Here is a 133,364-nt window from a genome sequence, read left to right as displayed (position 1 = left end):
CTTTATAAATAGCATCAGATTGATTTGATTACATCCCCTGTGAGAGAAGGGGATACAAGAGAAAATATCTCAGGGATCAATAAAGGATCCTCTGAACCATTAATATGCTAATATAATTCAATCCAAATGAATCGAATTAGAGTTTTGGATGAAGAGCTGATATCGAGTTAATCATTTCACGCCGTCTGCATGTATGAATAAAGAAGTTGTACTTTGGTTTAGTGGAGTTTTGAATAAAACTCTGCTGCTCTGTACTCTCCATTATCGAAGGCTTATTTTGAAAGTTATTTCTGCTTCCAGAATAGTCTCACGAGTACGTCGCCCTACCGAAGGCAGAGTGAAGACCCTCCACCTTACACCAATATGATGGAAAATAATACTGTGAATAGTGTGCATGTTAAGGTTTACAGCAACGTGTCATAAGGTTTTAAAAGTTCAAGTTTTGAAGAGCCACAGGTCACAGATTGTTAATTTCTTACTTTTGTAGCAGGAAGCAGTGGTTATGGTGAGATGGAGATCTGTGGGAGATGCAATCATGAATCATCGGGTTGAATCTGGATGAATTTCCATGCACCTCAGGGAAATTGTACATTAGTAAAAGGATTGCTATATGTTAAGACATACTGTGCAATCTGCTTCACCGAAAAACAACCAGAAAAGAACCTGAGTGGGTGAAGCATGGCATTGCAGGAAAAAGAAAGGTTCAGCTGAATCACCCCTCTCACCCTGTTCTCAGCAAGCTGAATTAGGAACATACGGCCAAATCACGTCTGTTGACTTGGCCATTAGCAGAGTAAAAGGTTTTTATGTCGGCTGTTTCGTGAAGTCCATTTTCCTGGTATGACTGCAACTCGTTCTCCCACAAAATGACGCCCCCACACTGCATTCAAATAGACAACGGTTACCATTTTAGATTTAAACACACAATTAACATTATAGACTGAAACAAAACACAACAACAAAAAGCTGCAGAACTACTTGAAATTACTGTGAAATTGAAACAAAACAAAGAAGTAAGAAAAGAACTTGGTACGGTTTGGACAACACAAGCACCGCTTGGTTATGTTGTGACTGATCACCTTTAAAGAACTTCATGGTTCAGCCCCGAGCTACATTGATGACTTTCTGCTCCCTTGTGAGGACGCAGCCTAAGGCGACATCTAAGGGACATCTTTTAAATAATCTTTTAAATAAATAATCAAAACGTATCTTTTTTTAAAACACCGTCTCGATGCTACGATGCCCAGCCACAAATTCTGTCCATCTCCGCCCATACAGCACTCAAACATTGTTCCAAATTAGTCTACGCCAAGTTTAAAAGTTGAGACTGAATTAGTAACAGATATATATTACATTTCCACCGACCTCTATGCTGCTTTCAGTAGAAACAGTAGTTTACTAACGCTGTTTTCCGCCATTTTTGTGAAATCCAACCTGTCTAGCCGATAAAAAAAAAAAGAAAGTCTATTGTCTACTGGCAATGGGAAAGGAGTCTATCGTTTGTGGCTTGTTTTTCCATGTTTAAAAAACCTGCATATGCGCGGTAATTTTGGTGCAAATAGCTTAAGTCACGGCTTCTCAAACTGCTAACTACATGGGCGTTCAAAAGAAGATGGACCTCAACGAGAGCCTTCGCAGACTCTCTGGGTTTTCAGGTCGATAACATACTGAGAAAAGTGAAGAGGCAGCTCAGAACCGTCTCAGCTCTACCTCCACCATCTCTAGTGGGCAGGGATTAATAATGCATACTGCAGTGAAAAAAGAAAAAAACTTCAAATGGCTCCAACATTTGATGTTGCAACGCTGCAAAAAAAAAGAAGAAGATGCAGAACCCTGCGAGTCGTCAACACATCAAGCCTGCAGAGAAAACAATGGCTCAGTCCCATTTTAAACTAAATGGAAGCAATGTTGCCAAAGTCAACCTCAGTTTGTCTTTCACAAACATACTCTCTAGTCCTCACATTTCAACACAATTTCACGCGTTTGGGTGAGTTCAGAAGAGTGTCTGAGACACAGTCAGCGTCCTGGCATAGATACGAGTCTTATCTATGCCAGGACTCTGTGAAGGAACAACGTTACCCGCTAGGTTTCTGCACCAAAAACATGTTTATGTCTGGACACTAAATACTGGGCCACTTGCTAAGGTATTCTACACACTCACTAACAGCACAATGATCTCGAAAGTAAATTTGTTTCAGTTGCATTCTCTATCTTATCGTGGTTATAGCCCTTGCGTCGCTTGACAAGCCATCGCACTCAACCGTACTTCCGTTGCCAAACTGCGTGTGCACACGTATACATTCTATACGTTCCAGTGGCGGGCCGTCAGGGCCTGCAAAGCCTTCTCTGCTGGCCTAAACAGAATCACAAAGTTATAGCTATTTTATAATTTAATATTTTTTCTTAAATACATTTAATTTTTTCTTATATGTATTATAATTTATAAAAATATTTTTCCCATTATCTTATTTTCTCATTGCACAGCTACTGTGCTCCCCAGTTGCTCTGCTTCCAGTGCAGCTTGTTTTAAGTAGAGCTTTTATCCAATCAGATTTCACCTCTGTGTCTCTAGTAAGAAGAGAGGCCCCAGCCTGCAGACTCACCCAGTGCTGCCATGTGCAGTTTAAGTTGAATGGGGACGATATTGTTGATTCAACCAATCAGATCTTTAGTTTGGGATTCATGGCCCCACCAGAGCAGTTTGCAGGCCTAGTTAGGTCAGCTCAGAGTCCAGATGCCTCTCTGCCAGCAAGGTGCAGAGTGTGCTGTGATTGGTCAGTGGGCGGGCACGTGACTATGTGCCCGCGAAACATGATTGCTAGCAGAGCTTTGTAGCAGACAGAGTTCAAGTGGAAATATTTGAAAGACATTTTACCTAGCTTTGTTTTTTTAATATGAAATGGCGGAAGGAGGAGAAACGGATTTAGTGGCGGAGTTACTGGGAACGCTTTTCTCAAGAAGGACATTTCTGAACAAACTGGACATAGTAAGAAACGACCCCACAGCTAGCAGCCCTGACCCAGCCAGGAAAAGGATTTGTATGCAGCGTCAGAAGCGTTGCACATGTTATGGCTGTGAATGTGTTTCATTTTAACTGAGCGTCGGTACTTTTGGAGAGACTCGAGTGGATCTACAACTCACAACCGCGGCCCGCCCTTCGCCGGTCCACGGCCGAAGACGACCACCGAACACGGTCGAAGGCGACCACCGAACTGCGGCGGAAAACGGACCACCGACCGGCCGCGGAAGACGGACAAGCGACCGGCCGGCAGCGGAAGACAACCGAACGACGACGACCGAACAGCGGCGGACCACGGACAACCGACCGGCGGCGGATCCGGTTGGACTTCTTACTGGAACTGATGTACTGGGATTAAACTCTTTGTCAGCATAGACAGCATTTGGTAAGTGAACTAAGCTTCGTTTGTTTACCTCTACTGTTCATTTGTCTATCGTGGCATTTTTATGAATAGTATTTGAATAGCTCGTGCTCGTGTGGTGGAATGCGTGGATCCGCTGCAGGTCTGCTGGATTGATTTGTTGCTTTGTTGTCATATGAATATATGCGACTGCTCTTGTGAGTTTGTCATTGTGTTACATTGATTTGGACTATATTGTCCGTTTTGGACGCAGCGTCCCGTCATGCTCGTATTCATGTATCTGCACATTTTATTTCATTTGTCAAATGTTGCAGTGTTATGTGAATATGCGGCTTTTACACGAAACAAATAATAACCCCCGTAGCTGTGACGTCATAATGAGGTTATTAGAAGTGGAGAACAGCACTGAAGGCCCAGGTATAAAATCCACGGCCCGCCACTGATACGTTCTATACGTATACGTCCTATACCATTCGCCGCAGAAGATGGCGAGATATACAATTGAAGGCTCCAAAAAGCCAGTAAGTGAGCCATTAAGTTTAAATTATTTTGCTACACAATAACTCAAGGGTTGAACACACATGCTGAAGTTATCTGTGGCAGGAAGTAGAAGAGCTTCTACTAAAGAAGGCTCTGAGACAGATTGGGGACTCGCAACAATGTGTTCCTGTGCGTATGTTCTCTGCTTGTAATGGCTTTGTAGGTGAAAATCCAGATGTTCAGGAAGCCCTGTGCATGATACCTCCGAGCTTGTTCTTGTAAGACAGGATGCAATTTCAATTTGAGACATCTGTTATTATGATGACCTCTGACCAACGACAGAGAACGTGGAGAGATTCTTTAAATGTAAGAAGCAATAAATCAGCAGTCTAACTGTTGTTCAGGTTACGGACCTCAGAATCTCCTCACTTGGGGTCTTCACACAGAATCACAGAATTCTCGTAAAGACTGAGAAAAAATGATGGTTTGTGTCGGCACGTCGACTGAAAGAAACAGAAAAGGCTGAACATAAAGTATTGTAAATAGTTATTGCTCATTTTTGCTGCATCATGTAAAAACAACAACATGCCTTCCATCCACTACAACAAGTTGGTCATGGTGGGAAAGAATGAGTAATATTCAGCATGAACTAAACAGTCAATCAATGCAGCTCAATGTAAAATGATAATCATCACAAACCGGTGTTTGAAGTGAAGCCACTGTAGATCTCTGACATTCAAGTGAAACAGAACTTCTGAAACTGGAAGATATTTGTTTACATATTCAATGTGGAGAAAAAAAGTTTAGTTTTTTACATGAGCATCGCCACAGACACCCAGTTCGTACTACCGCAAATATATATATGAGAATACTTTAATGAGCGGCCGTAGGCTCAGCCACAGTTGTGTTATAGATAGTGACTTAACAGACATTTATGTAGCTATGCACACAATTCTGGTGCTGATGTACAGAGACTCCAGACTGCTCAACTCAATTGTTTTTACACAAATAAAAAGTCTAAATCAACCAGGACGGAAAATCTTAACGATTGACACAAAAAAAAAGGAAGATAAATAACAGAAACAACAACAACCCAAAAGAAGCAGCTTTCCATTCATCACACAACTCTTCGGAGGGTCCCGTCTCATGTGTTGAGTTTTGTGGGTTTTAAGGGAAGTCTTTCTCTCGTTTCATATTGATCGTTTCCGTCTATTCAGCAGGGTACATCGGTCCCGGCAGGCTTCATTCAGGCGGTCGAGCCTAAACGTTTAAAAAGCCTCGGCATTCACTGGACCCTGTGGCCATCTTAAAATAACCACCTTTGTTGCAACTATTTCATCTCCGAACCAGATTACTTGTCTCGTTCAAAACAAATGATGCAACTCATAAAAAGAGCGGCCCGGTGGGGTGGTACCGAATTAACCGATGAAGTACGGAGAACTGATCTCAAGGCAGTTCTAATTCAGAGAGCAGCGCAGCCACTTCACCTTCAGTGATGATTTATTAAATATCAAACATAATGGATGTTTGTAGCATTTCCAGGCCACTAAAGATCCTCTTTAACTAGCAGATAGCGTGCATTATTTGATGGTAGTTATCAATAATGAATTCAATTTACTGCTGCATATTAAGAGCGCTGAAATTATTCATTGGAGTCCCAAGAGTGATTGATGGAGTTGGATGCACCCGTAGTCCATCACCTCAGCATGAGCCCGACACTTTCAGTGTGCAGACACAGGGACGTCTCAACCAAAAGCACTATGGGAGATCAATTAGAGTAGATTTCTGCCTCAGCAGGAGAGACAATGTTCCTTTTCTAAAGTTTACATCCTGCTCATTAACTTTGTTGTTTTAATCGTAGCTACTTTCCCATAGCCACTTCTATGTCCCGCTACAGCGTTGTTAAGACTTTGTAAGCTGCTGGTAAAAACTGTTATGTTTGATGATTTCCACATTGAGGAAAATGAAGGATTACATAATGTTCTGTGGCTTAAGAGGATCTTTTTTTTCCTGTTACACTGAAAAAACTGGACAGCTGGATTATCTCAAAAATGCACAATCAACAAGTCTAGCTTAGTTTTTTTTTTGTGTGTCTGAAAATACAGGTTTTCATATGACAGCAGCAATATTATTATTAATTTCATTTAATTTGGTAGGGACAAATACACACACATCACCTGCAGTGTATCACAGCATTAAGGGCCTTTAAAATAAGAAATATAAAACTATCCGGCATATTTAGTTGCACTGTTGTATTAAATGCTAATCACTATTATCTGATTTTTTTTACAGAAGACCTGAGAAGTAATGTGACTTTATTTCCATTGTTGGCCAAAACCTGTATTAAATTGTGTTGCACTTTACATTACGATTATTTTTTGCCACTGCAACAACCTCATTTCCGACACAGTAGAGTCGGCTAATCAATACCACTCAAATAGATCTGCCCATGTTGCATGAAATTGGCTATTTGCAACAAACAGGGCATTTTATATATACATATATATACATATATATATATATGTATATATATGGACCTGATTGTATCTGCATCGCAAAAACCCAGAGACAGTTGATGACCCTTGTCTGTAAGCACTCAAACATACAGGAGATGAAGATGCGACTAACTGGACACATCAGCTACTTCACAGAGGCAGATAGTGTAGAAAGCATCATTTTGTGTCGAGACAATTTCTCCGGATGCCCGTCCTTCTTCTATAGCTAGATGTGAATCATGCATGAAGAATAAATAATAAAAAAACATGTCCTCGATGGTCCCGTAACACGATGGCTTCACATACAGCTGCAGCCCCTTGAATGTAATATTATTAATCTTGTTCAGCACTCTGCAGCAAGGAAGTGTGATGCAGCTGGGTAAAAAAAAAATTGACTACGAAAAAATGACTACAGATGAATGTCTGAAGGCACATAATGCACCTTAATCATGCCTGGTGTTGACATTTACAGGGTGCTCTCAAAACCAAATCACCAGACTATAGAGGACAAATCATTATTGATATTTTCTTCATTGGTCTATAATCTTCTTTCACAAATAAATGTCTCGCAGCAGTTCTCTAAATGCAAAGGCTCTGGGTCTTTTGATTATAGTGAAGCTACATGTTGCTTTTTAGACACAAGCGTAATTACATATAATATGCTACACTTCACTAGCCTTTGCGTAGCTGAACAATGTATTATGCTATCAATCATGTATTAATACATTTCTAGGGCAGTTTTGTTGTCACTGAAGAAACAACTGCTGTGATAATTCAAAAGCTCTGTGTGACGTGTTGAAACGGTGCTACCATGCATGTTGTGGCGGTCGCTGGTTCTTATATTACCTGTATGTTCAACTGGATGAATTCAAGAAAAAAAGGAAGAAATGGCACGAAAGAAATTGTCACATGTCATGCAAATTTACATAAAGATGCAGTTTGTTTGTTGTGTTTTAGGGTCTGTATTTGCTTTCTTTGCATTTCCTCTTCTAGGTCAGACTCTTACTGATGATTAAGTTGGACGTGTTGGCTGGAAAAAAAAAAGCAGAAGGCTTGCTGCCGATGGACCCTGACAAGATGTTGACTCCCACAGAGGCTGTAAACCCTTCCTTTCTCAGCCATTTAAGGAAGACTGCCAACAGTTTCTATTAAGTCTGTGTGTGTGTGTGTGTGTGTGTGCCTCTACCGTCTGTGTAAAGCATCTTACAACATGGAGGCGTCCATAATGTAAGATGTCGAAATCAAGCTGAAAAAAATTAGCATTATTACATAAAAAAAAAAAAAAACACTTTGAATGCAACCTCACTTTACTAAAAATGTTTTATCTGTGACTTTAAAATCAACCATGGATAAACTACAGCTGAAATTGCGAAACATAAATAAAATCAATTGCGCTCAGATGATCAAAACAGATCACTTTCAGCATCGTGTACGCCAGATTCGGGGTTTGCTGCTTGTGATAACACCTCTTTCACAATTCATGACACTAAGTGGGTGAGACTGGAGCCTACGCACACTTCCGACATGACACGAACGCATCATGAGCCCAGCTCCAACATCAAAGCGGGCTGCGCTTCCCAGGCCCGCTGTGAAGGTGGCAATGGACTAAAAACACATTTTCACCGTCTGAGAGACACATTTGCATTTCATTACACGGAGATCGCTGCGCCGGCCCAATCAGAAATGATTTTTTTTTCTTCCAACCACAGGGTTTAAAACAGTCACCTGTTTCTAGTCTTTCAAAGTCAGGCTCAGAGACCAGGATCCACACAGGAGATCTGAAAGGGAAACAAAGAGACCTCACACAATAAACTTTGCTGTTGTTGGGTCACGTCTTCCCAGGGGGCCCACACACACAGAGGCGAGTTGTGGTCTAAAGACACAACCTCACACTCATCACAGCAGGTGTCAGTCTGTGGCCAAAAGCTATGTTCTTAAGTTTTGACTTTTGTTTCCATGAGCACCGTGGCAGGAGCCAAACAGACTCCCACACACTCATGCAGTCGTTCACGGGGATCGCTCTGAAACGCCCTCAGACCGAGCGACTCTAGATGGATGTCAGGATGTGATGGTACGAGCTGTCAACACTGTTGCTGTTGCTGTTGCTGTGCATGCACTAAACTCAAATAAATAATATGTGAACAGTGTCCTCTAAGTTATGATTTCAGGCCCGTTCAGGAAGAGGACAAGATGACAACTATTGTCTTTGGGTAACACAAGTAGCATTTCTGTGATGGACGTGTGTGTTCATAAAACATGTATGATGTATGTTGTTCACAGACAGATTGAAGAAGACTTGAAACTAGAGATTGAGACCATAAACTCATGTTTACGATGTTTACTGAGGTAAGAAATCAAGAGAGAAGTAGAGAAGTTTTCTCATAGACTTCTATACAATCAGACTTCTTTTGGAAAGTTTTAAGTCTTCTTCAATCCAGCATGATGTTAAATAGACAATAGAGTGGAGTATGCTTCAGAGCGGGCTTTCTGTGATTGACAGGTCCACATTGTAGTTTCAGCACAAAGAGACCGTCAAAAAAAGAATAAAAGTTGCATAAGGGCTTGAAAACACATCTATTATTCCATTAGTGTGCATACTTTATTTATGCTTTATTTAAACATATGTGTGTGCATTTACAGCCGCACACACAATAAAACCGTAAAACTATAATTAGCAATCACATCTGTATGTATTTGCCGACTTTTTTAGATGTAAAAAGCCGATAAAGAACATGTTAAAGAAACTACGGTTATCGAGGAAAATAACCTACCAAAAGACTAGCTTACCAATCTTCTAGGCTTTCATGGGCCAAGGTTGAAGAGGAGACATGCTTACAAAGGCGCACCTTGAGCCTCCATAAAACTTTAAACTGCTGTCTTGCGCACCATGATGAATAACGGCTTTGTTGTCCTTGGTTGCAAAACCATCTTGCCTGAGAAAACAGAGAAGCATCCAGATAGATTTATTTTAAAAGCCACCAGGACACTGGAAGCTGCACTCAGACTGCACAGCCTGACAAACAAAAAGAAAAATCCATGCTGGAATTATGCAAGCTGAGCCGTTGGAAGACACATTGCTTTGGCGAGCGCTCGCCAAAACGCTCCAGAGCAGCTACTGATTACACAGCATTTAAAGTTAAAGGTTTGGATAGAGAGGCCGCTGGCACCGAGAATCGACCTGGCTAAGAGATGTCAACATGTGTCAGTGAATGCAGCTTGTTTTGATGCCGCCTCTTTATTGGCAACCCCTCTCTGTGTTTTAGTATTACCCCAACAAACAAATTGATCCCCCCCCCCCCCAAAGCGCAACATCGCTGTGTCAAAGTAAGATCTAATTTGACTCTATTGAGGATTCCTTGCAGACTATCTATATTTGGCCCTAAAGGTTTAACAGATGACTTAATGATTAGCTAGAGGCTACAAAGCTGACCTTGTGCAGTTCATTTTTTCTCATTGTCAACAAATTCAACAAGAGTCTATTTTTTTAATGGGTTCACAGCTGCGATGCCAAATTGGACCAGGAGCATAAAGGTAGCCCCGCCCTCAAGCCTATACCCTGCTTTATGGTCTGTTTGACTCTAAATGGACCATCATTTACTAAATGAACATCATGCTGTATTGAAGAAGACTTGAAACTAGAGATTGAGACCATAAACTCATGTTTACAATGTTTACTGAGGTAATAAATCAAGAGAGAAGTAGAGTCATTTTCTCATAGACTTCTATACAATCAGACATCTTTTTGCCTGAAGTGTTTACGCATGTACTTTTTTTTTTTTGGCAACTTTCAACTTTCCCTCAACTTATTCGTCTGCTTCTATTTCTGTCAGTGATTTCTCACCTCATCTCTCCAGAGGAGGAACTTACAGGAATATATTCATATGTGGAGAGGAAAACAGACGGCACAGCTCGAGCCAGAGTTTTTACCAGTCACATGAAGAGTTGTAGCCCTCGCCAGAAATGCAACATGTCTTGTCTCAGCATTGCATTCTGGTCTATGGAGGCAGCTGTCAGTGTGAAGCTGTTATCTCTGCCTCTCTGTGATGGATTCCTCCCAGTATGATCGCTGAACGATGTGAAAATAGTTCGTCTGGAAAGAAGCCTCTCCTCTTTGATTCGGAGGGGCTGACGCTGAGACCTGACATTTACTGTTGATGTTATATATAGTTGAAGATATTTCTGCTGTCGGGCCTCATTGTAGCTGCTCTGGAAATATCTTGACATGAGATCACAGTCTCCATGACTGGCCCTGTTATCCATAGAAATAAAATAAAAACATTACATAAAACTGGGACCAGATATGTAGGCTACATCAGACGCTTTGGGTGTTTTCTTTCTTCCCTTTTTGGTTTCAGCATTTCAAGTACAACATGGATAAAAAATATCATTGAATTGAAGCCAGTGGGGCTCCTGCTGAAGCAGTTTGATGTGAATACAGGTTTTTTGGAGGTGCACCGGTGCAGAAGTGACCCGTTATTACAGGTTAGATAAGGCATAAATGGCTGGTGTGATCTCAGAGGGCCTGCAGATTGATCCACTCTGAGTCACCCCTGCACTGCAACGTTAAAACTAATTACCACTGAGGCAGAATCTATTCCAGTGCTGAAATGCCACTGGCACATGGCGTCAGAAAAAATAATATGTTAAACCAGACAAGTCCTGTTATTACCAGAGGTGCACTCAGACTGTTTGTCCGAGCATCAAACATGTAAGTTAAGTGGATCGGCCGAGATAGAGAACCACTAGAGCACGAAATGACCAGATGACATGATGCTCCACGTACTGTTTGTCGTTGCACGAGAGGGAAATACAACACAGTACTGAAGCCTGCATTTAGATTGTAAATGCACAGTGAACTTCAGTGGAAGGTGTTTATTAAGGTAATAAACACTGAAGTTCACTGTGCATTTACAATAATGGGAAACACGACAGATGAATAGGGTCAAATAAATAACTAAAAGATAGCGCCATTAAACCTCCCCAGTAGAGTACTTACATTAAGACAATTATTATGCAAACTAAGCATTATCTTATGATTTGGATGAAGTCAGGTTCAAAGTAATTGTTTCATGTTGTCGACATATTAGAGTCAAAGTTTTTTACAGAGTGGATTCATATATCTCTTTGTATCAATGTTGAAAAAACAATGTGTTAATTAATTCATGTTTTTAGTACTAATTGTAGTATAAATGAGGCTCTGGATGATGTGTGAACAAACCCCTCTGTGTTAACCTTCAGAACATAGAGAGGAATGAAAGTGTAACGTTTGGTGTGTGTAAGAGCTGCTGAAGTGGAGATTTCTGGATCAGAGTCTGAGAACAAACTCATTTAGAGAAAACGTCCTTTAAAGAGACGTTTAGTTCAATTACAGACATTTAGAGACTCTACAGGTAAAGAGGGTCAAAACATGAACTCATAGATATCACCATGAAACTTCACCACTTCATTACTCACATTAAGAGGATGATTTATTGTGTTACAAGTTTTCTGAAATGTTATGTTTAAATATGCAAATGAGGCGTTATGTCATGGTAACTTTTGGTGAATTTAGGAGAAATCTACAGACGTAAAGAGACAAAGTAGTGAAATAAATCTTTCCACTCGTCTGAAAGAAGACGTGTGATGGAAGCAAAACAGCCCAACATCTCAAAATGCATCAGTGCCTGAAAACACAATATTTCAGTATATATATGTCAGTAGTGTCTCGCCTTAAAGTTTATGCATCGGTCATACAGCACAAAGTGAAATTCATTTGCCAATTTCAGTTGTCACTGCATATGAAAATAAAATGTACCATTTCTTTACATTTGACCAGTTTGAGAAGTTTTTCTGTCGTTTAAGGTTTACTAGAATCTCTGTGAAGGTATAATTTACATCCACATTGTTGCATTGTGACCTTTTCATGTCACACGTGGAGTGTGTGTGCCTTTATATTTTCATTACAGGAATATCTAAATATATTGATAAAGATGAAAGTACCTGAACTGAGAGAATGATGAGCCATTATTATTACATTTTTCCTACACACATTTTTATGTCACATTTGTGCGTCTGATAAATTTCGACTGAGGTTGTTTCAATAAAACTGAATGTGGCCCAGACAATGACTCATCACTTTTTAAGATGTTGAATATAAGCCTTGTTTGTTCTGGATGCAAATAAGCCTGAAGACATTCTATTCTCCTATTCTTTTTATTTTACACATAAACTCCTAAAATAATGTATCGACTGTGTTGTAACAGTTTTTTATGTATGAAATCATATTTTGATGAGCTGCCATTTGTGATTTCTGCCATTAGATAAATACTGTTTCCCCGGACAAGACGACGAGTGTGAAGATCTTTCCACACTGTAAGTCTTTGCCAGCGGCTATCAGCTGTAAGCATCTGTCTGCTCGGCCCCACAAACCCACTAAATCTCTCCTAATGACCTGTGTGCCTTACCCGAGTTCAAAAGGCTTTGATCTCAGCTGCCCAAACGAAGTGAACTAAAAGAGTAAACACTCCACACTTCAAGCAAACGGATCCAAGTATGGATTTCTGCGGCCCGAGAGCTGCTGGATGAGTAGATTTGTGGTACAGTGTACACACCCGTCTCTCAGCAGGATCTCTACGTCGCTGCAGGAATTGCCAGCGAATGCGATGAGGGGGCGTTCAGACTCGGCACAGCGAGGGGCCAACATGAATGATCCATGGACTTCAAACACTCGTAGGACTCAAGCCAGGAGCTGATCAACCGTGGCAGGTGTAGTTAAAGGTACATGTGGAATGCCTATAGACACCTGCTTTAAACAGATAGGGGGCAGCATTTCACCTCTACTACTGGGTCCATACAATCTACACTTAGTCATCAGTATATAGAATATAGTATATATATATACTATATACTGTATATTAACTAACAGCAGCGGAAGAATACGCAAATTCAACCTGTAACTTAAAAAATAACACGCTTCCTTTAATCTTCTCGTGTTATTCGTGTGTTTTTTGGATTTCATGTTAAGTGGCAGAACCAAGAAAACAATCCTTCATCGTCATCTCTTCCTCGCCGTGGCCAGGAGCCAACCTCGCTGGAAGAAGAGCGGGCCGGTCGTGGCGGTCCTCGGGATCAGACCTCTGGTGCCGGGGGTTTGCGATGGCTGAATTCCAGCTGACTCACTATCGTCTCTCAGAGGAACAAGTGGTATTACAAGAAAGTAGCACGATATCTCTGCAGCACAATACATTGACGTATTTGGCATAATGTTAAAACTGTAACTTCTTCACATCATTTTGATAATGTTAGTTCATTGTTTGAATGTTTTAAACTACATTTCTGGCCAGATCGTACACATCACACCTTTAAAGGTGCTACATTTAAGATTGGGGAGCATCTCTATTGCCTCTCAACGGCTCTCAACTCGACGCCGCTCAGCCGGCTCACAGCGCCAACAGTGCAAAAAACAGTGTTTACCTGAGTGGGTGCTCCGCTTCTACTAATCTGCTGTAACCGCCGTATAAGCCCAGCGCAAAGCAGCAAACCTGAGCTAACTAGTGGGTCACACTCACATGTTAGAAATGCACACTTAGCTACTTGCTGCTTTATTACTGTTCTGAATCCCTTATATTGCACCTTTCAAATTAAAAAAAATAAAATACTCTTATGTTGTAAACCTCTCTTTTCTTGATGTCCTTGTCCCTAAATTTGCCAGCAATGTTTAAATATCTGGCGCCGAGTGGAAGTTTGAATAAACCATTGATTATAATCATTACATTCATACGCTGTATGAATGTTTGAGAGTTTTGTGCCGGTCCTCTTGTGAGGTGCCCAAAGCTGAATTGGTATGAAAGAGATTCCTCGCTGACTTACAGTCGACATCGTGCTGAACTAAACTCTGGGAGGTGAAGTAAAAATGACACAATGTCATTTTGTGTATTGCATTTTCTTTAGTACTTTACATATAACGGGAAAATACAAGGGTTTATTTTCAAGAGAATACAGGAAATTGAACAGTGCTCTGTACATTAACATATTATTGTGAGTGTTGTGGTAACTTGGCACAGCAGACTGAGCCGTGCACGTCGTGCACAGTTTTCCGTAGGGCGGGGGAGGGGGGGGGGGCATAAAGGTACAATTCAAGAAGTTCGGTTACATGTTGTAAAAAGACTAAGTTTCTATTAGCAGCTTGAAGAAAATACAAAATGAGCAATATGTGCAACCACACCGTCACCAAAAGCAGCGTTACAAAACAAACTTCAAACGCACAGAGGAAGGGGAAGTAGGATGTCAAAAGTCTGTGAAAAATAAAATGTTTTTTGAGACGTGGGCGACATATTTATATACTGTGTCAGTAAATCAACGGGGAAAAGATAAACCCTCTATCAAAACAGTGTGTGAAGCTGCTATTAGATACTTAATCTGTCATGGTGGTGTCATCAGATTGGGCTGACCACATTAACACTGAACAGCCAGGTTTTAGTTTAGAATCCTACATTCGTCCTGAGGAACCGTCAGTTAAGGTTCAAATCGAAGCTGCTGCTACTCTCAATTTCATGGCAAAGTCATGTTGATGCTGTGGCTGAAGGACGGGCTTGGACTGTCAGAAATAAAGTCTCATCTTGTCTTTAGATGTTTAACACAAATTGAATATTATTAAACACTAGAATCAGGTCATTATTCATTTCAACCACATGGAACAAAGAGAGGGCATGCAGTAAACCAAATCCTTAAAGTCCCAATCCAGGATCAAACGTGGATCTATATACATGTAGAATATTCAACGTAGGTATGGTTTACTGATGGGAAGTAATCTCATTGCAACTTCCAGAGAGGCGAAAAAGTTATAGCCTGCTTTGCTCCAGTATTTACAATGTTGCTGGAAGAAAACCATTTCCATCTTCAGCTCATATTCAACACTTGTGTTTTGCAGTCACACGTGGCCAATTGATGAATCAGGAGCTGAGGAAACAGATCTTCATCTTCACGTCTAATTCTGTGTTTTTGCGTCAGATACAAAAGATGTTTTTTTGTCTAACAGCGCTGCCTCAGGGAGAACAATTCTGGATTGGGTCTTTAATATGGCTGTGGGGGCAGAACAAGCAGAAAGGATGCTGATAAATGTTTGAGTGACAGTTTTGAGTGACATGTAGAACTTAAGCTCATTATAACCACAGAGGGGAGAAGTTAGTTTTCTCACAGGATCACCAAAATCAGTCAGTTAACATAAAAGAAAAATCCAAGCCCTTAGATGCAGTACAGTATTAAATGAAAGTGACAGAGAAACTAATTTTTTATCACATGGATGCTTCATTAATCCTGAAAATAACTCGTTTTATGTGAGATCAGAGCTTGAATAACATCGACTTTTAAAAGTCATCTCCAATCGTCTGCTGAAAAACATAACTCTTCACTTACAGGGCAACAGCTATTAAAAATTACTAGTAGCTCTGTCGTCGTCATGCTCAATCCCACTTGAGATATTCTATGCTCTTTCTAAACCCGACAGATATTTCCCTTTTCTGCTTTATTGTCGTTTAAAAGCCCAAGTCAGTAAACCCTCAACCCCTCAGAACTAACACTGCAGAAGACTGCAGGTTCGCTGCCTGGCTGTGCTGTTTTCAAACACTTTGATTTGTCAGTGAAGCCAATCAGCTTCCTGAGAAACTTTAACACGTCGTCACGCCCACGGCATCCACGCAGCTCATCTGCCAGTAGCAACACAACTGATTTCTTACTAAATAGGGACGACAGCAGAGTGTGTTTCAAAAACAACATGAACGCATGGGATGGCCATGATTTAAAAAGATACAGCAAAATCAATAATTTATTCAGTGATATTCTCTTCGGGTGAGTGACATTTCCTGGAGAGGATCTTGTGTTCAGTGAGAATGTTTTCCAACTAGTACATTTTAAGTTTTTAACTGTCCCAGAGGCTAGAGAGGGCAACACAACTTGAAGAGGAAAAATAGATCATCAAAAGATAACAAGTTACAATTCTGATGCACAGCAAAAGTCCTCATGTTCAACAGTCAAACGTGATGCCACTTTGTTAAAAAGGGGAACCATCTACTCACCATGAGACTACAACACTTTCGAGACTTCCGCCGGTTTCCCGCTCCTGTAGCTCCGAGCAGCTCGCTGAACGTTCGTCCCTCGATACGGTATATACACATACTAGAGAGGAATGTCTGCATGTATGTAGGCCTGACAATGGCATGCGTGAAATGCATGATAACATATTTACTTTAGTCGTGTGTATGAATGATTATATAATTATGATACAAACATTTACAAATTTGGAAAAAAAGTTGATTGTGCCTCAAGATCCCCTTCCATGCAAAGAACATTAGAGATCCTCACAATGCACAAGCTCTTTTCTAATTGGACCTCATGCTGGAGATCAGCTGTCGTACTTTACATCTTCCTACACCGTCTGGAGCCTTAGTGAGAAAACAGGGTGTCCGCGCTGATATAAGAAGTGACCTGTGACCATTTTATATAAGGCATTAGATTTGTTCAGGACCAAGAGGACTAGTAGTAGGGCACTGCTTTTTGACTACCTATGAATTGTAGAAAAATGTAAGGAATGAACATGAGTACAAATCATGAGTGTGCTGCACCAAGAACAACAATGAAGACAGTTTCGCCATTAAAAGAACGCTTTTTCTACTTTGGCAAAAAATAAAATGATTTCTTTTAACGTAGCTTTCATGAGAGTCTTTGACAGTTTTTTTGTTCATCAAAGGCATCTTTGTTTGGAGTAGGTACAGTACTTCAGAGTCCCACTGAGTCAGCCAATACCAAAGCTCTTCTACGTTCCTGTCCATATCAGGCTTTCTCCAAAAAATCAAATCCTGACAATAAGACCACCTCTGGCTGTGGCTCGGATTCCCAGTGAAACATGTTACCTTTAGCCAAGATTTGCAGACTTCTCTAGTGATGGAGATCCTCTGGTCAAGTCTTTGGCTTCCTTGCGTTCTCCTCTGTGTGAGCGTGTATGAGATTACAGCACTGTGCAAACTAAATGGAACACACCCTAAACCAAAACAACAATTGGCCTTTTAGTCTGTGAAAAAGTATCTTTCACTTAGGTGAAAAAGAGAAAAATAGTAATAACGTTTCTTTAGAATGCTGAGAGCTGTGCTTCACGCTGCATCTCTTGTCTCAGGCTATTTCTTTTATTCTGCGCATGTAATCGTGCAGTTCCTCGGGGTCTTGAAAGCCCATATCCTGGCAAACCCACTGAATGTCCTCTTCATCTGCAATGGGGATGGAGTTATAGGGCAGCTCCTCTGTGGGAAGGGTGGTAAAGGTGGTAAACTTGACTCTCTTGCGCTTGGAGGTGGGTGAACTGGCCTCCTCGCCGTTCTCCTTCGTAGAGCCCCCAGAGCTGCCGTCGCCCCGCCCGTGCACCTGACTTTGAACGCTAGTCTGGGAGCTGCCACTGCTGTGGTGGTCCCCATGGCAGCAAGTCTGTACGCCCTCCTGAGGGTTACTGGGACTTTCTACCTGCTGTGGTGACAGATCACACTGGGCCCTCAGTGGCTGGCCATTTCCCAGGAACACCCAGTGGTGGGAATGGTCCATGTTGGCCTGACCCTCGGGCGGGATCCGCTTGTGGCGGTACTTGAGCACGAAGACGATGCAGTTGATGAGAAAGACTAAGATGGCCAGACAGAAGACTCCTAGAAGAGCGTACATGCCGATCTCAAGGTCAGTCATATTTCGAGGCGAATGCACAAAGTCTTCTTCCTCCTCCTCATCGCTCTCAGTCGGTCGCTCCTGGTTGCTACTGGTGGGGAAATTGGTGTAATCGATGGGAACGCTGGCAGGCTGCTCATTAGACGTCTCGTAAATTCTTCCACTGATGTTCGGATCAATGATCGGACGCCTGGTAATGGGTGTCAGCTCTATCTCGCCCTCGGTGGTGGCCTCTTCCTCAGAATCTTCCTCTGGGCCAAAGCGGACCTTGACATAAACTGCAGCAGATGCGATGACGCTCTTGCGTTTGGTCTTCTGGCAGGCCTCACAGATGGTCATCTCTAAACGCACCATCTCACCAGAGCCCTCGCCTTCTGCCACCAGCACGGGCCAGCGTTGCTGAGGCTCCTGGGACACCGACACAACTCTGTCATCCAGTGTGGACGCATTAAGGTTGTAGTCTTTAGGATCAAAGTAAGTCAGAGTGGCAGCTGTGTTGTCACTGAAAAGCATCCAGATGGACAAACTGGCCTCCTATCAGACAGAAAAGAAAAAAAATACAGTTTAGATTGGACGGTACATAGAGGGGAAGAAATCACTCATTTGTGATTATTAGGCTCAGAACAGGTCATTGCAGGGGGTCATTGGTACTGTTGGCTTTGTAATTTTCACAACAGAAAAGCTGTATTTACTTTAAAGTCTCAACATATTGAAATGTAGCTATGACTATCCTCAAAAAGGGTAAGCAATGAAAAATTGTCTTTGACCTTTATGAACAACTTTTGCAATTAGAGTGGGTTGATTACTTAATTAATACAGTTAAAATGAGGGTCGTTAAGGATTGTGCAGAGCATAAATTGCTTTCTGAGCTTTGAAAGTAAGAGAAAATCCAATTAGTGTGTGTGCCCAAAAAAACTGATGGAGAAAATGATGCTCACTAAGGAGAAACAAGTTCAACATGTCTTCAATTTAACTGTACTGAGTTTCTACCAGTAATGGTGCAGCACAGGTTTTAACCTTACACTTCAAGGGATTATTGAATGCCCCGCACCCCCATGACACATAAAACATACACAAAGAGACACAAAGCAACTGCGAAGAGATACAAAATAACTACGAAAATAAAATGGGTCAAGAGGACCACAAAGAGGGAAGAAATGACCACAAAGAGACATTAAAAAATACAAAGAGATACAAAGCATTACAAAAAACTAAAAGGGGCAAAACAACCACAAAACATACACAAAATGACCCCAAAGAGACATATTACAAAGACCACACAGAGAAATAAAAAAAAACACAAAGAGAAATAAAAAGACCACAGAGACAGAGAATTACCAAAAAGAGACACAAAATGACTACAAAGAGACACACAATGACTACAAAAAGAGGCAACACAACGACAAAGAGACACTAACAACACAAGACAAGGTAACAAAGACAGACAAAACAATGTGCGAAGGGAAGATGGTGGGAGCCTTTTGCGTGACTGTGCTCAGGGGCCCATCGTCTAATCAGATGAGGTTGAGTGACAAACTTCGGGCAGGAAACTTTTGAATAGCGTGAAGGACAAAGGGGATAATAATGCAATCCCTCCCTCAAACAGAAACGTTACATATATTTCCTGATTATTTCTGAAAGTAAATAACATTCTGTGCAAAAAAAAAAAAAAAAGAGTACAAATTCCGTGACTTTGCCTTGTGTTTATGTCTATCAACAGAATATTTCAATGTCTCGGATGGCAGTTCTTCGTGGCATTGACCGTGATTTGAATATCTGTTCCCAGCTGAGCCTTTGAAGATGTGGACTTTCTCCAATACCTAAATCTCCAGAGCATTCGTGAACATCCGCAGTACCCCGTGCTCGGTACAAGCTTTCTGATGTGCACACGAGCAAGCCACTTTCAAACACGGAGGCAGGAATGACTGAGTTGTCCTGAAGGCTACAGCGCAGCTCGGCTCTGCGGCACAGACAGATAACGCAGCTGCCTGCGCTTCGATTGACGAGCTCGTGTCCAGTCTCTTTGTGTTTGTTGTGTGTGATCTCCTCATTTCCTATTTTCTATCACTCTTCACCGCCTATCGTCCTCTATGAAACCGGATAAGATGAATTCCTGCACGGCGGTTTCTTGATGACATTCATCTGCCGCAGAGTAAACCTGCAACACTGGCGTCTGTGTAATCAAGGCTGCGTTTGACGGTCTCGTTTGTTCACAGCCTGCTTAAAGATAGGCAACCGACCGTTAGGAGAGATGAGGGAACATTTTCCTTCCAAAACACAGTCAGACAATTTCCGGCTCCTACTTTCTTTGCAAAGGGCAGATGCACACACAGACTTTTCAGGACAAAAAGCCCCTTCGGTCCAGTTTGGGAGAAGCCAACTCTGTTGTGACGATATCCCACTGAGAGCCGAACCTCTATCATCTCAGCATGAAAGTGTGAAGACAGCCTTTGATATGGATGATTTAAATAATACATTCAATATGACTCTGCTACGAAAGAGCCGATATAGGGAGAAACTAGAATTACTCTCCACCAACCAGCCATGTGGCAGTTTACATCCATGTCCGCCCAAAATATCATCACTTTAATGTCATCATTTTATCCTTTTAGACATTCGTGTGAAATCGTCAAAATTAGCATATACTTTCTTGAGTGATGAACATTTTGTATTGTGAGGTCACAGGGATCTTTGACCATCAAATTCTTATCAGTTCATCCTCGAGTCCAAGTGGACGTCTATGCTGAAGTTGAAGAACTTCCCTCCAGGCGTTCCTGAGAGATCCCATTCACCAACATGCTATAAAAAGAGGCATAAAAAGGCAGAGTGGGTGTTTTGACGCCGCCAAAACAATTGGCACATTGTTTTGATGCCGATCCAATGCAGGAAAGTTAAGCATTGCTAAGAGAAACTTTTTCAATGAAAATGCAACCGGGGCATCAAAGACCCGACGGGATCCAGAGGGATCGGTCGATATCAGTTCATGCATCTAGTTTACCAAACCTTCGGCACACGGTTTCCACAGCAATCTGTGCATTTTCATGAAGTAATGTGCATTAGGAGGAAGTTTCCTGCATTTGGTTTCTCTCTGATTTGTGCTTCATGGCATCAGGGAACGTACATGTGGATGTAAATTGAACATTAAACAGCTTGCATTATAAAATATGCATATGCAGAAAAACACTCCCCTGGAAATATTATTCTGAGAAATTTGCATCAACTTCAGATGTAATAATATGATCCAGATTCATAAATACCTTATTAAGTCGCTAATTTAAGCAGAGACAATGAGTGAGTCACTGCAACGGAAAAAAGGTCTGTGTTGAACCGTCAAGTACTGAAACCTTCAGTTCTGAAAGACTTGAACTCACCGAATAATGCAGAGAGACCTTGATGGTCTAACTCCCCCCGTCCATAGTTTATGTGTTTCATTCATTTCTAGAGTAATAGAGGACATTTGGAAAGTTTTCCTGCGAAACAGAATCAAATGGTTTGAAGTAGCTCCAGCACTCCTCTGAGAGCTTTGCCGGCAGAGGAATTGGCTGCCTTTTATGGCCCGGCCTTGGAGAGCACTTAGGACAATACATTACAATAATTAAATTTCAAGGTGGCCAAGAAGCGGAAAGCAAGAAAAATTGGAATTTAATGCTCGCTTCTCTCTCACTGATGCTTGATGTGGTTGTCGTTGCATTTTTAGCAACTTGCGGGCCAATGAAAGGGCAATGCAGGGAAAAAGGACTCAGATGCACGCACATCTCTCCCTCGCTGGGGCTGCGCTGCCAATTAAATCCTCGCAGAAAACTGCAGAGATCCACACTCCTGTGTGAGGAAACATGAGCAAAGAAAAAAGCACAGATTCTGCCTTTCTGTTCTCCACCCTGACGTCTTCCTTGCTTCGCAATAAAACAATTTCTGGTGAAATGCAATTGGACGTATCAGAAGCATTTACGCCAGGCCTGGCTAATATGAAGGTTGTAATAAAATAGCACCAAGGATACTTATTAGTTCACTGCAGCTGCCTTTATCTGGCGTCCTTGCTAACAATAATGGCTGCCTGGAGCTTAAAAGATTTAGCTCAGAAACCATTTTATTACTTAGAAGTGAAACTAGTGCCTGTTTGTTGATATAGAGACACTGAGGGGATTTGCAAATAAACTTCATCTCATCACTCTGGAGACAGAAACACACTGAGTATGAGTATAAGTCAGGCATACGCAGCCGCAGTACTGCATGTACACGCTACTGCGCTTGGTGATCGGTGGTTAAATGTATACAACGTCAATGGTTTTACGTTTACACCTGAGGTGGTCAAACTGCGGCTTGCTGTTTGTTTGAATGTTAAATAATAGAATTAACTAGAACATGGCTTGAGCATCTTTCTAATAATCTGCATTGTATGTACATTACAGATCCTAGTTTAAATACTAGAGGTCGACTACATTAAGTGAAATGGTCTCTGTCTTAACCTTAAATTTATTTTCTATGGCACGTGGAGTTTTCTGATCTACAAACACTTGAAAACTATGTATTCATCATTGTTTGGCCTCTGCTATTTTGTCGACAATCCCAAAAGTTTGTCCACCAAACTAAAGGAGGATTTTGAAACATTTGATACAACATTGGTTCATTCTGCTGCTGAGATTTAAAAAGGCTTTGACGTGTTGTTTCATGTCCTGAATCAGAACAGGTCTCGAACATTATGTATACTTCCAGAACAACAACAGTAAACACAGGCGGTGACTCACGAGGTAACTTTTTAGCTAAAGTCCCCAATTAGGATGAATTTTTCAGTGAAATGCAGCCAACTCGGCTCCAGCGTCATTATCATCCATCCGAGTTTGTGCTTTGAAAGTAGCCCGAGCGCTTGTTATTTACCTGAGGTGGTCTGCTGCTAACTTCACCACCAGCGCACACACACACACAGCCTTCATAAATATGTAGCAAGGGTTGTCGCGCCACCTGCATATTTTTGCGATGCTGTGTTGTGTGTTTTGCCGACTACCAAAGCTGCCTGGAGTATTCACAGCGCATTTTAGAGTCTGACATTTATTTATTTATTTATTGTGGGAATTTGAAAAGAATGACACACATGAAAGCTATTTTTTTTAGGAGGACATTGCATTGATCTACATCCCTGGAGACCATAGTCTCTATATACCCAATCCCAATAATCCCAACTCTAAATACACCCACAGAGGTGCAGGACGAAGAGTTCAGTTGATGATGCGTTATACCTGCTTGGGAGCCGTGAGCGTCTGGACGCCGGTCGCCTTGGCCACCATGGTGTGGCTGTTCCCGGGGCTGGGCTGCAGTGACAGGGTCAGGCCGGAGATGCCGTGAACGCGCATCTCCGTGATGGAAACCTTGTCGTCCGTGACCGCGAACGCAGACTCTCCCAACACCGCATCCACTGCCAGCGGAGACTCCACCTGCAGAGAGAAGATGCTCTTTTATTGTCCCTCCACATGACAGAGGGACATCGTTTTTGAGTCCAGGAGAGACAACAGCTTTATTGTTTTTCTGAAGCTCATAAAGCCGATGACAAGCCCATTTTGGATTAAAGTGCTCTGTGCTGTTGTTTGTTCCAGCGCGTTCTGGATCCATATGTCAATGCCTCTCTGTCTGTCATGGTGAAAAAACAAACACTCGAGATGGAATCCATCAGCAACCAGACAACGAGGTCCAGTCTGAAGCAGCCACGCAAGCTTTCAGAGTGACGGTTCAACAGAAACACTTGTGCCCAAGTGTCACCACATGAAATACCAAAACGATTTGAAGCTGCTCTCACCTGTCCGGGTAATCCCAGTCCTTTGCCGGGCCTCTGCACTTTGAGCCCTTTTAAAGATCATCATTTCACTTTGCCATCGCAGCCAGAGGTCACGAGGGACTTGAACAAAGAGGAGAGCCATTCAGCGAGGCAGTGGCCTCGTCCTCAGAGTCAGATGGAGGAAATATTTTCCAACTTCATCTCAAGCAGTTTCCAACTCCAGTTTCAACAAAGCATGCTAAGCTGGAGCAGTCAAGGGTTGAACAAGCTTCAGTTTGCTCCCAAACTCCAAAAATGATTATAAACCTTAAATATGATGTTACGTTCACGTTTCAAAATCTTAATTTAAAGTAAAATAACTATTAACTAAAGTTTATTCCATTTATTAATGATGGTTATTATAAAGTTTTAGCTTCTATCTTAACACTGTTTATAAAAACACAGTTGCTAGGACTGCTTCTTCCACTATGTTTTTCGGATCAAAGTGCCACATACGTAATTTGTCATTTAAGGCTTGAGCCAAACAGATGCATCTGCAGCTTTTATTAATTTAAAGTTGAAACATTTTTATTTCCGTTGTGCTCAAAATAAACCCCCTAATAAACACCCACCCACACACACACACACACACACACACACACACACACACACACACACACACACACACACACACACACAGCCTGCCAATCTCTTTTTATTACAGCTCCTGGAGCTTCTCTTGAGTGAGGGACGGAGGAACTACATGTGGTGACGGAAGAAATCAAATACAATTGACCTGCGACATTGTGTCTGTGTGATTTGTAATCAACTTTTTCTTTTCAAGCTCTAACTGTTAAATAAATAATCAGCTTTGTGTTTGGTTCTCAACAGCATCTCGAGGTCCTCATCAGCGTTGGACATTGCTCCTCCAAACTACTCTACGTGCCTTTAATTCTTGACACATTGTCTCTGTAATTCTCAACTCAAGGCTCACTTACTAGCCTTTTGTGGAGCTCCCCTCAGACACCTTCACTTAAAGTGCACCGTCGTACATTATAAACTGCTTTATGGTGGAAGAACAGCTTTATTGAAGGATCTGTATTGCAGGAAATGGCACTTTCAGGGGTTAATTAGCCCAAATGAAACATTTCCTGCCATAGCTCCACTTGTCTGTGACTAATCTAGCACCCTCATTTTGAAATATAACTAGGCGCCCATGACTGTAGGGTTAACATCCAGTTGTCTAGGTTTCTGAATTAAAAGCCATGGCTGAAGAGTGTTTAAAGCAGAGCTGAAATCAATAAAGAGCAGCCGAGCATAAGCTCTACTGTCCTCAAGATGGCCGAAAAACCAAGATGCATAATGGCAGTATTCTGGTGTTTTCTACAACATGATAGCTCACACTAATTAGATAGCTCGACGGCTATTGTCAACCTTTGTGTTTTCACAGCTACAAGAATGGTATAATGCTCCTCGCTAATGTCCTCTGTCTGCAGAGGTTAATGGTTGCATAGAAACACTTAAACAGTGGTGTTGGCTGAGTGAAAACCTCTCTCTCGAGCCGTGTGGGAATGTGGCTCCTCCACAACACTCACAGGGGCTAATTCACGAAATGTTTTGGCAGCTTTTGCGGCCGCTAAACCTTTACAAACAAGACAAAAACAAGCTAATTCTCAAACTATCCTCAAAGGGTGAAATGCACTCTTAACTGAGCTGCCAAGCAAATAGTGTCTTTGTGCTCCCGTGCTATTTGTACGTATTTAAATTGAGTAACATGCAGATATTTGGCGCAAAATTGGAACTGTACTATGCAAATGAGCCTCATTGCAAAATGAAATGATAGTGGATGGGTCCAACAAACAGCCAGGAGACCACTCTTCGTTCCCCGTGTGAAACGAGAAGTCAACGCTGATGTTTTTGTCACGTAACTTACGTACTTCAGTAACGACACCTCTGTAATGGCACTTCAGTAACGGCACTTCTGTAACCGCACTTCAGTAACGGCACTTCTGTAACCGCACTTCTGTAACGGCACTTCAGTAACGGCACTTCAGTAACGGCACTTCTGTAACGGCACTTCAGTAACAGCACTTCTGTAACCGCACTTCTGTAACCGCACTTCAGTAACGGCACTTCAGTAACGGCACTTCAGTAACGGCACTTCAGTAACCGCACTTCAGTAACGGCACTTCAGTAACGGCACTTCAGTAACCGCACTTCAGTAACCGCACTTCTGTAACGGCACTTCAGAAACGGCACTTCTGTAACGGCACTTCTGTAACCGCACTTCAGTAACGGCACTTCTGTAGTTATTTGAACCCAAGCGCTGTTCTTTTCTAGTAGTTTTGTTGCCTAAAGTTTATTTTAAAAAGACCCTACACATGTAACGAGTAGAAATTGTGTTGCAGCCTTTCGTAGGAAAACACACGAGAAATGAGGAGTAACATTTAGTAGCGTTCTAATTGCACGTTAAATGACTTACAACCTGCCGTGTCGTTCACACACCATTCGGTGAGGCCGGTCTGAGACCTTGAGACGGGCAGGTAGAGGCTGTGATGTAAAGTACACAACGCTATCAGCGGCTGCTGTCCATTCCTAGTGAGTGTATCGCTGTCTACGCGCTGCGTTAACATCAGAGCAAAGTGGTTTAAAAGTTACAGTGGCTCAAAGTCTTGTTGGAAATGTTACAAAGCAGAATAAAGTAACCCTCCACACTGGTAAACCCTCCGGGGCCAAAAATAGGAGAACAAACTTTCTCGCAGCAACAAAATTCTGCAGTCAGGTTCCACTTTTATATGCATATTGTTTGGATGTGATGGATTAATGTGCCAGAAAGGAGAGTTATGGTTCACTGGGCACCACACTTACACAGACACATACACACACATACAAGTGTGCATGCTGAGCCCTAAGGCCTGATAGTAAAAGGATGCATAAATAAACTTTGAAAGTTTCATGAGGACAACTCCGTTGCCTGATGGATCACTCTTACAGGACGACGGGAGCTTTTTCTGCTAAGACTTTGCTTGATTGTGCAACTTCTTTTTTGCTGGGGGGGGTAGTCGAAGTGAAGTGACCAGAGTTGAGACAGAAAGATGTGTCCTCAGCTTAAATAAATCAGTTTCTCTATAAAAACATGTCTAAACATAAATCCTAAGAGGTCGGACCAGGTGCGACTCCGCCGGTGAGAGCTGTTTGCTTACGATTGATTTTCTGCTATTTCACATTCCATTCCACTGCGGCTGATATTTTCACAGGCCAATTAAACTAAATCGGCTAAAAATAAAATCTAACACTATTAAAATCAATACTGACGGCGATGTACTAAATGTCAAAGCACAATTCCAAAACAAACCCCATTGTACCTTGATTGTCTAAATAAAAAGATGTAATCAAAGAAACTAATCCTGTTCTGGGTTATGATCCCTGATGGAAACACATTATATTGTGCCGGCGTTTATTCCTGAGCTGCCGTGGATCCAATTTCAGGGATGTTTAAGAAAAAACACTTTGTCTCGAAACCGATCGAGGTGCAAGTTTGGCACCAAAGCTTGAAGCTCCGTCAGACGTTACATGAAGCTGTTTCATTTTGTATTTCATCAAATGCAATAGGCAATTTTATAGAAACATAGAATTATGATAATAAAAAAAGCCCAAGCACAGTTTTTGGGAAATATGAAATAGAAAAAATAGAATGATTGAATGCAGAGGGCAACAGAATGATTCTTTCCTTCATATCGACGTGCACGTTTAAAGGATGCACATCTCCTCATAGATGCTGATGGAACTGCACCAGCCAATAGCCAATAGCCTATGTAACAAGGTCAATATCAGTCGTATTGCCTGAGATATGGTGCAGTTATTGCTAATAAAGCACAGTGATGTTGAAAATGGACAAGAACAGCTCGCCCGGACTCTTCTCACCACCCGACGACTTTGAAGAAAATAGTTCATTTGTAGGATACGACTGATAATACTTTATGGGCGTCAAACTTAGTTGAAACTGAGCTGAAGTGTTTTATCCCGAGGTGAGTGTAATTTGCAAAGGCAGCCGGGTTTTAACATTATGCTCCAACAGTGAGACGAGGCTGCAAGTTTGCTGCTGCTTTCTGGTTAAAACGCTGCGCTACACTTTTCACCCAGCCGCCCCGTCCGGGTTGATTTAGATTTTAAAGACAATTTTAGACAACAATAGAATTGTGCTCAGAGTTTAGCAGAAATATCTTTTGGATGATACAAGAGATTCAAGGTTTCAGAATTGGTGAGCATAGTTTCATTTTGTGTGTATATAATGGAAAAAAAAGAGAAATATTGAAATACTTAATACTCAACGAGCAAAGGGCTTGATCACCATTGTGTTACCTCCTTCGGCGATAAGTGACTTAAAAGACGTTTATTGAAATGAAAATCTTCCCACCTTAAAGTTATTAATATTTGGCACAAATAAGAGTCGCAGATGCTTCAGTCTGAAAAGGAAGGTCCATCTGTATCACAAGTACTATGTCTCAAAAGAACTATCTAAGTACTACTGGCACTGATGCAGTTTTCTGGTTTTAAAGCAGTACTTTGGGGAGAAAACTGCTGGAACTTGCAGAAAGAAATAAAGCTTCTAAATCATCGTTTGTCACATTAAAAATGAAAACCCAGGAGGAAAGATTCCACACGGTTCACGTTGTGATGTATTCCAGGGCGTATTTGCTGATGAAGTGCTGCAATCTAGTTTTTCATTTTTCTCTCAGATTGCCTCATTTTCTTTTACCACAGTTACTGATTTCCATGTTGCCTTGCTGCGGGCATGGCTACATGTACTCTATGTGCAATCCCACAGCGGTGATTCAACATGCAACAACCGGCTGTGGATATTTATTTTACACCATTCTATAACTCTTGATCTTTATTGAAGTTTCCGGTACATCTCAATTTAAAGAATAAGGTTTTTAACGGGAGACTTCCCCAGTTGATCATTTGTCAACTTCCCCAGTTGACATCGCATTATCTGAACAAATATGTGCTATTTTGCATACATTTCCAGAACAGACATCTGAACATCGGATGAAATCAGTTTCAACATTATTGTTTGATTTGAATGACACATTAGAGTCAAATATTTTTACAGAGGGAATTTATATATCTCTTTGTATCACTCCAGAAATCTGAAAATACTGTCACAACAATCCATTATCTCCATGTTTCTATTAATAACATGTATAAATGAGTCTGTGAGTGATGTGTGAACAAACCCCTCTGAACATAGAGAGGAATGAAAGTGTAACGTTTGGTGTATGTAAAAGCTGCTGAAGTGGAGATAACAACATCAGTACAAGTCTTAAAGAAGACATTATGGAAGCTAAATTGCCCAAAATCTTAAAATTGACCAGTGCATGAACAACAGTCTCCCCTCAATTTCATTCACTGTTTTGATAATTCCTTTTCTTTAGTTATATTTCTAAATGACCACCTTTACAGCATTGCCGTAGTTTGACTATCTATTGTACTGGTTTGGTTTTTATGTTCTTCTTTTGTTTTCTACTGATGTCTCTTGTTGAACTGTCCACTTTGCTGCTGTAATCCTGCAAATGTCCCCGCTGTGGCACTAATGAAGGATTATCTTATGTTAGCAACCAAGAACACTGTGTTGTGTTGTGCAGCCCTTCATTTCTTAAAACCTCTCCGATACTTAGTTTTTGTTTTTGACATTTTACACACACAACCCTTGTCAATGTGACTTTCAAGAAAGAAAAATAAGCTGCTTCATTCATCAAGCCAATCTCAACTATTGCATCTTGTACCAGGGTTTATCTAATAACCTAATTGGGACAGCAACACAGCCGGTGAAAGGAGAAATCATTCCTCAGCTAAATCTACTCCCTTTGCTTCACAAACACTCTCCCCCCCTCTGATGGTGGGAGACGATTAACATATGAAAAGCCAGCACCTCCCGGCTGGAAGTAAACAGAGCTATTCTGACCATAAATGTAACAATGTGGGATGAATATTGATTCACCGCTACACCAAAGTAATGAATGATGAATGTGTTCCATGTCTGCGTTTCTGTCTGCCAGCGAGGGGAGGTCAGCTGTAGTCGTGTCGCTCCTTCCGGCCGAGCTCCCGGTTGGGTTTGTCACCGGTGCTGCAGGCACGGGAGGTGAAGCCAAGCACGAAAGTAGTTACACTTTTACACGCTCCTCACTTGGAGCTCCTCTATCAGTCACTGCCGAGCGCTCGGTTGTGTGTAGCCGTGCGCGGCTTCGTGTTGGCGGCACTAATTCACTGACGCTTTAAGGGACAGCTCACCCCAACAAATGTTCTCTCTTACCTGTCTGTGCTATTTTTCGCCTGATATCAGGAAGGAATTGTCAACTCGTAACGCTCTGTCTCCATCTTCGGTCTGACATCGCTGCCACTCTACTCGACGTTCACGGAGGGTTTGAGAGCGAACCTCGTCCTAAGTCGACATGCAACGAGTTGAAGAAAAAACAGAGCTAGTCGACGATATCGGGCGATATCGAGAAGAAATCCCGTGTATTTAAAAAACATTTGTGAATCAAGAGGATCATAGCAAATAAAAAAATATTATCAAGCAGCCTGAACACCAAAGAGAGGTCATTGAGTCAACGATTCAGGGACGTCGGGGTAATACGACCACATATACTCAGCGTCTATCCTGGGAGGGGTTGTGTAAAGATTTGAGATTTCTTGTAAAGATTAAAGAGAAAAACAAGGCAACGCAGCATCCTCACACATCCACAGAACATTTCTCAGATCAGTTTGAAGTCTAAACGAGTCTTTGAGAAGAGATCACAAAGGCGTTTTCTCCATTATGTGCTAATGCAGGGGTCTGCAAAAGGCACTTTGCATCTTCAATCATGCTTTTATTATTCCAAATTATAAAAATGTTAGTTGAGAGTTGAAGTTGCACTTACAATAGGAATATATGTCAGTAAATCTATATTACAAAGTTGATCAGCAGTAAGAGTGCGTCATCCACTAACTGGGAGACTGTTAGGAAATATGATGAAACATACTGTATGAACCCAGCTACGCTTGGGACATATAAGGAATATAAACACGGCTTCATTTGAAATTCTCTTGGTGTGTAAATCGGAAAATTTGAAGGCAATTTCACACTACGAGTATTTTTTCTTCCACGTAAAGTCTAACGTGTTCCTTGTGGATTCAATAAAAATAGATTTCTTTCTTCATTTGGCACGAGCAGTACGATATAATACTAAATAATTCATTTAAAGGGAGACACCACAAGTAAATAGTAAACTCATTTTACCTAATAGATATCACCATCAAACGTCCCCAGTTGATTACTGACATTAAGACAATTATTGTTTTTATTAAAAGTTGTCTGACATGTTGTGTTTAAATATGCAAATGAGGCATTATCTAAAGGTAACTTACAGACACAAATAGACAAAGTAGTAAAATAAATATTTCCACTCGTCTGAAAGAAGACGTGTTATGGAAGTAAAATCTCAAAATTAATCAGTGCATGAAAAACTGTGTTTTTGCCTGTGGTGTCTTGCATTAATATACGATATTAAATTGCATTCACAGTCAAACACATAAAAACGGTTCACCTTGACGGCTTTGCCCCTGGTTGTTTTTGTATAACCTTTTTGCTAGAATTGATTTCATATTCAGCTCACATATGAAGCATCAGAGTGCACAACATCAATAAAGAGACCCTCCAACAAAATACAATATATGTACAATATATTCTAGCAAAAAGAAAAAAAACTTACAGTAATTGACGGATCTGTTTAGCCTGGTTGTCCATTTTGTATTAAAGCTTCCATCACTGTAATGAACATTGACGAGCACCGACATGTTTCCTGCCTCTTTATGCTAGTTTGAACAAAACACAAGTGCTTCTCTTCCAAGAGGATGAACTGATGAAATACAGACGTAATACCTCTCCGAACGCAGCACAAAAAGGAAAACATGACCCCTGCTTTCAACTTTTACCGTCCTGTTAACTTTCAGGCAATTACACAGCGTCCCACGTTGCTAAAGTAAGTGGGAGCAACAGCTGCAAAATAAACCTCCGCAAGGCAACGGTTCCCTCGACAGCTCCAGAGGCTCGCAGCAGCAGAGTGTCCCTTAAAGTCGCTCCAATGAAACGACGACTTTCTTTGGGGAGATATATTCCACTTTATTAGGCAGATCAAAGTCTGGGGAGACAGGAAGAGAAGGAGTGGCACGAGACAAATGTCCTGAGTTATAAGATGGTCTTGTTTATGTGACTTGTTGGGATCAAAGCTGTGATGCATTTATTATGTTCTCATATAGAGTTTGAGAGGTATATAAAAGTCTCTCTTTTTAAAAATGATGTCTGAGGATGGTATATCATTTTAATACAGTTGTGGGAGAAACTTGTGCTAGCTTATGTTTTTTGTAATTTTTTTTATGTGACACCATTTTGCTAATAAAATAAATCATCAGCCAATTTGCTAGAATAACACTTTTAAATGGTGTTTCTGCAACCTACGGATACGTTGAATCTCGACGTTTCTGAAGCAAAAATAATCTTTTTGTGGTAGTTTTTAATGTCTTTTTAGTTGCTTTCTATCTTTTTCAGGTCATTTTGTGTCACTTTATTTTTGTTGTTTTGTTTTTTCTGTAGATGTTTTAAGCCTCATTGTAGTTATTTTGTATCTCTTAGTAGACATGTTGTATCTCTTTGTAGTTGTTTTGTGTCTTATTGTAGACATGCTGTGTCTATTTGTGTTTTTTTTGCCATTGTCACAGTCGTCGTGCGTCTCTTAGTGGTATTTTTGTGTCTCTTTGTCGTCGTTTCATGATTCTTTGTGGTGATTTTGAGTTCCTGGCTGGTATGTTTCTCTTTGAGGGACATTTTATAGGTGAAGACCAGGGGCGCACTGGGCCCGGTAGGCCCATGCAGTTATCAGACTATACAGTTTTACATAGTAAATATTGGACTGTAACCAGTGAGATTAACAATTCTGTAGATTAGACTCCAATCTATTTCCATTCTGCGGTGTTTCTTTGGACGAGTGGTTGGTGTTTGCAGATATTAATTCAATAATATCTGATCAGTGAATGAACAATGAATTCTGTCCATGTCTGGCTCTTCCTTTAGAAACGCAGCTATTGTTCAGTAATCCTCTGGATTAAACCCCAAACTCCCTCCAGGTTAGCTGAATTCTTAGAAAGTCATCGCTCTGCCATGTAATCACAGGACACAAACACAGCCTTCCCAGAAGATCTTCTATCTTTATAGTTTTACCTTTTAAACCGGAGATATTTCCTCTATTGTGTCTTCCATTAAACAGGACTGTCAAATCGAACACAGGCACTTAATTCACTCAATAATCCTCAACCGTAATGTGCCAAAAAGAGAGAGAAATCAAACGGCTGTCTAGAATATCGCACGAAGTGAACAAAAGCTGCTCCTTTTCTGTGTTTATATTCATGAGCTGGTGGATAATTTAAATCAGACTCCTAAGACTAATTCAAATCCTCTGAAAGACTGAAAATCTCAGTAGGGAGACCATTGTTGAGATCTTTACAGTTCACTTTCAGAAAATCTGCATAATAATATCTCTGTTCTTTGTAAAATAGACTCTGCAAACTGGAGATATTTGACTGTAACTCCCTTGTAAATTGGTCTTTTTAGGCCGTCAATAATTCATCTCGCAGCGATCTAATTTCTGTTTCCCTCTTGGTGTTTAAAAGATGAGGCTTTTTCAGTTGCCGTGCACAATTCCTTCAATTCCTTCACACCTACAGCGGCGGAGCTGCAGGACGCAGCTTGAGTTTCAGTTTGGCCTCAGTGACCAGCGATCACTATAGAAAATATTGAATGTGGCAATACTGTTACAGGGACTTTAATAAATGCACATGTCGAACCCACTGGTCAAACTCTGATTTTATGTATAGTGGTGTATTCTTTATACTATGAAAGCACCAACGTGGTGTAACAGACTGTAGTAAAGGATCAGTGACTCAAAACTGATACGATCAGAACCGTGAGTTTGTTATTCGTTGCACTACTACAGGCAAATATGCATCAATTGCCCTTGTTTTTTATTTGCCATGTCAGCAGCAGGGCTCTGTGGGAATGTTGGTCGTTCCAACACTTTGGTCCAGACTGAAATATCACTAAGTTAACTAACTATCGGAGGGATTGCTATGACATTCTGTACCGACACGCCAAACTAAGATGGTGAGCATGGCATCAGCAGGTTATAGCTTGATCGTTGTGAGCGTGTTAGCGTGCCGACATTAGCATGTAGCTCAAAGATCAACTCGAGCATGTTGTTCTGGATCAATTCATAAGGTATGTTATCATTTGTGAACACCTCATCTATGTAGTCGTTTATTTATTTACAATGAGTCAGCGTGGCGGGTTACGTCTGGTGTAAAATTGATGAATAATTATTCATACCCTTCAACAGATTACAAATGATCCATTGCACATTTAAAATGATGGATTGGTGACTTATATCTTTCCTCCCTACTTCGCCATCATTGGACGCATCCATCATGCAACCATTCTTTCTCCTGTCAGGCTGAAACTGTGATCTTTCATTGTGATCAAAACTCTCGCCAACCGTTACTTCTCTTCGTGCCCATAAATGACCAGCGGAGCGTCGGTAAATCACCGCCCAGGACTCATAACTTTGTGCCACTACCTTCTTTTAAAGACCTCCGAACCTGCATCGGCCAACGCATTTATATGCATTTTACGCACATAAAAAGGTGGCTATTCCACTTGAGAGAAGTGGACATCTAAAGCATAATACACTCACAGAGAGACCAAAAGTTTCTTTTGTACTTTAGAAACTTACAACTTCTGTGTTGTATTCAGAGTTGTAGCCAAGGGTATTCAATTAAAATTCAACAGAGAAAACTTCCTCAAGCAAAAGACATCATAGAACATCATAATGTCTAACTTGCTTCATGAATCCGTGCCATGCTAATTAAAGTGGCTGCTTAGATCATTTACTTTCCGTGCCCTCAGTTCTGGTTTGAGTGGGTTTGTTTGCTCAAAAGATTTGTGCTTTGTCTCATAGTAGCGCTTCACATTGCCGATTTTAATAATTGCAAAGGTCCCGGAACATATGAAATTTACTGGTTTGGAACTGCCTGCGGGAAGAATGAACATGTACGGGACTGTCCAATCTTGATTAAAAGCTCTGTTTTTCGCTGTCTACTTTTCCCTTTTTAGAGCAGGCCAGGTGAAATATGTTTTCCCTGACTCATAACTATTGTCTCTTGTCTCGTCTTTCCCCTGTGTCTCACTCACAATGCTTATGGGAGCTCACAGACGTATCTGGCTGAGTAGCATCACGTGGGATGATTCACAACGCAGTGCGGATCCCCCTTCCTAGTCGTTAGTCGACTAATCGGTCGTTTTGTTCTTAGTCAACTAAAGTTTTTGTTGCTGAATGACTTATCTCCAGAATATGTATGAACACATCTCTGGTAAACACAAGATTTAAAGTGGTGTTTTGTTAGAATTTTTTGTGGAGAAACTCAATTTTACAGACTAAATCAACTATTTCTTTGGTCGAGACCTACAGCGCATGCAATCGGTGTGTGAATTTCCTGGGTCACTAAACCAGTGCCATAAAAGCTAGAAAAGCTGTAGTAAAAAATGTAGTAATTCAAAACAATATATCGGTTATAGGACCAAGTAAACGTAGGACAGCGTCTGTGTCTGGACCCAAACCACGGTCTGCCTATTAGGGACCTCTGGTTCAGGCCATCATTCCCATTGATAATTACAACATTGTACTCCTCAAATTAAAGTCAATCGAGCGAATCACCTTGTTCCCAAATGCAGCAATGTATTTTGGGTGAGTACAATGTCATCATAACCGATCGAAGCGATGATCAAAACTATGAAAGTAAAAATTACAGAGTTGTAATAAACCTGATTTTACCTTGAAGCGACGCATCAACGATCTCTAAAAGAAAGCAGCTTCTTTAGCCCCCGTCAGCTGCTGTAAACTCAGAAAGAGTAATGAGCTCTAACTTTTAAATCTTCCTTCCTCATCTCTTAACCCAACCTGTATTTGTGCCGTGGGCATGCTCGAGGAACACCGTGCCAGCTCCTCACTCAGACGCATTTGTCATCTTCATTTTAACTCCTGATTTATGTGAATTCTCTACAATGTGGCGTAAAAAGTCGGTGGTCGGTTTACCTTCAGCACCGTGGATCCCAGCTCCAGACCCACCAACACGGTCCTGTCCACCAGCTCAGCTATTCTGGGGTCGGCCACCTTCAGCGAGTCCTGGACCAGGTCCGTGACGTCCACCTGCCAGTCGGGCCCCAGCATGGTGATGACCTGGTCGGTGCCCTCTGTGGAGGTGGTGTGGAACTGGGTCAGCACCTTGACCAGGGCCCGCTGGTACTGCAGGGTGCAGCCTCGGCTCACCCGGCGCTCGTCGTCTTCGTCGTCTGCGTCGCTGTCTCTGGTGCTCCTTGCATAGGGAGAAAAGGGGGAAAATAATTGAAATAGAGAATGCATTAAACATTCCTCTATGGTGTCGTGGATAAAGTAAAGCAGCAGCTATCCTGAACCACCCAGGAACATTGTGGGTGCCAATTTTAGGCGAGTTTCCTGCAAAATGAGGCAATGAGTTGAAAAACTTGGGAAGCTATAATCAATGCCCGAAATCTGGCCAAATGTGTCTGCAGTCTGCCACCAAAGAGATCGAGAAGCTCTCATGAAAACATTACAAGCTTAAAACCATCACCGATCACAACCAGCCGCTTCTTTTAAACCGAGCAGCTGCTGCTAAATGACGCTCAGCGCTGCGCCGCGGTGCCGCGCCTCAATGTGTGCCTTCTGCTCCTGAGGGTCTCTACTCATTTTATAATTTGACATCATAACAGAGAAAACCCGGCACCATGCCACACGAATCCATCACATGATGTGTTCTGATGTAACAGCGGCGGGGTGAGAAGAAACTCCCCCGAGCGGGGGGGGGGGGGGGGGGGGGGGGGGGGGGTGATAGGCACCGAAAAGCAGGAGTTTTGGACTGATGCCCTTCTTATTTCACAGGAGCCCTGGGCAGTGGGGTTAAACATGCCAGGTGCTGCATCCCCCCACCGAGCACAATCTGCTCTACAACAAGACGTACGAGTTACCCAACTACGCTCAGCAGGCTCGACAAGTCTGCCAGTTCCTCCTTATCAAGAACTCTTCGGCTTAATCTTGGCTTTGACTTAACCATCTAAAAGACTTGAGATTCAGGAGAAGCAGCGGGGCTTGTCAGCCACTGACAGAGTACATATCCCACCCATTGATTCAAGGAACCGGTCCGCTCATTAGGCGAAACACTTCTGTCCCGAGGTCTCATCGGTGCTTAGCATACACCTCAGTCAACGGCTAAGTGCATTGTTGCGTGCACCTCTCCGCCTGTCCCACCTACTGGGTTTGATTAATTCATCTTAGCCTGGCTTCCTCTCTACACCTCATGCTTCCCCCCCGATGAACCTTTTTTTCACTTTCATGGTTCCAATGCGATTGGATCGGTTCTTCCGGTTTAGAACTAGTGGTAAACAATGGATGATTTTTGGGGACATTCAGCAGCTCCACCGTGGCGAGCGGAGGGTTGGTGTAGATGGCTCCACCAGGAACTATAAAGAACGAGGCACATCAGTAGAACTGCTAGTCAAACTCGGAGTATAAAAGCACATGACCGTGTTTTTGTAATTACAGAATGGTGGGCGAAGGTCTGTCTGTCTGCTAACGAGTACCTAGCTGCTTGCTAGCTCGCTATCTAGCTATTTCTCTATTATTCTGATTTCTTTATACCCCACGGTTGAATACGCAGTACAGATCTGTGTCTACCTCTTCTGGCAGTGAGGATAATTACATAAACACTGTTGACATTGTGCTTTTTGGTTTCACAGGTTCAGCAGCTCCTCACAGTTGCAAAAAACCTCGGCATTACATTTCATAAAGAGGCGTTATTTAAATTGTTAGATCACACATTGGGAATTTTATTGGATACTTTTCTCATCTGATGAAAGATTCAAGCTTAAGCGAGTAAAGGATGATAAACCTGGTTATGCTAAGAAAAGTAATTCTGCTCTAAAGCACAAGTAAGATTACAAAATGACGCAATGCAGAAGCGCCCTGATTCAGGCACAGAATGAAGTGAATGACTTTGCACTGACAGGTTATATGATGTGTAGGAATAACAGGGTTTCCCATAAGGCTCTCATGGATCATTGGAGGTACCTGCATGTAGTTGTGTAATGTTCATTTAACGAACTTCACCTCATAAACCTCTTTCGCTCGGGTCTTGGTCTTATCACCTCTGTTTCGGTTGGTTGAATGTGTTTCTTTGAGATAAATAAAAAATGCAAAGCTCCTTCACAGTCACTGTGTGATTTTTGCAACACTGTGGCAAAGCCACTATGAATTGAACACCATGGAAACGATTGCCTCGACAGGTAAAAAGCCAAAGGCATTAGATTATTCAGTGCAATGTTGCGTAGCATCAGTTCAATGTGCATCTACGCATTCTGTCAAACAATAAAAAGAACAACATAAAAATAGCACGTAGCGGCAACAACCTGGTTTTACTGCAGCAATTCAGCCATGTGTGTGTGTGTTTGTGTGTGTGTGTGTGTGTGTTTGTGTGTGTGTGTGTGTGTGGGGGGGGGGGGGGGGTATTCTTGCATAGGGATTCTGTCTCCAATATTATGAGCAAAATTGTATTATTTGATTACAAATAATTAAATGATATGCATCTTTCAGGTGAGACCATTTGGTGCATTTTTATTCAGTGAAATTTAAGTAAAAATAAAATGCAACAAAATGCTAATTTATCTCTTCTTATCTTTTCTTAATTTATCTTAGTTTATCCTATATTATTTTATGTCATACAGTCTAATCTTGTCTTATCTTATTTTATTTGATCTAATCTTATTTGATCTAATCGTATCTTTATTTATCTTATCGTATCCCATCTTATCTTATTTTATCTAATCTAATCTAATTTGATCTAATCTTGTTTTATCTTATCTTTAAAATGAACGTAATACAAGAAGAGCCTGAGCTGGAAAACTGGAATCTAAAACTGATCTTAGGTCTGATGCAATGTTTCTTCCGGTTCATATTAGCTCTCTGGCCTGGTTTCCACCTGGACTTCCCACTGTGGTCCTCTGTGCGTTGGAGACCGACAGTGCAGCTTCAGGTCACGTAGTTCCTGTTGTACTTCGGTAAGCTAGTTAACTCCACAGCAGACGCTGCGAACACACACTCGGTTAAAAGCAGAGGAAGAAACTGAGGCTAAGACTCTCTCTGTCTCTGTCAAAGAGTTCGCAACTCTTGGCTCAGGTCAGAGAAAGTTTACCTCCCTGAGTCTGTACCTGAAAATAAGGTTGATATTTTTTCTCCCGCAGAAGAATATTGTCTGTTCTTATTAGAGTCTCTGATACAACCGTACAAGCTGAAGCTTCAGTGCACACGGACTGCCCGCCCGATTACACTTTCTTTCCCCTTTCAGAGCATGTTGCTGGATAATGCAGCCAGTGAGCAATTCTGCTGCACTGTAGCAAAGGCCCACTGCAGGCCAAGAGACCTCGCTGCGCATGAAGGTATACAGAATGTGTCACGTTGCAGAAGCGAAGGAACGTGGGATGGAAAGACTGCAACAGGAAGGAAAATAAAAGAGCTAAGGAGGCGAGGGGAATGAGTGTGGGAGGTTAGAGGTTGTGTAAAGGAGAGCCGGAGCCCTTGTGAGAGGAAACAAGGGAGACAGAGCGATGGGGAGGATTGAGAGGAGTTCATGAAAAGACAATAATTCATTCTAACCATCACAAAATGAAGCAGCTTTAGCAAAGTCTGATGCTGATAAGCATCGCGGTTCGGTGCGAGTTTGAGATGACTAACGAGCTACATTTGAGTTCTATCTTTGAGGTATTATTTACAGTGCTTTGTGAGGCCTGTGCAAACATCATCTAATTCATTATCGCAGCACTCCGTAATGACTGTAAACAAACACGACCAAGGTCACGACAAAGAGATCCCGCTATCTCATGCCAGTGCTGTTGTAAGTGCTGGCCTCCTCAGAATTAAGATGATTTGTCGTAAATCCCGTTACGCTCTCGGCCCGTTCGCTGCCTCGGTACACGGTTGGTTAGTCTTGTTGGCAGTGGTCTTGTTTTGTTAATGGCAGATGTCCAGGTTGTTGTTTTGTAGTCAAAAAGACGTCTCATGTCTTAATACACAGGTTCAAGTCAATCTATTTTTTTTTAAATATAATTGTTTAAAAAAAACACGAAATGAACAAAATCATTAAAAAAAATGTGTCTTGCATTTAATATGTGAAATATGTGAAATATGTGAAAAACCACATGATGTGTGAGTCTATTGTACGTGATAAATGTGAATAGATGTGCTTCTTTGAAAGGAACTTGTTCCATCGTGATTCATGGACAGCCTCGGCATCATCGACACTTTGACAAGAACAATTACCCTGCAGTGAGACGTAGGCTGTTTTCTCAACAAACCAATTGCTACTGAATCAATCAATCAAGAGGTGCGAACGAAAGGAGGGATTGATCTATTTCCTGTCAAGTCAAATATATTCGTAGTTCAAGTTACACTAAAGGCTTCCACCCTGCCTGCTGTGATACTGCCACAACTATGTATCAGGCAACAGAAAAACAAAATATGCTGCATCTCATACATCATAAGATATGTCCAAAACTCCCACCAGGAACATCGCTGAAAACAGAAGGTCCTGTGGGAAGGCCCGTCTAGTCGGTATCAACAGCTTCAACAGGCTGCATGGGGCACCATTCACAATGATGGGAGCTGTCTTTGTCTGCAGTTGCCTGATGCTGCAAAAAAAAACTAGAGAGACAAGTAAAGAAGATGACATTCCCTGGGCGAATCCAACTGACAGCATGCAAGTAGGAAATGCTCCACCTGCAGTGAGATGAGTTCTCCGGCCTGCCTGTGTGGTCTGGCATAGCAACCTGAAATAGCTCACAAGGGGGCTTGGATTTTTGCTTTCATGACTGCACATCACAGGATTGTAGGGATTGATGAATACTTTAGAGAAACACACACCTATTCGCCAACTACACCGTCTCACTCACAACTCATCAAATACGGCCGGTTGGTCGGTGGCCCAACGTGTCAAAACTATGACGCTCAAGCTTCCCCATGTTCCACGTGTCAATTAACCTAACGACCTGGTTTGGAGTCAATATATTCAAGTATATTTGTTACATTTCGTAATGTTATTAACATTACGTATCGTTGAGTTGCACAAGTGACATAGTAATGTCACATAACATTACATTAAGCTGAGTTTATACTCGCCGTAGTGAAGCCGGCGCTAGTTTACTGTGTTTCTTTATAATGCTTTAAATACTTAAGACTTTTTTCCTTACAAAACTTGTACAAACGCACTAAAGTAGTCCATGAATATGAAAATGAGTTCACAGATTATTACAATTCCTCCTCGTCATTGTGGAGGTTGTTTTATGGCTTTTGGCCATTTACACCTACAGTCTAAGTTTATATCTATGAATTTAACTCGTTGTCTTTTTTGATTCTTCACAGTTCATTTTGTTTGTACGCCTTCTGGCTTTTGGAAGAATAATTCAGCTCAGTGCTCGGAGCTGATTCCTCATTTGCAGGTTTCTACTTCAATAAGCGGGTCCTTTTACAAAAAAAAAGGAATGAATGGTGCTGAAGTGGGAATTCAAGACACATTTTACAAGTTAAAAAAATAAAAATAAAACCTACAGTGCATCACAGCCCATTGGGGATCTTTTAAAAAACGAGGCTACGCAAGATGTTTACCAAGCACTCTAGGTCATTTGCAATACCTTAATTCTTCAAACAAACCCTTAAACACGGCATTTGTATTCAGGTTGGGTAGAAATGGATTTGGTCGACTGTGATGAACTCCAGCAGCGACGACAGCAGCTGCCCGCGTGAGTGTTAATGCTCCCATTAAACATTTCCTAAATGGAGGGTTGTGGGCCTGTTTGTTACTGCTCCGTGCATGACGAGAATGCTGGAATATTTTAATGAGCCCCGGTTCCTCAACCTAAGACCACCGGTTTTTCCTTCGTGGGTCCTGGTTCGAACAACCTTAATGTCCCACTGGTGCCATTTCTTCCACATCTAATGGTGTCCAATTTCAAACAGCTCATTCATTTTGTATTGGCTGAATATCTTCTATTGACAAAAGCTTCTAGCCAAGATGTCTAATTCCTTATTCTACTGTAGAGAATCATATCATAATGTATTAGATTAAAGATGTATTATTCCCCTGACCATGTGCTGAATGAGACATTTAGTCTAAATACTTCACTCACATTATCCTAATGAAGTAAAAATAGACAGTTATATGTACTACACGGCGGTGCTTCTTCTCGGTGGTACAGCTACAATAACCCTGACCATCATGTTGAGTCCTGAGTAACACCCTAAATTACCTACTTAGTCCAACAACATAATTATCTCTCTGAAGGTACAACCAATATGTAATCAGAAAGCTTTCTGTGTACTTACCCAAAGTCAAATTAAGTCTGTGTCTTGGACTTGTTGTCTAAAATGGGTTCAGATTGGTACGACACAAACATGACAACCTCGTAGATCAAATTTGCACTCAAGAGCCTCATTTCGCAGGGTACATGTCTGCTGTGTACCTGAGCCGGAGCATCTAATTGGAGCAAAACAAGCAACTAGAAATGAAACCCTGAGTACCAGAGAGAGAGAGAAAGCTGGGCTGCATTTTATTTTCCAATGTTTAACACGGAGGGGTTCCATGCTCTTAGGATGAGTTCTACAGTAAAAGTACGAAGAAAAAAAACTAATTATACTGCAGCACCAATTGCTTTCTGGCTCTGTGGGCTTTTACCATGAGTATACTTAGGAACAGAATGCTCCCTTGAGACTTACGAATGTAGTCGCTCTCCCGCTGCGTTTGCTTTTAGCAACATGCATGCGAGCTTGCCACACTCACCGTTCTGCACTGCTCACATACGGCGGTTATTGCTGCCACTGACGGCGTCATCACAGAAGCGTTGCACCCACCCTCCGGTTCCCCCCTCTAGGTAAACACGGTTAGCCCGTTTGCCGTAGTTAGCACCGTTGAAAAAATGATCCCAAATAAATAAAAATAAAAAATCGGTTTTACGCTTATATCAGCTGCAATGACCAAAATAAATATTCTGCATCACTGCCTGTCTTTATGAGCTCTCAAGCTTTTATAGTTTCAAAACATGTTTGTCTCTATATGAGCATCATAATCCCTTACTGCACGGGAAAACTACGGTTAGCCACGGTCAAGGTTGAGGCAGGAAGTCGGCCTGTGAGCTGTGATGAACGGACAGTTTAGGTAATCATTTCACAGTTCACTTGATTATTCTGAAGAAGTTTGGCCTATCTTTGTCTACAACCTGTCTGATCTCATGATTCTTGCCCCGTCTTCAGTGATGTTGCCACGTTCCCAAACCTCAATAGTTCATTTGGAGATTTTCAAATTTTACAGATGAAAACATGACCCAAGTCGCATAAAACTGTAATTCCCTTATACCATTGCATGCGTTCTAATGGTGTCTCCGTTTGGATTTGAGCCTCACCTTCGATCGGGCAGAATGGGAACCCTCCAGCCTTTGATGAAGCTGAGATTGCTGTCAGAGAGTTCCACCTGCAGGGGGAGTTTGGGCACCCAGACGGTCAGCTCCAGCGGTGCGCTCAGGTGCTCGTAGCTGAAGATCACCCTCGCGCTCATGGATCCCCGCGTCTCCTTCCCGTTCACGAACACGTAGTCGCAATTCATGGACACCTAGGAAGGATCAGGGTCAGAAGTCAGAGACCATCTATATGTTAATGGTCACGCCGGCGGCCGAGGTTCTAAGTGATATGTGATGATTTACGGCACAGTATGGATGCGGCTGTCCGCGCCGCAATTCATCACAGAGCATTTCAAGGTTGACATTTCCAGCAGAGCAAATATAAAGCAAGGATCTCTTAGGTATTTGAACGTGATGTGAAAGTTTAGGGCACATAAACCATCTCCGCCAACACTTTCATTTAGTCTTAGAGTAAATGTTAGAGGGGACACCTCATGAAAAAAACTCACTTTTTCAGTACATGCATTTGGGTACCTCGAGTGCCTACCAACCTACAAACTGTGAAATAAGACGACCCAGTCATTCTTTTTTTGTGGCCTGCTTTAACAGAAAACATGTGATTCAACAAGCCAATATGTACACGTGACCTCTTGAGATAGTAAACACTTGTTTATTCAGATCTACAGCAGCTCTGGGTCAATAAGATCATTCCTTTTGGAGTAGAGTGGTGAATATAAGTATCTCCACCCACAGCTTGAGAACTATACCTTTGCAAAGGCTGGGCTATTGAATGAAGGCTGGGACAGGGTATTGAGAGTGTGAGACATGCGCAGTGGAATTAGAGCTGTGATGTTGGAGGGTTACCGCAGACGGCGCTAGAAATACTTTTGTCTGATCGGGTGCTGTCTGGGTTGTGCTCGGTGTGACAGAACCTTTTGGTTACGCTGGACTGGATAGTGTTTGATTATAGATATTTAAAAGAAATCTAATTCTCGCCCATAAAGTAGGGTACTATGACATCCTCAGACAGAAAGTGTGAGAAAATTAAAGCGTTTTTTTAAACGTTAAAGCATTTAAACATGTTCTGTTTGAAACCCATAACACAAGTGTGAATCTGAAAATGAGCGTGACGTGTCCCCTTTAATATTCATCACGCTGTAGACCGGTGCGTCTCAGCCGTGTACACTGACTCTGCAGGTTTTCATTTCCCTCCAAACACTACGGCAGCTGATTCCAGCAGCTTTTTACCAGAGACGTGGAACCAATCAGTGGAAATCAGCCGCTGCTGTGGTTGGTCAGAATAAAACAAAAAACCCCACAGGCTCCTCAGCTCTGATGGCACAGTGCTGAGAACCACTGCTGTACACAATGCTTACTGGCTGTGTACTAATGCAGTCAAATTAGTGCTTCTTAGTAACCCAGTTATGCATGTACAGCATGCGTTCAGTGCAAATTAGGCATGCAGACCGCGTCCTAACCCCATCACCTCTCAGCATAATGATCTATGAACAATTACACGGCCACATAATATATCAACAAAAGCTTTTAGCCAAACACATCATTTATATTTGTGAAGGCCGACAGCAGTGTGACATTTCACGTGAACTTTAGTCCACAACACCTACATGGCACATTCATTAACATATTCACCCTTCCCGAGAGACTCGTGCAATGTGATATCATTTTGTGTCACACTGCAATGAAACCGATTATGAATTCAATATATAGACATTTCTAAATTAGAGTCTCGGCAAGTGCCATTTTTAACTTAAACCCATTCTTTAGCTTCCCCGTCTAGTCAAAAATATCCAGCTCCATTTGAATTACCATAAATACTTGTCCCCCTCTAACACTAAATTATTAAGTTCAATGGAGCTGGAGGGCTTTGCTTTTGGGCTCCCATTGTAGATTTATCCAGTGGTGGGAGGTAGCTGGCATTGTAATCAGAGGACCTAATCTCCCGCAAATGGAGGTCGGGCTGGCCAGTCTTCTCAGGGCTGTGGATTCATCATAACTGGGAGGAGGTCTGGGTAATATAATTCCCCCATCCACGAACACAGGCCAGAATGTGTGTGTGTGTGTGGGGGGGGGGGGGGGGAGACTTCTCAAGATGACAGTCTTTCCCTCTGGTTCCGTTAATGCAATTTTGCAGGGCTCGACCTTATGCGCGTCCACAGCTTCCAGTTTTTTTTGGTTGCGTGTTATTGTTCTGTCTGCTCTGCTCGTGTGCAGTCTTATCTGTATGAAGCGAGTTACAAAAGGCACGAGGGAAGAAGTAACTCAACACAATGACCCCAGCCACCTTGATTAATCACAGCACGGCTGGCTGTGTGCAGAGTCGAGAACATCTGCCTGACATGTACTCCCTTCTACCCTAAAGCCACACACACACACACACACACACAGTGAAAAAAGGTGCCCTAGCTGCAGTGCCGCTTCAGCTCCTGCGGCTATTGCTGCTGATAAACTTGGCCGGCTAATTGCAAGTCAAAAGCTGTTAGCAACTCCGGGTATCAGTGGCCCTGTGGGGGCTCTCTGAGGGGGGCTTTCACACACTGAGCCGCCACATGCCGTTACACTGCCGCTAATGCGTTGTGGCATCCTCCCCGGCGCCAGCAGATTGCCTGGGCGGAGACCGATCGTCGGGACAAGTGCAAGTGCTTCCTGCATCTGGTCGTGTGCCGGTCACATGGTGCAGAGACGAAAGACCGGCTAGGTTAATAAAGGTGAGGACACCGAAGGAGCCTTCACACGTTCGTTCTATTTAAATACGACGGGACCGTCCTCTGGTCATCCCTAATCTCAAAGCAGTAGCAGGTTAAGCACATTTGTTCTCATAATCCAGTGTGGTAAAAAGTATGGTTATTATACTGTGTTATTTATCCACGGTATGAAAACAGCTCACATAGGTAAGCGTGTGTGTGTGTGTTAAAGGTACAGACAGGAAGAGTCTGGCTGCAGTATATTTAAGCAATAGCTCGTGACAGGCTGGGTATGTTGTGATTATATTAGGCAATTAACCTTACATGTTTCCATTTTGTAGCAGACTAACGTTGCTACGTTGTGTCTGTAACCTGTTCCGTGTTGGCTTAATAAGCCTAAAAACTGAAAATAGCTGTCGGCGGAAAACAACGCTATGAGAGCGTTAAGAGTGAAAGATTGTTCACTACAAGCAACTGATCACATTGTTTTCACATAGTCGCTTAAAACATACAAATATATCGATTACAGGCTCTTGAAAATGTTTTAAGCTCCGAGCCCAAACCAACATGATGACGTCGTTACATATTTTGTCTCACATTACACAACTTTTTCAAAAGCTCAAGTATTCCACAAACGCTCCCCTTTAACAGGAAACCACAGATGAGCGAAGGAGCCTCTAGAGAACCGGGGTGAACAGGAAGTGAAGCCTGGCTGGAGCAGACATAACATTCATAAGCTGATTCTAGTCTCTCACAGACTTACTGATAACGAGGGTGGGAAATAAAAATACAAAGAAAGACATAACTAAGGCTGTACTTAATTACATTAATAAACTAATAGTCTCTGAGATGTATATATATATATATATATATATATTCTTTTTTTTTTCATAGAGTGTGTTGGACATTTGGCTTTTATTAGACCGCAGGAAAAGGTCAAGAGACGGGATGACAGCTACATGGAACGGACTGGAACCCCATGTTGTCACGATAGTATGTGTCGCAGATCTGCAAGCAAGCTGACCTGGTCACAGCGAAGCACACGGAAAGGCCTCTGCAAGAAATGGTAAAGAGGAAATAATAACCAAAAACCAGATGCAGACTAAGGATCCAAAACTAGTTTCCATGTTGAAGTTGCAATTATCCTAAAAGGTGGCGAGAAATGAACACTGCTTAAAAGTAAAAAAACATCTTTGGTTCCAGTTCTGTCAAACAGACGACGTATGGAAAGACAAGTGATCGTCTCATCCACGTTTCAAAGTCAAAGTGGCCACATCACAAAGAATACATCGGTGAGGAAGACAAATGGAGGCATCTTGAATCTTGATGACATTCACAAAAGCATGCTGCCTGGCACGCATTTCCAAACAGAAACCGTAATCACCCCGGATTTCATTTTCAAAATTTAAATATTCGCTGAATTAATTGCCACAATATTCTGCCAAATGGAGTTTCCATTTAGGGATAACATATGTATTAAATGAGCTCTAAATGAAAGCTGACATATGGCTAGCATTACTGAGATTGTGTTTTGGAGCCGTTATGAAGCTTTTCTTCGTGTGATGGATGTGCGCTGGCTTCAAGAGCAGTGCAGCCAATGAGTTCATCTAGCTCTGTTAGCTAAATGAAGCAGCCCCCATTAGCCTGTTGCTGGTAGGATTAATGACGGTGAGGGTGAACATGATCTGTTGTTCTGGAAAGCGGGGACACTGGAGCCATCTTTTAATTTATTTCATATTGCAAATCCGGGACCTGTATAATTTAAAGGGTTGTTTGGAGGGTGGAGGTAGAACTCTCTCAAAAAACTAAAAAAAAATATCTAAAAAACCTCAGCGAATAAAACCAAATCAGGTGGACAGCTGAACATTACACCTTTTTGAAATTGTTCCACATCTTATTCCAAAACCATAGGCCTTATTATGCTGCTATAAAAGCCTCCGCTCTCGTGGGAATTCTCATACAAGATTTGGGAACCTGGCTGCAGGGGTTTGCCCCAAACCAGCCACAAGAGCATCACAGAGGTCGGCTCACGGATGTGGGCCAATAAGGCCTCGCTCAGAGTTAGCGTTCCAGTTCATCCTCAGCGCTCTGTGCAGGCCAGTCAGTTCTTACACAACAAACTGGGATCAGATCAGATGTTTTCAGAGTAGTGAGGACACAGAAATCTGACTTTTGATACAGAGTCATACGTTATGATTTAGGGGCATCGTCTGTGTATCGGGGGACCCAGATCTGTTAAATTGGGCGATATGTTAATGCACTGTGGCAGTCAGTGGACTCCAACAACTCCAGTGGAAATGGGCCTTTGGAACAGTGGGCTTTTGTTTTCTGAATAACGAGCTGTCAGACTAATGAGACAGTTGTCAGACTGTTGGGATCTTGGAATGATTGGCGGTCGGATGAATGGGCAGTACACCATGTGCGGCGTGTCAAGGCAGAGACACTGATGACATGAGTCACCTCAGACATAAAATGATAACAGTCCAGGCAGAAAGATCAGATCTTGGGGGAAAAAATAAAAAAATCAGAATTGAGCATTAAACCCTGTAATGTGTACATAGCCTCATATAGAAGTGTGGCACGGAGGAAGGAGCCTTCAGCCAGGAACAGTATATGTGCAGGACGACACGGAGGTAATGTGCAGACACAAGGGCTTATCTCTACCTTCAGATGGCTTCTATGAGTCACAATGCCAGGGGGAGGATGATGAGTGGGGGGGATGGGGTTTTGGTCTCTGTTACTTATGGTACCCCCTGACACACTCACAGCCTTTTTCCTCAGCTTGTACAACGAGGGTGCATTAATAAAGTCTCCTGCACACACACACACACGCACGCACACACACACACACACACACACACACACACTGTGCACACAGGATTGGCTTATCTGCTATCGGCTCTTGATGCACACTGCAGTTATTTCCAAAGAAGAAAGCACAAAATAAATAAATAAAAGTACCAGCAAAGAAAAGAAAAGGACAGCCTCTCCCCTATTTTTACTCTAAGTTGAGAGTGTTGTCGTTTGGCAAATATCCAAATGAGAAAAACTCTGGTTTGAAAATAAAGCTTTATTCAGGGAAGAAGTCTTGGAAATGAGTTTAGTTTAAATGCTGTTAAAGTTGCAGTCTCAAGTCAAGAGGCCAGCAGGCGATGTGGAAAGGTGCTGGAGAGCGTGGTGGTGTCTGTATGCTGCAGCTTTAGTGCTCGCATTAGGAAAACAACCACCATGCTGCAACGACAACAATACATCAGCGGAATAGATCGGAGTCGCTTTTGGCATGGAAGAAATGTGTGCAGTGTAAAAAAAACTCCCCGTCTCCCTGTGAATCTTTAATTTCTGTGTTCTGGGGGCCGCTTTATTGAACTGTCATGACTCGTGCATTTCCTGGGCCTGAAGGGCTCATTTTAAATTAGCCTCAAATGTTCAATGGCACTGAAGCGAGCCCACTCAATATCACATGGCCCAGCGCCTTGTCTTTAATGGATAATGAAATATGATAAACGATGTGCTGAGGCCAGCATCCCAATGCAACACCTCTTCTTTTCTATTGACAGCACAATGCAACTCACCGCAACTGGAACTCCTCCCACATTCAGCCCAACGGACCCGGCGACGTCACCTTCACCCCAGTGGCGTCGTTACAAAGCTTCATGATGGTCTATTTATAGAATATATGAGCAACTGTATGTTGTCCAAACCAAGTATTTCAACAATAAAGTCATGCACATGTAACTTTCGTAGCTATAAGAACAAGTTGTGCGTTTCGTATCGCTTGAAACTACAAACCTCCGAGCTTTCTAATGCACCTGAACGCACCTCTGCTTGAAACACACGGCGTCCTGCTATAAACGAGGACACAAAGCCGTCAGAATTCACATTCTACACTGACACAGTGTGTTCCTGCCTAAATATTTCATCGAGGCAAACGTTACAATCGCTTAAAAACGTCAGATTTGTGTTATTTTATGTGTTTTTCCCACAAGATAGAGCTTTACAGGTCAGAAAAACACTATATAGGAAAGCCATCGACTGCTATGAGTTTAATTGATAGTTTGATTTGTTTTCCCTCTGGTATCTTTATATTTTATTGAGAAGATAACAGACAGTGTGAGGCAGCGACTATTAGGATCAGTCCAGTATATCAGAGAGAAAATATATTGGACAGATACTCTTTTATTTTATCAGAACAGATACTGGCCACACACAACCGACATGAGCAGAGTCAGTGTCTGATTTGGCCTCAGTCTGTAAAATCCACAATCAAACCTCTGCCGACCTCGAGGACCTTCTAACCCCCCCAGAAGGATTCCACTCGCCTTACTTGATTCAATAGTTTTACTACTCAGTGAACAACACGCTTTTACACTCAGACTAGATTCGGCATTCTTCAAATATCATATATTTATTTCTTTTAAAGTGAACAACACCAGAATTCCTAAGGCCCCAGGAAGATGTGGAAGATAGAAGTGTTGGACAGAAACCAGAGGATCTGAAGCGTTTCTAATGAACATGGCTTTGGAGACGACTATCATATTTTGATTGTAAGAATAATAATAATAATAATTATAGAGAAATGTATCTGCCAAAGAATGGTTTAAACCGCCCGTCTATGTTTTTTTAATTAATTCTGTTATTAAAATCAGATAAGCCAAAAGTTATTTTTAAACGAGGTGCTTTTTTTGAAGAAGTAATATATGAAATATTTTTGTTATTGGGAGACAAGCCTGACAAAATAAAGTTGTCACATCTCCCTGAGGGCTGTTTCCCTCTGAGTGCAGAGTATGAATATGCAGCTCTTACTGGATTCAGAGGTTTTTCAACAGCAGCGAAACCTTTACATTACATGAGAAGGAGATGTACTGGTTGGGGGATTGAATTAAGTATAAACTGCTGTCGTTTGCCAGATTCTCTGGTTAAATCCATCTGATCCTTTCTATATGATATGATTTATAGATGAAGCCATTCATGCATACATTTGATGTACATTTGAACCTTAATATAATTTATACAGGTGAGTTGTATAAAGATTCACCCCCTGTACAGTTGTCACGAACGGAGAAATTAGCCATGGAGACCAAAACCGTCTTGTTATTGGACATGTTTCTACCGTAAAGGTTAACATGGAGGTCTATGGGCAATTACTTGCTTTTAGAGCCTCGAGTGGCCGTTTGAGGAACTGCGGTTTTTCTGTCGGACTCATTTTTTAGCACCAGAAGTTGCCACTTGTTTAAACTTTTTGATAAATAGTCACTTTGGGACATCTCGCTGCTGGCAGCATTTATTTGTTCACAAAGCACATGCTTGGACAGTCAGCTTTAAACTCCTGGTAATTAGAAAGTGGGTGTAAGACAGCAGAAACAATACGCACAATCAGCATCCTCCTCATCTTCCACACAGTGATGAGGAAAACGTGTTTAGTGAGCGTGTGAGACAACTTTGAGAAGTCAGACCAAATTAAACTGAACTGAAGCGTTCTGTAACTGTGTTTTTCATTGAAACTTCAAGTTACTTATTTTAGTTTAATTCATAAAAGAAAAGAAAATGCAAACCTTTCATTGGACCCCCTCTCTCTCTTTATGAGATCCCATTATTCTCTGCTTTTGGAAACTGCTGTACAGTATAAGGAAAGGTTATTATATGAGTATTATTATAGGTCGCATGAGAGGAAACGGAGGGATGAGTTTGTTTTATCCCGTTACACCGTCACTTTTAACATGAGCAACAGTGCAACACTCCTCTGTGCTTCCTGTGTAATTATGCAGTCTGCCTATAGTACAATCTATTGTGATTGTAATTGACTGGGGAAAATAATAAGGGTGTAATCACAGCCTCTAATATGCCCTGCAAGTTGTTGTGATCCCACTTTAATTCATTGAATTAACCGACGAGACTGTTTATTGTCTCTCTCAGCTTGGATTTCCCGTGAGCCTGAGAGGCGATAATGGACGCTGGTGCTCTATCTGCCCGCATCACACTGCAGCACATCAGCTGAGCGAGGTGCCTTCTTTGACAAGCAGTGGGTGCGGTGCTTTCAAAAGAAGTACAACGGAGCTTTTGCTGCTCCCTGGTATAGCCACATATGATTCATATGCAGAGTTTTTATGAGCATCCATTGATTTTATCTGAGGCACGAGGGGATAATCCAATCAGGAGTACATATGGAGAAGCCCAAAATGAAGTTTTTATGCTTTCCTGACATTGTGACTGTGGCGCTGGGCCACTCTCCGGTATTACTGGAAGAGTAAAGGGGATTACATTTTCTAAATTGACATCTCGAGCTTGAGGAAATCAGGTTTACCGTACCTTAACAATGTCTTCATTGGAGGACTTGCACTGCACAAAGGCAGAGACGTCAGTGACCGCTCCATTCATCTCTATGGAGACCATTTTGACGGGAATGGCCACGGTGCGTCCGGTCAAGATGGCCGTGTTGATAATCTCAGTGTCCTACGGAGAGATGAAAAAACAGACATGATATTCATGAAACAGTGAGCGGTAGAGAGTGATTTTCTTTGATATTTCATCAGCATTCACTGATGTCCACTATCAAAAGCATTACCGTCGAGCCTCGCAGGTGAAACTCTGTGCCAGACCACAACTCACTCTACGGAGACGTACTTTCATTGGATTTCATCAACTGACATTTTCCTTTCCAGTGCGCTGTTCTTCCACTGAGCAGCTGGAAGTAAACTGAAATAGGCCATAATTTGGGGGAAAATAATAATCTTAACCTTTATTATTCAAGGAAACCCATTTTATAATGTGGTGAATCACAGCAGCTTGCTTTTTAGGCCACATAAAAGATGTGACATTTATGGTACCGATTCAAAAAGGCCTGATCTAAATATCCACCGTGCAACTTTAAGTTGAGCACATAAGTGGAAATTTGACTTGGATGTTAGAGGAGATGTTTTTTTTGTCTCAGCAGGAATCTCATTAAAACGTCCACAATGACTCCGGAAAATGCAACAGGAAGTGTTGCTGTCACCGTGATGTGTCAGAGCAACTTACAAAAATACCGGAAAAAAAAGATGATTTCATTCATTTTCAAAATTCGGTTTCAACCATGTATGCTTTATAAGTTTGGTTTTAATTGGACCAAATAAGCACAAAGAGAATTTATCAATTGCCCACATTAATGGATCTCTCCATAGTATATACAAATACATTTGCTTATGAACAACCAATATATTAAAATAATCTTAAATGAGGAAAACTACAGTTGTACGCACTGATAAATAGACTCTTTGAATTCTGATGAACAAGGCCAACATTGTCATCCCATCTGCATTCTTATTTTGAATGCACTGGATTGCAAACAACCAATTAAAATACACACCAGGCCTTCAGTTGCAGCTTGTATCAATTCATTATTTATTTTGCAAATCATGTAAGCTGCAAGAGGGTAACAAGTTTTCTCATTTGTGGCACACGAGCAGCCCAGGAGAGAGGCCACGTATATCTACTGAAATCAAAAATCGCATATTTAATGATCTGCCACCCGACGCTTATCTTAAAGTCTTAATGAGGGTGGAGAATATGGGACTGTCCAACCCTTTGTTTATTCATTAAGGGAATATTATACACAGACTCAGCATTTGTGTACCCTTAAATGTTCTCTATTTGATATTCAGGGCCCTAATATAAGTATTATAATAACTATGCCGTGTAAAGGGAAGGAGAAAGAAGTCACTCTCCCTCTGTGTCGGTTCTATTCTGAGCTCTTCTGTGCTTTGTTAACGTAGGCGGGCCGGCCGCAATGCAGCAAATAAAGGAGGACCCAGTATAGAACCTTGGGGAACTCCATTTAGTACAGTAAGAAAGCTGAAGCTGTTCATTTTCACACATTGAGACTAACGTAGGAAAAGCAATGTACACGAATGATTTATCAGACGTTCCTTTGTTATTGAACCTCTGTTTGAGTTTGAGACAGATCAATAAATAAGCTCTGCTTTTTGTATCGCGAATCAATAATCTCAATCACATCCTTCACTGCACAGTAAGTAAATAATAGCATTAGTACATCGAAACTCTTTGAACCAGTCCACACTGACAAGTTATGGAAATATTATTGATAATGTGACATCTCTTGCTGTAGGACAGTTACTTTTAGATAATAAGGATCTAATCTGTCAGAGCCAGCGTGTTTGTGTATCGAGTGTTGACAACAGTAATTAAAACAATTCAACATAGCAGGAAACTTCTGAAACGTGAAACATGCCCTCCATACTGCACGATCCGGGACAGGAAATAAGATTTCTAAACTCTATCATAACTCCAACAGAGCTCCTCTCAGTAAGTCCAATCAGAGCTTCACACAGCCACGTTCTTTCTTTCTAATAATGATCCATGCTTCATGAATCCTTTGAAAATCGTCAGAAACATCAGTGTGCTTGATGCCAATCACATCACCCAGAATTGTTGTTTTTTTCTCAGCAAACTGAATGCTGTGAGTCTTTTATTTGCAATCATGAAGCAAAATCTGTTCCACCACTTCAGTTAAATCTGTTTTTGTTCCTAAATATAGGCAGTGCAGCTTTTGTTTTTTGTTTTTCTGGTGTCTGTTTTTGGATGGTTTATGAAACGTGGCCACTTTATGAGATGCAAAGCTCAGCAGACCTCTGTGGATAATTGACTGGACTCTGGGGCGAAATCCTAATTGAAAGACATCATCCCGAAGCTATAGTTGCTGTTTTGGCATCTGGTAAGCAGTACTACACAAAACACCTTACAATTACCCGTGTGGGAGAGCACTAATTATGCTTACCTGGATCCAGCTTGGAACAAAAATCTGTCATCACTGCACAAAGCGATCATTTCACTTAATTACTATCTTCTTTACAAAGCAGCAAAACAGTTATTAGATACCCTGTTTAATTGTAATTCAAACTGAACAAATTAGTTTATTTTACAATTACAATTACGTACAATTTACAATTTCTATTTTATGTACCTGCTGTTTCTGTGCTTTTAGTTATCATTACGTATTTTTACGTAATTATGTATTACATTTATTCATTTACAAATAGTTTGAACTATTTATACACACATATATATATATATATATATTTATATATATATATTTATTGTGAATATGAATGTATAAGACACATTAGACTGCTTGTATATCTGTGAAGGAAACAATAAAAAAAGATAATTGAAGATATGTGTGAGTAATCTCAGTTTAACCATCTTCACTTATTCACTTCCTGTCTCCACTGTGTTGACAGATTACGGTTAGTTAATGTACTTGTGGTTCTTGTAATCCGCTGAGGTTACTTAACGTGAGACACGCTATTTTACGCTCAGTTGAACCTCTACAGCTTTTGAATAATGTAAACAACACATTTTGCCAGATGTGTATCTTAATGACTGCACAAGGATATACATGTACAAATGTGATGCGTGACCTCAAGCTGCGGGGTTCGTGCTACACAAAACACAATTTCTTATTCATCATCTTGTAGCTGGTGATGTGGCACAGAGCAGCTAATGGAGTTGGGAAAATCTGGCATAACCACTCTGCATCATCCTCCCTGTGTTCTCCGGCGCTCTCCTCCCTCAGAAGAATAATTATGGGTAAGAGGGCTTCGGCTGCTTTGTGTTAACGGTGGGCTAAACTGTGTGGCAAGCCTCGGGGTTGATTTAACCTCTCCATTCCTTTCACATTGTAAATTTCACCGGCGATCCCGCCGTCCTCTTCCCCCCCTTCCTCCCGTCTGCAGCAGGTCAACTGCAGCTGGTGCACAGTCTGCGGTCCGCCGACTATAAAACCGTCTTCTTCATTCTCTTTTCCGACGATTTACCAGCTCTGGTTTTCATTCCTCGTCTCGCTCCTTCTTCACAGGTTTCAGTGAAAAGGAACCGTGGGGCTCCATCCCAGATCAACTTCTCCATTGCTTTGTTGCACACAAAATGCATCCTGTTTGTATTTTCCCATCTCTTTATATCAGCAGTTTCTGAAAAAGTGCTGATCTGTCACACAGTGGGTGTAAAGCAGCGACGGTTTGCATCCACTGCTGACCTTAAAGACGGTCAGTTATTCCACAGCAGAAGAAGTCCAGCTTGAGATTCAGTCTTTTGTTACAATGTTTTTTTACATTTCACTCGATCCATTTCTGTATGAAAAGCTTCAGTTCCTCGACCTACCGGCCCGTTAACGAAGCTCCTGAGACAGAACGGTTGATTTATGAATGCGCGGTGGTCATCGTCTCTATTCTAATTAAATTCTGAAGTCAAACATAAAAACATCACTTTTGTATTTCAGGGCCGTATTGTGTTCTTGTTAAGGGCTAAGAGATAAGCACCAGCTGCAGGGTCCAACCGTCAACTTTCACAGCAGAGACAGCAGTTATCACTGTTCTGCCATTTAACAATCCATCACAGCTATTAAATCACTCACACACACACACACACACAGCCCCCCCAGGGCTGTTCAAAGCACGATATGCAGGAGAGGTTAAACACAACTGCAACTCAGCGAAGCGCAAAAGCATCACTGTCGGTATTCATTTTACCCCGAGATATTACTCACACTGAAGTCACTCTTTCCATTTGGAAAACAAACAGTTGCGATTTTCCCAACTTGATCTTCACATCATTTACATCAATTGGATACAGCTCAGGATGATTAATAACTTTCTGTGAGTTAAAGTGATCTGAGGTGAGTGAGTGGAGTCATTACTTGATTACCTGATTGTACATCACACAACCTTGACACTTCACACCATTCCATTAAGCTTCTCAACAACCTGCCACGATGATAAAGTTGGTCTGTTTGCTCTGATAACACCGACTGTTTTCACTTCATCAATCATGTATAATGGGGTGTTACCATTGTTTAGCTGTGTCACTTCTCCTGGTGGTGGTGGTGGTGGTGGGGGGGGGGGGGGGGGGGGGCTGAGACGTCAACTTTTTCTTTTGATATAGTTTACAATCCAATTAGTCACCGAAACTGAAATGATGAATTAAACCTCATCTTTCCAGGCGACCGACCAGCGGGACTCCATCACACCTGAAAAATCAATAAATGTTGCCGGATGATGAAGGTTTGAGGGTTCGTCGGACTCTCTTCTTGCCCGTTCACTGCGCCGTTCAAAGACTGAGCAGCCTGAGTTGATCTGAGATGGGCTCACCTTTGGGTTTTGATGTGAAATGTGACTATTTATATCACTGAACAATGTCAGTGCTACTAGATCAAGTGATTGGAAGCATTCTGAGGATTCCCAGGGTGTGAAAACTTTCTGAAATGATCAAGCCTGACTGGTCTTTTTCCTTTTTTCTCTATTTTTAAAACAAATGTAGCCAAATCTTATTTTTACAGCGACAAGGACGACTTCTAATGTCCTTGAAATTCTCTTGTCAACTAAAAATATTTGAAATGATAACGACACCAGTGTGCTTTTCACTGCTCCATCTCGTATTAACACCAATCCTGTGCTTCGAGACTGCAGCTAAAAAGCATTCAAATCATACAGCAACACTAACTCCCAAGTAACACAGAGCAGAGAGGTGACAGGCAGCTACGCTTAAAGCACCCGGAGTTCCTGCCATCTTGCTTCAGAATGTACCTCTTTACAAGGGGAAAGTCACACAAGGCAGAGCGGTGCAGCTAAGCACCTGGGTACAGGATGCATGCTACTCCCACATGTCTAGGGGACCGGAGACCTTCTGTTGCAACAGATGTACACTACATGCAAAGTCAGAACTGCAGCTCAAGTATATTTAACGGTGCTTTAGATGAAGAACTGCTGTAATTATGCAAATGGTAAGTGCTACTGACCAAACACTTGTTCGTGAAGAGTCTCAGCGCTCTGAAACCATGCCATTGTTCAGCGGCGTTGCACTTCCTGTTCCCTCGTCTCAAAAACAAACTTTTTAAAAATATGTTTTTGGTTAGATGTCTGAAATCAGGTCTGTGGTTGACAAAAGCTGAAGAGATGTTAATGTTTTGTTTTACGACAGTAAAAACCCCTCTGGTGAAGATAAAAGCTTTTACGTGTGTTAAATAAAGACTTTCTTCCGATCCTACACACAGTCGCTTTAAGCTAAGTCGTGTTAGTGTGAGGACGTTAGCTTCTTACTTTACACGTCAAACATCATCAAAGTGGAGTTCATTAGTGAAGTTTATCGTGATGAACAAAACGTGGAAGAATCATAAATGATTGTTTATTTTCTGCAATAGTCTAGGATCCCATTAGGCTTTTTGTCGAGGGAGCGAGGGCGATGCTAACTTCTGGGGTTGGGCTACAAAAACACGTCATCCTTGCAGCACTTTTCCAACAAACGCTGCAAAGTGTCGGACATCTACTCCTACGCCACCTACATCCACTCTTCTGTATTATTTACTGCACGGTACATTTTAATGAGCAGATATCACGAGGGGTTTGGACATTTTTCTCTCAAACCACAAAAAGAGGAAGAAGGCAGGGAAGACATAGCCGGAGGTACAACAAAGGGAAATGAATCAAGCAAGAAGGTGCTTGCTTGATTAATTTCCCTTTGTTCCCGTAATCCGTTTACTACCTTCACTAATTGCACCTTTCACAAGGCGAGGAGAAGAGACCCAATTAAAAGAGTAATAGATAAGTGCTCCAGCATCAGTTGACTTTCTTAACAATCAGCAAGTGAAGATGTTGATTCCATTTACGTGTAACGACGATCTGTCTGTATCATGTCGGATACGTGATATTTTTCTACAAGTGCATGCAGTCATAAAGAAGGATATTAATATCTGCTGCGTTGGTGCAGATGAAGTGGCCCTCAGGATTCATGATGAAAAGAGAACGAGTGGAAGCATCATTAGTGGGATTGAATAACCTGTGAAGATCGTACGGATCTGTGATTATGAGATGAAACAGTTTCCTCACAAACAGGTTTTTGTGCCGCTGGGATGAAGTCCTGAGCTGATACGAAGGTTTCAGTCTGATCCATTTATTTTATGAAGGGACAGGTTTTCCACCGCTGCTCTTTCCAATGTTCCCAAAGGCTGCTCTCTGTTTTATGGAGCTAAACGGTGAAACACTCTCCCCTCAGAGCAGATAACGCCCATGGAATTTAAAAAAAATACATTTCAGACCGGTTTCACTTGGCTTTTTACATTTTTGTATTGCGATTGTAAAGTTATATTGTTGTTTTGCTTTTTTGTTAAGCACTTTGGGCAGCATGAAATGTGCAAAATGTATTATTTTGATTTTAATTAAATTATAATTAATATTGTTGTTAATATTGCTGTTATTCTCACGTCAGCCTGACGAACATTTCTCTGCACTACAGAGCTTTAAGCTTTAAATAAACCAACCAGGTAACACAAACGTTTGCGTAGCTTTCTTGCACGGTGCAGCAACACAATGTGTCGTGTAGCATTTAACAAGGAACACGGAACACGATCATCTATGTAGCTTGAAAACAAAGCATTTCCGTTCTGGTATTTCGGTTTGTTCAACAAAGCAAAACACGGTTAACGAGTCAGTGAGATAACTTTAAATCATTTAAATGTTTCGGACTTAAATGATCATGACATCCATATGAATATCTGTCGATCGTGTCCACTCACCATGGCCAGAGGGATGATGGCCTGGATGTCTCGCTGCACCACCGTCAGCTCCGTCACAACCTTCTCTGAATCGGGAGGCGGGTTCTGCCCCTTGTAGTCGATGTTCCAGTTGATCCGTCTGGTCACCGAGAGGCTGGTGAAGTTCTCCATCTCGAAATCCAACTGCATCACCTCCACGTTGCCCAACACTTCCCTGCCAGACCATAATAATCAGAAAGATCGCACACAAAACAGAATTAAAACAACGTCAGACATATTCGTGAACAAGACAGAATAACTTCGCTAATGAATCTGTTGACTGGATAGTTTTTAATTATTCAACAGGCCATTTCTGTGAACTGTCGACACACTGCAGTTATTTTTAAAGTTTTCCTTGAGTTGAATAAAGAGATAATGTATTCACGAAGGCTTCAACATGTGAAGCGCTGCAGCCGAGAGCTTTAGAGCCCAGTACATAATCAGATGATGTATTTTAGTATTTGTTCTTTATTCAAAGTTATATTCTACAGCTGTGTATTGGAAGGCACGTCACAAAGGGGCAGAGTGTGACATACATACGCAGTTGATCATCTTAACATAACATCATAGCTTTGCACTGAGATGAGTTACGACATAGTTTTTAAGATTGATCACAATATTCTCAGTCAATATCCAATAAAAGCCATTAGCTTAGCTTCCGGTGTTGTGTAACCAATGTTATGCATTCAGCGAAGCTTCAGTTACATTCATTGATGAAATGACTTTCATCAATACGTTTCATTGTGACCAGAGAGGCCGACCTCACGCTGACAGACAGAGGACAGTTAACACGGCTCTCAAAGGTCACAGTGGGCCGCTTACCGACTTCCCTTCTGAAATGTTACCGTTCGTCACTCACATACATTTTATATTTCATTACTTGATGTAAAAAATAATGATCTTCAGGTTTTGAGGTAAACACGTAAGCTTTAAAGAACCAACATTACAGCTAGTGGATGGAGTAACACGATTTTGTTGTCGAGCAATTATGATAAGAGCTTTCGGTTTACATCTTTCTTGATTAAATGAAGTCAAGGTGAAGAAGCTGCAACTCTGTGAAAGTCTTTTACAATCTAATAATGCAATTTAATACCTTTAGTGCCATAATCCCTGTTTGTTTGTTGTCTGGTCACAAACTCTGAAAACAAGTCTGTAAAACTTAAAGGATTTTAGGCACCTGGATTGAACCTTGATGATGTATGAATGTGTCTCTCCTGCTGACTACAGACCACCTGTCCTCCGCAGATGTTTGTCTGAATATTTGACTAGCTCGTCGTACACACATGTAGTTTACAGGAGACTGGGTTTGACTTGCTGATGCAATAGATAAAGCTTCATCATGTCGGATATCTCCTCTCATAACCATTTATTTGTTCATTACTAAAAAGAAAAATCGGATCTGACGTTGGACTTATTAATTTTGCAGCTGTTAAGAGAGCCGCTGAGACTAATGAGAAGCGACAGCTTTCTAATGGCGTTCCTGCTTACCGAGAGGGAGTTATCATACGAATGCATCAGCGATCGTCTCTGAAAACAGTGTGCAGGTCTTGTCAATAAACAATCACCGCTCCCTAATCTTGCTAGCTATAGCTTCTACCTTCAGGCCCGAGCGTGGGGCTTGTGCGAGGGGGATTGCAAATTTGGATCTGCCTCTGACTTTCAAATAAGCGTAATTGCAGCGGCTGCAGATTCGCTCCTGGCCAATCGATAGTTTTAGGTCGGTAACTTGATTGCTCTGGTGCCCGTGCACATGAAATATTTGGGCATTTTCTCTTTTGCTTTCTCTCTGCAGGGTATATGAGACTTCGGCTGGGACCTTCGTTTCACTGTTGCAAACAGGGCAGAGATGCAGAGGCGATAACAGCCCTCCTGTTATGAAAATCCTGCTTGTTGGGTTTGTAATCCTGGAGTTCAACAAGCCTAACGTGACACCGTCTCACCGGTGGCGAAGGTGCAAATTAAATCTCTCTCCACCCGTGACGGGAAGCATCCCGCCTCAAAGCTCACCTTTAGCTGAGAGTGAGGCGCTCGCTGTCTGTCCTTCACAAAAGCAAAGAACCCGTCCCACCGTTCAGCCCTGAGAGCCCTTTAATGAAAGCTGGATCAAACTCTCTGAACGAGCCTCCGCCCACAACCGGTTCCTCTCAGGGAACATCGGGGATGAGATCTCGGCCTATTTGTCTCGACATCACTCACTGAAAACAAACACCCCCGTCTGTCTGTGACTCGCTAAAGCTGTCATCAATTACAGCCCACTGGAGTGAGTGCATGTACGGCCGCTCAATACAGCGTCGACTGCCACCGCGCTGGAGGGAAGGGAAAACGATGTTCGCAATGAACCCATTTGGGTGAGAGGGACTGTTTCAGAGTGAAAGAGAGCCAATTGAAAAATAATGTAAGTGAGGGGAAAAGGAAGAAAAATGACATTTTGAATCAGTGATGTGGTATTTCCTAAAAAAATCTTCTTCTTCTGTCTTTCTGCGCACACCTTTATCAGGATTCTCTCTCTTTGCATTGCCTGACAGCATCAACCAAACCCAAAAAGACAGTATTTACTGTAGCTAGTGAGCGTTCTTTCTCTCCGCAGCTCTAGTAGCTGCTGTGTTACAGTGTTATTACAAGTCCTTAGGGCATGTCAATGAGACTAAAGGGTGACCTTTTCATCAGAATACTAAATTATGCATGTGTTAGCTAATTAATGTCACCAGTTCCTAAGGTTTCAGAGGAAATGATCGCTCCACAAGGGAATGTGTTTTTACGAGCTTTCCTGTACTCTATAATCAATAATTTTCCAATATTAAAATGAACAATGTAAACACTTCAGGTAACCATTCCCTTCAGATCATATATATATATAGAGGGAGAGAGAGAGAGAGAGAGAGAGAGAGAGAGAGAGAGAGCAAGAGAGAGAGAGAGAGAGAGAGAGAAGACTGGTGGAGATATTGAAGTGGTTTGACAAATTTAAATTGAACGAGTGATTTCATACCAGAGGAGGAGAGGAAGGAGGAGGAAGGAAGTAAAGGAAACGTCTTGTTTCCATTAAGTTAATGATGCACTGTCTATCTGCATAGCACAAAGTATATATTCTAAAAGCTGTAGCTTGGGGCTTTTCTCGAGCTCAGGAGGATTTCGTTCTTTGATCAGAGGTCTGTTTGAACTGATTAACAGGGAAGAGTTCATTGGATCAAAGCACCGCGAGGCAGAGTTACAACAGCGATGGTGAACAGAGGGGCTCAGAACGGTCCACGCTTCAGGCCGGGGATACACGCCATTTTTAACCACGTGTTTGCGCCACGCAACAACGCATCTCGTTAATTTCTGAGAACGCGCACACAACACTGACTTTTAAAAGCATTCATAGCAAAGTACGGGGATGTTTTATCAAAATAATATATTATGTTTCTTACCGAGAATGCAAGGGGAAACAGCTAGCTCAGCACTGACCATGTTGTATTAAGTAAATGGTGTTTTTAGAGGGATTTACGTGCTGGATCTATTTTTCTGATGATCATCACAAACGTGCATCACGGAAGTGCGTAGCTTCTCCTTGTCTTATCATTTCAGTGAGGTTGCCAGGTTTGGTATCTCTGTGTCAGGGCAAAGATGGACTGGGCAGAGGAATAAACTGTTGTAGTCTACTTTCTTCCATTTATCACTAGAACTGTAACTACAGTGACTGTGTATTGGGCTCTGAGGACAGCCAAAACCAATACTGTGTCTGAGTGCATGATGTGTAGACGCAGACGACGGACTGAAGCTGCTACTCTGCTGACATGCTGCTCAGATAAACTGTGAAAATAAGACAGTTTTATTGTTTTAGAGGTGTTGGTTGACCCAGGAGCCAGAGTAAAAAATAGGCATTGTATGTTTCTGCAAACCATGAATACGTTGAATCGCGACGTTTATGAACCAAAAACACGTTTCATATCAACTTTTCAACCGCTCGTGGAGCTCTTGGCGTTTCAAAACTGCATTCTCAAATATGTTGAAGTCTAGGCAACAAAACTACTTGCTTAGGTTTAGTAAATGCTCAAGGTTTGGGTTGAAATAAAGACGTATGTTTTGGTTTCACACGGGACACAAACAGCGAAACATGTTCGACCCAACCATCCACAACATCCTCATCCCTTTGAATACTTTCATTAAAAACTAGGTGAGCCATACCCTGGTTCCAGCTGTAATAGCATGAGGTTGATGATCTTCTCATCTCACCGTCAGAAAGAAAGCAAATAAATGCGAATCCCCAGAAACCTAAAAAAGTGCTGATAAATATCAGAGGTTTCCATTTTCTGGCCCATATTACTGACCGACTAAATGAAATGTGAATTTTAATAAAAGACTTTCCCTTGAGTGTGGAAACAGTAAACATCCCCTAGAGAACATCTATTGATGGAGCAGCTTAGATACCAGATGAAAAAACACTTTTCAGTCCAAAGCCCCTTTTACACAGAGATTCCACATTACTGCCGTCAAGAACATGTGCCATTACAATTTTAAATTGCACGTCGACATGACGTGTAACTAGAGCTTGGTATCTTTACTTTTAAGGTATCAACTGAAATAATCCAGTTCCAACTATGAGCAAAAGTTGATCCTTTTGGTGCCCAGAATTATATAAAAAAAAAGACTATTTGTTTGGCGATTTACCTCAGCAGCTACAGCCGGGATCGCCTGTATGCACGCAGCTCTCAACACGAAGATGGCTGAGCCGGCGGCAAGCAGCTAACGGTGCTAACAGCTAACGGTGCTAACAGCGCTTACAACGGCAACAGTGCTGACAGAGCGAAGAGTTTTACTACCCAGAGGGTGGTCGCTGCGCTTCAGGGACAATGTTCTGAGCGCTGTACGTGTAACATAACAGCGCGTCTTGCCGGCCGTTACACACATACTTCGGCTCGGCTCTTCGTCTACCTCTGCTGCCGGCTTAATGGTGGAATGACTCTGACCTCCAATTCCCCGCTTGTACCTTTTATACAGAACGGCGAGGCAGAATAACGCCGCAGCATTGAAAGGGGCTTATTTCAGAAGTTTTAGTCATTATTGGCACTTGTGTTTGTGCAAATGTGTTTTTTTCTGGTTTCATCTGTTATTTAACAGTTAATTATTCAGAGCAAAAAACACCTCATCTTATTAATGAAATGTTTTTTCAGTTGTCCTGAATGCCTCAGCGTTCTTTAGGAACATTATTCATGTGAAAGCCATTGACCGCAATCAATAATGCATCGGTTCATGCGGCGTTATCAACGAGCTGCTGTCAGAATGTGACGGGGAACCAGATGGAGGGTTACAGAAGAATAAATACGGTGGATAATCCCGGCAATGACTAAAGAGGGATCTGATGGAGAGACACAAGATAAAGAGAGGAAAACGAGGAGAGGAGAGGGATGAAGAGATCAACGATACGCCCCCGAGGGAAAACATTCTCACCTCATTTCCTCCGTTTCAGGTAAATTTGAGTAAACAAAACCAGATGTACAAACAGCAGTGGTACTCAGACGTATTCAGCAATGACGTGCACAAAGCTGCTGGTGTAGTTATCTGTTTTCTGTTTTCTGCACAGGGGGGGGGGGTTGAGTGTGTGAGTTTGTGTGTCTGTGAAGAGGGGGGGGGGGCTTTAAATCTTGCACAAAAAGACTTATGAATGAGAACAATTATTGAACTTAAAAAAACATATTAGAACTATGCTTATTACTGAATTGAATTGGGTAATTAGGAGAAGCATTGTCTTGAGAATTCATGTATTTTGGGGCTCATTACTGAGTCTGCTGCTCATCGTTTCCTCCAGCAGTGTAAACTCCATACATCCCAAACAAGAATAAAAACAGGGTTGAATATTCTTTCTAGATAAAACAAATGAGGTGCTAAAAGTACGTTAACTAAACTATTAAAATACATAACAGAGTTTATAGAGTGTTGCAGGGATGAGGTGTTGAAATCTCTTCAGTTTGTGTTAAACACAGACCTGATTTCAGACATCTAACCAAAAACACACTCAGAAAAAACGTCGACTTTAAGACGAAGGAACTGAAAGTGCAAAACTGCCGACTCATGTCTGAATAAGTACGGAAGCAATTTAAATGATTCAGCTTTTGCGGCTCCTTTAAATCCTGGTGTGTTTTTGCGATTAAATATATTTATTTGGGATATTCAAGTCTGAAAAATACATGCAGAACATTGTCAAATATCAATGCAAACATTTAGGAAAGTTTGTTATTATAAATAGAAAAGCGTGATATTGTTCTAAAGCCGTCCAAAGTCCTCACACTTTGGACATCCTGTCCAAAACACCTCATGAGCACGTTCTGTAGTTCTGTACTCCTGTCTCTACGGTTAACATCTGGTTCAAGCTGTTTACGATGGGAAAGTTTCCATCTTTGGCACCTCACAGTGGTATTAACAGAAACACTGTGAATGCAGTGCATGAAGAGATGAGAAGAAACACGCCCAGGTTTGTACTTGGATTGACTCATTTCTCTGCTCCACAGGACTCAACCATCACATACAAATATTCACAAGAGCAGCTTTAAATCCAAGCAACTAATATTAAGGTCAGGAACATAAGCAGCTCCTTAGTGACTTTTCTGGGAGTCGGCTCCCACAACAATGAATAACATTACATGTTTAAATCCCTGTGTGATACATTAGTGACAGATATTACTTTAACCTTTTTGAAATTCAACACCATTTCGATACAAATAAAGACTTCATCCAGACCTCCAAACTACCGAAAATACCAATTTCCCAACACTGCGGTGCGTTTCCACAAGAGAATCTTCAGAGGCTCGAGTGCTTTATTTTATATAAAGAGAGTTTACGCTCACACTCAATCAATTTGATGGGAATGAAGCATCACAACACGAAGCGGTCCGTGACTTTATGCCTTCAGAGGGCTATTGTTTGGCCGTTTGGCTTTAGGTGGTCACAGAAATTGACTGGGTTCTTGACAAAATCGAGCATGACACGTTGTTTCTCTACCCATGCTTGACCCCCTACAGGACATTTCACACACGGTGACAGGGTGGCAAAGATTACATGACACGGGTCACTAAATATAGCAAGGAAGGCTGCCACCAAGGCGCTAAGAAGTCAACAAGGGTGAAATGGTGCATTTCTTTTTCCAGGTGAGGCCACTCTGCCTTCTTCCTCTCTGTCCTGTTTCTCCAGCAGCCACGAGGGAGTCCACAGGGAAAGCCAATATTTAAACCAGCAGTCGCTAATGTCTCCAAGGCTTGGTGATAACCAGCCTAACTCCGGGCGCTGCAGCTCTTAATGAATTGAACGCATCACATATTGTGATTTATGGTTGTACATTTTTTGTTGCTTTCCCTCGGTGGGACTAGTTCAAAGGCAGGCCAAACTGCACCCACATAAAAAACAGAAACCCATGAATAAAACGTGATTTATGTCGACTGTGTTAATGTGCAAGCAGCTGTTGAAAAGAATCAGTTCACTCTAATTCCAGAAACGAAAAAGAGAAACGTATTTTCTCACCTGGCCATAGTGGCATCAATGTAGAAAGTTTGGTTTTGTAGAGATTTTTGCAATAGTTTCTGTACAATGTACATGAATGTTGTAGGTGTTGCTTGAAGCAATCATCAATGGTATTTTAAAAACAGAAAACAGAAACTGCTTCTTGTTTTTTTCTGGATAACCCCATAAACCCTCACTGTCAATAGTTTTCATTGGAAACACTTTCTACCACAGAAATAGTCCCGAAAAGTGAGGAAAGAGACGAAGGAAGGAAATGTTGCTGTTGGACTGTTTAAAATGTTTCACTGCTGTGAGCATCAGAAGTTTTCATCCCATTTCCAATTCACCGTGACCGTATCGGAGTGGATGCAGATATGCTAAAATCTAAAGGTTACGATATTGTAACCACAGTTCTAAAAGCACAAAACTGACCCTTTAAGCTGCCTCTTCATGTGCAGGCCTATAATAACTGGTCACATTTAGGTTGTACTTCTTAAATAGGCCGTACATTATTTAGACTACAATGAGCTTGCAAATCACTGATCAACTCTAGTTTCACTGATACCATAACGTTGCATTTACCGTAGAATCGGCCCAGACAGAGTCCATTACAGTCCCGTCAGCCACTACAGGGCTGTGATTCGGTGTTTTTTTAGTCCTTTGAGGAACTTGGCATAATTACTGCTTTAGACAAGATCTCATCTCAAAGGTATTTTAATGCCCGCAGTCAAAATGGTCTACCTCATCACTCCAACGTGGGCTGAATTAACAGCAGATGTAGTGAGACTAAGCAGATAAGATCTCCGTTCATTTAACGTTGTGCTATAAAGCAGAGGGTGCTTTAGTCACTCTGCTGCGGGCCAAAGCTGTATTTTATCTTCTCGAGCTCCGGGGGCATTTACAGAGAATGGAGTATGCTTTTAAAAGCTGCCTTTAATCAGGGAGTGAACTATGACTGTTACACGCAAGCAAACCTTTTTGGGGAACCTTTTGTCCATTGTTAAGGAAGACAAATATCAGCGAGGGCAGGAATCAACAGCTCAGCTCCAGCAGTCGGTTAGAGGCCCGGGGCGGTTGACTTACCCCTGTTTGACTGCTTTGTTCTTGTTCACATCGATGGTGGTGATGGAGTGCTTGGCGCCGGACTGAATCTCCCAGTCCACCTTCCACTGGGCGTTCTTTGACTTGGTCTCAAGCAGGTTCACCCCTTTCTTTGCTTTGACCCTGCAGGAAACGGAGAGGGGAAAAAGAACGGGATGAGTCCATTTTTATTAGAAGAAGAGGGGGGGGGGGGGGGGGGGGGTTGATTTATGTGCAAGGTCAGAGGTGAGCGCCCTCCGTGTGCAGCAGTCCTTCTCCTTGGATTGCGTCATGGCAAAAGCAATTCCACAGATGAATCAATAACAGAGATGAGTGAAGATGATACAGTGATACTACGTCAGGTCATGCTATGCTTTTGACTGCATTGAACACTGACATCTGGAAGCTTCCAAATTCAACATTTACTCACAAAACTAATGAGGCATTTCATATAATAACCAGATTAAATAATCTGTATTAGGACACTGTATTGATTCCCTCAGCTGCGTAGGAAGGGTCAGCTACTGAACAGGATTCACATTTTGTTGCTGAAGGACCTTTCAGCAGAGCGGGTGTTTGAACCTGGAACCCCCGCCTCATACTCCCTGCAACCTAATATACATATGTGTACTCTTCCAAACACGTACATTCTCGCTCACATATCTAAATGCGTACACTGACATGCACACACAAATGCACCGACCACAAACTACACATTCTCGTACACACACATTCATAACTGTACGGTGCCTGCAGAGGTTTTGCACGTTCGCATACTGAACATACAAAAACACCCAAAACTAACATGCAGATGCACAAATCTGCAGTATCACATAGATGTCAAAATAATCCAGATGTGTCCATGTTCCCAAACACGTCTGCAGAGAAAGGAGAAGCTAAATCAATATAACATATAATACATACATAAATAAATAGCTTCTAAAGAAGTAGAACAAATAGTAACTGTAGAAAAGTATGAAATGACAAGATAGACTGGCTGCTCAAATATGCTGCAAGATACTTTCCTCATTTCTTGAAGAATGGTCCGGCCTCGGTTTATATTTTATAAGATATTATAAGATATTTAGCGGCATAGTCCAGATAAAAGTGGATTTAGATTTGACCCTGAAACATCACAAGGAAAATAGTGAAAAGATGTAAATAGTGACTGTGACACTAAGCCGGGTTTTATTGTGTATTGATGACACTGCACCTTCAAGCAAGAGGCTATTTGAACTTTTCTGTCAGCTGGATACCAAACCAGTTCTGGCAGCTGTCCTTTGTGACTTAACCCAGACGTGCTATGAAGGTGTCCACTGACAGAATAGGAAAACAGCCCAGAGGGAAAAAGCCCAGAAGAAAAGCACTCAGTTCTCATTGTGATTCTGGTTATTTGACCACAGAGCCACGCCCGACTCCTGCCCGACTCCTGCCCGACTCCTGCACTGACGCTCGATGGAGACAAGCGGCCCGTCCACAGACGTGCAGAGCACTCATGCAGATTATTGATCCGATGCTCTCATTTTCATGAAACACAAGACAGGGATGAATTATTAACATATCTGGCTTTTGTTTTGTCTGCCTTGTGCCTTCAAGACAATTCATTCAAACACCAGACTTGAAGCTAAAGTTAAAGGTCACATATCACGCTCAATTTCAGATCCATACTTGTGTTTTGGGTTTCAACGAGAACATATCTACATGCTTTAATGTTCAAAAACATGATATTTTTCTGACGGTGTCTTTGTGAATAGACCCGTATTCACCGTCTGTCTGTAATGCTGCGTTTCAGCGCCTGTCTTTTTAAGCCCGGTCTGCTCTCATTGGTCAGCTGAGGACTTATCAACTGCTCCGTGTTTAACAACACGTCTACAGTCGACTGTATAGTCGGGACATCACAACCTTATGGAAGTCCTGACGGCTCTTTCAAAAGGATCCTAAACTGCACTGTTACGCTTTGAGGGAAAAGTATTTTCTCCTGTATTACTTTTGCAGTTTTAACTCTTTCAAACACAACAAAACCTCTTGGTCAGGTTTAATAAAAAACATCATGTTTTGGCTTAAAATGAAATGAAGGCAAAATCACAACAAAAACACAACTGCCCTGTGTATTCTGACCAATCCACCCCTTTAAACCTCCTCCCTATGTGGACCTCCACGGAGTAGTTTGAGACGTATTTGTGGTCCACACAAAATAAATGTATTCCACAAGAAAATACATTTTTCCTCAAAAATATTCCCAACGCTGTTGGTATGAGAACGTAGTCATTAGTAAACAGAGCTGGTTTCTTAAAATGGTCTGTGTGCATTTCTCTGTGGAATGAGCTTTGTGATACTTCCACTATATTCATAAAGACCTGCAGACATGGAAATCACACTTTCTACGTTGTGGAAATATTAAAAAAAATATTTTAAATAATGCATTAGACACCACATGATAATGACATGGAGAGTATCAGACAGTGTTCTCCAGAACTCTGGGGATCTGAATGATTTCTTTCCTTTACAGGAAAACAGTGTGGTGTTCTTCTCTTCCCGCCATCAGATCACTCGCCAGCGTCTCGTTTACATTCGGCTGAAAGTCTGAGCCCCCCTCCTCCTCCTCCTCCTCCTCCTCCCGACATCTTCCAGATCGTTCCATTTATTTCTTTGACAGATAAAAATTCTGAAGTCCCGCTGAGGTGTTTCCATTTGCTACGCTAACCTGCGCTCAGTGCATCGGCCACTCGTCCATGATTTGTGAAAGCAATTGACTTTCAGCCGAAGCCGTCTCCGTTTCTTTCAGCACGCGGCTCAAACTGCATTTTAATGTCGGCGCCACAAATCTCAAGTTTGCTGCTGAAAAGTATTTAACACGTGATTAACAAAAAGCCAATTATATCCGTAAACTTTAAATAAAAAAAGTCCTGCAAAACTTTCAGACCTATAAACATAAACCTATAAAAACGACAAAATGAAATGCGAACGTGATCTGAGAGAATTATAATTACCACACTATTGTAGATTAAATCTGTAAATACTGAAAGTTTCCTCATTTGCTGTCCTAAACGTGCCATGTGTGCCTCAAATCCTTTTTCCAATCTGTGTGAAACAAACAGACGAAGCAGCTCTCACAGGTTTGCAGCCTCTCAAACTCTGTTTCTTGGTATTGCAGCTCTGATTGTCTTCTTTCATCAAATCACCCCACATTAGAGAAAATACAGTAATCATCTCGCACGGCTCCGTCAAAAGGGGAGATGAAACAGAAAATATGTAATGTTTAAGAAATAACCCTGATCAAGCGCGTCGCCTTTGATGCAAGTTGAAAAGGGGAAGAGTAACACCCTCAGACTCTCACTAAACGAGGTGACCCAGTTGCAGCTTGATCACTGTAGCTCGTAAAAGAAACCTCATAAGAGATGATAATCACGCATTATTGTCGGGTACAACCGTATCCTGGTCAGGATGCAACCCTGGTGAGTAATACTTGTATTTATATTCATTACCTACTCTCACCAGCAAGCTTAGAAAAGCCACTACATATTCATCATAATCTTTTTTAGAGAGCACTGCACGTTGCACAGAACCGATGCTTTTAATCAGAATTTTTGCACCACAAATGAGAGGGGATGAAGCATTACCCACGGGAGCGCCACATGAATCGGGCTCCCCGTTGAACAGTGTTAATGCTGATTAATGAAAGAGCATCGCAAATGGAAAAGCTGTGCAGCAGCAATAATACACGCCCCAAATTCTCAGAATCTCCGCGAGCTGCTGCTGCTCGGGAAAAGTGGAGACGCAGTGTGAGCCACTTCAGCTAAGACAGAGCTATTACTTACTCATTCCACACAGATGCCTTCTGCCATGGCAACACCTATTAGAGTCCGAGTCGGCAGGCGGACTGTTAAACAGGAGAGCTTTTGGTCAACATGTTTCAGGGCCAGATTTCTGAGCTTCCCCTGGGTTATCAGCTTCAGTCTTCTTGTGTTTAGAGGTAAAGCAAACACTGACCCACAGCATGAAATGACCAAAACACAGCGCGATCGATCGTCATCATTACCAAAATGACTTCATCAGCTGCTGTGAGTTTTATAGGTTATTATCTATTCTAATTTTCAGCCAGCGCAGTTTGGTATAGAAGACTCGTCACATGCAGGAGCTGTAAGGCGTTGTTAAACATCCATCCGTCCAGTAAATGCATTTTTTAGCTGCTTGGCACAGACGTGCAAACTGGTGTTAACGGTGCAACGTGTCAAATATAGGAGGCAGAATTTCACCTCTGGGTGCACACAATCTACATTTACAGTCATCAGTTAGAGAAAATAAATAAACAGCAGCAAGAATATGCAGAATTGGACGTCTGTGTGTTGGCTGTGCCACTAACCTCAAACGTCATTACACTCGTCGTGTACATACGGGTGAGGGGTGGGAATCACCAGAAGCCCCACGATACGAACTTATCGCGATACTTGTCACAATACGATCTTATTGCAATATTTAACATTTCGCGAAATGCTGAATGCTGAAAAATGATACCACTTGTCAACATCTGTTTTATCTAATAAGACGTTTTTTTTCACTCAGTTCAACCAACTTGTCTCTTTTTTATACATTTTTCTTGCAGCAAAATGGGTTTGTCAGAAAAGCAGAGAGTCTGAATTGGACTGAAAAAGCAATTTCTCAAAAGGTTTTCCTTGCATGCACAAGTGAATAGTTTCTATAATAATAAGATCAACACTTGGCATCCAATATTGCAACGTAAAATGTTGTGATATTGTGTTTTTATGTTTGATTTTCTCGCCAATCCCTAAGGTGCATATATGACCTCTGCATTTAACCCATCCTCAACATTTTAGGAGCAGTGGGCAGCTGTGAAAGGCCCTGGGTCCTCTGTCTCCCTCTAGGACACTTAGACATGGAGACAGTAGGAGTTGGGGATTGAACTGCCAACCTTGTGGTCAAAGGACGACCCGCTCTTTCCACTGAGCCCTAGTTCGTTAAATCCAAAGTGGCAGAAATGAAAAACAACTCGTATTTTAGTTTCTTCCTCCACACAACCGGGATACTTCTTCTTTGTCCTCTTATGTTGGACTCTCTATCGCCTCTCCAGGTACAGGTGGTACAACAAGACCGGACGGGTCAGGGCTAGCTGGTTAGCATGCTCATTTCAGTAGCTAACACTGTCACCTCCTCACATTCTGTTGACGATGTTACTTCTTACACATTGCACCTTTAAAGACTACCACCTATATACAAACTTTTGAAATCGTTCTCTTCTCTTTTTTTTCCTACGGCATTAAAAGCAGCTTTCTTGTCTCTTCTCTGCTGCCCGCTGCGTCTCCACGGTGTGCTCGTACTACTTGAGAGCTTGGATTGCTCTCCACTGGGCACAGAGGCCGACGTCCTCATGACCCATTTATGACTGCTGCCAGAAATCATGTCAGCTGCCATGCCGCACGCCGTAATTTAATACAACTGTCTCATGTTAATAAATAAAATATGCAAACCAGAATTAAATCAAATCAAAGCTCCCAAGTCCTTCATTTTTCCTTAATGGCCCTTTTAAAGAGTATTTATTGAACACATTTGAGGACGTCCCCACAGGCAGGGCACTCACAAAACTGGAATTTTTCCACGACATAATGAGACTGACTATAAAAAAAATGCCTTTTTAGACTTTAATCACTTTAAATCTCGGCAATGATACACAAGTTGAATAGTGTCGACTGCATATCTGTATTTTATAGGATCAATGTGAATGTTTCATTATAAAAAGGGCTGTTTGACAAGCTGAGGGTTGAGGTCAGGGTACACAGGCTGGAATGGGCCATCTCGAGGTGCGTGGACGCTGAGATACAGCGACGTATCCCGATGGACGTCGTCGATGGCTGACGTGTTCAAAGGCTTTTTTTGGAAGCTGGCGTGTTGTGATGCACAAGTAAACCACCAGTTTGACGTATGCCTTGATAATGTCAACGGACTGGAGGAGTCTGGAAAGATGCCCACTGTTGAACACTTGAACGGCATCACTCGTTTCCCTTTAGAGATGGGCGCATTGACCCAAATACATTTTTAGATTTGGATATTTAGTGAGGGTCCAAGGCAAACAAACATGTGAAATAATGCGACGCAATAAATTTGAGTTTTGCTTTTTTTATAGACTGTATATAAGAAGTGAACGAAGTCATCGTGACGTCGCCTGTTGGTTCCTGGACTGACGTTTTGAAGCCTCGTGTTCGGGGTTTTGGTTGTCACCATCTTGGCATTTTGCAAGCAGTAAAAATAAGTGACCACATCTGGATAATGGAGGAGTGACGTAGAGACGGCGTATACGTCTCTGGGAGAGACCTGTCAATCACTATGTAGCCCCGCCCCTAAAGCATACTCTGCTTTATGGTCTATTTGACTCTAAATGGACCATCATTTACTAAATGAACATCATGCTGTATTGAAGAAGACTTGAAACTAGAGATTGAGACCATAAACTCATGTTTACAATGTTTACTGAGGTAATAAATCAAGAGAGAAGTAGAGTCATTTTCTCATAGACTTCTATACAACCTGAGGAGTCGCCCCCTGGTGGAACTAGAGAGAATGCAGCTTTAAGACACTTCAGCTATAGGGAGGTATAGGGATGAGGAAGGGTTGGTTGGATGAAGGTGAGGTAGTTGTTTAAGTTGTTTAAATGTTGTCTGGTTGACGGTAGGTGGATATTTGGGCTGTGGGTAGTAGCATTAGAGCAGAGTAAGGTGTGTGTTGTATAAATATTGGGATGATTGGTTGAGTTATGGAGAAGCAGTAGGATCACATTAGTGCACACTGCCTTCTGCTACATTTTTTATTATGTTTATTATGTTCATATTGTTTATGAGCATTTCGATATTAACAGTTGCCTCATTGTTTACTGTTCATTGAACTTGAATTTTTTTATTTTATTTTCGAAATAAATAAACAATTAAAATAAAATCCGTCTGACTAAATTGGTTTATTGAGGTATGTGAACATGAGCATCACTTAAACTCCCAGTGAAAGAGAAGTCATAGCATCTTTATCTTCTGTACTGTGATGTATTTCCCAGTGAAACGGAATATTTGAGCGTCAAAATGTTATATTATATATATATTATATGTCATATGTGAAAAATAATAATAATTGTAAAAGTTCTCCCTTAAAAACGTCACTAACCACTAACAAATCTCGCTGGCACTGTGACGGTTTACTCGGCAGCTCTCGAGTGACAAACATGGCTTCGCCCTGCGATCACAAGCAGCAATCATATCAATCATCTCAAGCACTCTGATATCTGTGGTGTTTATCTTCACAAGCAAACAGCTTTGAGGTTTTTCTCGTCGGCAGCGCGGAGAGACGTGCAGCTGGAAAGCCAGAGAGTGAATCTGCCAGGGACAGATTTTTCTTAATGGGTGCCTCTGAAAATTAAAATATGAGAAGCTGGGGAAATATCACAGAGCAGATTACAAATTTCAAACCGCAGCTGCTGGTTTGCACATGTTCCGAAGTGATTTATTTCTTGGTGAAAATGAGCAACTCAGTGGAGTGATAAATGTGTCTTCTACACGGTACGACACAGTTAACGACAGCACAGTCCTAGTTATTAACACCCCACGTTTCCTTAGGAATCAACCAGCAGCCTGCCACCATAACTGCTTGGTTTTAAAGTAACATCAGCAGCGCTTCGTTTCCAGCTGACGTTGCTCTGTAATTAATAAAAACAATAATGTCACATTCCAACAGAAGAGATGAGTAAGCCAGATAATTACAGCTGAGGTAAGATAATATCATGCAAAACACGTCAATTATCTGAGACTAATGCTTTTTTACCCTCAAACCCTTATAGTAAGCTAATTTTTGTGTTTTTTTGTAGTTTTTGAACAGTGGAGCTCCATTGCCAGAACGCTCTCACTCCCTGTCTCTAACATCGGGCTTTTAACTAACTCCAATGTGAACCCATCCACGTCATTACTGGATGCTCTGAGACACTGGCGCAGTATAAAGAACGACACCGTCCACTTAGGAAGGATGTCGGGGTGGACGGTCGGGTCAAAGACACAGACTTTCACCCTGGAGACCGCTAGAACATTAACTTATTTGACCTCAGTTCTGTTACTAACACAGGTTACACAACAAACCTATTATTGAATGTATAGTTGTACAAAAGTACTTATTTGAACCCAAACCACAATCATTTCTGAAACCTAACCAGAGTACTGTAGTTGCGTAAGTAAACCTACGGTGGAGGTTTATTTTGAAAAGACAAGCAACAAGCGGAACCTGACACGCCGTCCCTGACACGTACAGAACTGACGCTAGAGGAGAAAACTAGAACGTCGCAGTTTAAATCAGTCTGACGAGATGGGAGTGAGAACGTGTTGCAATGTCACAGAGGAAAACCCAACTAATACATGTTCGTAGGATCAATTCATTGATGGATTTTGGCCTTTTCATGGCGGCGTTATCTTTTCAAAAACAGATGTTTAAAACGCAGGAAACCTGAGCGTTTGATGAAGTCATCTTTGAATCACAGGCATTGATCAATAAACCCATGAAAAGCCAGCAGATAACTGTGTAATCATGATGAGGTGGTGAAAGCCGTACCGCCCCTCCCCTTTAAGGAAGTATTTAACAGCTGAGGTTCTGCTTTGCTGAGGCCTTAGGGAGCGCAGAAGCAGAAAATGAAGTATATTGTGACGCTACATGCCTGAACACGGTCGTTATCGCTCCGTTTCTTCATCACAATCAACGGCTGCCCAGACACGTGTGACAGAAATGCACTGAGGGAGGACTTTCTCTTTTTTTTATCTGGATCAACCAGTGGCTGGTTTTCAAACATTCTCTCTCTCTCTCTCTCTCTCCGTCTGTGAGCTACAGAGATGCTCCCACTGCTCTCACCTTATAAAGCACTGGCCGTTTCTTTACTCTGAGGACCGAGTGGTGATGAATAGCTGCGGAGCCTCTTAATCTAGGCCTCAGCTCACAGTTATCTCTCCTCTCCACCTCTAACGTGCAAAAACACACAAATATGAATAATAAATCACTGATGATGTGTGATATTGTAACTTCTCAAATATGAATAACAGTGAGTCAGGGATTTTATCAGTTAATTAGGAGTTTATGCCAAAGGGGTTGGTGTGTAGTAAACAGTGCAAGCTCCATACTCAGATGGGATTACTTTAGCCATGCATCAAAAGCATCATCTCGTCCAACTCGCTCACTTTTCCATTAGCTTTGTAAATAACTCATGTTCTGAATATCAAACGTAAAAAGCAGTGCTTTTTAACCCCAGCCTGTAATGCTTTCATAATACCAAATTAAAAACCATGACTGAAAAATATTGCAAGATCTTAAAAAAAGAAGAAAAAGAAGCCTGTTTTTTTTTTTTTTGCAGTGGCAAAGAGAGAGAGCGATTATCACATGGCGGATGGGCATTTATCACATTTTTGCCAGGTCGGACCTCAAAACAGCGATGTCACCGTGTCCTCATCTCCCAGTATTCATTTTCTTTGAGTGCATAAATATCATGGCCAAAACTACAAGATGTAATAAGCCAGTACTTACCATTAAACGAGCTAAACGCACTAAGGTCCTGTCATAAATTAACAACACCGGTGGCATATAGACATAAAAAAAGAAAGTGTTTTTTGTTACTTTTGCCAATTCATTTGGAACATTTTTACAGCGCTTATACAAGAGAAGTAATGCCAGAATCATTAAAAACGTCCTTCCCTTTGGGGCGAATATCAGTTACTAATTACAACCCTTCTCCTTCACTCAGCATGAAAGGTCAAACTAGATCCAGCACTTCACCAGCACACCAACAAAAGGGATTTCGATGAGAACTTGATTATAGCCTGACCCCCTCCCTCAGTTTCTCTTTTCTCAGCTTCACTAAACACTCCCTTCTCTGGTTTTATGCATGTCATCAGGGCTCGACTACATTTCCCTCGTGAAATTATCAAACGAAACGACCAAGACCTTCTTCTCTGTCTGCCAGCCCCAGACAGATTGGACTCCGGTATTTGGCATTCGCAAGCAGCGCGTTAGGACAGCCGAGTGGGACGTCGTAAACAAACATTTGATCGCGGACGGCGGTGACAAGAGCCCCGCGGAACGCGCGAAACCCTGATGGATGGAGCCGTGCCTCACGGTTGTCCCTTTAGTGATGCCCAGACGAAGGCAGAAAAGTAAATAAACAACTAAAATGTCAGCACTTGAACGTCTCGGAGGCATTAGCTGCACTCCCTTTTGCATTACAGCAGAAACGGGGCCCACGCCCCAGCAGCTAAATTTGGCCAGCAAAGCCCTTTTTTTCCCCCCACTCATCCGTAGGCAGAAGCTCCATTAGTTCCTCCGAGGGGGCACTTTACAGACAACCTGACCGCTTGTGCTACTGCAGACACAACAAATCCCATTCCATGAAGATATGTATAATTCAAAATATAAGTGCAGATTTTTTTTATTTGTCCTTGGCCAGCTGTGGATGCGGTGCTCTTATGTGCGCAATGACATGTGATTCAATTACATACTCCGCTGTGCACGAAGTCTCGGCCTCAGCATGTCACGTTATGTTCAGAGGGGCCACTTTTTAACGCGGGGAAAGGCTCGCTGCTTGTTTTCAGAAGGTGACTGGACCGTTCACGGCACAAAACAAATGCTGAATCATTTCTCACCCGCCGGCAAAGCAGGAATAATTACAATAGTAAAGAGGTATCATCTAATGTACGACAGCGTCTAGTTTCAGTCAGGGAGGTTTTATTTTCACTGACCATTCTACTGATGATGCAACCATAGTCACACTGTGCCTGTAGTACAGCACTAGCACATCTTAATTAGCCTTTACAGTGTCCGACAGCCAATCAGAGAGCAGGGAAAGACGAGGGAACAAGGAGTTTTGTGTTTCCTGTCGGCCGGTCAAATGTAGGAAAAGAGCTGCAACTAACGATTGTCTTCATTGTTGATTAATCTGTCCCGATTAATCGACAAGTTGTTCGGTCTGTAAAATGTCTATCAGTGTTTCCCAAAGCCCAAGATGATGTCATCTCATCCAAACCGTTCACATGCTGACACTTCGTCTGGACCCTTGGCGTCACTCTTTATTAATGCACTTGGTAGCATCGAACTATGACGCTCCACTACGGTCGCGGTAAACACGGGGTTAAACGTGTGATTTCAAACAAAAACACATAAGAACACGGCTTCACATAACATCAGAACAGAACACAAGCATCATAAATGGACTTTGGGTCCTGGGCTTGTTTCACCCATCCGCCCTGTGTGTGTATGTAGGTGTGTGTGTGTGTGTGTGTTTTTATGTCTTTATACTACATCATCACACTGACGGAGCATTTTCTCTGAGTCTAATAATGACACGGATGGTTTTATATTGTAGCTACTTGAAAGCCCGGTGTGCGTCTCATACAGAAGCTAAAGGAAGCCTTGAGAGTCGGCATCAAGACACCGGAGGGAGTGACAAAACCTCCATAGTTGATGCCCTGGGAATGAGAACGAGCTGTTCAAAAGTCTTCTTTCAAAGACATTCAGTTTACTGTCACCGAGGAGTGAAGACACCAGAAAATATTCACATGTACGAAGCTAGACTGAGATTTTTTTTCTGGAATAAATTAGTCAAACCGATGAATTAATTATCAAAATAGTTGCCAGTTAATTTCATGGTTGACAACTGACTGATTAATGGATTAACTGATGCAGATCTACCTCCCAGCCTTCTGCCAGATCCAGTTTACAGTTTATCTGGGAAAGGGAGATCTGGTGGTTAGAAAATAGTCAGACAAAACCAAAGATGATCAATTGAAAATGCTAAAATAAAAAATGTCACAGTTATTGCCGCAGTGTTGTGACACTTTGACAAGTTTGACAGTTGACAGTATTTGGGAAATGCAGAGCAGAGGCACTGCTGTAATGAGCGCCTGGCACGAATGTTGATGCCTAACGCAAAAAAAAAAGTTTTATGTTGTTCTGTTTTACTGTAAAGCTCCACAATTCCATCTCTATTGGGTATGCATGATGACAAACCTCAGCCCCTCATGGGTCCCTAAGATCCCATAACCGCCTCACTAGCTTCAACATGAGCACACAGCTCAGTAATGCTTGGCCTCAGCAAAAAAAAAAGAAGCATCTCATGCAATGTGCCCATCATTATGGCCCTGAGACAAAAGCGAGGTGTCAGTGTCAAAACGAGGGCTGCACAGTCAGTCATGAAGACCGGAGCGGCCATCACCCCAGATGTTCACTTGGCAGCGTGATGCAAAAAGACATAACGCTCATTACGAGAGTCAGACCAAAGAACCCCAACGTGACAGTAAACAGAGCGGCCATGCGAGAGGGCTCGGCCAATGGGGGACGGGGATCCGGTCCTTTTCTGACTGACAATGTGCACCACAGTGTGGCCCCAGTGGTCAGGATTCAGCCGGATCCTCACTGGAGGAGAAACGGAGCGGAGCGGAACGCGGGAAAAGCATTTAGTTGTTTTGATGAGTTTGGTTTTCTGGAGCAGCATGAGGTAACATTTACACATGTTGTCGTTGTTGTGCAACGATAGCAACCCGAGACAGAGGAATGTTTTAAAAATGAAATGAGAAGCCAAACTAATATTTGACATCCCTCTGTGCCGAGTCCAGACACGTCTGTTGCTATGGAAAAGATGGAGACGCTATAATTACAGTGTACAGGAGAGGGGTTTGAGGAGGCTCTGAGTTTTCTTCTTCGGTTTATCTTAGAGGTTTAAATGTCAGTTGTGTTCCTACTTGCTGTCTGGCATCTTACTCCGAAACTCAATTACAGGCCTTAAAACAGAGGCTGTTTGTCTCCGCAGCAGATGAAACGGGTCTTGTGGGTCTTGTGTTGGGCTTTAGCTTAAAAGGGGTTGAGGGGTTTACAAAGTCTCCCCCGGGCATTCCCAAGCTGCTAGTGTGCAATCTGTGCACATGGACCAGAGGCAGTGTGGGCATTCATTTGCAGCCTTTGCCACCACTGATTTGGGGGGAAAGTGTGTATTTTGATGCATGTATCTAACAAAGAAATGCAATGACAGAAACAAGTGGCACCAGGAGACACAACACCGGACAAGATGCTGGAGGGAATGCGTTGAGTAGAATGCAAACCACACACATGTGCTTTATAAAATAATAATACCAAGAGAGGTCAAGAGGAAAGATTCTCACTTATTTCTAGTAATGACGTAGCAATAATTAAACAAATGACAAGGAGTTTGGTAGAACTGATGGGGACAGCGACGAATTTTGTGTGCGTGTATCTATGTTTTTCTTTATTGGTATAATGTGTCTCTGACTTGTACTATATCCTCCAGATTCATATTTATCTCATTAGGTATTATTACTTTTCTTTCCTCTCTTATTTATTGGTTCCTTTTAACTTGAATACTTTGTAGCGTGGGGCAGCATCATTGGAGCCGTTATGTTTAGTATATAAAGCCAAAAAAAGAAAAAAAAATCCCTCTGAGGGCAAATGACCTGATCACCAGACATCAACTTACTTCAGATAACATCAGTGGATTAGTAGTCAAAAGGCATTATTCATAAATATTTCATGAACCTCTGCACATTCACACCTTCTAATGTGTAGATCAAACTCGAGGCTGCCAAGGCAAACACAAAATGTTTCCCTTGCTGCACAACAAATACATCTGACCTTACCTTTCAGTGCCAGAAGTGAACACGTTGAGCACAAATCCTGACACATAACCTTAGAACCTCTCTCACGCACACACACACACAGGATGCACATGCAGCAGCACGGAGGCGATAGTGTTGGCTGAGAATGCGTCCTCTTTGGAGGACAATTATTCTAAGTAGTTTTCCCATCAGCCAAAGCCATGAGCAGAAGACCCTCGGGTGAGCCAGAACCTTTCTGAGGAGGCAATCGGGGGAAATAGCCACTGTCCAATTTATTTGATAAGGCACGTCGAGCTCAGACTCGCCAACAGATGCAGAGGGGAAGAAGAATTGGGGCCGTGCTGCAACCCAGTTGCTGACATTTGTCAGAGTTCATGCATACATAGTGATTATAATAATATTTCAGCCAGGGTCCATGGTGGATATTCAAAGGTCAGGGTGCAAAGTGATGACTGTTAGCTTTCAGTTTACAGCACCGAGTAAGTGATCAAGCAAAGAGTACGAGTTCCTACGACTCATCGGAGGGTGAGATGGCGAGGCTGCCGCCTGTGAACCGCCGTGATTACAATACAGTGAAAGTGGGTGACTGAGCCTTCCTTCAAGTTACCGACAATAGGAGATTAAATTCAAAGATCTTTTCAGGCGGGGGGGAGGGGGGGGGGGGGGGGGGGGGGGTGTCAGCGCTCTTGATGTTCTCCATTTTTCCCCCGAGGAACTTCTATTTCAAATTGGACAGCTCTGAGTAAAACTAGCTCTCTCTGGGGATCCTCACCCACACAGAAGCCAGTGTAAAAGAAATGCTATCCCTCCCAGGGGAAACACACACAAACGAACACACACACACACACACACACACACACACACACACACACACAGATACAAACGAACACACACACACACGCAAACGAACACAAACACATCCACACACACAGCATTCTGTCATAGAAATGTGCTTTGAAATGTTCATAGCGTACAATGATTTAACAAATAAATACAAACATGTGTACATGTATGCTGACTTTGAGACGTACAGAATGTTTCACTGCAAAACAAAATGTGACGATAGTGCTGAATGATGAATGGATTGTTAGATCAGAAGAAGAATGTAGCATTTATTCATTCTAAGTAACAACAATACATGTTAATAGAAAATACATGCAGGTTCCAGCTTCTGCAATGTGAACATTTTCTATCTCATTTTAATAGTAACTAAAATACCTAAAGTACGAGTTCTTCATATGTTGTTTAGACTAAATAAGCATTTGCAAGCTGACATGTTGGACTCTTGACACTTACAACGGGCCTTTCTGATTATATTTGTCTTTGTGCGTATATTTTATAGATAAAATAATTGATTAAGTGTTCCACAAAATAATAAAGATATTCATGAATAATAAAACTAATCATTAGCTGCAGCTTTAAACGACGAGAAGACGGAAGCCCCCACACCACATTCCATGTGGCGTGTTACCTGATTCAGGTTGGTCTCATCCAGCATCCGTACCAATACCTAGACCAAAAATAATGCACCGTAATTCGTAGATATCCAAATAGATTTTTTCATATACGTATATTCACGTAATCCTGAACGAGGACATCTAAAGACGGCTTGAACACACATCGGGCAGGCTGAGCGGGAGGTGGATGGGTTCAACAAACGGCAAACGTTCAGCAAGGCGGCGCAGTTCGTTCCCTCGTGTGAAACGAGAAGTCAATGTTGTGTGATTTCTCACGGAACTTGCGTACTTCAGCAATGGCACTTCCATAGTTATTATAACCCAAACAACAATCTTTTACGAAACTCAACAAAGTAGTTTTATTGTCTAAGCCTAACTGAGTTTGAAGACGGAAGTCTATTTTGAAAAGACTGTAAATATGGAACGAGCGGAAATTGTCACGTGTTGCAGGTTTTCGTGGGAAAACGCACAACTTATGAAAAGTAACTTTTTGTACGAACCGTTGTATACGTTGCCTGAATGGACACGATAGAAAACATGCTAGTTTGCATATTTTTGCATATAAAAATGATATATTCACTCCAAAAATTCAACACAAAAAGCCAAGAATCATTCATGCAGCTTATTGGAGAAAAAAAGCAACAGGCCCGCTCATCTCTCATTTGTATGTTCACCATAATTATGTCAAGAATGAATGCAAGGGAATAGTGCAAAAGATCAAACATTCAGCTCAAGGGATGTATCTTTTAAGTGAAGTTGTTCTAATAATCATGCCTTCCTTTGCCTTTTTCATATTGCATAATTCATAATTGTCAAACTGTGCAAAGAATACACATCAAAAGTGTTCAATCCTTGGCAGTTTATTGATGCTGAAGACGCCCTGCACATAAAGATAACTACCTGTAATTTGGGAAAACTTAGGCCAATCGAAATGGACAATGTCTCTCAAACTGAAAACATTGAGAGGACATTTGGACGTGACAAGGTCATGCATTATCAGTTAATGATTGTTCCAGATATTGGCAAACCCTCAGGGATACCAGGGAAACGGAGTGACTGGCTTGAGAAAAACTTTAGATTCTGGTTGCAAAATTCATGATAATATAAATGAATGGTCTTCATTATTATTTTCTTTGGGAAGTGGCCATGGTTTGAGTTGGATAACGTCCTTCGAGAGGTCCTCAATCAGGAATTTGCAGAGGCAACCATCCAACGCTCAACTGGCCTCCATGACGTCCATTAATTCCTGAGAATGGACACCTCGTCGGGCATTATTCCTTACTTGAAAGAGCATTCCGTTCCTCAATACCGTTAACAATAGTCGATGACATCTCCTAAGTATAGGCTGATACCATGTACAGCAATGTTTGATACATATATCCTTTATGGAGTCCAGGAAGAAAAGCAAATAAAGCAAGAAAGCTACATGATGTGTCTGTTGGCTCTGAGAGGGTGCTGTAAACCACGAGGCCTTCAGAGTTACTTTATGCCTCTCTTTCAAGTGGTGAATCTCAGAGAAACCTAACTTGGCTAGATGATTGATGTCGCAGACAGGTCATGGTGCAGACAGGATGAAAAGCAGACAGAGCAAGAAGAACCCCCGCAGATTCTTCCTGGACCTGCAGCTCGACCAAGAGCCAAGAGAAACCACCCATCCGTGAATCACACAGCAACATGCAGCCAGCTTTCCTGTTCCTCTCCTACAATTGATTTTCAAAAGATCTTCGGAAATCCAAGGCAAACAGAACTCCTCTGACACAGCGCTGGCAGCAGCCTTACGAATGATGTCAATTATCCTGCAACAAATGACAGCAATTCACCTGAGAAGAGCTCGGAGCTATCCGACATACCCTTACCTTGCAGATCTACCTCTTTCAAATGCAAATCTGCCTTTATTTCCCCCTCGGCACAGGAATTCCTCCCTGTACACCTACTGTATATCAAATTGGTAGAGAGACAGAGAGAGACATCCCTCAAGAAAGAAGCATGAATATACAGAATAAAGCAGCCAATAATCTGCCCGAGACGGAGAGAGGCTCCACCTGAACGTCACCGAGACGTCTTTGAGCTCATGCAGAGCTGCCTGCGCTCTGAATGCTCAGGGAGATGAGTGAAACCTTGCAGATGTCTCTCCTCATGGAGTTTAAAGTGAAAATGGGAGACACCTTGAAGTGGTATTTCGAGAAAGATGACATTACAAAGAAATCACATGCCTATATAGCTGTCATTATCTGCAAAAAAGTACAAGCTGGCCTGCATCCCGGTAGACCGGAGGAGTAGTTTCCTGGCAGAGGATGCATCTGCCTTGATTTCTTTTAAAGCCTTGTAAATGTCTCATCTCTTCCATAACATCCCACAGACTGCATAATGGTCTTGCACCATCTCAGAGACTAGACTGTCCTCTATGCCCCTGACTAGAACTTCACCCAAAGTTTATCTAGTCCCAAGCACTGACTTTTTACCAGCCAGAAAACTCCGGTTCTCAAAAGTAAAGCCAATACTGAAGTGTCCTAAAGCTGCATTCTCTCTAGTGTCCATCAGGGGGCGACTCCTCTGGTTGTATAGAAGTCTATGAGAAAATGACTCTACTTCTCTCTTGATTTATTACCTCAGTAAACATTGTAAACATGATTTTATGGTCTCAATCTCTAGTTTCAAGTCTCCTTCAATACAGCATGATGTTCATTTAGTAAATGATGGTCCATTTAGAGTCAAACAGACCATAAAGCAGGGTATACTTTAGGGCGGGGCTACACAGTGATTGACAGGTCTCTACCAGAGCCTATAACAACATCTCAACGTAACTCCTCCACATTCCAAATATGGTCACTTCTGTTCCCGGGTTGCAGAAGTCAAGATGTAAACGGACAAAACGGCAGTCCACAGACCAATGGGTGACGTCCCAATGTCTACGCCCACTTGTTATATATTCATATACAGTCTATGCTGTGGAACCCTCATTACTTCAAGGAATTTAAAATGTCCACGGGACCGAGATGTCATTGAGTTTGCCCGCTGCACTAACAGGACTACATTCCTAATCCTGAACATAAGTCCTTCTTCCAATTTGTTTTTTCAAACCAAAGGTTATATGTTAGATATTTTGCTTTTGCAATATGTTATCAGCCATGTGAACAGATTCCAGGACATGTTTGTTATTCCACATCAAAACAGGCTGCCGTCTGGCCTTCACAGAACATCCGCAGGTTTATTTCACTTTCTTTCTTGTTTTCTTATGGTCTACCAGACATTGCCCTCCAAAAAAGCACTCCTGATCAGGCAGTTTAATCAGGCTTGCCATTTATTTGGTTCAAACGCATGCCTAACAGAACACAAAGCTTTGGGAAATTGATTGAGGCAAACGTAAGGTGAGGTGTGGAATGGATGAAGACTACCCTGCGGCACTTTTAGAGAGATGACTCCTGAAAAATCAAAAGAGGGAAAAAATGAACCAAACAACAGACAACAGTGTGAAACAACGTTTCATCCCACACTGCCTTGTTGACATGCAGTTCCACTACATCATTAGCAAACAGCTGGCATGTTCTCTTTACAGATTGCTGTCTGAACTATCTATGCTCCTTTTCGTCAGGTACTGTGCAAATTTTAAACTTAAAAAAAAATGAACTCTGCAAAAGATTGAATCTTAACATTCCAAACTTTCATTTCAAATACAAAATTCAAAATGCATGTGGATCAGATGGAACACCAGGAACATAACAGAACTGGGATAGAACAGAGTTGACATGGACTGCAGCAATTAAATCAAGCACTTGAGAAGGTACAGCTGCAGCATCCGTCCAACCTAGAACTGAATCCCTGTTTGCCACAAAGGCAGTGTGACAGTTGTAATTGCCTCTCACATGGCCGCTGCTGCCAAAGAAATGGCTGTGAGGACACTTTCCTGAGTGCATTCAAAAATGACCCTTTTGAAAAGTCACATTTTGAACCAAAAAAAAAAAAAAAAAAAAAGACATGCCAAGATGATATTTTCAAGTCGGCCCGGCACAGCAGAAAGACTAATTCTCATACCTTATTGGTGCCCACAATAGGAAGTTGCAGCCGAAATGGGATACACTTTTTCTCAGCCACCAGGCTTGGATTCATCATCGATTTCTTTCGTACAACCGTGGTATCATGTTCTGTTCAATGATGACATAGTACTATACTGTAGTACTATACTGGCACTGGTGATGTGAGCTAGCACAGGTAACCTGATACTGTCCCCTAAAATATTTACTTTGAAAAAATAACCGTGATTCACATATTACAAAAAAAGAACATTAAAAGCCATACGATAGCCTATCTACCCTTCCTGACGTACCTTTAGAAGCCACCAACACAGTTAACTCTACTCCTAATGACTCAGTGAAATTTAGCTAATATTTAAACAGCGTGCTGTATTTAAATGCACCTAAACTGTTTGCTAATCAGCTGAGTGAAAATCACCTTCCTTAATTACAGTGTATTCATAATGTTCACGTAGTGGACTTAAATACTTCCATGTAATGATGCAGACTTCTTTAAATTGGATAATAAAGTTATAGGAACACAATCCAGACTTACTAATTATCCAAAGTAAATGTATAAGTAATAAAGGGATAACTACTCTTTGCATGGAGAGGCCTCGCTATATAAGGCCACCTCAGCTGCTGGGAAATCAGTTTCCTGGTGTTGTTGGAAGTAATCCATAACTTCTAACTTCTAAAGTCAATTAAGGACAAAGCAGTTCCCACATACAGTACGTAGCCTGTAGAAGGCTCGCTGTGGGCATCTAATTAAAATGCAAATAGTGTGATTGTGTATCGCTATCTCTTAAAAAAAAGACACCATTCCTTTCCTCGCGTTTCCTTATCAGGAATCATGCATAATGATAAAATGATCTAGATGCTAGCTAGATCCATGCAATGAAGATACTGGAAAAGATTGACGCCACAAAGGCCTTTAGCTCCACAACAGACACAACTCTGAAATAATCTATTTTGGGTCACGCAAGCAGCTGCTCAGTACAAACAGTCCTCTGCTGCTAGTCACCAGCGTCTTCAAAGTAGAACCGCAGACAGCTCTGCTGAAGTAGTTGAGTCGTATTGCTTTGATCAAGTGCAACACAATTTCCTTATAGTTTTTAAATTCATGATTATCTGATAGAGTTATTTCTTTCCTTTTTTCATTTGACTGATCCAGAGAAGGAGGGCTGGGAGGCGGGGCTAAAGAAAGCACTTGTGCGCTCGCTCTATGGGCCTGTACAAATGTACAGAAAGGTGCATCTGTGTTACTTTCATACAATGTTGTGATGGGAAAAAAAAGACGAATCAAAGTGTACATATTCCATAAACCCTGTAGCTTCCTCTCACAGACACTTCTCTCTCTCCCTCTTTGCTTTTATTGCCCTGAAGCTTTCTCCTCGTCTTCACTGAAGAGGCTGAATGTTGGGAGTGGTTTCTCCATTGGCTTTTTGGTCCGTCCAAAGGAAACATTTAGCTCAGTTTGCAGTGAAAGTTCCTCAGTGCCTCAAATCAATCTCTCTTCCTCTCTAAAAGCCATCCAGTAGACTTCCCACCGCACCTGACCGGGTGGCAAAAATACAGAGTAGAGGCTGGCAATGTACTACAATGGGCTTGAGTGTTGCAATATGTTACACACACGTCTCAACCTAAAAGTTACCACTGAGTTATTGATGTTAAAATCCTATATGCAGCAGTGAGCACCCGTATTTCTTCCTGAAGAAACCTTTGCATCAGTTTTCTTCTATATGGACGCCTCCACTCGATCTGGATGCTCGTCCTCGCTATCTCATATAGCTATCTCATATAGCTATCTCATATAGCTATCTCATATAGCCATCTTAACTGAGTGAAATTATTCTGTAGCTGCTGTTGACAGCTGAGGACATGAGGGGGCTGCTTTCCTGTGGAAGTTAGGCCTGATGAAAGCTGTATTATTTTGGTGCACTATGTATAACTTCTCCATCCGTCTTTGTGTACACGGTCGTTTCTCTGCCAAGAGCAGAAACAATGCCGGATTTATTTCGAGAAGATATTAATGTCAGGTAGAGCACTTTTGGAAATCATTTGAGTATATGACGCTCTCCTCTGTATACTGAATACAGCAACAAAAGAAAATATTTTCTTTGATTTAGGTCATGGTTTTGACTGCTGGCATTTGTCTTGGTATTTACACGCACAAAAAATATTAAATTCTGGAGTTTATTATGTAGGTATTGGAAGACCCATTCTGTTATCTCACTTTTTATCTAACTATCTTTTAGTCAAAGCACACTTTTACTCTCCATTTATGTTTTTGCTTCAATACACACTCCATCAAAACATGTAACAGTGTACAGTTAGACTTGTATCAGTAACGTTTTGTCCGTTTACATCTTGACTTCTGCAACCCGGGAACAGAAGTGACCATATTTGGAATGTGGAGGAGTTACGTTGAGATGTTGTTATAGGCTCTGGTAGAGACCTGTCAATCACTGTGTAGCCCCGCCCTAAAGTATACCCTGCTTTATGGTCTGTTTGACTCTAAATGGACCATCATTTACTAAATGAACATCATGCTGTATTGAAGAAGACTTGAAACTAGAGACTGAGACCATAAACTCATGTTTACAATGTTTACTGAGGTAATAAATCAAGAGAGAAGTAGAGTCATTTTCTCATAGACTTCTATACAACCAGAGGAGTCGCCCCCTGCTGGACATTAGAGAGAATGCAGCTTTATGACAAAATGACAAGAAGAAGAAGATGAAGAAGAAGAAAAAGAAGAAGAGGTCTAGGTTTTCGGTATTGACTGTCTGACCAGAATTATTGTTAATGAAAAGATAATGGTTTTGGTAAAGAACGCTGACCTGACCAGAAGTGGAGGTTCTGACAATATAAAGGCAACATCAAAACAAAATCATTTCTTAAGAGTTCCTAGAAAAAAAGCAAAGGAGGGATTATTATCAAAGCAGCTGTTCAAAAGGTAGCCAGCTGCCACAGGAAGGTCAGTCAGTGGGACATCGACTAAACCAGACTGCTTTCATTTAGAAGAAAGTGTAAGTTTTTGACGGTTTACTTTGTCAACTTTCTTTCTTGACCGTCATCAGTCATTTTATCAATTTGCTTGCAACACATATCAAACGGCTTCTTAATAAAGCTCACAAACGGCCAGGAGTGAAGTAAATCATTTCACGTCACTCTGAGCATTTAATCATTAGGGCCTTACTCCTCTCACCTCTTCACACTTGGCTCCAATACTCGCCGACCTGTCCTCATGTCAACCCCACCTTAATGTACTTCCCCAGGCTCCATTTAAATCACTACGCTCCAGTTCCCCCCTCCTCATCCTCCAGACTCTTCCCTCCGCTACTCTTTGTCTTCTTCTCGTTCACTCGTTCTTTCCTTTTCTGTCCCCTCACCCCGGCCACTCTAATTGCCTTGCTTTGCCAAATGAGCCGACCAATGGCGCCTCCAGTTAAAAGCTGATGAGTAGTCCGCCTCATCCGGCCCTCAGTGTCGTTGGGCTCGGGGGAAGTTAAATAAAGAGGGGGGGGGGAATAAAGCGCGCTCCTGAATGCAGATGCCATCTTATCGGCTCTGACAGCCATTGCCAGCGACAGAAGGCAGCGTCCCACGAGAGTCAGCTTTCTGGCACCCACGTCTTTGCAGCTTCGAACCCTCACGTCAGCGTTGTTTCTGATGTGCATACATGGTTTACTGATACTTTTGGGGAAAAGAAACTATTTCTTGCCTTTTTATACGAGTAAAAAAAAATGTACAATAAATGCAACCGACTCAAACGGTATCGGAAACTTTGCTGAAGGGTAAACAGTGAGAAATGGGAAGTGGAAGCAAAGGACACAGTTTGACAGTGTTAAAGGCGCCTTGCTGAAACGCATGGAGATGGAGAAGCTTGTGATAAACAACCCTGTGCTGCTATCATCATCCAGGCTCAGAGACTGCCTGACTCCTGTACACATTCAGTTGTGTCTGGCAGGAAGTAATAATAAAATACAGTTTATTCACGGCTGCTTCGGCGCCACAGAGCTGCTGGTTCTTGCATCGGTAGAATGAAAAGAGTAAACATGAGCGCCAGGCTTCTAGTCCATTTTACTGAAGTTACTGATGGAAAGTCATCCAACTGTTGGTTGACTTGGCCTCTGCTCTCGCTCATTCGCTGTGCTGCCTGGACGTCATTTGGTCTCCGAGATGACATTACATCGCTCAACAGTTCACGTGTTACAAATTTGGCAACAGGTGCCAATTAACCGAATCCTGAAATGCTGGATTAATTAGTGCTGCTGTTGTTTGTGGAAATTAGAAGAAATCAGCTATTAATACTTTCATCAGCCAACATCATGTTAGCAAAACTAATCAAATCAAAAGGTGTGTGAACTCCAGTCAGTGATCATTATATGAACAACAATCACTTAATGCCTGAATGGATGAAGTCACACCTACTCATGCAGCACAAAAAGCACCGTCACTCTCTATGGGTCTTAATTAAACGGTAAAAACTGAAGCAGTAGAAGGCCGAGATAGATTGACAGTTAATCACCCCAAAAAACTTGTTCCTAAGTTACCCATAATGCAACTTAATAGCGTCTTTCATCAAGAAAACTCTAACACAGAATTGTCTGTTTCCTGTAAACCTCAAACAAAATAAATCTATGTTGCCATATCATATTCACAGTGTCTATATAAGGATTCATAACAATAAACCATTCAATTAAAAGTAGGTAAAATGTTATAAAAGCCATCATTAATTGATAGTATTTTTATATTTATTAAACTTAAGTTACTATTCAACATTTAACAAACAATTAAATAACCCTAATGACATTATTTATTGTAACAGTTTATTGTGGCACACATGATAACATCTTATATGCTATATTACGTATTTGTTAATGATTTATAAAAATCTATAAAAATGACAGATAGCTATTGTCAGCTATGATACAATATATTACACAAACTACTGATAGTAAACATGATTAATTATCATTTCCTTGTTTGTTAACAGTAAAGAAAAAAAAGCAACTTAAGTCTGATTAACTATAAATTTACCATTTACGGTATTTAAACGTATTAATATATATATATATACAAATATATATATATATATATATATATATTATAAAGTGTTCTTTTTATCTCCTTTAAATATCACTTGGAGCATGTTTTATGCTTGTTGTAAGTATTTTTATGGTCTATTTCATACACACAGCTGCAGTTGTTCGCCCACTTCACCCTACAGAGGTGACCTCCTTTATAGAGTCAAGCTGGTGGTAACCCCAACACTCCCGAGCAGCTACTGAACTCAGACTGTTGAAGATCAGAATATTAAATACAATAGAAGGACATCTCAAGGGAACGTTTTGACCAACTCACACAGAGAGAGCCTCTCCAAGTCTTTCCCGCTCGCCTCTGAGCTCAGATCAGTTACAGACTAACACTGGCTTATTGTTGGTACTAGTGCAGCGCTCCAGTGAGGGTCTGAAGATCCTCCGACACTTGTTCTTTTGATTTTTAAACTATGCATCTTTGCTTTTATTTAACAGAGGACAGGGTAGAAATGGAAGAGAGAGAGAGAGAATGGAACCCGGGTTGTTGTGGTTCAGGCTGGTCTCATCCAGCATCCGTAGCAATAATGCACAGTATATGCACGTAGATATCATAAATATTGACGTATAAAGACCACTAAATCACACAGCTGGGGGGCGGGGGGGAAGGTGGATGAGTCCAACACACAGCGATCGTTCATCCAGGAGACAGCGCTCTCCTACGGACTACTTTCCCTGCATTACATGGTGGCATATATTCATAATACTGCTGCCACATGGATCTAAATGCAAACACACCTCGCCTGCAGTACCAGAAATGTTACATATCTTATACAAAGACCTGTGGCCTGTCTTAATGTGGGAAAAACTTCCAGAGCCCTAAACACACCGCAGCAATAACCACAAGAGAGACGCTCGATCCGGCAGTAGGCGGTGGTTTGAAACTGGTCGAGCACAAAAAACATCTGGGGAAGCTTTTAAAAAGAGTCTGACTCCCCTCGTGGGTTTAAAAGAGGAGTCCTGTATCTCACAATTTCAATTTATTTAGTATAGCTCAAAGACACAATTCACAAATTTGTCTCAGAGGGCTTTACAATCTGTCCACAGATGACATCCTCTGTCCCAGGACCCTCACACCAGAGCAGAAACAAACACAAACACAACCAACACACACAGTTTAAATTGATATCGATCTTTCCCTCTGAAGCCTTAGAGGTGCGCTACAGAAAACAAAACATTAAGGACTGTCCCTTTAAAACTAACTGCTGCCTTTCAGATAAGTCTCTGTCCTCATTTCATAGTCATATGGGCTTGTATGCTACAGTATCCGAGGATGAAAATGTGCAGGAGATTCAGCAATCATCCCAGTGGTGTAATTACAGCCGACCGCACGCCGGACCGTAATCATGGTTGTGTTCTAGAAGTCTATCAAGGCCTCTCTGGGTAATGTGTGCATCCTCACGCTGAGCGTGAACACGGCAGCGTCGCGTCGTGGAGTGAATTATCAAAGCAAAGTGTTTCGACAACGTCAAGCTTGACTTTCGCAGCAGGATACACGGGGCCGGCCAGCGCTAACTCATTATTCACTGCCCCCCCCCCCCCACGGTTTCTTTCCAAACCAAATTAATGTGAATGTTGCTGCTGAAGGAAATTATTTGTCAGTCTGGCTCTGGTGTCAAAATAAATGTGTGTTTTTTTTGCCACGTGTAGAGTAGAGGAGGCGATTAGTGGAGAGATTACAGGAGAGGAGAGATGATCAAGAAGTGCTACCCTGAGCCGCCCACTCAGCTCTTATTGTTCTCATACTAGTTTGTTGCTCTTATTGTTTTCATACTAGTGTGTTGCTCTTATTGTTCTCATACTAGTTTGTTGCTCTTATTGTTCTCATACTAGTTTGTTGCTCTTATTGTATTCATACTAGTGTGTTGCTCTTATTGTTTTCATACTAGTTTGTTGCTCTTATTCTATTCATACTAGTGTGTTGCTCTTATTGTATTCATACTAGTATGTTGCTCTTATTGTATTCATACTAGTGTGTTGCTCTTATTGTATTCATACTAGTTTGTTGCTCTTATTGTTCTCATACTAGTTTGTTGCTCTTATTGTATTCATACTAGTTTGTTGCTCTTATTGTTTTCATACTAGTTTGTTGCTCTTATTGTTTTCATACTAGTTTGTTGCTCTTATTGTATTCATACTAGTATGTTGCTCTTATTGTATTCATACTAGTGTGTTGCTCTTATTGTATTCATACTAGTTTGTTGCATTTATTGTATTCACACTAGTTTGTTGCTCTTATTGTATTCATACTAGTTTGTTGCATTTATTGTATTCATACTAGTTTGTTGCTCTTATTGTATTCATACTAGTTTGTTGCATTTATTGTATTCATACTAGTTTGTTGCTCTTATTGTTTTCATACTAGTTTGTTGCTCTTATTGTATTCATACTAGTTTGTTGCTCTTATTGTATTCATACTAGTTTGTTGCTCTTATTGTATTCATACTAGTTTGTTGCTCTTATTGTATTCATACTAGTGTGTTGCTCTTATTGTATTCATACTAGTTTGTTGCTCTTATTGTATTAGTTTGTTTCTGTACGTTGTTTCTGTGGTTTATGCTCTTAAACGCTTGTTTAACAAAGGAGATGCTCTTACGACTGTAATGTAATGTAATGATGGAGGTGAGGACGAGTGAGAGAGGTGAGGAGTGGTGAGCAGCACGATAATATATTTTAAAAAACCTTTTAGCTTTGCACAGTGTGAGAAAGTGACAGAGACAGTCGGAATAAAACACGATTTCCAGCAACACGTTGAAGATTAATTTGTCCTTCTGCTAAAATCCACCTCCACCGGCAGCCTTTCCCAGATTCTGTGCAGACTTTAAGCTAATTAGGGAACTTCTAATTACCAATACACAGCCATGGCCATTGAAGACAGCTTTGTTTTCATGTTCCAGCCTATTAGAGAGAGAGAGCGAGCGAAAGAGAGAGAGAGAGAGCAGAGTGTTGACGTCCATGCACTGTGTATTCATAGAGGACGGTGATGCGGGGGGGTTTTGTTCCAACTGTAAATATCATCCAGTAGTGAGCGTGAGTGCTTCCTCTACAGATTCAGAGCCAAATCCAGTGAGCTCATAAACAAGCACAGTGAGTTGGAGGAAATATCCGGGGGGGGTTAGAATATAATCTTGCTTTATAATTTCTAATCTATAGTCATAGCACATTTAGTGAGCACTGGAATTCTAAACCAAGAGAATCCCAGAGGCAGCAAACTAAGTTGCATTTGCTTGAGCTGAGGCAAAGTGGATGTAATTGCTGCTGACCCTGATGATGGGAGCGATTGCTGGTCATTAAACCGTGAAATACCAGCCAGGGTAGGAGACAGTAAATCTCAGGGAAGAGCGTGGAACTCAGCGAAACCAGCCAGGACTGTAGCAGCTGGAGATGGGGGGGGGGGGTTAGTAAAGGGCCGGGACGGAATCTCAATTGTGTCCGTCCCCAAACGCTCAACCGATCCCACACTCAAAGCCACTTGCGTAAGAAACACACGCAGTAGCCGTAGAGTGGATCTGTTCCCCGTTTCGATGATGTGTTCATGAAGCGTGTCGATATTTACAGTGACAGCGACAATAACAGCGTCCTCGTCCCTTCAAAGCATGAAAAAACACGAGAGCAGTGAGCCGGAAGAACCCCCCCCCCCCCCCAAAAAAACCCATCACCCATCGTCTCGGCACTGTTGCAGGCGTCTGCACTGTTAGCGCTGTCAGCGCTGTTAGCTGCGAACCACCAACTCAGCTGTTGTCATGTTGAGAGCCGTGCAGAGGCAATAGATTTGCTCTGAATATCGCGTTAAGCAGCCTTTTTCAAACCAATCATTATTATTTCGTTGGCAATGCTTTGTGACCGGAACGTGTTTACAACAAGTCAGTCAAAGTTAGCAGGGAAGCTAACAAGCTGGCTTTAACAAGACACAAAATCAATATGATGGAACTGTGTTTAGGTGGTCAATTTCAAACTCAAGCAATACAACATTTATGTACAGTAGAGAAGAGATGTTCTCTCTGTCCTCTACCCCCTCTTTAGCTGAGGGGTGTATTTCCACTCATAAACCGTTGCCCAGTGAAGCTTTAACGCTGTAAAACATGAGAGGCAGCAGCCACACTGGGCCCAGGTGTTTGAGCGCCGTAAGCACAAGCCATTCCCCTCAACCTTCCTCCACACCAGACAACGCCGGGGCCCCCCCGAGGGGAGGCAGCACACATACAGCCGCGACACCAGGAGGCGGGACAGTGAGGGTGTTGGAGGACCTGTTGTCAGTTCCAATTGATTTGCTCTCCCACACCGAGCTCTCTGAAGTCCACTACGGCAGGGAGGTGGGTTGGGGACAGATAGGGACGGAAAGGGAGAGAGAGTGTTTGAAGGCTGAGCCGCTTCCACATCCTCAGTCTGCCCGTTTCATTAGGCCTCAATTAACTGCAGCACATGATGATAAGGGGAAGGGGGGGGGGGCATCGATGCTGCTGAACAAGTTAACACGCTTGCTGTGTACTTAAGTGGGCTTCAGTTGGAGTTATAGATGATGCTGCTTTCGCACTTTGTCGCACTACTGGGATGCTGCTCAGCCTATTTTACATCACAGGACATGTTTTTTTCAATACTCTGGTTGTGACAGTGGATGAGCCCCCCCCCCCCCCCCCCCTAAAAAACAGAAATGGCATTCGCTGCACAAAAGGCACTCTGTGATGTTGGGCTGTGAGAGCAGAATAACTACTAGAGCCGAAGCCAAGCAATCCTCCGCTCGCTATGAATACAATTTCAATGCTTGTGTCTGTCTCGGGTTTCAATGGCAGGGAATAATTAACCCCCTCCTTTCTGGTGACATGTAGCAATTTCCTTAAGTAAATGAAGTGCTAATATTCTCAGCAAATGCATTCGCACACCTTGCTAGGCTTAGGCTTGTTGCCTGGTAACAGTGTTTTATAAGAGAATGGTACGTCCTGCTTTCGTCTGAAGGCGATATGTTTTTGAATTCATAATTATCTGATAACAGGAAAGCAAGATGAGCCCACTCTCTGTGTGATCCCTTGATAAATCATCTAGGTGGAATTATCAGGTTAATCTTAATGGTATTTTACCCGAAAACTGAAGAAATGTTTGAGGGAAATGTCGCCTCCTGCGCATTGGTTGTAAATATAGTTTGTTTTTATTGATCACCGATCACTACGGTGAACTGGACAGAAGCAATCAAAGCATTACCGACTGTGAACTTCTTCAATTTGATGAACAATTTAACCTTAAACTCTTCAATTACAACGGAATAACACGGAACACATTGCGGTGACTCAGCAGAGGATACGGTTCAAACAGTCTGACAGCGTGTGTGTTTGGTTTCACTTTTAAAATCATGGACAATCAATACAATTTATTTTGGACTCATGATGTAGTTCTTGTATACCAATCACACATTTCTTTCTTTACAGTCTGGAACCTCTATGGCTGGGCTGCAACAACAGGGATTCATTTTTAAACCAGATTATAACTTGAAATCATGTTGCACCAAACTTTAAAACTAGCTTAGAATAAAGAACGAAGTCTCTTTAGACATTAGATTTAATTCTGTTGCATCAAAACTTTAAACTATAATTTCAAATGTGATCCAGGATTAACTTTAAACTCACACTTAGGAGGGTTTACCGTTTACGATGGCTGCCTTATATCAGCCTGAGATCAATTGAGCAAAAATAATGAAGTTAAAGACGCCATGATGCTATTGGTTGAAAGCTTACGTAAGCACACGTCACATTTAGTTTTGCAGGAAGACAAAAAGATTGGATTTTGATATAAAAATACAAAGAAATTGTATATACGTGATATAATATATATTTTAAATAGGTGCACTATATGACTCGGGATGTGATCGGAAAGGGTTGAAAAGCCATTTTTCATTTCAACCCAATTGAATTTTTTGATGCTGCTGCTGGATTTCTCCCAAGATACCGGTTCAGCATGAAAACTGTCATGGAGCAGAACAGGAAGATTGGACCAACACACTCTTTTTTTTTTTTGTCCTGACTCTGAACAAAGTGTTTTCCTTACTGTGCTGTTTTCTGCGGGTTTTTTTTTCAATCTTCAATTATTTAGCCATATTGCTCCATTAAGGTGTTTCTCAAAAGGAGGAGAAATCAGAGCTTCTGTTCTCTTCATCAGTAGCGTTCGGCGAACTAACTGACCTTCGGTTAGAACTAATCTCAGACTAAATGAAGCCTTGTTGGTGCAACCCGGTTTATACGTTTTAAACTTAACAAAACGCTGACTCGTCTTGCTGTGTGCTGTAATACTCAGCTGTTGGACTCTATCACGCTGTCTCACCTCGCAGAGTGCTGCGCATACTTTCACTGAAGCGGGGAGTATCTGTTGCTCTTGGCAAACGGGTGATTTTCTTGGCAGAATGATTTTTTGCGCTGACACTGTCTGATCCCCAAACGTGGAATCTCAGTGGATTAAAGAGTTGATTCAAATACGGGTCAGACTATCAGCTTTCCAAGGCACCGGCAGGTATTGTGCAGTACAGGCGAATGACGGATCACATGTCAGGTTGGCGTGTGAGGGGGAGCTGGAGAGGATCTCCTCTGCCGTGTCACATATCATAATTACTGCCATTACATAGACCTTTTTTTTTATAGTAATTATGAAATGTTAAAGATTAATACGTGTGCTTAGAGTCAAAGTACAGGTGGTGTACATGTACTTAGTACAAGGAGAAAACAGGCCTTCAGGGTAATTGCTTCACTCACAGGAAACAGTGAGAGAATGGCTTGTGAGGCCAAATGAGTCATTTAGTACTCAATATCATTTTATCAATGGGTTATTATGTTTACATGGATGGCAAATTGATACGCCACTGAGAATTCTTGATTCTTATTGGATGACAGGTTTCCAATAACTTCTCACGGAGTAACCAGACACCTTTGGCGCAGGTGTTTCTTAGTTATATTGATGCTCTTAATGAGCTTTGATGAAAGCAACAGCCTGGAGTTTGTGCTGTTTAGTTTGTGTGACCATTAAAAAAAAAAAAAAGATAAGTCGCTCAATGATAACACATTCATTTGATCTCTGCTAATGGTGTGGAAACAAAGATGGTAGTCTGTGGTTTTCAGGAGCAGCTGAAGAAAATTCAAGTGCAAATGTGGCCAAAACGGCAAAGAACACGAAGAGATAAAAATCCCTTTTGTTGGGTATCTTTTATCTATTCTGTTTAAATAATGCACGATCAGGAGGTCAGATACAGAAAAAATAAAAGTACTTCTCCTGCAGAGTCTAACACCACTAACAAAAGGAAAAAGGGGAAGCTGCTTACATTAACACTATCTTTTTGTGTGTGTCATCAGTTTGACTCTGAAATACTTTTCACAACGAAATTAGTACAACAACAAATTTGTACTTCAACACACGTCGCACAGCACTGCGCCGGAAAAGTAGTGCAAATGTCTACCCGGGTGTGATGCTCCCATCATGAGCACTGCAGAGTCATTTGCCACAGAATTGAATGCCGATTGTAACCTTTCCCACTGGAGACACAAGCCAGATGTTGGTGGATGCTAGTGGGTTTTTGTCCAGTGGGAAAGGGGCCTTAGGTCCAATAAAGCCTCTTTCCCACTTGACAAAAAACCCATCAACACCAACTAACATTTGGCTTGTGTCTCCAGTGGGAACAGGGATTTTATAATTCATCAAGGTAACAATGTACATGTTCTCTTCCAAGCCAAAGGAGTCCAGCGCCCGTTTTTAGCTGTTTTTCCGTTTCAAATAAACCTGCATGAATGCGCTACTTTGAGTGGAAAAGGGTATTAAGGATAACTGGTGAGGCCATCGGTTGACAGCTGTTTAACGTACGAATCAGCTTGAACAATGTTCAAGCGGTTGACCGATCACATATACCGTATAAATGAGGTGTCCCCATCCAGGACATGAACAAATACAGGCAGCCAATCAGAGAGCGGGCATTTTCCATGGATACTAATCATCCTCAACAACCTATACAAACCATGAATACACCTGAGCCCTCTTTCTGACTAAACAATATAGTACATTAAGAATAACAGAAAGTGAGTACTTAGGCAGTATATTAATTATGCCCTCGTGTATTTTTTAAAAGGAAAAAGAACACATTCTCCGTCCCCATCAGTCTAGATACCTTTAAATATACAAGAACCTGTCAAGTTGTAGATCTTGAGTGTCAAATACCTTTCAAATAGCCTCCACTCTGTGGGCCGGAGTGCTCAGGGATTATTGCAGTCCTTGAGCGTTGCTTTGTGGGTGGGTAGAGAGCTAATGGAGGATATATTGACGGAGAAGCAATTAACTGTGGTCAATACGAATTCTAAGTAGTTGAAACTTCATATAGCGCCTCTCTTACTCTCCACCCGCCGCTAATGAGGGAAGTAAATAATGATGCGTATGGTTTGTAGTGTGAAACATCACAGTTGTTTTCCACCTGCGTCCTATTTCTTCATTATGTATGAATATTCCTCTGATAACATAACTTAATATTATACTAGTTAATTACTCATATGGGGTTTGTGGCACCATCGCTGCAAAAGAGTAAACAAACCCGGTTTATGCACATTATTTTTTTTAAAATGACAACCCATCATGTTCCAGGTAACAATATGACATTCCTATAAATCCTCAAACAAAGTTGTGTTTAAATATAAACCTTCATGACCGTCTTTACAGCCATTTCCACATCCTCTTATATTATCTTGAACGGGTAAAAAGTCATTGAGAATAGATCTACGTTTGATGATGCATGTGTTGTTGAAAAAATATACAAGATAAATACTTAAAAAATGAGACCAAATAAATGCATTTAAACTGAGTTAACGGGCTCTTTCATCAGTTAAACGGAATGCACGCTAGCCTTTCTTATTAGATTCAATGTTAGCAGTGGGCTACAATTATCACAATACAAACATCCAGGCTCCCTTATGTGGCCCAAAGGTGAAATAAATGTGAAATAAAAGACTATGGAAGAAATTCTGCTCATTTATTTAGCCACCAGAATATAAACTCCTGCGACCCCCCCTGTGGGTCCCGACCCAGTGTTTGGGAATAACTGCCATTTAAATCCTGGTTGTTAACGACATAAGAAACCCTGTGAGGACAACCCCGGGAAGTAAAGTAGGGCTAAGTTGAACCAGAGGGTCAGTGTGCAAAAATAATAGTTAGCAGATTTGATCCTTTGGGGCTGATAATGGTCTGAACAAGATCCAGTTTGTAGAAAACAACAACAACTCATAGAGGAGGCGCCAAGCCTGATCCTGAAATAACACCACTGCTCCGTCTCTCCTGCTCCCTCTGCTGCGGGACGCTTTCTTGTGCTACAAGAAGAACTGCTTTCTTAAACAAAACACCTCCCACAGAGGAGTAAACAAAGACAACCACGAGGAGAGAATTACGTTTCTTGGATATGGTTAAAAAATTCACTTCATCCAGACTATTTTAACAAGGAATGTATGCCCGGTTCAACCGGGTTGTTCATTGCTACCGAACCAGACCAAATGGTTTGAGGATCCGTCCGCTCTCCTTAAAATGTAAAAAGAAAAGAAACGAGAGTTCATGACTCGGTGCAGGGCTGTGAGGCTGGGGTGCTAAACAGCCATTAAAAGAGCATGGGAGGGCAAAGCAAATGGCCATTACAAATCTGTCCTAGTTTGCTGGGAGGCATCAGTTTTTGAGGAGTGTGCTCAAAATTGTCCCAATTTAAATCAGCCGAACATAACAACCTTCCAGCAGCGGGAGACCTCCGCTCTGGAGCCCACTCCTCCCCCGAGAAGAACAAAGAAAGGAGATAAAAGAAATGAAAGGTTTCACACGTGGTGGTGTGATGAGCTGGGCTTCACTGCGTAGGGGGGAGGGGGGGTGGGGGGAGGGATGCAGGTGGGCGGAGGTGCAGACTCTTGTTACAGATGATACTGACCACATATGCTATTTGTACTTGTTAGACAGCACCTGATGTTGTTAAAGAGATACAGTAGAAATAGTCAGGGGGCAAGAACACCCCACTGTGGAACTCCATTAAACATCCTCCACTACAGCACACATAATGTTTACAGAGGGAATGGCCCCCACTGGAAATATTACACCGTATACTTCCTTGATCTACAGGTTGCAATGTGGAGCTGGAGTCACAAAGCATTTCTAAAAGCCGGCATGGAAACATTTGACACATTCAAAACTATGTTTCACATTAAAAAAATGGCCATAAATTACAATTTAACCAGCGGCCATCAGAAACAACCTGTAGGTTAAGAAACCTTGACTTTCTGCATTCTTATGACCTGGCATGAGCTTCGATTGATATATTCTGGTAGAAAAGTTTTAACATCATTTCAAACAACGTGATCTCATCCCTACTCCTCATATTTGGCCACTTGGGTAGAAGGTGTCATTATAATGAGCCCGGCGCCTTTTGATTGGTATCTTGACGCATGTGGTTGTAACTTGTAACTTCGTCTCGAAGTTGATGTGTTTTTTAAACGGCTTCCACTCCAATCTCCCAATCCAAAGGAACAATCCCATTGGATGTTTGTCGAGGGAACCAGGGCGATGCTAACTTCCAGGTTTGACCAGGTCATCCCTGCAGCACTAACTCTACTCTACTCACCTAACATCAGCATCACGTGACATGTGACATACCTTCGCCAGTAAAACTAACTCAACCTTTGGTTTTCACAAACAGTACATGACCTCTGGTCCCCTGAGTGAAAGTCCCATCCACCACCACTCTTTATACTACGACCCGTACTCAAGGTCAAGACGCTTCTCTGGTTGCACAATGCCTTAAATTTAATTCTGCATCTAAAGTGATGAGCAAACAGTAGCAAACATTAACAAAACCACCAACAAATGTGGGCCTTCTCCATGCAACAGTCTGTATAGATCTGTGTACATGTAAGTATATCAATCAGTGACTATGAAAAAGACGGTACATGCATGCCAACATGTGCATATGACCATGAGGCATGTAGTCATAGAAGAAGTATGATTACACGAGTACAGCGCCTGCAGCGTGATATTTACCAACAGCTGGCATTCACAGAAACAGTGATCTGGCCGGTCTCATAGCTACGGGTTAGTCCATCTGGGAAATATTGCAGAAGGACGGGTGGAGTCCTGCAGTGTGTTGGCCAGCCAAAGGTTGCCTTCATTTCAAATTCTCCTTAAAATCCAAGTGTCTATATGTCAACTGGACTTCCAGCTTTCTGGGCCGAAAAACACAACTTGACGTCAAATTCCACCAGAGACTTTATCAATCCTGTGACATGAAAGTGAAAACAAGCAGTTGTCCTTTTTCCTGTGATGGGAAAATTTGAATTTCAGGCGACGCGACCGCTCTTGTGATTGTTTGCCAAAACACTTGAACAATGTGCTACATTGGCAGGCGGGCGGGCGGGCGGGCGGGCGGGCGGGCGGGGAGTGCTGTGCATTGAGTTCGAAGCTCTCTGCCGCTGGAGTACGTCGCTGCAGATGCCTCAGTGAAGGTTTCGCTCTTTCAAATGAAAACGTAATGAGAGTGAATTTAAAAAACGTGTCGGGGCATATCGTGCCACCGGAGGGAAGTGGAAAAAACAATAAATTTACAGTCATGAGATTAGCAGTCCTGGATGGCTGCCTTGTTATATGAATATGCATCAACCCAATTCTTCCATTGAGATTGGCTTGTTTCCCCATGTGCTCCCAATGCATTATCTGACCCATTATTCCTTCAGCATTACTCTCATTGTGCTGCACAAAGAAGAGAGGAGAGAAATGCTGCCAAGGTGCATTTATTTTGGCACAGAGCAGCATGGCTCGGCCTTCCATCCGCCATCATGAATACTGCCTTCTGTTTCACTCCTCCCTCTCAGCTCTGTTGTGACTTCCAGCCATCCAGTGTTTACAGTCAATACATGGCCGTGACTACATGTGGAACCGCAAATCCATGTTAACATGTTAACAGCCTCAAACATGAAAGTTGCTTTTGTTCTCTCCGGATCGATACGAAAGCAGGAGCTGAGACTCTGTTCTCCTCGTCACATAACCCACAAGGACTTCAAGTCCCAAGAATTTAATGAAACCGTACACGACCTGAAGAGTCTCTGCTCCCAGGACCGCATTGCAGTGCGTCTCTTGATCTTTTGTGTACAGGATTTGATGTGCAGCTTTGCAAATAACAGCTGCAAAGAACACTCACTAAAGGCACAGAGAGAGCATCATTAAAATCAAAAGTTTAGCTGTGGTGGGAAGATGCAACTTCTCCACACCACTGCCTCCTTTGAAACTGTAGCCTACTGGGCAGTACAATCCTTCACGCTGGGTAGTGCCGTGTCCATTACTACGGATTGGTTTGGCAAATCTCTTGGCAGGCATCGCAAAGAAGCAGACAGAAGAAAGGAGGGTGGAGATAGTAATAAAACCTTGTCAATTTCTGTCTGTGACAACATGAAAGAGGGAGGGACAGGTAAACGGAGGCGGCCTGCAGTGGAAAATATGGCTTATCTTAGTCTTGTCCCCGAAACCCATAAAAGGTTTTGAAGATAGCCACATAAGGCTGTGTGTGTGTTGGAGGAGGGCAGCTTTGTGCAGGTAGAAAATTATCTAATGGGGGAGGATGGGGGACAGAAATATGATGCTGACTGAGAAATGTGATAACCTCGCAAGGGTTGATGCCTCACTACCTGCCTATCAACCTACACATATTCCCCTCCTCAGACTTTCCACATTATTGCATTCCCCACACTGAATGTCATCCAATCATGTGCTGAAATCTGCTATGAGATGAAAAAAAGCAGCCACGAGTGAACGCACTCTGCCACTCATTTATTTCCTGAATAAAGTTACGCAACACCCGTTTCAGCGGCACAAAGCGGCAACACTTCCTTACACTCAATAACTGATTACAGCACGTTTAGCAGCAGCGTCTGCAGCCAAACACTTCCTGATGAATTAATCAGTCTCTCCTAGACGTGTGGGCTAATTTGATCCACTGTTAATGCAGAACTGCTGTTAATCTGTTGTCTTTTGCATTAACGGCTCATTTTGTATTTGTGTTGGACTCATCTGTCCGTAGAGAGTCGCTCCAGATATTTAACCACTAGAAGACAACATTTTGCTCACGGAAGGATCTTAACAGGATAAATCTACCGTCTGATTGGATGAAGATGTTAATGTAAAAAAAATTGTAAAATAACATTTGAAGCATTGATGGAGCCTCGGCCAGAAGCCAAACCACAGAAACGTTTTATATTCGGTCAGAGCAGGTGACGTAGCATGTTGAGCAATCAAGCCGTTATAGAAAGATACGACGAATAATAACGAGAATAACAAGCAAGAAAGTCCACTAAGGGCTCAAACAAACAGGACTTTAACCCAGGTGACCGCTGTTTGTGTCTCCCTACCAGTTGAAGTTTTTTGTGGGGGGGAGTTTTTCCTTTTCCGATGCGAGTGTCTGAGGATAGAGGATATTATGTGCTGTATTATGGACTGTAAAGCCCTCTGAGGCAAATTTGTGATTCGTGGTATTGGGCAATACAAATAAATTGACTTCATTGTTGGTTGTTCCGCTACTTTATCCTTTAATACAACACATGATCTTTTTTCTAACCATGACCAAGTAGTTTTTGCATCGTTAAGCACAAAGCATTGTGCGTTTCTGCAAGAATGAAACGAGATATGAAATTTATTCATGAATCATATTTGTGGTTCAGAAACTGCGACATTCAACATATCCCGTTGGGTCGCAGGAATGTTCAATACCAACGTTTCTTTCTGGCGACTGAATTGGAAGCAGCTGTCAAAAAAGTTCAAATTTTCTATTTTATTGCACAATTATCAACCCATGAAGGATGCAGCTTTTAGTGTTGAGTCACAAATTATAATTCAGAGAATTAGAAGCATAATTCCTCCCATATTTCTTCTCTGTTAGCATCATCAGGACTATTAAATAATACGCAAACACGTCTTGCCGACACAGTAAAATACCACATAGACTCGACTACAGACTTAAATACAGTATGCTGTGAGAAAAATACATCTGCATTCCTGGAGGGATGTCAAAATATTTCACAACTTGAGCGGCAGCACGACAAATTTTCTGGGGGGACTGAACATGAAGCTGTCCAGAAGAAAACAAAGAAATATGTTTGGAAAGAGAACAAACACATTTGGTGATTGAAAGATTTTGCAGTTTCATTTGGAGCGCGGGGAAATGAATTTACCAAGATAAAACGTAAGCTTGTGCAGTCAAATGAAAAAGACATTTTTTTTATACCTGACGACTGCTTGTTTGATTACCTTGGAAACGAAGAGCTCTGAGCTTTTGTCAATTTCTGTGTCAGACTCCCTCCATAAACCACCGCAGTCTGCAGGAGGATTTGGAAATATTCAAATATGCTTAAAAAGAAAAGCGAAAAGTGCAGAAAATCCTCAGGTCTGCTTGTGTTTATGCATCTGTCAGACAAACAATTTGATCAACTGACTTCCCAAAGCATGAGACCTTTATGAGCATGTGAGTTGAATGTAGAAGAAAAGAAGTTCATAACATGACATGAATATGAAATGAAGATTTGCATGTGTCACCAATCTCTGACACATACAGCGGCTCTGAGATTACAGCTTTCAGAAGAACAATGAAATGCTTTACATCTCTGTTTTCATTGCCAATCTTCTGTTGAAGAACCAAACTGATGCAAAAGAACTGAACAGAGAGCTCCAAGGAACAGCACTCCGTAGCACTATACATTATATTAATTAAAACATGATTAATGAAAGCAATTTAGACTACAATAAGGGCTGCACGCTGATACTCAGCAGTGGGAATAGACGATAAGAATGAAACTGTGCAATTTTCTCCGCAAACATACGGTTTAAAAATTGTGAAAAAGCGTATGTGAAATGGTTTCCCCCAAAAATGAGCCGGAGCACATCACTAAGGTCCAGCCCAATTAAGAGTGTCAGAGGTAGTTCACTGAAGTTTGATGAAGTGGTTAATTGGGAAAATGGGCGCTGATTAAACCATCTTCTGCAGCACTTTCAGAACACTGGCTGTGTTAACAAATGTGGGTATTACCAGGCCGGAGCAGTGGGATGGAAAAAGGTATGGATATGCACATATAGTATGTGTAAATGCCTAATGAGTTTACAGCTGTGTACTTGACCCGGATGACCTTTGTGGGTTTGGGTTGCGTTCAGTAGAATATCTAACTAAATTGGTTGTGCTTGGGTTTGTTTGTCTGAAAACCGAACCAACAGTCAGCGACTTGCTGAGCATACTAAAAAGCCCTCAGTAGATACGGGCCTAAAGTAAGAGTCTGTCATGCGCATACACTAGAATTACCGAAACAAAGTTACTCCGCTTGCCTATTCAAGGTTAGAAAAAGGGCTGAATTACTTTAGTAGTAGCCAAGCACTGGAACAAACCTGCATAAATGTCTGCATTTCGCCCGGCGTAGAGAGCTGACACATGCAACTTTCTTTAAGCGTTAAAAAACTAACTCGAGCTCAAAACAGCCCATTTCATTAAAATCTTGGCACACAGCATATCCCCCCTTTTGTGACTTGTGCCAACGGCTTTCCAGAGGGGACCCACACTTATTAAAGATCACAATGGTAAATACTTCCCCCCCCGCCTGCTGTTTGACCTCAAATAACGTGTTCACGGTTAAGAAAGAAGGGAAGGAAGGAGGGAAGGAAGGAGGGAAGCAGTAGAGGAAGTAGAAGTCCAATATGGCCTAATGGAGAGGCTTCTCTTTATTATCGTGAAAGTGAAAAGCATTTTGAGGCGAGCAAGACTCTCCCGGCCCCCTCTCCTCCGTTATCAGAGCGTCGATCAACAGCGGTTCCCCCGTGTCACCAGATGTGTCGTGACAAGACGGCCCGGGGCAAAGGCATCACTTCCCCGGTCATACGATACGAACGCTGACTTTTCCCATCAAGGCAATCGGGAAAAGACGAGCCGACAGTGACGATGAGACGCGGGAACGTGGAGCGCAGGGAGGCATGGGGAGCTGGCGGGAAGCAGAGGCTGAGGTCAGGAAGTTGCAATGTTCCCCCAACGAGGGGCGAGCAGCCTATCTAGCTGCCGGGGATGAAGCCACTACTGCTGAATGTGGGTCACTCTCCCTGGCTTCCACTGCGCTTTCCCTCCTCGAGGCTTTATCTGGAGCCAGGGCATTTGAATACTGCATGTTGTACCCAAGGCTGTGGAGTACTGCAGTGTTTCCCAGAGCCTCGTACAGTGTACACCGATGAGAATAGTATGAATATAGTTTATGTGTTTGCACTGCAACGAGGCTGTTTACTTCAGCCAAAATGTCAACGAGTCACCAAAATCTGCATCAGCAGCTCGTCACTGACTGCATTTACATGCATGCAGTGACCTAAGCTGCTGCTTAAAGCTGACCCATTCATTTTTTCCAAATGATCTGTCAGATTGTAAAGCAGCAGACCACGAATGGATTACTGAACGGGCCAACCGGGCACAGGCCCAGGGGCCCAAAGTGTCAGGGGCCCCCCCCCCCCGCAACTTCACCTACAAAATGTCACTCAAAGAGACACGAACCAAACAGGAAGAGACACAAAATGACCCCAAAGAGACTGAAAATAACTACAAAGAGACACATAACAATTAAAAAGAGACACAAAATGACCACAAAGAGATATAACACATCTACAAAGAGACACAAAATGACCACAAAGAGACAAAATATCACAGCGACATGTGTAATGACCAAGGTGAGACAGTGGTTAGGGTTTTTCGAATGTCTGTGCCAAGGGGCCCAATGTCTCATACACTGCCCATGCAGCAGACGCAGCACGTTTGGCTCATTAAAATGACCTACTGTGTCAATTGTGTCATTACAATCACCATCAAACTACACTGTATGAGAACAAACCCTGGGAGCCTCAAGATTGACCACTTAATGTAGCGCATTTCCTCCATCTGACCCAGTCGGGACTCCAGCCAATCAGAGATCTTTTGACAGAACATGAGAAGGAGCTGAGTTATTACACAGTGTAGCGCTTATGTGGAGACAGTTTTAAGTAAATGCACGGGGAGAACTGATGAGAAAAGGCTATCAGACATCACAAGTCGTTAGAATGATTCATCGGCTCAAGCTTTGTATTTAGTGGGGAAATTGCTTATGTGTCCTTGAAGCTGTGACGGATAGTCCCACGAGCCACGAGTGACAGCAGAGTAACAAGACATGCTTATGCATTGAAAGTTTACTGAGATTTATCACAGCATTTTTGCTAAAAAAATTAAAAACAACACAGCTGTCTGCTGCAGGTGGAGATTCGTGGGTGGGAAAACTCAAACGAGCTAATTGGCAACTCTCTGTGGGTTCATCACTATAATATAAGAGCCACGTCTCACATTATATGTATTAATTTGAGCAATTATGAATATAAAAAAAACATAAATACTGATTAGTGAAGCTTTACAAAACCTGAAGCGAAACGGTATCTAAAGCTGATTTTCATCACAGTATTCCCCGAGAGCCTCCGGCTGCTGACTGTGATTTGAGCCGTTGTTACACATATGTTCTGTCAATAAGCCAGATGAGCAGGTAAAATAAAAAACCCTTTCTCACCCAAAATGTCAGTGCAGTCGAAGTGGCCCCCTGTGAGATCACTGACATTGTACCAGCGTCTCTGCTGTTGGTGCCGAGCACTTCTCAGAGATCACTTCTAATGAGCGCATCCAGCGTTGTGGCATCGAATCCTCCGTCCAAAACTGTAAGCATCTGTCAAAAAATATTACATTCTGTGCAACATGTGTGCATTTTTTTTTCCCCTGCAAAGAAGCACAAGTTGATGAGGAAGGAGTCACTTCAGTGGCACGATCCAAAGATGATGATATCCACGAAAGAAACATCACTCTGCACGTTGACACGCAGAGCACGCTAGATAACATCAAATACAGCCACCCATATTACTATCATGGCATTGCCATGGTATCCAAATATGACGCGCCGCTACTCCCCATCTTGTAGCATGACACACACACACACACACATACACAAGCGGGAAAACTAGGGCAGATTCCACAAGTGGCCACATGCGGCTCTGCCCTGCCCGGCCCACGCCATCATCTGCAATAACAAGTCACAGATCTTCAAAGCTGGACGACTGCAAAGGAGAAAGAAATTGCGAAGAGCGACAGAGGCAAACGGGAGAGGAGTCGGAGCAGGAAGGGAAGGCCTTCTGATTCATCTTTAGAGACGCCCCCTTATTGCATCTTTAATCGTCTTCCTCGATGTGCTGGGACGACTCGACGGTTGGCTTCCAGAACTATTGAATTCACGCCCGATTGAGTCGAGTCACTCAGGAGGCTGGAAGTGGGCTTTTCTTCTCTCGGCCGCATCTCTTTTTTTTAACTCTCCTGTTTTATCACTTCATCATTTTCCATCCCTGTGAGGGGCTCAGCGAGGCCGCCTGCCTGAGAAGTGCAGCGGTGAGCGGATGCGAACACGGTCAGCTAAATGTTTCAGGCGACGGGGGGGATGAGACAAAGCCCTCCGCTTGTACTACAAAGCCTCGCTGTAACTTTGTCACAATACAATAAAAAAAATCAGAAGCATGACTGGCACATTCCCACAGCAACTCCTTTCTCTGACTTAATGACATATTTTGTAATCTAGATCTCAGATGAAGGCGTACGTCAGTAGACGTGAAGAACAATGCGTTTTGTAGCTTTGTGAGAAGAGAATACTACGACTGACACTAGATCAAACATCTTAGAGAGGGGCGAGGCGGAGGGAGCGTAAACGTTGCTCTGACGGTGTGAAGACAGAATGCTTGGCATTCCTGGGGTTGGGAGTGTGATAATGAATGGTTAGCACTCTACTCTGCAAGGTGGAAGGACTGTGAGAATATCTTTAAATAAAACACACAAATCGAAAACCAGAGCATTAACTCAAGAATGTATGATTCCAGCTAATTTATAGGACCAAAAATGACAACAACTAGTGAGAAATGGGTTATTGTGGCCTTTGTTTCAGCTTAAAAAAAGACAGATTAAACTGTAACTGGATGTTTTTTACTTGCAAATAACTGATCACACCAGTCAAGAAGTCTGCTTCATTTTGTTGAATCATTAAAGTGCACAGAAGCGCCTTTTACCAGAAAAGCCAGTAAATTATTATTGTTAAAAAAAAATCCTAATCACTGTTTTGTCTGTTCTGAACCATGATTGAGACACATATCAGGTTTCTCCACCTTTGTTTTGCACTGCAACAATAATGAGACAATGGGCCCCTGGGCACAGACAGACTCTTTATAGCTGGTATGTGTCACTTTGTAATTGTTTTGGTCTTTTTGTATTTTTGTCTGTGGTTGTTTTAGCTCTTTTTGTAGTAGTTTTGTGTCTCTTTGTGGTGGGTTTGGTCTCTTGGTTGTCTTTCTGTAACTCTTTGTAGTCATTTTGAGTCTCTTTGTAGTTATTTTATGTTCCTTTGTTGTCATTTTCAGTCTCTTTGTAGATGTTTTGTTTCTCTTCGTAGTTGCTTTGGTCACTTTGTTGTCTCTCTGTAGTCGTTTTATGTTTCTTTGAGGTCATTTTAAATTTCTTCCTGGTTTCCTCTCTTTGAGTGACATTTTGTAAGGGGGACCGGTGGGGCCCCTGACACTTTGGGCCCTTGTGCCTGTGCCCAGTAAGCCCGTTCAGTAATCCATCCATGCACCAGACTAGTGCTATAAAATTACAAAGCAAAAGTCCCAAATTGCACTTGTTGCATCTTGATTAAACATTTTGGCATCGTTCCTTCTAAACTATTGATTTTTAGGATATGATGGTGAAATATGAAGTGTATGAACTCTGACCTAATGTTTCAGGTGGAGATACACAAACTGTTTCGCTGCTCAATGCATGTTTTGTAAACTGCTGTGGCCAGAGGCCCAGCGTACGAAATGAAACAATCAGAGCTGTAGCTGTGAAGATACAATAACATCTGTATTCACAAATGCATCAAGGCGAGGTTTTATTGAACGGATATAAAGAATGAAGTTTTTACTTTCGCTATATGTGGAAGTTATCACTGCGGAAATCAACAGGGTCATTGTTTATGTGTTTAAAGTATTTTTAAATAATTCTGATAAGAATTACAAAAAGTGTGCCGGTGTTTGGGTCATAACCTTTGGAGGTTTTGGTTTATTAATAGTGATTCCTCCCACCGTGAGGATTAACTATTAATAATTTCTGCAGGGAGAATTTCTACACTGGTTTTTCCTTGGAGCTTATTGAATTATTGAGGCTTAATTAATATCCCGCTTATCTAAAAATTTCAGTCTGCAGGAGATTCCGTTACGATTTCAACAATCATATTTACAGTGTGTTTCATCATCGTTGCTGAGTTAGTCGGTATTATTAGGTTCCTTGCGCTCCTCTTCTCCCCGCTGCCTTCACGCCTACGAGCAGAGAAAAACTCTTTCCTCAAGCTTTGTCAGGTGAAAATAATCATTTATTCTCTCACCCTGAATATTGTGTTGACAACCGAGGAGAGGAAAGAGCAGGGAGCGCCGAGCTGAGCCTCTTGTTCCAGCAGAGGCTCAAACTCAGAAATTTAACGTCGACAAATATTATTTATTGTTACAGCCATTATGGTCCTTCTGAGACACAGAAAACACAACAGCCAGCAAATTGATTGCCACTAATGGTTGTCTGTTTGTAAGAGACTTTATAGACATTTGATTATTATTTGTTACCTACTATATCCTGTCGTGTTAACCTTTTATTTTAGGTTGTGCATTTTCAAATGCTAACTGACACACTGCAAATCAACTACAGGTGGTATTCCTGCAGACCTGCTGAGTACTTAAAGCAGCTATAGTCTATATATTTTTTAAAAACAATGTATCAAATGATTTTATGCATGTCAGTGCCCCAAAAATGTATCTTTACATTTTTTATTTTCTTTCTTAAACTATGACTATTATACGCGATTGTGTATTATTTCTATATCTGTTTATTTACTTATTTTCCTTGTATGGTTCAAGTTGTACCATCTGAATGGTGGCATGGGTGGGGGTGACACACAAACAAACATCCAGGAGACCTCTGTTCATGTCCTACATGACACTTAAAGTAAACATGGACATTTTGGCACGTCAGTCAAGTTAACATCAACCACGCTAACCTAACTAAGAGGTTTTGTTGCCTAAACCTAACTACCTGTGACGCTATGCATGTAGCCAGTGCATAATGACATATTGTCCCTGAAAACGTCCAAAGCTGACTCCAGAGGGGCACGTAGAGCGGCACAGCATGAAGCTTAGGAGCACCGGCCAGGCTGCAGTATTTGACTCATTACTTTGAGGATGTGTTGGTGTCGTTAACGGCCACAGCAGGCAGCTGTTTGCAAAAAAAAAAAAAAGCTATAAAAGTAAATTAGACTATGTGTTCCAATCCACCAATAAACAGACACACAGAGTAGCAACTAGCAGGTGAACACAGTGGAACATTTAGCAGTTAAAGAGACCAATTATCCTCCAGGAGCTGGTGGAGACCAAAAGCAGAGCTAAAAGAGAGTTCTCCACATCAACTAACATGCTGATGGGTGTTTGGAGCCGGGGTCATGGAGGGGTTTGCCCCCATGCAGGATGATCCAGGCCTCATGATACTCCATCATATAGCTCCATATAATCAGTGTGCAAGATATGAATTAAATGAAAGCAAAGATTATGATTGTTCCTCAATGTACACTATGCGCCCAAATAGAGTTATAATTGTGTAGTTTGATGGACTCATAAAATGAAGACATTTGGATTGCATTTGCAATATGAGAACAAACTGCAAACATTAACACTAAACAATTATTTTGATTCCAGGATGATGCAGTGAAGCAATGCATTTCATATAGTTAATCCCGGTTAATAGTATATGGAGTGATAGAATTTCATTTTATGAGAAAGGTTTTTGGATTTCAGTGACTTTTTTGCATGCAAATGAGTATTACATGTATTTAAACATGACGACAATTTCCTTTAACTGGCATGTTAAATGTGTGGGCGACTTTTCACAACAACAAGTGTGTGTGTTTCTCAGATAATGAGCAGCAGATAGTGTTACTGTGAAGAGGAAACGTGCAGCTGCATCACCAGCAGACATGTGCAACATATGTAGAAGAATGTGTGAGACATAGTCAACGATAACACGGTTTCTTCTCTGCGTGAGCATTGAAAACCACAGTGTACTGTAGCAATGCATTTCAATATGTGATCCACAACCGTTACCTGTGCCTTTAAAACACCAAACTGCTTTGAGCAGCATTTCACTGCAAATTATTCATACGATCCAGTCCTGAGAGGAAAAAAAAGAAATGTGTGGATGTTCAGCCACCACTTCAAAAGGTGAACCGCACAGTGCTGCTACACGTTAACTCTGTCTTCCACTTCTTTCTATCTTACCTGACTTTAATTACTGCTGGCACATCACGGTGCTCAGCCAAGTAGAAATTAATGAGAAGGATGAAATACGTGATTACATGCTCATTTGACTCTTTGGACCTAAAATGAACATAAGTGGCCCTGCAGAGAATGTTGCATGAATTAGTATTACGTGGCACATGGCAACACTTGCATGCACAGTGTGATCATGTGCTTTTCTAAAAACGCTGCAATTCATTTTGAGGCTATATGCAAAAACCTTTATCTAATTACGCTGCTTTTGAACGAGGCTGATTATTCCGACTTTAATGAAGACACCCAGCGCTGTGATAATTGTCCCATTAATGGGGGGCTATTTGGACATGCAAATCCTATATTTCTTATAAGCCCCTCTCACCGGGGACTGCACAAGATGCAGCGTTCACACTGCGTGGAGACAAATTGCGGAAGTGTGGATATAATTATAAAGGGAGATATAAGCCTGCAGTTCAAGACAGGAGGGAAATGACTAATGTTGGTTGAGGTCTGCCAGGAACCAGGCGAACCATTTATCCAGCTATAACTCTTGTGTACATGATTGCACAGGAACAGGAAAATCCTCAGACTGAGCTTCTGCTGTGCATGTATACAGCTTGATCACTACTTCTTTTTTCAATGTGTGAGTATAAACACAGAAAATGGATGGAAACAGAATACATTTGGAAGCAATCAGAGTATGTCATCAGCATATATTTTAAAGGAGACCCTACCTGAGGGTGAACTGCTCCACAGTGGAGTTTGGCATCAGGTAGAGGAAGATTTTGAGGGTTTCTCCGGGCTTCAGGGGCTTCTCGGGCAGCCTGAGGAACATGTTCTTGTCCAGCTGCTTGTCCACCAGCAGCTGCTCCTGGCTGGCCTGGTACAGGCTGATGCTCCCGATGCGCAGCAGGGGGTGCTGTGACAGAGGCTCTCCCCTGGAAACACCACCACCTCTATGACCTGAGCCCTCAATGCACTCCCCATCCAGACTGGGCCCGTGGAGCGTGTAGTAGAGCTCCGCCTGAAGGGTCTCGCTGGTGAGCCCATCCAAGAGCCCGTCGGTGGAGCCTTTCCTCCGACCAAGCGGGGCCACGTTGGTGTTAAACCAGGACGGGGGCAGCTCCAGCTGGGCCAAGCACTGCGCCAGGTTGCCTTTCATGCGGCAGGAGGTTTTGATTTCGCGGACGTCCCGGAAGGCGTGCAGACGGACGCAGGGCAGCTGGTCCTGAGCTTTGAAGTCGTCCCAGTCGCGGCCGGCGATGTAGAAAAACACCTGGACCGTGGGGTTGTTGGAGAAGACCCGCGCCTGGACAATGAAGGCCCTCACCTTCCAGTTAACGGTCAGCTGGCCAGGAATATCCAGCGGGCTGGCTGGCTGGAGCAACTCCTTGGACAGGGCCTGGTCCCGGGCAAAAGGCCCGAAGGTTATGTTGATGGCGGGGAGGTCTTTTGTCTGGAAAACCACGAAACTCTCAGAGCGCTGCAGCGGGTGTCCAGTGCTCGGGCTTCCGCTGCCCCTGCCGCCGCCAACTGTCGGTCCTGTGATCTGAGCCTCCCGCAAGAAGAAAGCCAGTTGTGCATTGGACATTTTGAAGTTGGCGGGGAGGTACACATTGGGCGGCGAGGGACTGGCGGTCACCGCTGAGGAGCTGAGGAGAGCATCGGAGCTGGTGGGAGAGATTTTACCTGCAAGAGCTGTGAAGAGAAGAAGGAGAAGAAAGAGGTCAAACCTTTAAAATACAGTCTCTTTTTTTAAATAGAAAGAGATAATTAAAGATATAATATGGGAGGAAAAGAGAGACGCGAGGGGGAGGGGGGGGTCAGTGAATCAAAACCATAAACGAGGTGTAAGCAGGAAGTCGCAGAGGTGTGCTCAGTCGGCCGTGGAGAGGAAGAGGTGAGAAGGTCAACACACACTAATCAGATGACAACTGGTCAATACATGTAAAGCATCCAGAGAACCGGCTATCCGATGGAACAGGTCGTTCACATTGTCAAGGTGTGCGACACGTGGTCTTTATCCGGCAACCGTAACAACACACTCAGTCAGTGTTTGGCTATTCAGCTGTTTGAACTGCACATGACGAAGATACAAACTCTCAGGGGACGCAGAGGCAAAGCTGAGCTACAGACTAAAACTTGTGTTTGTATTTGAGGAGCGCACACACACTTGTTATCCATCGCATTGCACTTGAGAAAAACAAGTCAACATAGCTCAGCACCCGAGTTACGACAGCACAATCAAAGTAGGGCAGAATCATCGTGGAACAAACGGAATAAATGTGACATACTTATCAAAATTACCCAGAGCTGAGCACAAAAACATAGTTGCCTGTCCCTGTGGTCCAAATCATAGATTAAAAGTCCCATATTCCAAATGGTTTTATCATTGAAATCGTATCCTTTGAATCAGAAAAAAAATAAAAATCAAGAGGCTCTTTTTGAATTCCCGCAAAAAAGGAAAACCTCTTCAAAAGGTTTGTTACTCAGCTGGAACTCCACAGAAGTCTGGCTTCTTTTTTTTGGGGTTTCTCTTTCAAAAATCTTTATCATGAATAAATGAGGGTTGTAAAAAAAAAACTAAAAAAAACAAAGAAAGAAAAAGAGATATGCTCCAGCAGTTCTTCACTTGGTCATGTTCTTGTATCTGGCTACAAAGGTTCCCTCGAGCTTCTTGAACTTGTGCTCGTCTGATTCACCGTGGCTTGGGTCTCGGTTTGAGGTAGCGGTTCAGCCCCATGCAGCAGCTCGTTCAATCCCAGACTGAGCATGGCTCCAGGGCGGACCGTGACAGACAGGCAGAGCCTCCTCCCGGTTGGTGGGCTGTACGGGAACTATAGACAAAGCCTATGACGCCGCCCCATCTTGCCACACCTAGTCTCTAGTCTATAATCACCATTTGAGCTCCTGGTCTGAGCTAAGACACACAGCCCCCAGACGACTCAACTTACACCCCACACACACTCACACACACTCACGCCGACACACATATGGAGGCGAAAGAAATAACACTCTGCAGCTCGATTCATCTCCTCCCTCTGGACGTGTTGAGGCAGACCCTTATGTGTGTGTGGAAGTTTGTCTATAAGGGCTTTGTGTGTGTGTGTGTGTGTGTGTGTGTGTGTGTGTGTGTGTGTGTGTGTGAGAGGTGGGGCGGGGGATGGATGTATTGCTTGAATGCCCCTAGGCAGAGAGGGAGAGTAAGAGAGTGAGAAGGAGAAGGGGAGGGATTAGGTAAAGATTATTGATGAATTAGCCTAGCTCTCTTTCCCTGCTCCTCCTCTTTCTGCTTCTCCTTCTCCTCCTCTCTCCCCCCCCCATCTCCTCCTCCCCCATTTCGTCTGCTTCAGCCCCATGAGAAATCCATGAGAATAAGGGGATACCGGCGGCCGGAGGGGGAGGGGTATCAGGACTGCCTTCCTTGCTTCTGCTCACATGTGCCTGGAATTCCCATAATAAAAGAGAGGGGGGATCCATGGATTTGTGTGTGTGTGTGTGTGTGTGTGTGTGTGGGCCCCATAAACTGAATGGTAAACAGTGGGGGCAACAAAAGATGAAGCCACAGCCGGGAGAAACATCCCGCACTTACAAATGAGCAGTCGTAGCCAAAGAGAAGGCTGCAGGAACTTTACTGATGAGAGGAGCTACTTAGAGGCTGTCTAGTCTTTATCGACCAAAAGCTCTCTACCTCGCAGGAATGTGTGTGTAGGTGTGTGTGTGTGTGTGTGTGTGTGTGTTTGGAAAGCAGAGCCGCTCTTGCCTTGATCAACATTAAAAGCGACAAATATGCACAGCAATTCACAAACTTCCTTAAGCTCCTCCACCAGAGCGCCATCTGCTTCATTCTCCCGGGTCCGAGCACGGAGCCGCCGCTCGAACCTCCCACCGCTACAGTGTGTTTAACCAGTCAATCCTCGCCTCAGGACGAGATACAATATGGGCCTCACGTATGAGGATATACAGCAAGCATGCCTGCCAATGTTAACATCAAAGCTCTATGTGGTTTCACCGCTGCGTGTAAAAAGTGAGAAGATATTGGAACAGCAGACCACTTTGCTCGATCTCTCGCTGTGTCTGCGGGCGGCGGCAGCCTAGAGCGCCGAGAAGCCTTGAATCCCCGAATCCCCGGACCTGCTGTGACTTTCAAAAGTGAATGCACAAACGTTTTCCCCTGCCTCCGAAAAACTGTTGTTCGAGGTGTCCTTGAGCAAGGCTCTTAAAGAAATGTGTCTCCATGTGTTCCACAAGCACCTGCTGCTGGCCAAACAGCCCAAAACAAAATGGTTTCCAGCTTGCTGCTGTTTTTCTAAGTGGTAGTTTTGTTTTCAAAGCAGCTTGCGTTGGACTGTTGACTGCTTCTCTCTCCTGCGTCTGCTCATTTGAACTGTGGGGGCTGTGGGGCCATATTTAGGAACTTAAGGTGAAACTGTGACTCCAACACAGCTCGCTGACATTATTTGAGTTTGTGCAAGACAGTCACCGAGACAATTAACCTCGAAGAAAAGGAAAAATACACATAAATATATCAAGGTCAAATGCTAATATTGTGATCATTCATATCATATCACGAATACTTTTTGTTCAATTAGCTTGGCTTGCATAAACCTAACTTTTGTTACCTAAATACAACCAATTAGTTTTGTTGCCTAAACCTAATAAATTAGTTTTGTTGCCTCATTATTTATTGAAATAACACGATCAAAAGAGTTCACACTGTCTGGTGGTAATGAACATGATTCTTTACTTACGTGGTGTTGCTGCCTTTGGCTGTTACTATTTAATTAAAGAAACGTGTCACAAGAGTCAACAGTAAAGTTTTTAACAAATTATGGGAGACTTAAACCATCACATTTTTTAAATTAACATAATTATGATCATCTCTGAAGAGGAAAAGTCACGTTTTTCCTTTATATTTCCACCTTCTACAATAAAAAGTGGTTATGAAACAGAATGTTTAAACAAATGCGCTGTGTCCATCATTCTATAATAATGCCAAAAATATATTGCATCAATGAAATATGATTTGCCTCTTATTGCCCAAACCCTTACCTACAGTATAATTACCGATATACTACTTTATGAGCGACTGTAAACCAACGGAGACAGTTGTTTCATGGCAGATGACTAAATACATATTCCATTATATATTAGGATGTAAATAGGGTGTAGTCCCTCTGGTAGTGGAAGTCATTGGCTGATAGTCACAGACTGGATGCTGCTGTGGCACAAAGCCCTTTGCAAAAGTATATTGTGCCAAAAAGACAATGGTCTGTTGCCTCTGTCAACCTCCTGGGGACTGTGAACTAACAATGACACAGCTACTTTCATGTTACGCCTGGAAGTCACCTGACTACCCGCCCAGGAGTCTCCTAATCCCTTTAAAATGCAATGAAACTGAACTATGACAATACATTGCATTGAATGCCATCAAACAAAACAAATCTTTGCCCCCCTTCCTCTAAACCCCCGAGGCCTCGTGGTGTCATTCGAGAAGGTGATTACGGCCCACGATGCATCAGGGTGCTCTTGTCTCATTTCAGTCTAACAGCATCACTGGGTAGGTGGGTTGGGAAGGGGAGCATGGACACAGATGGGCTTCCAGTGTGAAACCCTATCGCCTTCCTCTTCCACTTGATGTCCTATTAGACCTCGGGCCAAATTGAATTGAATTCTCTTCCTGTTGTGCTCCCATTACGTGAAACATCTGCTGTGTGTGTGTGTGTGTGGCAGGGGAAGGAGTGGGTGTCGGGTCTAAGGGCACTCTGTATTCACCAGATTACTTTGTCTGATGTCAATCAATGAAAGTATCGGACCACTTTGAGGCTGAGACCACTTCTGCTGGTTAGCCCAATAACAGTCAAGACAGACAGATAAGACAAAAACACGTGAATGTTTCTAACAATACTGCTGATTTATCTCACTGGAGAAATTAATCATCGATCCACTTATTGGAGTTTTTGTGGTGTTTTAGAACTAGATTAACTTTGATACACGTCTACAACAAGCTTTGAGAGAGAGAGGGACTTCATTCTCTGCTCAGGTAAACATGACTTCATTAAACTTCACATCACAAATAGCTGTTTTGGCTTTATTAATGCATCTTTAAGCTTATACTGAGACTAGTGGGGTAACGGAGCGTTGATCCATACTGTGAGTTGTATCATTGATTATGGTTTCACTCCTAACTAAGACTAATTTAATTGGGTCTGAACACAGACTTAGGCCTTACAGGTGGTTTGGCAAAACTATTTGGAACAAAATATCTTGAAAAAACATCTTCGTGGGATAATGTATGAGTCCAGACACACGTACAACCCAAATAATCCACTTAAACACAACCATCTTCTGCAGCTCAACCAGGTATGTCACATATTCTACGCATTCACATTTCAAAGGACCTGGAAGTATCTGTTGTGCTGTTTAATCTCCTAAAAGGATTCAGCAGAATGAGGCTAGAAGGCCTTGTTCCATAGTTAAATGAAACCCTGAACCGTATGTCCCGCTGCCCGGAGAAAAATCTGTCAAACATAAAAGCCGGCTGCCAAGTCAAAGGGAAATATATGGAGAGGATGATATAAAGGGGGGCAGACATTTGATCTTGAGGCAGAGAAGTGCATAAATGTCTCTTTAAGTAAAAGGTCAGGAGAAATTGTTGAGAGGGTTTGGAGAGAGATGGAGCATCCTTACAGCATTACTAATGCTCCAGCACCAAGGGTTTCCCTATCGATCTCTATCTAACCCTTCACTCCCTTCACTCTGCTTTCAGTATCGCTACACTGCTGCTACACTGGGAATGTTGAAATAATACCTTTGCTACCTACTTATCGCACCATGATCCAGTGAGAGATTACACTGAACAAACATGCACCTTTTTCCTGTCAACTTTTAATTTCAGTATTCTTTGTTCAGATTCCACTTTCGCTGAGACAGTTATGCAAATAATGGTCCAAAATCTAAAATGGTTCACATTATCATTTCAATTAACTATGAACGCAAAACAAAGTGCAGATGAAAAGCCATGTTTTGGGGGGGGGGGGGGGGGGGGGGTATTAGCACTTGAAACACTGGTGGAGTTGGTCCTATTTTTACCTCCCTGAGGAATGTCTATTTCCGTCTCAGTCAGACCTGGATTACCTTTACGAATGGTCTGCAGATGGATTTTCTCGGACTGTGTGTGGCTTTATAGTTCATCAGTATTGTTCTATATGCATATGGAAATTACATTCAAGTTTCAGTCACACTGGGGAAGGTTTTTCCAGTCCATGTATTTGCATGAGATCAGATCACTTTGGTGATTTAGAGTAAAATAGATTGAATGAGTCATTCTACACGCTATATATTTTAAGTTAAATGTCCACTGAAGAGTGCACACACGTCTAACACACTTCCAGATTCAACATATCTAAGATGTGAATCAACACGTTGGTAATCATATCATGTACATCTCACTGAGGCAGAAACACATGAGGATCAACATCCTGTCCTCCTTAAAGGCCCAGTCAAATAATACTCATTGTATATTTTTCAGCGTTTATCTATTATATATATAAAACTTGTGGTCGTATACATAAATGTAGCCAATTAAATGTGATCTGGCGGACTAGCTAACCCAGCCCATCATGTCGAACCTTACCTGACTGTTAGCTTGTTGTACGAGCCAGCAGAACAACAACTCAAGCCAAACCGAGGCATTTAAACTTCTGGGTCAATCAGACGATGTCATTGGGACCAGAACGATTCTTTTGGTAAAAGAGACCTTTGTGAATCGGTGGATGATTGTCATAATTCTTTTACAGACCCTATTTAAATCAGGTCCCTAAAGTTGTAAAATGCACTAATAGCTGAATCCATTTTCCTTCCTCTATTGGTGTAAAAGAGGGCTGGGAGGCGGGGTTAAAGGAAACACAGTGCTGTAGAGCTATGGGTCCGTGGATGCAGAAGAAAATAGGTTTCGTATCAACATTTCTACATTTGAAAGTATTCCCTCCCCTTGGCGTTTTTACTATTTTATTGCATTACAACTTGGAAATAAAGACTTTTATTTGGATTTTATGAAATGCACCGACACAAGATAGTCACAATAGGTGTTTTTCTAGTTTATCTTGGAATTAAAAAGCCTCTGATTACCCTTTATTGAAAGAAAGACACGTCTGTCTCTGAGCGTTAAATACATTAATCAACATAAAATGCTTTGGAAATACATAAACACAAAGCTTTTTTTCGATTCATGTCTGAAAAACAACCCGTCTATTCAATAAAATGTGTAAACTACTCTGTTGTTCATCTAATAATCCTTTATGGAAATCTCTGATTAATATTCTGCCCTCATCTATCCACAAACTTGACCTTCACAACTAATTAACATTTGTTCTGCTGCTTCCTTGAGTGGAGTATTGTATGTATGAGCACATGACTATATGTATGAACAGACTGTGTTGGTATGCATGCAAAATCAACAGTAGTCACTTGAGAAAAGTGTTTCTGGGGAAAGAACTCGTGAAGTGAATGAATATCTAGAAGAACGATTAGGAGCCTGTAACTGCTCTGAAGCCCTCCAGGGAAACTCTGCCTTGGCTGCTCTTTGGTGACAAAAGGAAGGGAAGGGTTAATGATATAAGACTGGTTGAGTCCAACTTCCTCTGGATGAAGTGATCCCTCTGACGGCTTCAGGAGACAGTTTGAATTTTCAATCAATCACTTCCTGTGGACAAGAAATGTCTGCCACAAGGATGTCATTTGTTGAATCTACAGGGTCTCAATTAGTGGAGATGGAATGTTTCCTCCGTTAAAGTCTGGCTTTGTAATTTAGGCTGATAAGAGCGGTGCATTTCCACATTAAATTCATAGTGCAGCTTTAATGAGGCATAATTTGCAGATTAAAGAGGAAGAATATATAACCAGTGTGACACCATCAGTGGGAAATGGAACATTTCACCATTGATCCTTTATATTCACCCATAAAATCATCCATAATTTATATAATCAGTCGCCCTCTTCTGGTCCAGCAGAGGCTGTTTGAACGGAGCATGTGAGGCGAGATATAATGTCATGGTCTTCTGATTAAAAGGTGAGATCACAGAATCTATCATTATGTCACTCTTCCCGATGAGCAGAGAAGATACCAACGCAACTGTTTGATGCCAATATCCAATTAGTCCAGAGCCAAGCCTTGAAAGGAGGCATTGCAAGGTAAAAGACGAAGCGTGTTTCAGGAAGAAGTTTCTTTGAAGGGATACAAAGCGCCATCACCCACACCGTTGCTTCCTTTGTTCCTCCTTCCTTGTTTTGATTATGAGAGCGAGCGCGTGTTGTACAAGGCCAAAGTCAATGTCTGTCGATAAAACAAACGCTGAACCTTCTGACTGACGACGTGAGGCTCTGCAGCAGCGTTTCTCAAATGTTTTTACCTGAACTTGGACCTTAAAAGTAACACACGACAATTATATAATTACATGTCCTTCCCCTTCCTCCTAATCATCAATGATTTGTTGTCAAACTCATGAAAGCGTGTAAAAGCACTTATGTATAATCACATCAATTTCAGATTGAGATCCCTTGATTTAACTTTTACCCCATAAGACCAGTGTGGTTGAAGGTTTTAGCTAAATACATTCCATTCATTTCCGTATGGGATAATTAGCCGTTAGTATGATTGTGCGGTGTAACAGTTTTAAGTAGAGACTGATTTAAAAGGCCTCCAGTGTGAGACCTCATAACATTAATCTGATATTGGTGAAAATGCAAACTTGATGTTTATTCTGTTGGATTTCACAACTGAGGCACATTTTAAGAGCTTTTAATTGTTCAAAATAAATGAAAACAAGCGGAAGAACATGCATTAAAAAAAGCACAAAGTTCTTATTATTATATGTTAGACTATCGGGCTACAGCCTCATCAGCGGCTTCATCCTGTGAACCTTTATTCAATTTGTGACAAATTATATTTCAACTTTATAATGCAAAAAGAACAGAAATGGGTAGATTATAATAACCAATTAGTTTGAGGTGTTCTCCACAAGGAGATTATGCATTTGGTTGTGTGTGCATGTGTGTGTCTGTCCAGTGCTCGTCTCGCATCCTACTGGACCCATCAGCCTGATATATTTTGTAGACTTCGTGCTCATTCACGGCTCAAGGACCTCACGAGGTCACAGTGATTCACACCTTGTGAAAACATATTTCATTATATTTTATTGGCGGTTTAATGCCGTCATTGACTTCTGACCCCAGATTAATCTTAACCGGCCGGCATCAGCTGCTTTAGAATGGAATCTTGTTTCTGCGAGGAATTACCAATCGCTCCTCTCTCCATTTGCCTCATTTGGGTCCTTCGGTGTGTTTGGCAAACCGACATCTGCATAGATCAAAATTAGGGTGTATTGTTGCGTAAGACGTTGAAGTGAACAACAAGGAGGGGGGATTTTGAGATTTCTGTCTTTTGCTTCTCTTCATCACCGCTGGTCGTCTCAGACGAAAGGCCGTGTGTCTTAACACTTGCCACGCCATTTTCTGAATACCATTAGGCAGCTGAAGAGGTCAACAAAGAACCTTTTTAAATTCAAATTCAGTTGGCATGGGATTCATCAACAAGCTCAACAAGCACCAGAGAGCTGAACCTCTGTGTGTGAAGTTGAGGCGAAGGAGGGAAAAGGGTGCCCTGCAACTCTAATCTCACGCTGGAGCTGACCTGTGAAGCTGCAGAGACCTAGTTACTGTGCGCCTCAGCTTCCAACACGGACCCTGCTTTCTGTTTCTCTGCAACCAAGTGGAGCCTTCTAGGCACAGCCACTGCATGCATTAGTAGTGTATTGATGAAAGGATGCAAATGCCTCGAGGCAGCATGATCTGTGCCTCAATGCGATCTGAGGCTGACGCAATCTATAGGACTCCAGACAACAGGATTTCCCATAGGGGATACTCTGTGTGAGGTAAACTGAGCCTCGCAGTATTATACAGCCGCTGTTACAAAAGGATTTCCGAAACAAAAGGTTGGTACAAAGGGATTTTCTCTATTATTTGGTGCATTAAACTCCAAATTCTCTTTCTAGTTTCTGCATTTTCTCATATTGTCTGCAAGTTCTTTCTACACATTCCATCAGTATGTCTAAACTGTCACAAGTCTGTGCAATTTAACCATTTATAGTCCAATTAATTTCTTTATTGTCTTCATTAGTTTTACTGTTTTGTTACTTGATTTAGACTTCATTTTCAATCCTTTAACTCAACTTTACTTCCCCGCTAAATCCCATAACTTTTACAGACGCAGCGACCTAATTTCCCCGTGGCGATCAATAAAGCCACACATCCATGAACCAAAGAAAAGGCAACGAAAAGAGCAATGATTTGAATGAAAGAAAATATATCAAGTTACACCCATAAAGATGAGAGGCCGTCTTGCATTACAGTCAATTCACCTCCATTTTACACCATCATTTAGACCGATCCATCCATGGCTTTACCCTGAGGAGCGCAAGGACAACGCTGATGCGTGCAATTCCGCGGAGACGAGATAGCTCTCACATTATTTGGCGTATAATTCACAGACTGAATACTCGTTTCAGGAAGTCTCAGCTTTGTGACTCTGGTTTCACTGTATCCCTGGCCAACGCCGGCTCTCCCCATCTTCTAATATAATCACTGTGAGTACTAAAGCGAAATGATGCTGATTTGTAGGTTACACAGTCTTTCATTGTATTTGACCAGATTCAGCAGCACAGCTCTAATTGCAGCCCTTTGGGGATAATAAACCTCTACTCAACATTGTAACTAATACAACACTGGACAAAGCTTCTTTTTTATTACCATATGTGTTTTCAGCCTTCAGGTGTTATCCTATTAATATGTCTTGGAAAGATTAAATATAAGCTTCATTGTTGAAAAAAACCCCACAGAGTACACTCAGATATAGAGATTGTTTTAACATCAGATGAATGGAATGAAGCACTGGAAAGTAGACGGTTGATGATATTCTACTTTTTTGTTATTATTAACAAATCCCATGAAAACACTCAAACTAACAATAACCATTGATTTCAACTGAAGTTTGAAATCTAAAGAAACAGGTCTCAAATATAAAAGGCTAACCAGATGTGCACTGCAGTTACTCAAACAAGAGTAAAACACGTATTTGTTGGAGATTACTTTTGTGCTCCAGAACAGTGTGTTTCCTAAATGATTTTTTTTGTGGACCCAATTTAAAAAAATGACAAAATCATCATGACCCAATTCACAATAGGCCATATCTATAAATCGTTAGTTCATTGTGCATGAACGAATGCTCCTGACCATTTTTACTGCCATTTCTGCGTTACCTTTCATCATCTTGAAAAATACATTTTGAAGAGATATCCGTTTGTTAAATCACAACTCTTTATGCATGTGTTATTGAAAACATTCACACAAGTAAAATACTTTAGAAATAAAGGGAATGACTGCTCTAAATGCTCTAAACAACAGTCGCCATTTTCTCCTGAACTAGTCAAATGACGAGGAAAAAAACTTCAATGTCGGTTCTACTCCTGTTCTGTAATATTTCACCAGAAATTGTATGCAATATTATGGCTTTCATACGACGAACGCAACGTATTTCACAGTTGTAATATTAAACATTTTCAAAAGTTTATTTACTGTGCCAGTGTATCTGAATGACATCAGCAAGTAGACATGGACCCACGCGGTTACGTAGCAATTCCACTGTAACTATAAGTCTGTATTTCCCCTGGCAGAGCCACAGAGGACGCAACAAGAAGTGCATGCATGCCATAAAAGAATAGTGTCTTGAAACCTAAGGAAAAACATGTATATCTCAGATTTAATTCAGGACATCTCTATAGAATAATGAAGGAGGTTAAACATCTAAATGCTCGCAGCAAGTTTCATATGCAGAGAGCATCTTCTTGATGATCGGTAACAATATCAGTGAGGCGCTGTAATTACTTTGCAGTTTGTTAAACTAAAAAGGAAGGATAACTCAGCGTCCCTTCTTTAGTTACACCCACACAGACACACACACCACCTCCAAACACAAAAGGGTCACAAGGTTTCATCATCAAGGAAAAGTAAGAGCTGAATGCGTCCCTGAGACGGCTCTATCTGTGATATCTGTGGCCTCCACTCTTTCAAATTGTTCCACAGGAAACGCTTTGATTCACATCCTTTTGTTACTCACACAATAATGGAAACGCTTCTACTCGTGTTTCTAAGTTGATTAAGAAGAGCTGCAAATAAAAAATCATGTAGTGTTCATAACAATATGATAAAAGGTAAATCTTTTCATGAGGACGACCCGTCTGGTAACTGGATTTCGGACCGATGTTAGATTTCAGATTCACGCCTTTATGGAATGATTATGTTGATAGCGTTTCCTAATTGTATTTCTTCTTCACAACTGAGAACTTATCTACACAATAATGCGGTCACATGACTGTTGCACTTAGATATAAATGAACTAGACTCTGTGGGTGGCTTTTGAAGGTCCAAGCTATGAATATTATGAAGAGTAACTCCAGGAACACTCTATTGTCCCACCAACGGGTTTTGGCTTGTGCCCATCATCAGGGTAACATGCTGAGACAACGGTCCGACAATTAAGTTGTTCTTTATGCTGGAGTTGTGCCTCCGACACAGCTTCAAATGCTGGATCGGGTATCAGTGAGTACGCACGCCCCGATGATCACGTCATCATATGATTTATCAGCTCATTTACACTACAGAGGAACAACAACAACACGTGTCACTCGCTACCTGATCCGTCCGTCCTGCACATGTGCAAACGAGTACTATACAGCTGTGGTTTAAACACTCTGTGCACACTATTTTTTCCCTGACAAGGCTACATAGTGAATAACAAATCTGTATCCAAGTCTGCAGGAGAACAGCGAGCTAAGTTAGCCGTTAGCAGCACATTCCTGCTCGGCTAAATAACGAAGGGAACAGCTGTAGTCTGTAATTGTAGACTAGTAAATATATATATATATATACTCAATACTAGACTCAATATTGGGAAGGAAACAGTGCTAATGGAACATCTCTATATTAAAGGTGTTGCTGGAGTTTTGACCTCTTCAGACTTTCCTCTCTCCATACGTCTCAGAGGCAGATAAGGTTGTGCCAGAAAGCCCGCGCTACACAATGAATATGATCTCATCCTGGTTGTTTTTCTTTTCCAATGGCAAATTGAAAATGAGACCTCAATTTGGCTCCTGGGGAAAAGCTGCGATGAAGAAATAAGATTGGTTTGTAGACGCACGTGTTATTCACCAAGGGGCGGTAATTCGGCATCGGGGTTGATATTTGCTCTCTGCTTTTGATTTTCCTTCCTCTTGATGATCACATTTCATTGCCGGAGGGGATACTCTTCATCCCCTTGCTGGTATGCATTTTGTTTAGTCACAGTATTAACATTTTTGTAACCTTTGTTTGTTCAAGAAAGCTATTAGTGAGGCTGAATGCTTTAATCCACAGCCTGCTTTACACCCGAGAGCCACCTGGTGTGACCACATTCATCTTTTTGTTATTGACCACCGAGCAGTGGGGGGTTTGGTTTGTTGCTCGAGGCACCTTGACAGTGGTTACTTTGAGAGGGAGACTGAGAGTCATTCACTTTTCCACACACACTCAGGATCTGAAACGGGAGCTTCCAGCTTGGTTTTATACCAGCGGCTGATGAGGCTTTTGGTTTCCTCTGTTATATTTTACAGTGTTGTTTTTGGAAAAAGACTTGTAACGGTTGTGTAGTCCTGTGGATTGAAGCAACAATCCAGTTGGTTTCAGGGTTGTGTGATGAAAACCTATAAATCCTACTTTCAGGAAGGTTATAATCCGTTTTTGGTCAAAGAAATGTAATATCGCCTAGTTTACATATCCCATTAACATTATGAGAACATGTGAATTAACGTATGGGTCAAGTCACAAAATGTTGATGCTGAAGGTGTCAGTGATAACGTATTTCATTTGTTTTCCTACAACATGCATTTGTAACATCTAACCACGATTTAACTTTGTAATAGTTATGCTGAGGCATTCACAGCCAGATCTGTCTCTTAAAAATGCAGACCATAATTAGGTTTCCTTCTAAACGATCTTTCCTAATGTCCACCCAAGTGCTTTAGTTGCCTTAACCTAACCACACGATTCAGAATGTACTTGTACATGTCACATCGTTGGGCGGTCGGTTCACACAAGCTTCTTCAGAGTCTGCTTGAAAGTTTCTTTTCAGGTTCTTATAGCAGTCTGAGTGACCAACATGATCTCATGGGAGGGCATATAAACAGCAGGACATTTTAAGGACGGGTCACGTGTCATGATAATGTACGTGACCTGAAAGCCCAGCAGAGGCTCTTCTTCCTGAGGAAGCTAAAACAAGCTGGCCTGCCCCCTGAACTTCTGGTTAACTTCCACAGAAGCGTGATTGGAAGCATCCTCTGTCAGGGCTTTACTGTTACCTTCCCTGACCTGGACTCTGTGTATGCTCGCCGCCTCCAGAAGACGGCCAGCAACATCTGCACACACATCACACACCCGGGTCACTCTCTGTTTGTTCCACTGCCATCAGGAAGAAGATACAGGACGATCAAAACCCGGACTAACAGGCTGAGGAACAGCTTTTTCCCCAGAGCGGTTTCCTCCATCACACTGATTTACGATGACAATAAAGATCCTTATCCTATCCTTATCCTTATCCTTATCCTTATCCTATCCTATCCTATCCTATCCTTATCCTTTAGGCTTTTTGCTTGACATTTTCGGCAAGGTATAGGCAACAAAACCACTTAGTTAAGTTTAAGAAAAACATCATGGTTGCACTAAAAATAAGTACGTAAACTAAGTAAAACGTAAACAACATAAATACGGAAAACACGTCACAAACATCACTAACGTACAACAACACAATGGGACACGAACACTGGTCTCATGGATGGATCTTCAGTTATTCACTTACTCTAAGCTTAGCATAGATTCAGACTACACGGCGTAAAAACAAGACAAGTTCTTGCGAGGTCAATTACTTAAAGAAATTGTCGTGTCATTCGTACACCACTTGGTGAGGCCGGGCTGGAATGACATCATACTAGGTGTGACAACAGCATTGTTCCCCTTACGGACCATTTTCTATTCATTGGTTAAGCCGCTACTTTTTATTCTCTTAGATGAATTTGTATCTTTGGATAAAAAAGCAAGGCTTCGCTGATGAGATATTAAATCAGCAATATCAAAAGGATCAGTGAAGACCACTCTTTCAGGTTGCCATGCTATTGGTCTGCATTGTAACCAGTGCTTCTAATCCACCTTTACAGGCATAAATGAGCTAAACTCTGCGGTTGTAAGAAGACCTCTGACTTGTGTAAAAAGAGGAAAAGTAGATCTTTTCTAATTTCAACCAAACTCAAATCTGATCTTTCATTTTCTTGGATAACATCAGGTGCCTGGGCTGTGACATAAATACACAGAATCTACTGCGCTCAGATGGACACCTCACCAGCCCCCTGTTGGAACACTAAGATACAATATTTTCACATGACATCATACACCCTTGATTTCCGGGTCAAGAGGCTCTGGCCGATTCAACATTCCCAGTTTCCCCTCGTGGGACCCAAGTGACGTTTGGGTTTCACAGCTTATCCGCTGCTGGTGATGCTTTTCAAATAAAACCAGCAACAGCATCCTTTGGTCTATTGTGGTGCAGGTTTATAGAACGCCGGCCCTTCATAGTCCCGTGGCCAACGCACATCAGCCAGTGTGGAGCTTTCTGAGTGGAATGCCTCAGCGCTGTCATAAAGGAGAAAAAGGGAGATCTTTTTTTTTTCAGATTTTCTTCCCGTCGCTGTCACACAAACGCACGGCTTTTAGCTGTTTTGTTCCCATAGTGACGGGTTACACAACTTGCTGCCAAATCACCATAACAACAAGCTAAAACAGGGGTGTCAGGGAAAGCACTTGCTCCTGGACAAGTAGAGGCTTAGAGCGCAACATCTAGATTCCAGCATAGTAACGCTGTCTCTTCTCCACTGGCAGATTAAAACGATAAAGAATGTTTCAACTCGAATGTATAGTCGTCGAGTGAAGGGACTCCAAGCAACAAAGGTCCAATCTCCAACCACGATAAAACACTGGAAACAGTGAGAAAGTCCAGTGAATTATTAAAGTGCAAAATGATAAATGTTACTCGGCATCAAGAAGGAGAGGACTCAAGTCACTGAAACAAACAAAAAACACATTTATATGGAGTTGAATGTACACTACGAGTGTTTTAAAATGGTTTTAGTACACAGGCTTCATTCAGCATCGCTAACATACAGTATTTGTATCTTTGCTAGCCCCCTGAATGGTCTAACTCTCCAAACAACTGGTCAGAAAACACTTGGTCAGTGGCCCTACTCTTCAAACTGTGACGCTCGAGGTTCCCCTCTAGCGTCAGTTTTAGACAGCTCGTCAGTTTCAGCTGGTGTCGTGCATAATGTCTTTTCAAAATAAAATTCTAGTTTCACAGGACACGTACAGTTTGCGCTAGTTACATGCATACAGTCGGGAGGTCTACTTAGTTTTTAACTTTACTTACGCAACAAAAGTACGAGGTTTTGGAAAAGATTGTGATTTGGGTATTTTTGCATAAAATAAAAACGCTTGTACGGCTTGCCGTCGGTAAAGTACAGAGGTTACATAACAAAACTTAGGTACAATAGTTCAACAATTACTTGGTTTCACATGCGACACAAACAGCGGTCTGCTTGGTGAAAGTCCTGTGTTTGCCTGTTCTCATTCCATGGGGCATCAATGCCAACGGTCTGTCACGCCCCTCTGCGTCTAATACCGACACACAATCCACCGTTTAGTGTCTGTTTGAGACGCATCGGGCTTCCAAGTAACTCCAATGTAAACCCATCCGGGAGTGCGATGACACACAGACTGAAGAAACACCTGGAATGAGGCGTATGTGTGAAACAATCACAGGACTTTCCAACAGGAAGCCAGTGTTCATGTCCTAATGAATTGTTGAGTTATTTTGAAATCATGTATTTTTTCGCACTTATGTTATGCTGTTTATGTTTGACTTAGTTAATGTACATATTTTAAGCCATACCGTGATGCTTTTCTTAAACTAACTAGGTGGTTAGACACTAACGATCCTGACCAAGTGTCAGTATGTGATGCTTTAGGATGAGAACGTATTGCTTTAACCTTTCCAACCTCGCCTCCCACTCACCATAAGCGAATTTCTCGCTCTTTATAGTAGTTTAGCCGGTCTGACAGTCTAATAATGATGCGGCTAGGTTTACATTAGAGTTAGGTGACCAAGTGATGATAATAGACGAGCTGGGAGTGAGAACGGGTTGCTCTAAACATCCACATTACTCTGTGGAGTAAGTGTCAAATTCCTTCCACTGAATTTGTCTATTATGCTGTCAGACAACTTGATATTACCGGCCATTACAATGTCCAAACCATGAAATCACTGCCTGGGGATGTTTTTTCTACAAGGTTTTCCTCCATAATACTGTATAAACCAGTATTGCTCCATAATATCACCAACCCTTCTGCAAATTGACATTTGCACATAAC

The 133,364-nt window shown here is 42.0% G+C and overlaps 1 protein-coding gene across 1 annotated transcript; it reads right to left on the bottom strand.

Annotated features, from left to right (window-relative positions):
- Positions 1 to 17,279: 17,279 nt before the first annotated feature.
- On the bottom strand, positions 17,280 to 117,176 carry tmem132e (transmembrane protein 132E; the record flags this gene model as incomplete). The annotated part of the gene is made up of 9 exons (XM_079171069.1): positions 17,280 to 18,568; positions 23,269 to 23,463; positions 35,963 to 36,242; positions 43,387 to 43,592; positions 52,389 to 52,532; positions 59,641 to 59,833; positions 68,212 to 68,352; positions 115,538 to 116,501; positions 117,098 to 117,176. The coding sequence occupies 9 exons, from the start codon at positions 117,174 to 117,176 to the stop codon at positions 17,498 to 17,500; spliced, it is 3,273 nt and encodes a 1,090-aa protein (XP_079027195.1). The 3' UTR covers positions 17,280 to 17,497.
- Between the last annotated feature and the right edge of the window lie 16,188 nt (positions 117,177 to 133,364).

This window comes from Pholis gunnellus (genome assembly GCF_910591455.1).
Source record: "Pholis gunnellus genome assembly, chromosome: 13".
Classification (NCBI taxonomy): Eukaryota; Metazoa; Chordata; class Actinopteri; order Perciformes; family Pholidae; genus Pholis; species Pholis gunnellus.
This window is presented reverse-complemented; position numbering and strand designations above follow the sequence as displayed.